Below are 144,179 nucleotides of genomic sequence, written 5' to 3'. Positions count from 1 at the left end.
CACCTTTGTTCAATAAATGTCACGTAGAGGACACGCGGGGCGTACCCTAGGGTACGCCGCACGTATCCTCGGGGAGTTGTGAATCACAACTCCCCATGGCAACTCCCCATCTCTCAAACTTCCCATCACTCCTCTTCCCTATACACCTTTTCCACTTCCACACTCCACCTCCTCTTCCACCCAATCAATTTCCATCCTTTCAAATTCAAATTTTCAACTTCCCTCCATAATAAATTTTCATTAACTACCCCCTTAATTACAAATTAATAAAAATTAAAAAGAGTCATAAATAAAACATAAAAATCATAAAATCAATTAAAAACTCATTAAAAACTCATAAATCCAAAAGTGAAAAAAAAATCAGAAAATTGCCAAAAACAACAAAAATCCTTCATCTTCCGTCTTCTACACGGGGCGTAACCCCATGTACGCCCCATGCCCTCGCCCTTTTTGTCATCAAAAAGGAGCAGGAGGTACGATACGCGAGGCGTGCCCTCTTTCACGTCGCGCGTATCATACCATTCTTGCGCAAAATAACTTCAGGGGGGATACGCGTGGCGTGGCCCCTTTACGCCCTGCGTACCCCTCTGGGAATCCGAGCTCGGATTCCCCACTTCTCCCCTATATATATCTCCCCTTTTCTCCTTTTCCTTCCTCACAACTATCTCAACTTTCTCCCAACCTTCTTCCACCTTCTCTCAATCCTTCTCCATTCCTCACTATTACCATGGTTAGGCGAAAGAACACCGCTGACATGCGTCCCCCTAGGGCCACTCGTGCCCGTACCGGCTCCGCCCAGAATCAACAACCACCACCACCCGACCGGGAGGAAACACCCCCACTTACCCGCCAATATCGGGCTCCTTTTCACCTTCTCACCGAGGAGGAAGCCCAAAGGTACGAAGAACTTTATGCCGCCACAGTTCAAGAGCTTCCGTTCATCCCGCGTAGCGTGCTCGATCAATATGATCTCGGCACGCCTTTCGAAGCTCATCTCCGTGCCCTCGGATGGTACGACATCTATCGTACACAACACCATGTGTACCCCTCCTTGGTCATTGAATTCTTCACCACCCTCACCTCCAACAATGTGCCCGGAGCCGCGCTTTTCAACTTCCGCCTCCACAACCGTCCCTTCACCATTGACACCCCATGGCTTCGCAACCACTTCACTCATCAAGCGGAGCCTAGCATCGACCATTGGCCCGACGGTGTCTTCGCCCCCGAATTCTGTACCTCCATTACCGGGTCCAATGACTATCACGTATCTAACCTCCACCCGGCTAGTATTCGTGATCCTATTCTCCAGCTCCTTCACCGCTTCATCTCCTTCTACTTCACGGGGAAATACGAGTCCACCAAGGTCAACAAACATGAGCTGTTGGCCCTCTACTGTAGTGTCAACGGGCTCACATACGACCTTGCCTACCACGTGGCCCTCCACCTCCGCGCCACACCCATCCGGAAACGGGCTAAGCTCGGGTTCGGCCACCTCATCACCATCTTCGCCCTCTCCACTCTCGACTTCGACGCCATTGAGCGCCTCCCGCGCCTTATGCCTCGGCCATTGGATAAAAATGCCTTTAAAACCTTAAAGCGTCCAACTTCCGGCCCGGGCGAGACTTCGGGGGCAGCCCACTCTAATGCGGAAGGGGATTCGGACTCGGATATGGGTCTCAATTTTAGCCCACCACCTCTCCACGACTTCAACTCTCTCTACGCTCGGTTGGATATCTTGGAGGATAACCAACGTCGGGATCGGGTTCACTATGACGCCCAATTCGCCACCCTCAACACCCGCTTCGACTCCATCGAGGCACAACAATGGGAGGATCGGGTTCATCTCGATGCTCGCTTCGATGCCCTCACCAACTCCTTCGCCTCCTACTTCAACATCAATGGCAATCCGCCTCCACCTCAACCATAGTTCCATTTCTTTTTGTGTTTTCCATTTTTTTCTTTTGATGTTTTTGTTGTTATTTTTGATGTTTTTGATGTACTATCTTTTCATTTTATTATATCGTTAATTTCCGTTTATGTTTCGTGCTATTTTTTCGTTTATTTTTGCCGTTTATAATAAATCCACGCAGGGCGTACCCCATTGTACGCCCCGCGTACCCTTTATTTTCTTACACAAAAATACTCGGAAACTCAAACACGTAGGGCGTCCCCCTACTACGCCCCGCGTATTTGAGTCTCTGCTCAAATAAGACCTAAAACACGCGCCCTACGCGGGACGCCCCCCTGGGCACGCCTCGTGTAGGGCCCCTGACCACTAAAGGTCTTCTTTCCCTTCCTTAGCTTTATTTTTGTTTTTGTTTTAATTTCTTTTTGCGACGCCCTTGGAATATGCGTCATTTTAAATAACACGGAGGGACGTGCAACCCCGCACTTAACGTTGTTTTGCACTACCAAAAATAAAAATAAAAATTAAATAAACAACAAAATAATTAAACTAATTTATTGACTCTTCTAATTTATCCCGACACGCTATCCCTCCTTCGGAAATTAACTAAAGTTCCGTTAATTGTCATAAAAAAAAGGCGTCGACATAAGGGGATGATCTAATTAAGGAATTTCAGTCTTGGTTTTGAAATTAGGGAATTTGTGTAAAGCTTAAAGTTAGTACTAAACTAAGGCATTGAGTCTTAATCCGAATGTTATCTCCATAATGAACTTTGAAAAGGCAATAAAAACGGGATAGTTGAGAATTTAGCGAAGACTTGATAGTACACAATTTGAACCCGAATCTTTGTGAGGTATTTTGAGCCTAAAAGAGTTCGTACGAGAACTCTAATTCTTTCACAATTTTTCGAGAGCTTTGACTTCACTCGACTCATAGAATTTGCATCCAATACCGGGTTAAGTACACTTATTTTTGGTAAAAAGGCAATAGATGATAAACCGAACCCACTTAAGCTAATTTTCTTAATTTATTTTTCTCATTTTCATTAAACATTAGGAAACCCCTTCGAGCCTATTAACCAACTTTTTTGTTGATACCCTTTTTAACATTTAACCCTTTTTCCTCTCGTTCGAATACCGACAAAATCAATTTGCACCCAAAAAGTCACGGCCTTAGCAAATGAGCACCATAAGCTTTCAAAATATTGTTTTTGTGCCTCTATCAAAACAAAGGACACAATAAAAGTAAAAAGGCATTCTCGAGCTCCACCCAAGCAATTTTGAAGTATATTTAAAATTCGCTAAGGCCAAAGCAAAAACACGGTGCAATCACAAAACGGTGTTTTCGAACTCGAGTTTCTTTAAACTAACCACTAAAAAGCCACCCACATTACAACCCCCCTTCGGGTTCATTTTTAATGTTGCCTAACCATATTTTAGGAGGAAAAACCCGGATGAAAATGCAAATTCAACATGATCTCGAGTAAGTGCAAAGTAGAGTGCTAAAACACCGACCCACCTAAAATTGAGCGTAAGAGCAAAATCCCTTGGTGAGGTACTATCGGGTTCTCAAGAGATAATCAACCCCCGTTAATATTGCCTATTAATCTTGATCATGGGGGTTTCAAACAAGCTTTGTACTCAATTGTTGGCGTAGGTACTTATCGAACCCTTTGCATAAAACCGTAACTTTGAAATCACGCACTTGGCAAAACCAACCGTCGGTTTGTTTCTTAATTTTCTCAATCCTTTGTCTCTCGATTTCTTTTACTTGAGGACAAGTAAAACTTTAAAGTCCGATGAGGTTTGATAGGCGTATTTTACCCCTATCTTTTAGCGTGATTTACGGGTTGATTTCGGGTAAAATAAATAAGTTTAATTACAAAAATAAAGCGTTTTGATAAAATAAAGAAATAAAAATAGATTTTGAACTTTCAGTTAATTTTCCGTATTTTTTACTAGTTTAGGAAATAAAAACGTCAAGTTAACTCGGCTCGCAAGATTTGTATTTCAGGTACGAGGAAGGAGCAAAAACCCACTCAATACGTGGGGCGTATTATCCTCTACGCGGGGCATGAAACATGGTGTCGGAAATAATTGCCTTATCCGCAGACACCATGTGGAACTGACTCAGCGTACGCGGGGCGTATGCCACCCTACGCGGGGCGTATGACACATGTCGGCAATAATTGGCCTAATCCTGAAAGTCAGACTGCATTGACTCCCGGAGTCAACTCTCCATACGCGGGGCGTACTACCATATACGCGAGGCATACCAGGCAGTTCTTCAATGATAAAAGTTCAGAGACTCATTTACGCGGGGCGTGCCTCAGCTACGTACGGCGTAAAAGCTCCAATTCAAGCAACAAAACTTCAGAGACTCAAACACGCGGGGCGTACTTCAGCTACACAGGGCGTGTTTGAGACAATTAGACACGGAATTGGTCCACATGCAGGAGATTTCTGACGGAATGGGCACTTATGCGGGGCGTAGACCACCTTACGCGGGGCGTATCATGGGATTTCTGCACCAAATAATGTTGCTCCATACTTGTGCTTTGTGAAGTTACAACATTGCCTTTGCTTGATGTTTATAAATAGATAGCTCTTGAAACCAATGACATACCAATTACATACTAGAGAGCAAACTATACTCTTTTCTTTTCTTGTAATTTAGATTCAGATTTTGTAGTTAAACTCTCCCCCTCGAGAGCTTGTTCGGTTGTTCCGGCATTCCATTGAAGTTCCGTTCCACCATTCGTCACCAAGCTCGAGAGTTCCACCTCCACGACCTAGGAGACGGCTTTAAGTCCGGTTAGCTAGTTCCAAGGGCGGATTCTCCCTTTTTACTTGCTAATTAGCTTGTACTCTTCCTATGTACTAGGCTTGGTTGTATTTCATCTAATCACTTTCCATATTTATAATTTATGGTTCATAATCTCTATTTCCCTTTACGTGTTAATGTTTACTGCTTGTTTTGATATTGATAATTGATTATTGTGTAGGAGAACGCGATTACCGCCACCATTCGGGCTATCTTTAGGGAGTTATATAGGTGTTGTCTTACCCGAAGTGACAAACCAGAAACCATAGGAATTGGCAAGCCACGGAACTTACGGGCCCTAGTTTCTAATTCCCCCGCATTAGACACGCCTTGACTAGGAATCACGTAGTCTAAATGCTTCATGGGTCAGTACTACTATACTTGGTCGTCTTTGCAAGAGTAAACTATTATCCGTATACATTTAGAGTCATTATTTATCATGGTTATAACTTATCATATTCATCCCACTTCATAGAGTTTTAGCTACATAAATCTGTGTCGCCAATAGTTAGGAATAGTGTGTAGTTGTGTCTTACTTCACCCCAAAGTAATTACCGCTTAAATAACATACAAAACTGAGTCGTCTAATACTTGTAATTATAAATCCCATGGATTCGATACCCGGTCTTAACCGGATTATTACTTGATACGACGGGGTACACTTGCCCCTAAGTAGTCGTTGTGTCTAGTGGAGTTAGAGCATTTAAAAGATCGCATCCATAGTCATAGCACATTCACCGCAATACACATTTCGTCATCGTAGAAGAAAGCTCTACACCTAGACGATGCCCATCAATAGTTTACTATCATGTAAATGAGGGTAAGCTAGAGCTAAGAGCCAAGAAGGGAGTATTCGTGGACTATGGATATGGAGTTAAAGGCTTCGGGATCGTGTCTCCATCAGACGAAAGGGTTATTCTGAGCAGAAATGTAGTCTTTAATGAAAAATTTGTGCTTAGACCGATTGTGAATCCTACAACTTCAACAGAAACTGGTAGCATTGATAAACAGGTGGAGCTTGAGGGAATATAGAGTGAGAGTGGCTTGAAGGAACATGAAGAGAATCAGGAGCTAGAAGCAGAAATTGAGCTACCAAAATCTACACCATCAGATCTTCAACCATCTAAAGCTACACATTGTAGCTTAGCTTAAGATCGACCAAAGAGGGTTAGAGTTGGGTCACCTTAGAGGTATGGTTCTAAGGACATGGTGGGTTATGCACTACAGGTTGCTGAAGAGGTGGACACTCATGAACCATCAACGTACAAAGAAGATGTTTCAGACACCGATTCTGAGAAATGGCTTGCTGCTATGGGAGATGAGATGGAGTCTCTTCATAAGAATCAGACATGGGATTTAGTCATACCACCTACATGGAGAAATATTATTACTTGCAAATGGGTTCTCAAGATGAAGGAAGGGATATCACATGCAGAGGGAGTCAAGTATAAGGCTAGAGTTGTTGCTAGAGGTTTCAATCAGAGAGAATGAGTGGATTATAATGAGATATTCTCACCTATAGTTAGACACACCTCTATTAGAGTGTTGCTACACATCAGGATTTGGAGCTTGAGCAACTTGATGTAAAGACAGCTTTTCTGCATGGAGATTTGGAGGAAGAGATATACATGACCCAACCAGATGGTTTTCAGGTTCTTGGAAAGGAGAATTATGTTTGCAAGCTGAAGAAGTCCTTGTATGGACTTAAGCATTCTCCTAGGCAGTGGTATAAGAGGTTTGACAGCTACATAATGAAGCTGAGTTACACTAGGAGCCCATATGATTGTTGTGTCTATTACAATAAACTAGAAGATGAGTCTTTTATCTATCTGGTGTTGTATGTATATGACATGTTGATAGCTGCAAGGAAGAAGCACGGCATTCAGAAGTTGAAAGTTCTTCTCAACGTAGAGTTTGAGATGAAGGATTTGGGTGCAGCTCGGAAAATTCTGAGAATAGAGACTTATAGGGACAGAAGCAAAATGAAGCTTTTTTTATCATAGAAGGGCTATATTCAGAAGATTTTGTCAAGATTCGGCATGTCTACCGCAAAGCCTGTAGATACTCCTAGTGCTGTAAATGCACATCTGTCTATTGTTTTTGCACCTAAGTCTACTAAAGAGAAGGAGTACATGTCTCGAGTTGCCTATGCTAGTGCAGTAGGAAGTTTGATGTATGCAATAGTCTGCACTAGACTTGATCTTGCACAGTCTGTTAGTATTGTTAGTAACTTTATGGGTGAACCTAGCAAGGAGAATTGGCAAGCTATGAAGAGGATTTTTGGTACCTAAAAGGTACATCTGATGTTGGTCTCATTTATGGAGGTGATACAGAGTGTTTGGTGACAAGTTTTTCAGACTCTGACTATGCTGGAGATATTGACAGTAGAAGATCTATGACTGATTATGTTTTCACTCTTGGTGGTTCAGTTGTCAGTTGGAAAGCTACTTTGCAGCCTACTGTGACTTTGTCTACTACAGAAGGAGAGTATATGGCACAAACTGAAGCTGCTAAGGAGGGGATTTGGCTTAAAGGACTAGTTAGTAATCTTGGTCTACATTATGATCAGACTATATTGTATTGTGACAGTTTGAGTGCAATCTATTTAGCCAATGATCAGGTTCATCATGAGAGTGCATATAGATGTGAGGTATCATTTCGAGAAGAGGGTAAAGGTGAAGAAGGTAGGCACTGCTGACGTGTTTACCAAGCTTGTCCCACAGAGCAAGTTTCAACACTGTTTGGACTTGCTAAACATCAGTGATTATTAGTTGCCATGTGGGCAACTCTGAGGCAGAGGGAGAAGCCTGTTCATCTGGCACTGTCATGGGTGCATCTGTTATGTTTGCCAGGAGGATTCAAGTCAAGGTGGAGATTTATCGTAATGCCTTGAATCAGTATAAATACTCTATTATCTAAACCTAATGTGTAATTTGATTTCCACCTCCTTAATAATAGCTATTCTCCTTCTGCCCGTGGATTAGCCAACACGACGTTGGTGAACCACGTCAAATCTGTGTTTTCGATTCTTGTTTATTTATCTTTCACTAAATCCGCACAACAAGCTTGAATACAGCTGAAGACTTTGATTTGATGGCTTTCTGGCCGCCATTCGCTTAGCCTTTGTTTGGAAGGGAGTTAATGGAGGTAAATGAGAGTAATGGAAGGTTAAATATTACATTAACCTTGTTTGGGAGTTGTTTTTGGAGAGCAAATGAAGGTTAATGGAAGTTAAATATTTACTTCCTTTAACTTCCAAACTCTAACCTCCAAATTAGGGGTTAATGGAAGTAACGTAAAAAATTGTCTATGCGGACTAAATTTAACCTTCATTCGCCTATCTATTTTAGAACTCCCAAACAAAGTTAATTTTTAACTTCCATTTCCATCACTTCCTTTTCCTTTCCATTACCTCCTTTAACTCTCACCCCATTAACCTCTAAACTCTCAAACAAAGGCTAAATATTCAGTTGGCATGTACAAATGACACAAATTTCGAGTATTAAATTATTCAGAATAATTCGAATTTACTGGCACCACGGAAGATGGATTGAACAAATGTCGAAAAACTGATCCGATCGACAAGAAAACAAGCCCAGGATTAATCTCATTATGTCTAAAGTATGTCGATGGGTAACAACACCAAACAGCAACCGAAAATAGCAAACACTAAACAGTAAATGTCAACGGGTGAACCAAATGGGCTCTTATTCTATTCAATTCATTTTTCAACTGAACCGGATCATGCTGCCCCTAAACTTCTAGGTGAATTTCTCAAGATTAAATAAGTAAACTAAGAAAATAACTAACATAAAACTCTAGTCTGTAAATCATGGAAGATATTACCAATCAGTTTGCAGAAAGCTTTATTTGTGCAATCCAGTTCTGATGGAATCTAGTTGTTTAACAGTATCTTCCATTTTCATTCTTTCTTGAGGTGATTCCCTAGAACAGGCTATTCCCACTTCAAACACTGAGATCAATGCAGGTGTTTCTTCCATTTGATTGAAGATAAGTGTTTCGTCAACAATCTGATCCACTTTGTTTGGTAATGAATTCCTGACAAAGTTGTGAAGATTCAAATTGTCTTTGAACATTAAATCAGTTGGTCTTTTCCCTGAGAACATCTCTAGCACGAGGATTCCGTAGCTGTATACATCCCCTTCTTTCGATGCTCGAGTTCCCATTCCAGACTCTGCATTTCATATAATTAAGTATCTGATTAAGTTCTTGTTTTTCATTATCAGAGAACTAGAAAAGTTTTGATTACCTGGAGGGGAATATCCAATAGTCCCTTTGATTCCGATTGCGCTGCTTTGGCTCCGAGAATCATCATTTGTGATTGATAAGAACTTAGCCAAACCGAAATCACTTAGGTGAGCAACCATGTTCTTATCAAGAAGCACATTGCTAGGCTTCAAGTCACAATGAATGATTGATCTTTCATAGAGGTCATGAAGATAATGCAATGCAGACGCCACATCGATTGCGATATTCAGCCTTTCAAGGAAATTCAAGTATCTAGGCTGATTACCGCTGTCATTGTCATGATGCAGCCACCCGTCTAGACTTCCATTTTCCATGAATTTTAGAGCTTTGAATTCGTTTCGGCTGTAATCTATACTCGAGCAATAGGACAGTATTTTAACAAGATTCCTATGCCTGACATTCTTTAAGACACTGCATTCAGCCATTAAGGTCTTGAAAGCATCTTTTTGATGAAGTTTTAGGACCTTAATAGCTACTGCTCTCCCTATTTGATTAAGGTAACCTTTGTATACATAACCAAATCCGCCTGATCCAATCAAGTATTCTGAAGAGAATCCACTGGTTGCATTATGAAGATCCTGATAAGATACCTTTACATGGAGATCCATCAGTGAGGGTGTAGCAGATGAAGAAGAGCTTCTCGATTTCCTTCTTCGATAAGCAAGTAACGAAAGGACACCAAGAAGAACACAAGTCGAAGATACTATAATTGCTATCTTCAAAGCATCAGACTTCCCTTTCTTCGTCGGTTTGCTGAGACATTTCGGCAAAAGTAGCTGTGGGATACCGCCACAAAGCTTAGGATTGCCAATAAGTGATAATGCAGAAGCATTTCCGAAAGCTCTTCCTGTTGGAACTTCACCCTGAAGATCGTTGAACGAAAGATTCAAGTACTGTAGAAAAGGAAGATTCTGCAAATCTTTTGGAATTTCTCCTGTCAAGTTATTCCTTGAAAGATCTAAATGTTGAAGGCCTCGCAAAGAAGCCACGGATGAAGGAATGGCTCCTTCGAAAGAATTTCCTTGCATATAAAGATATGCAAGCGCGGAACAATCTCCAATGGCCGTAGGAATTTCACCTGAAAGCTTGTTTTCTGAAACATCTAGCTTATTGAGATTTATCAGCTTCCCCACTTGTGCTGGTAGATTGCCACTCAATGAGTTATGTTCCAAACTTAGCAATATTGACAAGGAAGGCAATACCATAAGCTCCTCTGGTATGTGGCCTTCGAGGTTGTTTTGCGAAAGATAGAGGAAATTCAAGCTGGTACAATTTCCAATACTTGCAGGAATGATTCCTTTCAGTTGGTTTTGTGACAATATGAGTTGAGAAAGTTGAGTGAGATTGCCAAAAGAGGATGGAATTTCGCCTGAAAATTCGTTTCCCCATAAATTCAATCCTAGTAGCTTTCGCAACTTTCCCAAATAAGATGGAATGACACCTGTTAATAAGTTAAACTCCATACCCACAACAATCAAGTTTATAAAACTTCCTAATGCAGCAGGAATCATTCCAGTAAATTGATTACCACCAAGATACAGGCGATTCAGATCAATCGACAAATTCGCCATCGAATTTGGCAAAACACCTCCAAAGTTGTTGTAACTAAGACCCAAGATTTGCAAATTGGTAGAGTTTCTCAAAGATTTTAAGAACATCAGATCAGTGGATGAGTTTGTTCCAAGATCATTATCGGAAAGGTCTAGCCACAAAAGGTCAGGGTGACTTCCGAAATTCGGTACTTCTCCCTCAAATTTATTTGTAGAAATATCAAGAATTCGCAAATAAGAAGCATTAGAAAACGAGTACGGAAGAAACCCCGAGAATTCATTTAAACCCATATATACTTTCTGGAGATTTGGTAAAGTGAGGCCTACAGTTTCCGGAATACTCCCATTGAGTTGATTGTCTGCAGTTGAAATGAATACAATAGAAGAGATGTTGAAAAAGGATGGAGGAACAGTTCCAGATAAATGATTAGCCCCAACTGAAAAAAATTTTAAGCTTTTTAATCTGCCCATGTCAGCTGGAATCTCTCCCACCAATTCATTTCTTGCAAGTGCAAATCTAGTCAGTGATGAGAGGTTGGTAAGCGAAGGCGGAATTTCTCCTCCAATTTTGTTTACACTAAGAAGAAGCATGTCAAGCTTTTCCAAATTACCAAGCTCTGAAGGGATTCTTCCTTCCACTTGATTGACCGATAAATCGATTATTTGGAGTTGGTTACAGCGGCTCAGGTTACTTGGAATTTCCCCTGATAGAGAGTTGTTGTTGACAAGGAAATGTTGCAGTCGGAAGAGATTGTCAACTTCCTGAGGGATGTGGCCGCGAAAATTGTTGTTTTCGAGGTTAAGAATCCTGAGAAAACTCAGGTTTCCAATGTATGGTGAAATGGTTCCAACCAATTTCTGGCCTGACAAGTTCAAAGAAATGACTCTCTGATGGCGACGGCTGCAAGTAATACCGGACCAGCTGCAGAAAGAGAGAGAAGAATTCCATGAGTTGAAGAGTCCACGAGGATCACTGGTTATCCATTGTTGAAATTTGAGCAGAGAAAGGTGATCAGTATTATTTCCTGAAGCATGGACTTGCAGCAATGGGAATCTGACATATAAGAAAAGAAATATCAGTGAAAGACACTGAGAGTTGCTGTAAAATCCCATTTAGTTTGGATACAAACAGCAATACTTTTAGGTCTCCCATTGAGAGATGCTGCATTTATATAATAGGCCTCACACAGGCTTAAATACATCATTGGTCATTGATGTTGAATTACTCATTTTTCCTTTCCTTTTTTTTTTTATTTCATTCATTTATTAATTAATTTATAGTTATTATTTTATTTATGAGACAATACTCATTTTCTACACTCCTCCTTGATGTATTGTCTATCAACACCAAGTTTGGCTCGTAGGAACTCAAACTTATTTTTCGGTAGTGCCTTCGTAAAAATATCAGCAATCTGATTTTCACTACTGCAGTGAATCAGATTAACTCCGCCTTCATTTTCAGCTTCCGGAACAAAATGGAACTTGATCTTGATGTGTTTCGTTTTTCGATGCTGAACTGGATTTTTCGCAATAGCAATTGCAGACTTGCTATCACAAAAAAATTTAGTCGCTTGGTGCTGTATTTCGCCCATATCCGTTAAAATTCTTCTTAGCCATATCGCTTGATTGACTGCTGAACATGCTGCAATATATTCCGCTTCTGCAGTTGACTGCGCCACTGTTTCTTGCTTTTGTGAGATCCATGAAAATACTCCGCTACTGAGACTGAAATTATAACAGGACGTACTTTTCATGTCATCTTCTGAACCTGCCCAATCACTGTCTGAAAAACCAATTAATTGATAAAATTTTATTGGTTTGTACCAGATTCCAAAATCCACAGTTCCTTTGATGTATCTCAGCACTCGTTTTGCTACTGTCAAACGAATTTGAGTTGGACTCTACATAAAACGTGATAATAGGCTTGTAGCGAACAAGATATCCGGTCTGGTAGATGTAAGATACAACAAGCTACCAATCAAACTTCTGTACTGCCTTCCATTTGCTGGAGGTGAACCATCTTCCTTAGTCAATTTTTCATTATTGACTAGAGGTGTAGTTACTGCCTTGGAATTCTCCATCTTGAATTTTTTGAGAACATTGATTGCATACTTCTTCTGACAGAGAAAAATTCCTTCAACGCTTTGAATAATTTCCATGCCAAGGAAATAATTCATCAAACCCAAATCTGTCATCTCGAAATTTATCTTCATCTCATTTTTTAATTCGGAGATTAAGGATGGATTGTTTCCCGTCACAATCAAATCATCAACATAAAGTGAAACAATGATGATATTTGAGTTTTTATCAACCTTTGTGTGAAGAGTATACTCACTCGGACTTTTCTTGAAGCCTTGTTCACTGAAGTAGGCGTCGATTCTGCTGTACCATGCTCTTGGTGCTTGTTTGAGACCGTACAAGGCCTTTTTTAGCTTTAGTACCTTGTTTTCTTCATTCTCAACAATAAAACCCGGTGGTTGCTCGACATATATTTCTTCTTTGAGAAACCCATTCAGAAAAGCTGACTTCACATCTAGCTGATAAACTTTCCACGCCTTTTGTGCTGCTAGTGCAAGAATTGTACGAACTGTATCTTGCCTTGAGACAGGAGCAAATGTTTCGTTGTAGTCGACTCCAAATTTTTGTGGGTATCCTTTTGCAACCAATCTCGCCTTGTGCTTTTGGATTGAGCCATTGGGGTTGAATTTGGTTTTGAAAATCCACTTAGCTCCCATGTTTGATTCTTCTCGATCATCCGGATCTCCTCCTTCATTGCAAGCCTCCATTCATCATGTTGAGATGCTTCTTCAAAACATTTTGGTTCAAGTGAAACATAATTATAAGATTCTACAACCTCGGTGTTGTCGTAGAGATCAGTCAAGAGTCTTGTCCTTCTTGATGGAGATTCTGAATCGTTTAAATAACCATCATCATCACTTGAGTCTGAACTTGAGTCTTGCTGGTGCTCCTCCTACGGTTGATCCTGTTCTGGCTGAGTATTTTACTGAAATGGAATGCCCAATAGTCTCTTTTCTTCTTTATTCTGCTCCCAATTCCAAAAAGCTTCTTCATCAAAGTTGACGTCTCTGCTAATGACAATTTTTGAAGTCTCCAAGTTGTATATTCTGTAGCCTTTGGATTGAGAACTGTAACCAACAAAGATTCCCTTTTAAGCTTTTGCTTCTAGCTTGTGTCTTTTCTCAACTGGAACATGCATGTAGAAGATACAACCAAACACCTTCAAATGTCCGACAGAAGGTTTGTGACCGGTCCATGCTTCAAATGGAGTCATCTTTTGAACCGCTTTTGTGGTGTTGCGATTCTAAAGATAAACTGATGTATAGACTGCTTCTGCCCAAAACTTGTTAGGCATATTTTTATCTTTCAGCATTGATCTGGCCATCTCCATCACTGTTCTATTCTTCCGTTCTGAAACGCCATTTTGTTGAGGAGTATATCGAGTGGTGAGTTGATGATGAACACCTTCTTTGTCACAAAACTTGTTGAACTGTGTGGATGTGTACTCTGTGCCACGATCACTTCTGATTGTCTTCAGTTTGCAGCCACTTTGATTTTCAGCCAGATTTTTGAATTTCTGGAAGATCTTAAGAACCTCAGATATGTCTTTCATGAAATAAACCCAAGTCATTCTTGAATATTCATCTATGAATAAGATGAAATATTTACTGTTGTCGAGTGAGAGAGTCCTCATTGGCCCGCAAATGTTTGTGTGTACCAATTGAAGCTTCTCCTTTGCTCTCTAAGCCTCGCCTGTAGGAAATGAATGACGACTCATTTTCCTAATTGACAGCCGTGACAAACTCCAGTGCAGTCAGAGATTATGGGTAGATCTTTCACCATGTTCTGTTGAGAGAGTAACTTTAAACTTTGAAAATTACTGTGTCCGAACCTCTTGTGCCAAAGCCAACTGTCAGCTTCAATTTGAACTTTCGTTGCTACCATAGCTATACTTTCCCATTTAATAGGAAATGCTTTGTTCTCCATCTTCACACATACAACCTCTCTTTGTTGAGAATCATAAATTCCACAAGTGTTTCCTTCAAAGTGCAAAGAATAACCATTAAGCATCATATGTGGCACACTCAGCAAATTTTGGCTCAACCTAGGAACATACAAGACATCATTTATTAGTCTTGTTCCTTTCTTCGTGTTGATGGCGATCGTTCTTTTGCCTTCCGATTTTACGACAGCTCCATTTCCCATCGTAATTGGAACTTGAACAGATTCATCCAGTTTGGTGAAGATGTGACAGTCTTTAGACATATGGTTAGTGCATCCACTGTCTATTAACCACATATCTTTATTTTCTGTAGCAGCTTGACAAGCAATGAACAAGTGATCTTCTTCATCTTGAGTCTCCTAACTGGCTGCAGCTTGATGTTGTGGCTTGTTTCTGCAATCATTTTCGATGTGGCCGAATTTGTGACAATAATTGCATTTGGGTTTTCCTTTCTTGCAGCAATTTTTCTCCAAGTGGTTTGTAAGTTGACATATGCCACAAGGAGGAAATTTCCCTTTCTTGTCTCCATCTTTGGATCTCCAATTGTTTCCCGAATTTTGGCCTCCTTTTCCTTCAGATTTATTTTTTGATCTGAAAGAAGAGGATTTATTTTTGTGTCTGGACTGCAAAGCTCCCTCGGAATGAGTTTCTACTCGTTTGGAAATTCTTTCTTCATGAGCTTGTAGAGTGCCTAGTACTTCGGTGACCGATGTCTGGGAAAGATCATTGGATTCGATAACACAGATGACTGAATCAAATTTTTCAGTCAGTGTAATCAAGAGTTTTTGGATAACTCTTTGATCACTAATATCTTCTCCATAAGCTCGTAGCTGGTTCACAACTTCATTAACTCTTGATGAGTAGATTTTGATACATTCGCCATCTTTCATTTTAAGGTTCTCGAAATCTCTCCGAAGAGTTTGGAGCTTGATGTTGCGAACTTTGGCAGTCCCTTGAAATTCATCTCTCAATATTTCCCAAGCTTGTTTAGCCGTGGTGGCATTCATGATTCTTGGAAAAATTGAGTCTGCAACAGCATTGTGAATTTTTGCTAGTGCATCTGCATCCTTCCGGGTCAATTCCTTTTATTGATCTGGAACCGGCTTGGCAGTGCTGGCTGATTTTGGAGTTGGTTCTGCTTCTGCTGATGGAGAATTTTGTGGAATTCCTTGTTCTACAATATCCCACAAATTCGAAGCACACAGTATGGTTCTGAATTTGATGCTCCAAAAATCATAATTTTCACCGTTAAAAATTGGGACAATAAGTGTTGAGTTGGTGACTGCCATGGAGAGAAATAATATTTTTGCTGGATTTGGTTATCGGGAGAAAAAGGGAATTTTTTTGATTTAGCCGCTTGACCGACTAAGCTCTGATACCACTTGTTGGAGGTATTGCGACTAATTTAGCGGAAGCAATTAATTAATCGAAGTACATAAAGTAATAGTGCTGGAATTAATAAACTTTGAAAGAAAGGAATTAAACTTGGAACCAACAATATAAACTGAAATTGATGTTGAATTACTCATTACAACCTAAAAAATGCTATTTATAGAAATACAACCTTCTAATTTCCGCGTCTGTTACGCGTGAAATTAATCTTCTAACTTTCAGCCAATTTAATGGTTGTCCACCATTCACACAATAAGTCAAACTAAGGTGGGATATTCATACAAAAATTGTCAAATAAGAGACATGATCATTTAATGTCTTGTTTCTATATAATAGACTTTTTATTGCCTTTTACTTACCAACTTCTAATATCACACGTGATCTCCTTTTCTTTTCCTTTTTTTTATTTCATTTATTTATTAATTAATTTATAGTTATTATTTTATTTATGAGACAATACTCATTTTCTACACTCCTCCTTGATGTATTGTCTATCAACACCAAGTTTGGCTCGTAGGAACTCAAACTTATTTTTCGGTAGTGCCTTCGTAAAAATATCAGCAATCTGATTTTCACTACTGCAGTTAATCAGATTAACTTCGCCTTCATTTTCAGCTTCCCGAACAAAATGGAACTTGATCTTGATGTGTTTCGTTTTTCGATGCTGGACTGGATTCAATAGCAATTGCAGACTTGCTATCACAAAAAATTTTAGTCGCTTGGTGCTGTATTTCACCCATATCCGCTAAAATTCTTCTTAGTCATATCGCTTGATTGACTGCTGAACATGTTGCAATATATTCCGCTTCTGCAGTTGAATGCGCCACTGTTTCTTGCTTTTGTGAGATCCATGAAAATACTCCGCTACCGAGACTGAAATTGTAATCGGACGTACTTTTCATGTCATCTTCTGAACCTGCCCAATCACTGTCTGAAAAACCAATTAATTGATAAAATTTTATTGGTTTGTACCAGATTCCAAAATCCACAGTTCCTTTGATGTATCTCAGCACTCGTTTTGCTGCTGTCAAATGAATTTGAGTTGGACTCTGCATAAAACGTGATAATAGGCTTGTAGCGAACATGATATCCGGTCTGGTAGATGTAAGATACAACAAGCTACCGATCAAACTTTTGTATTTCCTTTCATCTGCTGGAGGTGAACAATCTTCCTTAGTCAATTTTTCATTATTGACTAGAGGTGTAGTTACTGCCTTGGAATTCTCCATCTTGAATTTTTTGAGAAGATTGCTTGCATACTTCTTATGACAGAGAAAAATTCCTACAAGGCCTTGAATAATTTCCATGCTAAGGAAATAATTCATCAAGCCCAAATCCATCATCTCGAAATTTTTCTTCATCTCATTTTTGAATTCGGAGATTAAGGATGGATTGTTTCCCGTCACAATCAAATCATCAACATAAAGTGAAACAATGATGATATTTGAGTTTTTATCAACCTTTGTGTAAAGAGTATACTCACAAGGACTTTTCTTGAAGCCTTGTTCACTGAAGTAGGCGTCGATTCTGTTGTACCATGCTCTTGGTGCTTGTTTGAGACCGTACAAGGCCTTTTTTAGCTTTAGTACCTTGTTTTCTTCATTCTCAACAATAAAACCCGGTGGTTGCTCGACATATATTTCTTCTTTGAGAAACCCATTCAGAAAAGCTGACTTCACATTTAGTTGATAAACTTTCCTCACCTTTTGTGTTGCTAGTGCAAGAATTGTACGAACTATATCTTGCCTTGAGACAGGAGCAAATGTTTCGTTGTAGTCGACTCCAAATTATTGTGAGTATCCTTTTGCAACCAATCTCGCCTTGTGCTTTTGGATTGAGCCATCGGGGTTGAATTTGGTTTTGAAAATCCACTTAACGCCAATAACGTCTTTGTGTGGTGGTTTTTCAACTAGCTCCCATGTCTGATTCTTCTCGATCATCCGGATCTCCTCCTTCATTGCAAGCCTCCATTCATCTTATTGAGCTGCTTCTTCAAAACATTTTGGTTCAAGTGAAACATAATTACAAGATTCTACAACCTCGGTGTTGTCGTAGAGATCAGTCAAGAGTCTTGTCCTTCTTGGCGGAGATTCTGAATCGTTTGAATAACCATCATCATCGCTTGAGTCCGAACTGGAGTTTTGCTGGTGCTCCTCCTACGGTTGATCCTGTTGTGGCTGAGTATTTTGCTGAAATGATGGAATGCCCAATAGTCTCTTTTCTTCTTTGTTCTGCTCCCAATTCTAAAAATCTTTTTCATCAAAGTTGACGTCTCTGCTAATGACAATTTTTGAAGTCTCCAAGTTGTATATTCTGTAGCCTTTGGATTGAGAACTGTAACCAACAAAGATTCCCTTTTCAGCTTTTGCTTCTAGCTTATGTCTTTTCTCAACTGGAACGTGCATGTAGCAGATACAACCAAACACCTTCAAATGTCCGATAGAAGGTTTGTGACCGGTCCATCCTTCAAGTGGAGTCATCTTTTGAACCGCTTTTGTGGTGTTGCGATTCTGAAGATAAACTGATGTATAGACTGCTTCTGCCCAAAACTTGTTAGGCATATTTTTATCTTTCAGCATTGATCTGTCCATCTCCATCACTGTTCTATTCTTCCGTTCTAAAACTCCATTTTGTTGAGGAGTATATCGAGTGGTGAGTTGATGATGAAAACCTTCTTCGTCAAAAAACTTGTTGAACTGTGTGGATGTGTACTCCGTGCCACGATCACTTCTGATTGTCTTCAGTTTGCAGCCACTTTGATTTTCTATCAGATTATTGAATTTCTGGAAGATCTTAACAACCTCAGATATATCTTTCATGAAATAATCCCAATTCATTTTGAATAATCATCTATGAATAAGATGAAATATTTACTGTTGTCGAGTGAGAGAGTCCTCATTGGCCCGCAAATGTCTGTGTGTACCAATTGAAGCTTCTCCTTTGCTCTCTAAGCCTCGCCTGTAGGAAATAAATGACGACTCATTTTTCCTAATTGACAGCCGTGACAAACTCCAGTGCAGTCAGAGATTATGGGTAGATCTTTCACCATGTTCTATTGAGAGAGTAACTTCAAACTTTGAAAATTACTGTGTCCGAACCTCTTGTGCCAAAGCCAACTGTCAGCTTCAGTTTGAGCTTTCATTGCTGCCATAGCTATACTTTCCCATTTAATAGGAAATGCTTTGTTCTCCATCTTCACACATACAACCTCTCTTTGTTGAGAATCATAAATTGCACAAGTGTTTCCTTCAAAATGCAAAGAATAACCATTTAGCATCATATGTGGCACACTCAGCAAATTTTGGCTCAACCTAGGAACATACAAGACATCATTTATTAGTCTTGTTCCTTTCTTCGTGTTGATGGCGATCGTTCCTTTGCCTTCCGATTTTACGACAGCTCCATTTCCCATCGTAATTGGAACTTGAATAGATTCATCCAGTTTGGTGAAGATATGAGAGTCTTTAGACATATGGTTAGTGCATCCACTATCTATTAACCACATACAGTAAAACCTCTATATAGGAATACTCTATATAGGAATAACCTCTATTTTGTTATAAAAAAATTCGGTCCCAACTTGGGTCAGTCATAAATAGGAATAACCTCCCAAACGTTATTTGTTATACACTTTTCAAGTCCCACCTTTAGAAATTATGCCTCTATATAATAATTATATATATATATATATATATATATATATATATATATATATTAAGAATTCAAAATAAATTATAAAATATTTAAAAAAACTACTGAAATTATTTATGAGTTGGAAACACAAACTACAACTTGAAATTATAAATATTTAGTATGCTCATTGATGTTTACATTTTTCCCATAAAACTCTTCCAATTATCTATATATATTAAAAACTCAAACTCTAAATTGAAATTCTAAATATTTAATTTGTTCCATTAATGTCTATTGTTATACATTATATATAAACCATGCATGCCTATGATAATCTTAACCAATTTCAAGTGGTATTATGTGTTGAGAAATTTTATTATACCAAACTGTAACATCATTACCGTGCGATTAGGAGGCGATTAGTGTGTCGTTAAGATGTAACGATTGGTTAATTGAGTTTGGACTTAAATGAATGAATGCACATGTCCTTAATTGATTAAATTAGACTTACACAAACTCTATTTAGTAATAACCTCCCAATTGTTATACAAATAGTCTGGTCCCAAGTGTATTCCTATATAGAGGTTTTACTGTATCTTTATTTTCTGTCGCAGCTTGACAAGCAACGAACAAGTGATCTTCTTCATCTTGAGTCTCCTAACTAGCTGCAGCTTGCTGTTGTGGCTTGTTTCTGCAATCATTTTCGGTGTGGCCGAATTTGTGACAATAATTGCATTTGGGTTTTCCTTTCTTCCAGCAATTTTTCTCCAAATGGTTTGTAAGTTGACATATGCCACAAGGAGGAAATTTCCCTTTCTTGTCTCCATCTTTGGATCTCCAATTGTTTCCCGAATTTTGGCCTCCTTTTCCTTTAGATTTATTTTTTGATCTGAAAGAAGATGATTTATTTTTGTGTCTGGACTGCAAAGCTCCCTCGGAATAAGTTTCTTCTCGTCTGGAAATTCTTTCTTCATGAGCTTGTAGAGTGCCTAGTACTTCGGTGACCGATGTCTGGGAAAGATCATTGGATTCGCTAACGACTGAATCAAATTTTTCAGTCAATGTAATCAAGAGTTTTTGGATAACTCTTTGATCACTAATATCTTCTCCATAAGCTTGTAGCTGGTTCACAACTTCATTAACTCTTGATGAGTAGATTTTGATGCCTTCGCCATCTTTCATTTTGAGGTTCTCGAAATCTCTTCGAAGAGTTTGGAGCTTGATGTTGCGAACTTTGGCAGTCCCTTGAAATTCATCTCTCAATATTTCCCAAGCTTGTTTAGCCGTGGTGGCATTCATGATTCTTGGAAAAATTGAGTCTGCAACAGCATTGTGAATTTTTGCTAGTGCATCTGCATCCTTCCGGGTCAATTCCTTTTGCTGATCTGGAACCGGCTTGGCGATGCTGGCTGATTTTGGAGTTGGTTCTGCTTCTGCTGATGGAGAATTTTATGGAATTCCTTGTTCTATAATGAAGGAAAATAGGCAAACGTTTGGCAGCGGAAATATAAAATTTTTACCTATTTCCTATTCCCAAGATCCGTTAATCGTTATTTCATATAAGGAGGGATTGAACATAAATACCTTTATGACGATCAATCTACCGTTGCAAACGAAGTGCCCACAACTTCAAAAGAGATGGAAACTGTCTACCAATCTGCCCCTACCCGAAAAGACCTTCCAGACCTCCGAACGACAATCCCAATAGTGGAAACGTGGAAGAATATGTCTAGAAGCTCCTGTCCAAATACCGCGACGATCCGACGGTTCAATCTCCGGGAATCCGCGAAATCGTGAACTGACCTGATGTAGGAGAAGGAAAACGAATTTCTCCTTTTGTATGTCTTTTCTACATTCATGAACATAACAAAACATATAAGTAAACGATTAGAACTCAACCAAGTAATAGCAATCAAGATAGATTGCCTCTAATTAATCAACACAAGATCAAGGAGAAAAGAAAGAGATGAAATCAATTGATTCGGAAGCAATCGGTGGAATTCCGTCCTCTACTGTAATGGTCAAAATTCTCAGTCTACGGGAGAGACTAGGGTTAGCCGAAATTTGCTAATAGGAGGGGTATAAATAACCTCTTGTATCTAAACCCTAGTTAGATAGAATTAGGTTACTTAATAAGAGTTATATTCGGAATAATACTCTTGTTATTATTATCTATAATTATATCTAAATATAAAGATGATAATAACTTATTGATAGGATAATAATAGAAGCAATTTAATCTCATTAAACCTCCTAACTTATTTATCCTATAATTAATTTAATTCATAATCATAATCTAATTATAATTGTTTGAATTAAATCAATTCTTTTGTGTATTTAATACACTAAATTCGCCCCCCCCCCCCTATACTACTGGGCCTTAGTGGACTCAGTTGGGCTTCCGTTAATTAATTAACATCTGTTTCTCTTTTGGGTTCCAAGTCTTATGTGTGACCCATTAGGTTCTTATTGCTTCTAGCCGCATACAACTATTAAATTAATTTTCTCAGAATTATATTTAATCTTTGTATAACGGAATGAGTACGCGAACTGTGATTGGCAGATCCGAAACATTCCCCCAGAGCTATAAGAAGACAGGTTGATTCTGTCGTTGACCTTTCCGTATTAGTTACAGTATAATTCGATCCTTCATCAACTACATCCTTGAACAGAATCTTATGACTATGGATAATGTCAAGTCACATATAGCGAGACGTTCATTTTACTTGTACAAGCCGAGCTAACTCCAATTAGATAGGTTAAGTGAAATCTGCATTTCAAGTCTTAAGCTATCACCTTGCAAGGATTTAGAGTTAATTCTTCCACAGGCGATCCTTGGACGTATCTCCCATTTATCAGGAGTGACAAATGCTCAATCCAATGTATAACTATCCTGCAATTACTTCCTGTGATACCCCACGTCTGCCGTTCACACCCCAGAGTCATCTCTGTTATGGATCGTGTTACAACAAGATCAAAGCATCACATTCCATAATCCAGAATCACTAATTAACACCAATGAGATGAACAGGTGACAAGGATAAATCTACCCATCATGCTGTCTCAAGTCGGGTCCCCAATCCTAATGAATCCCTTTCATTGGATCCATGTAACTGTCCAGATATCTGCATATCTGAAGCTTGTGAGATCAGCTCTCTGTCTCAACAGAAGACATTGTTACATGTAAGTCTCAACAGTGATATGTCAATCCCTTATTCAAAACATATTACTTGACTTGGGGTGGTTTTAAGTTTATTAGTTTATTATAATGTTTCGTCTCACTTCATGCTTGTATGAACACTTTATAATCACTTTAAATAAACTTAGGGATTTCCTTTTATTAGACTTGTTTAGTTCTTTAAAGGAGGTTGCCTTCATACAGTTATAAAACCATATCTTATTAAAACAAATGACATAAAGAACAATTCATTTATATTAGGTTTATATTCTGGAACAATTGTCTATAGGACACTAAACCCCCAACATACAATATCCCACAAATTCGAAGCACGCAGTATGGTTCTGAATTTGATGCTCCAAAAATCATAATTTTCACCGTTGAAAATTGGGACAACAAGTGTTGAGTTGGTGACTGCCATGGAGAGAAATAATATTTTTGCTGGATTTGGTTATCGGGAGAAAAAGGGAAATTTTTTGATTTAGCCGCTTGACCGACTAAGCTCTGATACCACTTGTTGGACGTATTGCGACTAATTTAGCGGAAGCAATTAATTAATCGAAGTACATAAAGTAATAGTGCTGGAATTAATAAACTTTGAAAGAAAGGAATTAAACTTGGAACCAACAAAATAAACTGAAATTGATGTTGAATTACTCATTACAACCTAAAAAATGTTATTTATAGAAATACAACCTTCTAATTTCCGAGTCTGTTACGCGTGAAATTAATATTCTAACTTTCAGCCAATTTAATGGTTGTCCACCATTCACATGATAAGTCAAACTAAGGTGGGATATTCATAAAAAAAATTATCAAATAAGAGACATTGTCTTGTTTCTATATAATAGACTTTTTATTGTCTTTTACTTACCAATTTCTAACATCACACGTGATCTCCTTTTTTTTCCTTTTCTTTTTTTTTCATTCATTTATTAATTAATTTATAGTTATTATTTTATTTATGAGACAATACTCATTTTCTACACTCCTCCTTGATGTATTGTCTATCAACACCAAGTTTGGCTCGTAGGAACTCAAACTTATTTTTCGATAGTGCCTTCATAAAAATATCAGCAATTTGATTTTCACTACTGAGTGAATCAGATTAACTTCGCCTTCATTTTCAGCTTTCCGAACAAAATGGAACTTGATCTTGATGTGTTTCGTTTTTCGATGCTGGACTGGATTTTTCGCAATAGCAATTGCAGACTTGCTATCACAAAAAAATTTAGTCGTTTGGTACTGTATTTCGCCCATATCCGCTAAAATTCTTCTTAGTCATATCGCTTGATTGACTGCTGAACATGCTACAATATATTCCGCTTCTGCAGTTGACTGCGCCACTGTTTCTTGCTTTTGTGAGATCCATGAAAATACTCTGCTACCGAGACTGAAATTGTAACCAGACTTAATTTTCATATCATCTTCTAAACCTGCCCAATCACTGTCTGAAAAACAAATTAATTGATAAAATTTTATTGGTTTGTACCAGATTACAAAATCCACAGTGCCTTTGATGTATCTCAGCACTCGTTTTGCTGTTGTCAAATGAATTTGAGTTGGACTCTGCATAAAACGTGATAATAGGCTTGTAGCGAACATGATATCCGGTCTGGTAGATGTAAGATACAACAAGCTACCGATCAAACTTCTGTATTGCCTTTCATCTGCTAGAGGTGAACCATCTTCCTTAGTCAATTTTTCATTACTGACTAGAGGTATAGTTACTGCCTTGGAATTCTCCATCTTGAATTTTTTGAGAAGATTGCTTGCATACTTCTTCTGACAGAGAAAAATTCCTTCAACGCTTTGAATAATTTCCATGCCAAAGAAATAATTCATCAAGCCCAAATCTGTCATCTCGAAATTTTTCTTCATCTCATTTTTGAATTCGGAGATTAAGGATGGATTGTTTCCCGTCACAATCAAATCATCAACATAAAGTGAAACAATGATGATATTTGAGTTTTTATCAACCTTTGTGTGAAGAGTATACTCACTCGGACTTTTCTTGAAGCCTTGTTCACTGAAGTAGGCGTCGATTCTGCTATATCATGCTCTTGGTGCTTGTTTGAGACCGTACAAGGCCTTTTTTAGCTTTAGTACCTTGTTTTCTTCATTCTCAATAATAAAACCCGATGGTTGCTCGACATATATTTCTTCTTTTAGAAACCCATTCAGAAAAGCTGACTTCACATCTAGCTGATAAACTTTCCACGCCTTTTGTGCTGCTAGTGCAAGAATTGTACGAACTGTATCTTGCCTTGAGACAGGAGAAAATGTTTTGTTGTAGTCGACTCCAAATTGTTGTGAGTATCCTTTTGCAACCAATCTCGCCTTGTGCTTTTGGATTGAGCCATCGGGGTTGAATTTGGTTTTGAAAATCCACTTAACGCTAATAACGTCTTTGTGTGGTGGTTTTTCAACTAGCTCCCATGTCTGATTCTTCTCGATCATCCGGATCTCCTCCTTCATTGCAAGCCTCCATTCATCATGTTGAGATGCTTCTTCAAAACATTTTGGTTCAAGTGAAACATAATTATAAGATTCTACAACCTCGGTGTTGTCGTAGAGATCAGTCAAGAGTCTTGTCCTTCTTGGTGGAGATTCTGAATCGTTTGAATAGCCATCATCATCACTTGAGTACGAACTCGAGTCTTGTTGGTGCTCCTCCTGCGGTTGACCCTGTTGTGGCTGAGTATTTTGCTGAAATGATGGAATGCCCAATAGTCTCTTTTCTTCTTTGTTCTGCTCCCAATTCCAAAAAGCTTCTTCATCAAAGTTGACGTCTATGCTAATGACAATTTTTGAATCTCCAAGTTGTATATTCTGTAGCCTTTGGATTAAGAACTGTAACCAACAAAGATTCCCTTTTCAGCTTTTGCTTCTAGCTTGTGTCTTTTCTCAACTGGAACGTGCATGTAGCAGATACAACTAAACACCTTCAAATGTCCGACAGAAGGTTTGTGACCGGTCCATGCTTCAAGTGGAGTCATCTTTTAAACCGTTTTTGTGGTGTTGCGATTCTGAAGATAAACTGATGTATAGACTGCTTCTGCCCAAAACTTGTTAGGCATATTTTTATCTTTCAGCATTGATCTGGCCATCTACATCACTGTTCTATTCTTTCATTCTGAAACGCATTTTGTTGAGGAGTATATCGAGTGGTGAGTTGATGATGAACACCTTCTTCATCATAAAACTTGTTGAACTGTGTGGATGTGTACTCCGTGCCACGATCACTTCTGATTGTCTTCAGTTTGCAGCCACTTTGATTTTCTTCCAGATTTTTGAATTTCTGGAAGATCTTAAGAACCTCAGATCTGTCTTTCATGAAATAAACCCAAGTCACATCTATAAATAAGATAAAATATTTACTGTTGTCGAGTGAGAGAGTCCTCATTGGCCCGCAAATGTCTATGTGTACCAATTGAAGCATCTCCTTTGCTCTCCAAGCCTCGCCTGTAGGAAATGAATGACGGCTCATTTTTCCTAATTGACAGCCATGACAAACTCCAGTGCAGTCAGAGATTATGGGAAGATCTTTCACCATGTTCTGTTGAGAGAGTAACTTCAAACTTTGACAATTACTGCGTCCGAACCTCTTGTGCCAAAGCCAACTCTCAGCTTCAGTTTGAGCTTTCATTGTTGCCATAGCTATACTTTCCTATTTAATAGGAAATGCTTTGTTCTACATCTTCACACATACAACCTCTCTTTGTTGAGAATCATAAATTGCACAAGTGTTTCCTTCAAAGTGCGAAGAATAACCATTAAGCATCATCTGTGGCACACTCAGCAAATTTTGGCTCAACCTAGGAACATACAAGACATCATTTATTAGTCTTGTTCCTTTCTTCGTGTTGATTGCGATCGTTCCTTTGCCTTCCGATTTTATGACAACTCCATTTCCCATCGTAATTGGAACTTGAACAGATTCATCCAGTTTGGTGAAGATGTGAGAGTCTTTAGACATATGGTTAGTGCATCCACTATCTATTAACCACATATCTTTATTTTCTGTAGCAGCTTGACAAGCAAAGAACAAGTGATCTTCTTCATCTTTAGTCTCCTGACTGGCTACAGCTTGCTGTTGTGGCTTGTTTCTGCAATCATTTTCGGTGTGACCGAATTTGTGACAATAATTGCATTTGGGTTTTCCTTTCTTCCAGCAATTTTTCTCCAAGTGGTTTGTAAGTTGACATATGCCACAAGGAGGAAATTTCTCTTTCTTGTCTGCATCTTTGGATCTCCAATTGTTTCCCGAATTTTGGCCTCCTTTTCCTTCAGATTTATTTTTTGATCTGAAAGAAGATGATTTATTTTTGTGTCTGGACTGCAAAGCTCCCTCGGAATGAGTTTCTGCTCGTCTGGAAATTCTTTCTTCATGAGCTTATATAGTGCCTAGTACATCGGTGACCGATGTCTAGGAAAGATCATTGGATTCGATAACGCTGACGAGTGAATCAAATTTTTCAGTCAGTGTAATCAAGAGTTTTATGGATAACTCTTTGATCACTAATATCTTCTCCATAAGCTCGTAGCTGGTTCACAACTTCATTAACTCTTGATGAGTAGATTATGATACTTTCGCCATCTTTCATTTTAAGGTTCTCGAAATCTCTCCGAAGAGTTTGGAGCTTGATGTTGCGAACTTTGGTAGTCCCTTGAAATTCATCTCTCAATATTTCCCAAGCTTATTTAGCCGTGGTGGCATTCATGATTCTTGGAAAAATTGAGTCTGCAACAGCATTGTGAATTTTTGCTAGTGCATCTGCATCCTTCCGGGTCAATTCCTTTTGCTGATCTGGAACCGGCTTGGCGGTGCTGGCTGATTTTGGAGTTGGTCCTGCTTCTGCTGATGGAGAATTTTGTGGAATTCCTTGTTCTACAATATCCCACAAATTCGAAGCACGCAGTATGGTTCTGAATTTGATGCTCCAAAAATCATAATTTTCACCATTGAAAATTGGGACAACAAGTGTTGAGTTGGTGACTGCCATGGAGAGAAATAATATTTTTGTTGGATTTGGTTATCGGGAGAAAAAGAGAATTTTTTTGATTTAGCCGCTTGACCGACTAAGCTCTGATACCACTTGTTAGAGGTATTGCGACTAATTTAGCGGAAGCAATTAATTAATCAAAGTACATAAAGTAATAGTGCTGGAATTAATAAACTTTGAAAGAAAGGAATTAAACTTGGAACCAACAATATAAACTGAAATTGATGTTGAATTACTCATTACAACCTAAAAAATGCTATTTATAGAAATACAACCTTCTAATTTCCGCGTCTGTTACGCGTGAAATTAATCTTCTAACTTTCAGCCAATTTAATGGTTGTCCACCATTCACACAATAAGTCAAACTAAGGTGGGATATTCATACAAAAATTGTCAAATAAGAGACATGATCATTTAATGTCTTGTTTCTATATAATAGACTTTTTATTGCCTTTTACTTACCAACTTCTAATATCACACGTGATCTCCTTTTCTTTTCCTTTTTTTTATTTCATTTATTTATTAATTAATTTATAGTTATTATTTTATTTATGAGACAATACTTATTTTCTACACTCCTCCTTGATGTATTGTCTATCAACACCAAGTTTGGCTCGTAGGAACTCAAACTTATTTTTCGGTGGTGACTTCGTAAAAATATCAGCAATTTGATTTTCACTACTGCAGTGAATCAGATTAACTTCGCCTTCATTTTCAGATTCCCGAACAAAATGGAACTTGATCTTGATGTGTTTCGATTTTCGATGATGGACTGGATTTTTCGCAATAGCAATTGCAGACTTGCTATCACAAAAAAATTTAGTCGTTTGGTGCTGTATTTCGCCCATATCCGCTAAAATTCTTCTTAGTCATATCGCTTGATTGACTGCTGAATATGCTGCAATATATTCCGCTTCTGCAGTTGACTGCGCTACTGTTTCTTGCTTTTGTGAGATCTATGAAAATACTCCGCTACCGAGACTGAAATTGTAACCAGACGTACTTTTCATGTCATCTTCTGAACCTGTCCAATCACTGTCTGAAAAACCAATTAATTGATAAAATTTTATTGGTTTGTACCAGATTCCAAAATCCACAGTGCCTTTGATGTATCTCAGCACTCGTTTTGCTGCTGTCAAATGAATTTGAGTTGGACTCTGCATAAAACGTGATAATAGGATTGTAGCGAACATGATATCCGGTCTGGTAGATGTAAGATACAACAAGCTACCAATCAAACTTCTGTATTGCCTTTCATCTGCTAGAGGTGAACCATCTTCGTTAGTCAATTTTTCATTATTGACTAGAGGTGTAGTTACTGCCTTGGGATTCTCCATCTTGAATTTTTTGAGAAGATTGCTTGCATACTTCTTCTGACAGAGAAAAATTCCTTCAACACGTTGAATAATTTCCATGCCAAGGAAATAATTCATCAAACCCAAATCTGTCATCTCGAAATTTTTCTTCATCTCATTTTTGAATTCGGAGATTAAGGATGGATTGTTTCCCGTCACAATCAAATCATTAACATAAAGTGAAACAATGATGATATTTGAGTTTTTATCAACCTTTGTGTAAAGAGTATACTCACTCGGACTTTTCTTGAAGCCTTGTTCACTGAAGTAGGCGTCGATTCTGCTGTACCATGCTCTTGGTGCTTGTTTGAGACCATAAAAGGCCTTTTTTAGCTTTAGTACCTTGTTTTCTTCATTCTCAACAATAAAACCCGGTGGTTGCTCGACATATATTTCTTCTTTGAGAAACCCATTCAGAAAAGCTGACTTCACATCTAGCTGATAAACTTTCCACGCCTTTTGTGCTGCTAGTGCAAGAATTGTACGAACTGTATCTTTCCTTGAGACAGGAGCAAATGTTTCATTGTAGTCGAATCCAAATTTTTGTGAGTATCCTTTTGCAACCAATCTCGCCTTGTGCTTTTGGATTGAGCCATCGGGGTTGAATTTGGTTTTGAAAATCCACTTAACGCCAATAACGTCTTTGTGTGGTGGTTTTTCAACTAGCTCCCATGTCTGATGCTTCTCAAGCATCCGGATCTCCTCCTTCATTGCAAGCCTCCATTCATCATGTTGAGCTGCTTCTTCAAAACATTTTGGTTCAAGTGAAACATAATTACAAGATTCTACAACCTCGGTGTTGTCGTAGAGATCAGTCAAGAGTCTTGTTCTGCTCCGAATTCCAAAAAGCTTCTTCATCAAAGTTGACGTCTCTGCTAATGACAATTTTTGAAGTCTCCAAGTTGTATATTCTGTAGCCTTTGGATTGAGAACTGTAACCAACAAAGATTCCCTTTTCAGCTTTTGCTTCTAGCTTGTGTCTTTTCTCAACTGGAACGTGCATGTAGCAGATACAACCAAACACCTTCAAATGTCCGACAGAAGGTTTGTGACCGGTCCATGCTTCAAGTGGAGTCATCTTTTGAACCGCTTTTGTGGTGTTGCGATTCTGAAGATAAAATGATGTATAGACTGCTTCTGCCCAAAACTTGTTAGGCATATTTTTATCTTTCAGCATTGATTTGGCCATCTCGATCACTGTTCTATTCTTCCGTTCTGAAACGCCATTTTGTTGAGGAGTATATCGAGTGGTGAGTTGATGATGAACACCTTCTTCACCACAAAACTTGTTGAACTGTGTGGATGTGTACTCCGTGCCACGATCACTTCTGATTGTCTTCAGTTTGCAGCCACTTTGATTTTCTTCCAGATTTTTGAATTTCTGAAAGATCTTAAGAACCTCAGATCTGTCTTTCATGAAATAAACCCAAGTCACATCTATGAATAAGATGAAATATTTACTGTTGTCGAGTGAGAGAGTCCTCATTGGCCCGCAAATGTCTATGTGTACCAATTGAAGCTTCTCCTTTGCTCTCCAAGCCTCGCATGTAGGAAATGAAGGACGACTCATTTTTCCTAATTGACAGCCATGACAAACTCCAGTGCAGTCAGAGATTATGGGTAGATCTTTCACCATGTTCTGTTGAGAGAGTAACTTCAAACTTTGAAAATTACTGTGTCTGAACCTCTTGTGCCAAAGCCAACTGTCAGCTTCATTTCTAGACCCAAACTCAACCATTTGAAGAAATAAAGCTGAAAATAAATAAAGCAAGTGGAAATACGTTGGAGCCAACAACCTTCAATCAAGGAATTCAAAATCAAAAAAGGACAACTTGAGCATTAAATGGAGGCAGCCACTCCATAATGCATTCTGAAATTCAGAAGCAACAAGAGAGAGGCAACTGCATTATCTATATCTATACTATATATAACAGCAGAAGCAGAGAGAATTGATAAGAAGTGTTTTAAAGAACTTTTTACTTAGTTGGCATCGTAGGAGAGAATATATGAGTTTAAATTATTTATATTAATTCTAATAAAAAATTATTTATATTAATAGTAATTAGGAAATTTAAATATCATAACTACTATATAAATATCATAAATAATATTTCAGTTTTATTGTTAAACTAAATGCATTAATTACACAGCTTATACAAATTATATCAAACAGTTTCATCAATTCAAAACCTTGAATTATAAATAGCATCTCATGTTTCATATGCAAACTGAAATATCCATCATCTTCATTCTCTAACTGTGTTGTTTCTTCATCAATTGATGAAGATTTTGATGAATTTAGAGAATCCTATTAACAGATGCAATCGACTTATTTTATGTTCCTAATCAAGTTTTTTCTTCTTCTCGAAAATGATAAGGTAGCTACTATCGATGTGGTGATTATATTTGACTGATTACATGCAAAATAAGACGATGAAGTGGTGGATTTCCAACCGATAATGGTGGTAATGGAAGCGGATGAAGAGAAAAACATGCTTTTGCTATTGAGGATTAGTCGTATTTTTTTTCTCCTACATTAACTTCATTCTAATGAATTTTTTATTTATGATTTTTCAATTCATGGGCGATTGATTGCGTTTGTACATTATTACAATTTTGGATTTGTTGTATTCTTTTTTCTTTGTCATTTTTCTTTTTTGAATAAAGTAATGTTGTAGCAAATATGAGAATACCTCTTTGCGTTCTTCTATTTTTTTCTTTTCTTCTATCAAAACCATGGTTATCAAAACCGGACCGGTCAAAGAACCGGAAAGGACAAAAGGTCAAGGGTTAGAGGTTCAATCGGGGTTTAACCGAGGTTCAACCGGTATTAAAAAAATTATGTAAAAAATAATATTTTATCCATATTTTAACTTATAAAAATCATATAAATAAAATTTAAAATATTAAATTTATAAATCCAATCATGAATTAAAAATATAATAAAAATTCAATTTATAAAAAGACTAAAAATATAAATTACATATTTTTAAAACTAAATAATTAGTATTATCGTTAACATAACATATAACATATAAGTATAATAAAATAGTTATTATACAAGTTTTAGATTTTATTTTATGAAATATTTAAATATTAATAAAATATTATGAGTATGGAAATGATAAAATAATGTTTGTATAATATTTATAGAAATATAAAAAAATTGATAAAAAAAAATATAAATAAATAATAATAAATAAATAATATTTTAAATATTTACTTTTTATAATGATTATATATCTATATTGTTAAGATTAAACACAAGTTAATAAGTGTTCTAGTGGTTAAGCAATCATTTCTTATTCAAAGGTTCTATTTTTAAATCTCTGGAAAAGCAATTTTTTTTATTGAGTATAAAATGTAACCCGACTAGCTCAATTAACCGCGACCGGTTCAGATGGATCACGGTTCAACCGATCGGGTTAGATGGTTATGACCGGTTTTCAAGCATTTAAAAACCGAACCACCTCCAGTCCGGAATGATGATCGGTTCCGGTTGAACTGCTCGGTCCAGTTCGATTCTCAAAACCATGATTAAAACTAATAAAATTTTGATGGTTAATCTATTGAAGGTATGCGCTAATGGTGATGAAAAAGCAAGAAGATGAAAGTGATAATGAAGAATGAGATAATTTAAGTTTTATTATTACTATTATCAGCCAGAAGTTAAGTTTTTTTTGCCCAATCCTCTAGACAGTGAGATTGTAAACGTTCAATTATTTTTTGAAGAATTTGGATTATGCCATATATAAACTCAAAATGAATGTAATTAAAAACAATTGATGCTCAAAATCCAAAAATATACATTAATTATGGGATATTGAGACAATTGCTTTTGTGACACATGTTTATATAGTTATTAGGGAAAAGTAAAAAAATTAACCTTGTGGTTACACCTGTTTTCGATCGGCACTCTTGTGGTTTAAAAATGGTATTTCTCACCCCCTTAACTTGTCCATTTATCCCCCCAACTCATAGAATGTTCTATTTACCCCCTTAACTTCATAAAGTGGTATTTTTCACCCCTTACAATCCGTTATCGAAGCCTAAATTGATAACTTTTTTTAAACGTTAAACCTATATTTATGTTTTCCATAAAAGTGGAACCTAAATTGATACTTCCCCAAAAATCATAGGCCCATTTCGGTACATTATCCCTACATATAATGTATTTAACTTGTTTATATTAATGTTCTTGTTATTTGTATTTTTTATTCGTTCTTTCTCCATTCAACTTTTTTGACTACTATAAAGGGATAAGAAATACCATTTTTATGAAATTAAGAGGGTAAATAGGATCATAAGTGGTGAGAAATGCCACTTTTATGGAGTTAAGGGGGTAAATAGGATATTCGATGAGTTGAGAAGGGGTAAAATGACAAATTTGGACAAGTTAAGGGGCTGGGTATGCATTAGGCCTTATTTATTTTATAAATTAATCCCCTTATATCACAAACAACCCTAAAATAAAAAATAAAAATCAAATACACCATCTTCTCCATCTCTCTTTAATTTTTTATTTTTCTTTTTCTCTTTCCGCTTTATTAATTTCTCTCTAAAATCAATTGAGTTTCCATCTCTTTTTAAATCTAATGCATCTCTGGCAGGCAAATCATACTAGAAGGAGGTGCTGGAACTCGTCTTATTTCCTCTTACAAATAAACGATCCAAACCAGCAGTAAGATAATTTATTTTCCCCCAATTGAGTTTGGAATGCAAAAAAAAAAAAAATCAATACTTTAATGGTTTTTTTCTTTTGCTTGCAGGTACCAGTTGGAGGTTGTTACAGGCTGATTGATATTCCAATGAGTGGCATAAGGAAGATTTTTATTCTAACACAATTCAATTCCTTCTCACTCAATCGTCACATGGCTCCAACTTATAATTTTGGCAATGGTGTTAGTTTTGGGGATGGATTTGTTGAGGTAATATGGGGTAAATTATACACTCATGGCCACTGAACTTTATCCATTTTCACATTATGGCCACTGAACTTCATTTCTTTCCGGTATAATCAGTGAACTTTACACTTTTTAACACCGGTGGCCAATCAACACCTTAAAACAACCGTTGACGGCTAAAAATAAAAAATCCAAGGCGTTAATAATATTCTAAGAAACTTTAACTTTTGAAAAATTTTGTTTTGGGGTCATTTAGGTATTGTTTGGTTAGGAGAGAGAAAGTGAATTTTTAGAGAGAGAAAGCTCCAAAAAATGTGATTTTCGAAGATAAAAAATGTGGTATCATGGTAAATGTCATTCTAAACAACTTTAATTCTTGAATATTTTCATTTTGAGGTCGTTAACGGTCATTTTGAGAAGTTAGTTAAAATTGAGTGACAACCGATGTTAAAAAGTGTAAAGTTCAGTGGCCATACTGGGAAGAAATGGAGTACAGTGGCCATAATGTGAAAATTGGTAAAGTTCAATGGTCATGGGTGTAATTTACCCAGGTAATATGATCTTTATGTATGAAGTGCAATAAAGCTTCAAACTTTACTCATTTAACATTGTGGCTACTGAACTTCGATTCTTAATTGTATGGTCACTGAACTTTACACTTTTTAACACTGGTGGCCACCCACAAAACGACCGTTGACGGTCTGAAAATAAAAAATATCGAAGAGTTAATGATATTCTAAGGAACTTTAATTCTTGAACATTTTTGTTTTGAGGTCATTTAGGTGTTGTTTGGTTAAAAGAGAGTGTGAATTTTTAGAGAGAGAAAGCTCCAAAATTGTGATTTTGGAAAATAAAAAATGTAGTTTCATGGTAAATGTCGTTCTGAACAACTTTAATTCTTAAATATTTTTATTTTGAGGTCGTTAATTGTCATTTTGAGAACTTGGTTAAAGTTGAAAAAAGTATAAAATTTAGTGGCCATATTGTAAGAATTGAAATTCAGTGACCACAATGTTAAAATGGGTAAAGTTCAGTGGCCATAGGTGTAATTTACCCGTATTTGTATTAATATCAATTTTTTTTTTTTGAAAGAATAGTAATATCAAGTTATTCTTTGTTCTGTCAGCTCAGGTGTGGCACTTTGTTGAGAAATCCGCCTGCGAAATTTACATACAAATTCACTTTTAAAATATTATCTACAATTATATCATATCATAATTTGAATTATATCAAACTAATAAAATCATCACTTTTAATCTATTTTAAAAATTAGAGTTTATGAATTGGCGATCTAGAATATATTGTCTAGGGTTTAGGATTTATAAATTTGAGTTTAGAATTTTTACATTAAAAATAAAAACATGCTTTATTTATTATTTATGACATATTCAAAATTAAGTTTGATAATTTGAATTAGTTGTAATTTTATATTTAATTACGATATTCATGTAGGAAGCCCAATCCGCATTGCCATACGAATATCATCAGGTCAAATACATGAATATCATAAATAACTATAAAACTACAATTAAATCATGTTATCAAACTTAATTCGTAATGTCATTTTTTTCTATACATTACAAATAAAATATGGATAAGGTACCAAAATAGGTTTAAGGTTTTTGGGGAAGTACCAATTTAGGCTTAACGTTCAAAATAGCATTAATATAGACTTAACGTTTACAACATAATATCAATTTAGGCTTAACGTTTATAATATAGCATCAATTTAGGCCTCTCGTACAAAATAGCACCAATATAGGCTTAACGTTTACAAAATAATACGAATTTAAGCTTAACGTTTACAAAAATATATCCAATTTAAGCTAAACGTCATAATTAAATTAATCATATTATATTCTTTCCATATTACAATTAATTAGTATTCTTGTCCATTAAAATCTTATATTTGTTTTTCATCAATATTATTTTAACTAATGTTCGAAATATTGTGGATATTCGATTACTTTTAGTTTGCATATATTACATGAGCCATGAAATTTAGGAGTCATGAAATTATTGATGAAAAACAAATATAAAGATTTAATGGATAAAAATACTAATTAATTGTATTATAATAAATAAGAAAATAGAACTAAATAAAAAGATAACATATAAAGTTAATAGGAAAAGAATATAATATGGTTAATTTAATTGTGACGTTTAACTTAAATTGGATATATTTTGTAAACGTTAAGCTTAAATTCGTATTATTTTGTAAACGTTAAGCCTATATTTGTGCTATTTTGTAAGTGAGGCCTAAATTGATGCTATATTGTAAACGTTGAACCTAAATTGATATTATATTGTAAGCGTTAAGCCTATATTGGTGCTATTTTGAACGTTGAGCCTAAATTGGTACTTCCCCAAAAACCTTAGACCTATTTTGATACCTTATCCCAATAAAATATAATTTTACACCCTAATTTAAAAATTCTAAACTCAATTCATAAATTCTAAACCATAGAAAATATATTCTAGAGACCTAATTTATAATTTCAATCCTTAAAATATATTAAAAATGCTGATTTTACTAGTTTGATATAATTCAAAATCAGTACTTGACATAGTTATAAATAATTTTTCAAATCTGAATTCCAATGTAAATTTCCTAATATCATAGCTTCGTAAGAGCTGTTGCAATCTTTTCGAAAAAAAAAAAAAAAAAAGAGCTGTTGCAATCATAAAATAGGTTGTATTGTCATTGTTTTTGCAATGTTTTAGATGCTATTGGCTTATATCTTATTTGCTAGAGTCTTTATATCTAAATTAATTTATCCATTTTGCCTAATTTATTTTAGGCTGTTTATAAAAATCATATATGATTATAAAATTATAACTAAATCATATTATAAAAATTAATTTTCAATATATCATTATTTTTGTGATTTACTAAACCCAGTCCTAAATTTACACTTCTAGCCCCGTGAATAGACCGAAATACCCTTTACACTAAAAAAAAAAAAAAGGGCGGCCCGGTCGCATTACGCGTCCCCGCTGAGCGAGGGTCCGGGGAGGGGTCCCACCACAAGGGTGTATTGGGGGCAAGCCTTCCCTTGCCAATTTAATTGGCAAGAGGCCGCTCCTAAGACTCGAACCCGTGACCTCTGGTCACACGGCAACAACGTTTTACCGTTGCGCCAAGGCTCGCCCTCTCCGAAATACCCTTTACACTAAATTTCAAAAAACCCAAAACCTCTCAAGAAGCCGAAACGATTTTTGCTCAAATCCGGACAAATTAGTGAACTGAATCATGGATGGTGATAGAAACCGTAAAGAAAAAGCTAAAATGGTAAGATTTACCGCTTTATTTCGTTGATTTTTGCATCGAATTGAATCTGTTGTGGTTTTTAAAAATTCGGCCGGAATCGCAGTCGGGCGTATGAACATCATGCCCGATCTGCGGTTCATGCGTATGAGTATCACGCCCAACCAGTGCTGCGGGCGTGATAGCCACATGCCCGAACCAATGGTAGGGCGTGATACGCATACGCCCTAACCACTGATAGGGCGTGATGTGCATACGCCCGACCAATGGTTCGGACGTGATTCCCTTACGCCCCCGTTTTTCTTAATAAAAATTAATATTTTTTAAAATTGTAGTAATTTAGTGTAATTTTAGTTTAATTTTAGTATAAAAATTAATATTTTTTAAAATTTTAGTAATTTAGTGTAATTTTAGTAAACATTTAGTATAAATTTTAGTATAAAAATTAATATTTTTTAAAATTTTAGTAATTTAGTGTAATTTTAGTTTAATTTTAGTAAATATTTTAGTAATTTAGTGTAATTTTAGTATAATTTAGTATAAATTGAGTATAACTTTATTATAATTTTATTAATTTAGTAGTATTTTAGCATAATTTTATAATTTTAGTATAATTTACATTATTTGAAAATTTTATTAATTTAGTGTAATTTTTTTTGTAGACGGAGCGGCCTATTAGGGGTGGGAAATCCATCCCGTCATCTGCTCGTCGTCTAGATATGGACGACGAGGATGATACACCACGGCATACGAGATTGCGTGGTATAGATATTTCTGGTCGTAGGCGGAGAGGGGCTGCGACGGAGCAGGTGAGAAGGGGGTCGATTGCGGATCAGGCCGATATTCATGGATCAGAGGGGGCGACTGATTTTGATGACAGAGAGCCCGATAGCGATTCTTTTCAAGACTACCTGGATGTGGCAGCCCGGGCAGTGCGACAGTCCGTTGTTGCACATGATCGCGAGGTTGAGGAGAGCGATGAGCAGCCGACCCAGCGCGTAGGAGGTCGTTTTGCGAGTACATGTATTTTAGTATTGTTTAGTATTTTTTAATATAATTTAGTATAATTTAGTATTTTTTAGTATAATTTTTTAATATTTTTTAGTATAATTTAGTATAATCTAGTATAATTTAGTATAATTTAGTATAATTTAGTATTTTTTAGTATTTTTTAGTATACTTTTAGTATAATTTAGTATTTTTTTAGTATTTTTTAATATTTTTTAGTATAATTTTAGTATAATTTAGTATTTTTTAGTATAATTTAGTATAATCTAGTATAATTTTAGTATAATTTAGTATTTTTTAGTATAATTTTAGTATAATTTTAGTATAATCTAGTATAATTTTAGTATAATTTAGTATTTTTTTTTTGTATAATTTTAGTATAATTTAGTATAATTTTTTAGTATTTTTTAGTATAAGTTAGTATAATTTTATAATTTTCAGGGACAAGCAAACGTCCCAAAGCTAGTGAGGACGAGAGCTGGGTAGTTACTGCACCGGTTGATGGTGGTCCCGTTGATGGTTCCGTGATTCCTAGTTTTCTAGGACATGTTGCCTCACGGATGTTGGGATGAGAGATTCGGTCGTTTCTGACATGCTACAACAGATCAGCAACATGCCGAGATTTGTGTCAGTGGTTTTCTGGTGCGTCAGCCGAGGTAAGAATAATATAGTGTGTCAACATTTATTGTAATTTGTATTTTTAACTATAAACATAAAAAAACATTCAGTAATTGTATAAATTGTATATGTGTCATTTTGCAGCTGAGGGAGATGATCGAGAGGACTGGTTTGTCTCACCTTCCACATGCCATGTTCAGGAACCTCGACACTCCGCTGTTGACTGCGTTCGTGGAGCGGTGGCAGCCTGATACGAACTCCTTCCACATGCCGTTCGGGGAGATGACTATCCAGCTGCATGATGTGTGGCAGATTCTTCGGATCCCGATCGACGGTCCGATGGTGTCCGAGTCTCCACCTACTGACTCGCTTCATGCCATGTGCATGATGATGTTTGGGGTGAGTCAGGCTGAGCTTCTGTTGCCGACTAGTCGTTTATGGGCAGGTGGAGGTGTATTTGTTGGGGCTGTACAGGGGCTTCTCACTGAGGGTAGGGATGACGCTACTCGGACCACAGCCTGGATGTGGCTTATGCTTGGATCCACTCTGTTTGTTGACAAGAGTGGAGATAGGATTAGACCGGCCCATCTTGCTGAGGTTTACAGCGGTGTCAGCGGGGCAGTTGGACTATCATGGGGTCTACTACACTAGCCATTTGTATCGGCAGCTGGGGATAGCGAGCAGAGGAGACTGTTCAGGTATATGCGGATGTTTGACCCTACTGCAGGCATGGATATATGAGTATTTTTCGGTTTTTCAGCCGCATAGAGGAGCTCACTTGATCCCAACTGACCATGCCCGTGCACTGAGATGGGAGGTCGGTGTACCAGGCAAGACGACCACCCGACTAGATACCATACGCGGGCAGCTGGACCGTATGACGGCGGCAGAGGTATTTTAATAAATTTTAGAATTAATTTGAGTATTATTTATAGTATATTATTATTTTTTATTGAGTATTACTTTTTTAGGTTACGTGGTTGCCTTATGGTCCTGTCGCCGATGATGATCGGATTCGAGTGTCCTACACCGGTTGGATACGGTGTAGAGACATCGTCGAGCCGTATATGCCCGATCGAGCGCTGCGACAGGTCGGATATACTCAGCTTATCCCAGCTGAGCGTATTAGACCTGATAAAGCAGTACGACCATGGAAGTCATTATCGTACAGGCTCACGCATTCCTTAGTCACAGTTGAGGACACCTAGCGGAGATTTCCATCGGCTCGGGGCATTGATCGGAGGAGATGCCGACCAGTTGGATACGATCCCACTGCCTGTGATCCTGCTTATATGGATTGGTATAGGCGATATTCGCATCCCCATCTCCTTCATGCACCACAGGCTGGACCGGTACAGCATGCTCGCGCCAACAGCGAATTTGTAAGTTTATTATTATTTAATATTATTATTTAGTATTAGTTTATACGTGTTTAATTTTTAATATTTATTTGTGACTTTTTTTATTTTTTTTTTGCAGTGGGTTAGCTGGTTGTGGCGTGTCACCCAACTATCGGCTACCCACCGATCTGACGAGGATGTTCCACGCATTAAGAGGGAGATGGATGAGTTTATGGATGCGTGGCGTCGGGCGAGCTGATTTTTTGTTGTAGACATTCATACATTTAAACACTTTTTGTTGTAGATATTAAATTTACTCTATTACGTTTATAAATGTTTATGTTTATTAATGTTTATTTTAATTTTTATGTTTTTAAATTTTTTTTGTTAAGTACATTTATGTAGTTACGGGCTTAACGGACTATTTACGGGTTTAACGGCCTATTTACGGGATTCATAAGCTATTTTTTTTGCTCTCTCGATACACGGGCGTGTGAACATCACGCCTCACCGTGTGGTCGGGCGTGATAGCCTCACGCCTCACCGTGTGGCATGGGGCTATCACGCCCGACCACACGGTGAGGCGTGATGTTCACACGCCCCACCATGAGGTGAGGCGTGATGTCCATACGCCCGTGTATCGAGAGAGCAAAAAAAATAGCTTTTTCCACCCCAAAACCCATGAAAGGGTAATTTCGTCCTTTCACGGGGCTAGGGGTGGGAAATTGGGACTGGATTTAACAACACCTTATTTTTTTATATCATAAATAAAGTATGATTTTATACCTTAATTTATAAATTTTAGACTTTAATTTATAAATTCTAAACCCTACAAAATATCTTAACCCCTAATTTATAGAACATGTTTCTTAAAATATATGAAAAACCATGATTTTCTTATTTTGACATTATTTAAATTAAAATTTGACATAATCATAAATAATTTTTTATACATAAATCCAATCCAATGCAAACCTACCTAAATTAACAGCGGAGTAAATTGAGTATGGGCTAAGTATTTGAGTGTTTTTACATGAATATCATAATTTCTTATAAAATTACAACTAAATCATATCATCAAACTTAATTTTCAATATGTCATTTTTTTTATATATACTAAATAAAATATGATTTTACACCTATTTTAAAATGTTTAAACCCCAATTAATAAATTTCAAACTCTTGATAATATACTCTAGATCTTTAATTTACTTTTATCGTTAAAAATAATAATTTTATTAGTTTGATATAATTCAAAATTATGACTTGACATGGTTGTAAATAGTTTTTTAAAAGTGAATTTCTATGTAAATTTCCCTTTCCTTTTTTGGGAACAAAAGCCCACCAAAATCGGCATATAAACATAAAACTAGAAGGGTCAAATACATGAATATCATAATTAAATATAAAATTTCAATTAAGTCATATCATCAAGCTTAATTTTTAATAAGTTATTATTTTCTATATAATATGATTTTACACCATAATTTAAAAAAATTAGATTCCAATTCATAAATTATAAAACCTAGAAAATATATTCTAAACTTCTAATTTATAAATTATAATCCTTAAAATATTTATTTAAAAAAAAAAGCCTTAAAATATATTAAAAGTACTTATTTTAATAGTTTGACCTAATCTAAAATTAGATTTTGACATGGTTATAAATAGTTTTTAAAATATGAATTTTTGTGTAATTTTTCCAAACTAGAAGTCTGCTATATCAATCCTGGGCCAACGCACTCGAGGCCCAACTAGAAAATTCCAAAAGGTAAAGTCCCACTTATAAGGGCATTTAAGTCCTTTTACATTATCTATGTCTATACATGCACGTGGTTGGTTAATCAGTCCATTTAATTTGGTTAACCATATTTCAGTTAACCTATTATTTTGATCGATTAACCTACATTTCAGTCGGCTAATCATTAGTAATTTTTCATAATAAATATCACGTTAAATAATTATTCACTTTAAAATAAATATATAATTATTTAAATATTAAATAAAAATATTGAACTTCAAATTTAACTAACAAAATCGCAAAACAAATAAATTTGAAGTTATTTTAATATTTTTAATTTAGAAATTAAATATAAATATGTATATTTTTATATTGATAATTAAATTTCTACATATATTTATATTAATTTTATGTGTATCAATACATAATCGGTTTATTTTTTGGTTTCGGATAACTATCGGTTCTTAATATGAAAACTCGTAAACTAGTTCACTGGTTACGGTTAACCTATTTTTCGATTCGGAAATCGGTTTTTCGGTTAGTTTTGTGCAGCTCTAATAGGAACACTCCTCAAGATTAGAGACATCTTATTATTTTATACTTCTCTCTCTAATCTTTGACTGGTTTTAGTATCAGAGTTGATATAGAAAATTGTCATAAAATTCGGCCTCAAATATTTATGTTGGTATGCCCAATCAAAATGTATATTCACATTGGTAATATCCAATCAAAATTCAGTCTCGAATATGAACTTTCCCTTGAACTTTTAAAAGTTTCAAATGATTCTCTATTTTTATTAAATTGGATTCAATGACTTCATATTCTTATCTGCATTCAATAAGCTCATATTTTTATCCAATTCCATTCAATAACCTCAAACTTCAACTGTCCTCGTAAACTTTCAAAAATTTCTAATTAGGCATTTTCTTTTTAACACGCTGCAAGCATTTTGACATGTGACAGGAGCGTGTCTCTTATTTTCTGCATCCAATAAGCTCTATTGAAACATTTGGAACTTCTGAAAGTTGATAAGGGTAGTTGAAATTTTGAACTAAATGCATTGAACAATACATGTATTCCACGTTTTTCTTTCTTAAGATCTAATTTGTCATAGGTAGAGTTTAAAAGCTTATTTATTGGAAACTTCTATTCTATTTGGATTATATTTGTTTATAAGTTCAGATATCCACCTGTTTTGCCCCGATCTAATGAGCTAGGCTTGGACAAAAGGAAATGATTTTAAGTCCGATCTAGACCTATATTTAGGATAAGGCTGGATTTTATAAAAATAGCACGAGTCGATTTAACTCGACCTTCTCTATTAATATTTAATTATTTACTTTAGATATTAAATATTTATTTTTAATAAAACTTTACTTTTTATCTATATATAATATAAAACAGTAACGATGGAGCTGAGGTGTCACTTCCTCCTTTTTAACTGATAAAAAATATAATATAGAATATAATATATTAACTTTAGTTATATTATTATATTTATTTGTAAAAAGATTATTTTATCCGTACTATATCTAAGAGTTCTACAGAATTTAAATTAATCCCTAAAATCTTTCTAATTCTCTGCATATCTATATCTAAAAGTTCTACATAATTTAAATTAATTCTTAAAATCTCTCTAATTCTCTGCATATCTATATATAATATAAAACATTAACGATGGAGCTGAGATGTCACTTCATTATTTGTTAATATTTATATATTAAGATGAATTCGTGCATCGCACGGGTCAAAAACTAGTTATAATATATATAGAGAGCGTTTATTTGGATTAGACTTGTGATTTGATTTTTATGTTCAAACTCAACTGGATCCGAGCCTACTATCTAAATAACAGGGAGCTGAACTAAATTTGGGCAAACTATTTCTTTCTTTAGCAAAAGCCCATTGAATCCGGCCCATGAACATATATAATTTGGATAGATTTAGAAGTCCACTACATGAATCCTAAACTATTTGGATTTATTTACCATTTAAATTGTGATACAACAGGGCTTGGGATTGTTGTGTATGGGCCAACGCATTCAAAGGCCCAACTAAACAAGTCCAAGAGGTAAAGTGCTAGTTGTAAGGGCATTTTAGTCTTTTTACATTATCCACGGGAACATTGTCTAGGTCTCGTTTAGACATTCAAAATAAAAAAAATTGTTCTAATTTTCCCCGATTAGGTTCTTTTAGCGTTTTTTTTACCCCTTATTGTTTTTTTAGATACCCGGGTAGCAATCAGAATAAAAAATATTTTTTTATTATTTTCTTGATTTTTTTTTATTTTATTATAATTTACATTTGACAATTTAGCCTCTCTAGCTAATTACTTGATCAGATTTCTTAGTTCAAGGTGAGTAAATAAATGTTAACTAAATCACTCGTTTTATGCTTTTTACAACACAGTTTAAACAACAGTTTATTGATCTGTATTCGTCAAACACGGTTCACCGCCATCCGAACCCTAAGTGATTTATCTCTTTATGGATTTTTTAAGATTTTTCATGATGAAAAGTGATTTTTAAGATGCATTATCTGGTTCAAAGTTGTCCCTAAAATCACATTCTTCGATTCTTCCTACCACTAAACATGACTGTCCAGGAACCTATTATGCTACAATCGATCATTCGAATCCTAAAAGGAGAATTGATTCACAAAAAGAAGCAGCCATTTGTGAATCAATTCTCCTTCGAGGATTCGAAGGATCGGCTGAAGCAAAATAGGGTCTTGGACGATCATGTTTAACAACTTAATTTCTGAAATAACACAAGAGATAGCTGAAAGGATTGATTTATTCAATGAGTAAAAGGGCTATATATAGCCTTACAGAGCTAAACAGAAAAAAAACCACACTTCATAAGCTAAAGACGTGGGATTTACAAAACAGAAAATAAACAGATATCTTATTCCTAAAGAATAGGACTTCCTAAAGAGGTGGAACTCTCTTAACAACTAAAAGACTAGTTCAAACCTATAAAATATCTAACAATCCCTCCCTTAAACTAATTCATCTGAACTTAGCTTATCTTTGTAATCTCCATTAATCCCAGCATGGTACGAAGTTTCTCAAACTGCTCCAACTTCAAAGGCTTTGTCATGATATCTGCAAGTTGATTCTCAGATGCGCAATAACTCAAATTAACAAGTCCATCATTCACCAAATCTCGGAGAAAATGAAATTTCACATCAATATGTTTACTTCTCCCATGGAACACTGGATTTTTGGACAGTTGTATGGTAGAACTATTATCACACATGATCACAGTCCCTGCTTTCTCTTCAATTCCAATCTTTTCCAATACTCTTCTGATCCAAATACATTGACACGCACATAGGGTTGCTGCTATGTATTCTGCTTCCGTTGTTGAGAGAGCAACTACTGGTTGTTTCTTTGAGGCCCAAGAAATTGCCCCAGACCCCAACATAAAAGCAAAACCAGAGGTGCTTCTTCGATCATCTAAATCGCCAGCATAATCACTATCAGTGAAAGCCATAAGCTTCAAATGCTTCAAGCTGCTTTCTCCCCTCCTATAGAAAATTCCTAGATTAATGGTTCCTTTCACATATCTTAGAATCCTCTTTGCTGCAAGCCAATATGACATGGTAGGACTATCCATGAACCTGCTTATTAAACTAACACCATACATCAGGTCAGGCCTAGTAACAGTTAAATACATGAGACTTCCAACCACCTGCTTGAATTTAGTTTCATCAACTCTAACACCACCTTCATCTTTGCGTAGCTTCATTCCCGGCACCATCGGATTTCTAACAGCATTACTGTCCTCCATACCAAACCTTGTTAAAATTTCTCTTGCATATTTCCTCTGACAAATGAATATCCCACCTGCACTTTGTTTCACTTCTACTCCAAGAAAATACTTCATTCTTCCCAAATCGGACATATCAAACTCCAACATCATTGAATTTTTAAATTCATCACACATGTTCTTATCATTCCCAGTAAATATTAAGTCGTCAACATAAAGACTCACTATTAAGATTTTACCTCCTTTTGATTTAGTGAACAAAGTATGTTCGCTGGGATATCTTTCAAATTTTTCGCGTACGAAATAGGCTTCAATTCTGCTGTACCAGGCTCGGGGTGCCTGTTTAAGGCCGTATAAAGCCTTTTTCAGCCTATAGACTTTCTCCTCTTCTCCTTTCTTTATAAATCCCTCGGGCTGCTGGACAAACACTTCCTCTTTAAGCTCTCCGTGAAGAAATGCGCTCTTTACGTCAAGTTGAAAGATTTGCCAACTGAATTGAGTAGCTACTGCAAGAATCATGCGAATAGTGTCAAGTCTTACCACCGGAGCAAATACCTCGGTGTAGTCTATTCCATGGCGTTGCGCATACCCTTTTGCTACGAGCCTCGCTTTGAATTTGTCCACATCGCCATCTTCGTTAAGCTTTGTTTTGAAAACCCACTTGACTCCTATAGGTTTGATTTCTTTAGGAGCCACAGTAAGCTCCCATGTTTGGTTCTTCTCAATAGCTTCAATTTCAGACGACATTGCTTCCCTCCATTTTTTATTTTTTACTGCTTCTTCAAACGAAGTCGGATCATTCTCCGTCACCATCATCAAAGCATTTAAGTTTTCTTCATCTGAAAAACCTTCCCCAGTCTCATAATCTGCCATCCAACCTGGTATCCTTCTTTCTCGCACACCCCTCCCTTCATCCATATCACTATCATCAAAGTTGTATTCATTTGGAGGTGAGGTTGTCAGACTACTTGATTTGCTACTTCTACAGGAATTGTTGCTGCTACTTGAATTATTGGGACTACTGGAGCTGTTGGAGTTGCTGCTCAAATTGCTACTTCTACAGGAATTGTTGCTGTTACTTGAATTATTGGGACTGCTGGAGCTGTTGGAGCTGCTGCTCAAACTGTTGTTTGAAATTGTGCCATCAGCTTCATCATTTTGATCAGCTACATTATTGCCTTCATCTTCATCTCCCCATTCAAGTACATCCTTTCTCGATTCTTCATCAGATCTGCCCCAATCCCAATCTTTTTCTTCTTCAAAGACAACATCTTTACTGACAATGATCTTTTGTAAGTTTGGATCATATAATCTCCATGCTTTTGATTCATCGCTTACTCCGAGGAAGACACATTTTTTGCTCTTGTCATCTAACTTGCTCCTTATTTGATCTGGAATGTGGACATGTGCTACACATCCAAAAATTCGAAAATATTCCACCATTGGTTTCTCACCGCTCCATGCCTCTTTTGGGGTCTTGTTTTCAACAGCTGCTGTTGGGCATCTATTTTGAATATGTACACACCATTTTGCAGCTTCTGACCAGAACAATTTTGGGACTCTTCTTTCATTTAACATGGATCGGACAGCGTTCATAATTGTTCTGTTTCTCCTCTCTGCAACTCCATTTTGCTGGGGTGTGTAAGCTGCTGTCAATTGTCTGCTGATGCCCTGTGATTTGCAAAATTCTCCAAATTCATTGGAGGTGAATTCACCACCTCTATCTGTCCTTAAGCAAGTTATGAAAGCACATGTTTCCTTCTCAACACTAGCTTTAAACATTTTAAATGTAACAAAAGCTTCTGATTTTTCATGTAAGAAGTAGATCCAAGTTTTACGGGTAAAATCATCGATAAAACTTAGGATATACCTCTTGTCACTGTGCGAGGCTGGTTTGATGGGGCCACATATGTCTGAGTGTACAAGTTGAAGTTGTTTTGATGCCCTCCATAGACTTCTCCTTGGAATGGATTATCTGTGTTGCTTTCCAGTTAAGCATGTAGTACATATCTGCTTAGGAGATTTCAAGCATGGCAGGCCAACCACCATCTTCTTGAATGCCAACGTTCTCAATCCTTTGTGGTTCAGATGTCCGAATCGACAATGCCACAAATGAGTTTCTTTCTCCGACGTATCTTCAACTTGTAAACACATTGAGTTTCTTTGTGGCATAGATGCAAGCAGAAAAAACATTCTATTTCCACTCATGTTGGTTTGCATAATTAATCCTCTTCTAGGATGATACACTTTACAAGCTCCATTACGAATTAGAATGGCTAATCCCTTTTCTTGGAGTTGTCATATGCTTAATAAGTTGTTTTTAAGCTCAGGAATGTAATAGACATCAGATATTACCTGAGTTATACCATTCACTTGCACCTTTATACTCCCCTTTGCTACCACTGCCATTCTCATATCATTGCCAAGCTTCACAGTTCGATTGAAGTTTTCCTGCAAATCTGAGAACCACTCTTTATTGCCTGTCATATGATTGCTGCAGCCTGAATCGAGGAACCAAATCTCCTCTTTTTTTGCTTGATGAGACTCTTCATAAGACATCAGCAATAACTCTTCTCCTTCCTCTAATTCGGCATAATTAGCCTTTTTGTCCCAATCTGGACACTCATATTGAAAGTGTCCCAATTTGTGACATTTGAAACATTCAATTGTAGCTTTATTTAGGGGCTGCCTTTCTCTACTTCTGCCACGTCCCCCTCTAAACATGCCTCGACCTCTTCCTCTGCCAAATCGATCATCTTGGGCCACTTTCAACACTTGTTCTTCCTCTTGGTGACCTTGCATTCTTTGTTCATGAACAAGTAGGCTTCCATGTAATTCATCAATACTCAAGGTACTGAGATCATTTGATTCCTCTATCGAGCAAACAACATAGTTAAATTTAGTAGTCAACGATCTCAATATCTTACTGACTATCGTGCTCTGCTCCATAGTTTCTCCATTCGACTTCATCTTGTTCACTATGGTCAAAGTTCGCCCCAAGAAGCTGTCGGCCTTTTCTCCTTCTTTCATAGCCAGCAGCTCAAACTCTCTTCTCAACGCCTGACCCGTTTCACCTTCGTGGACCCTTGATATTTCTGCCTCATTGAGTCCCAGATGGCTTTTGATGTTCTTTTGTCAAGAATTGTTTCCAGAACTTCTCTATCAATTGCCTGAAACAGAAAATTCTTGACCTTTAGATCCTTGAGCTTGGCTTCTTCCACTAACTTCTTTTGCGCCTCACTTGCCGGTGCCGTCCCGATTGCTGCTGCCAGAATTCCTTCCTCCACCAGGTTCCACATCTCTTTGCTCCTCAGAAAGTTTTCCATTGTCATCGACCAAAAATCGTAATGACCATCAAACTTCGGAATAGATGCTTGCACAAACTTGTCAGAGTTTGTCATTTTCACACACCCAATTTGACCCGGTGTTTAGCTCACACTCTCTCAATTCACACACCCAACTTTGGCCCTTTATACAGCTCTGATACCAAATGTTAATTTCTGAAATAACACAAGAGATAGCTGAAAGGATTGATTTATTCAATGAGTAAAAGGGCTATATATAGCCTTACAGAGCTAAACAGAAAAAAAAACCACACTTCATAAGCTAAAGACGTGGGATTTACAAAACAGAAAATAAACAGATATCTTATTCCTAAAGAATAGGACTTCCTAAAGAGGTGGAACTCTCTTAACCACTAAAAGACTAGTTCAAACCTATAAAATATCTAACAAGAAAGAACTGAAGAATGCGATTTTAGGAACAACTTTGAACTGGATAATGCATCTCAGAAATCACTTTACTTCAAGAAAAGTCTTAAAAAATCCATAAAGAAATTCGGGCATGAAAATCTAGAAATCACTTTTCTAAAACCACAGATTAGTCATTCCAATAGTGTTTTGAGAAAATTGACAATTTCAGGTCTGCCGTTGCCATTGCCAAAGCTAGGATATTTTGATGACGTAAGTTGTATATCTACATAGTTTTGCTATTTTTCTGCTAGATTGACATTGTCTTATGTTTGAACAAACAATTTTCATCAAGAAAAATCTTTAAAAATCCATACATAAAATGAGAGGGGGAGTGGAAAGTGGAAGGGGGTTATACGCGGGAAATATTTAAAATTTAGAAGAAAAAAAAAAAATAGATACAAAAAGAATTTTTTTAACCAAAGATACAAAAAGAATTAAGAAAATATAATTATAGCGACTGTTACAATACTTTTAAGAGCGGAATTAGAAGATTTTGTAATTCTTCTATTTTTTAATGGGTAGTTAGTATCGCTGGTCATAAAAGTTAGGATATTATCCCTAATAAGTCACAAAATTTTAATTTGTTTCAATAATTTTTGTTTCAATAAAGTCACTTTGGACGTTATTTGATCATTTTTTCACCGGAGTTGATTACGTTACATTTAATCACATGTTTTAACGCCATGTGATATAATAAAAAAATATTTAACCACAAATTAACCTAAATAAATAAGATTATCAATTAAAATTTTAACCATAAATTAACCTACGTGACACATCGATTATCAATTAAAATGTGTAGTTACATTTTTTTTAATATATCAGGTGGCGCTGATGTGATGTTTAGATGTCACATGAGTAATTTCGATAAAAAAGATAGACTGAAAAATGTTCAAAGTGATTTTATTGAGACAAAAACAAACTTAACTGATTTTATTGAGACAAATTAAATTTTGATGACTTTTTGGAAACATTGTCTAAATTTTTGTGACATTCGATACTAGTTACCCGTTTTTTAATCGGAATTTTCCATAAATATTTCATAATTTATCCCTATTATATATTAATCCGTTGACACAAATAATGAGAGATATAACATACCATATTATAAAATCCATAAAGATTCTTCATAGCTTAGCTCCTTGTATAAAAAAAATGTTTATTTGAACTTGTTTGCTGGTGTATTCATTTTTTTAGACCAATTCATTTATTAATTTGTAAACAAGATCAGTGCCGGAGCCAGTAATCTGTATCTGGGAGACTAATTTTAGCTTTGTCGTTGAAAGTAATTTTTCCAAGTTAATTTATTTGAGTTTCAAAAATAAAAATTTGATTATTTTTTTTAATATTTCGATACTCAAAGGCAGAACTGGTGGCCGGAAGGTTTCAGCCCCGGGCCCTCGGCTGGCTCCGCAAGTTAAAATGTGCAGAATTTCTTAAGAAAATATTGTGAGAAAATTAGCTCTCTATAACAAATCAATGACTAAGATTTTACCTTATTTTTATTAAATTTAGAATTATAATTATAATTAATTTGTTTATTTTTTTAAAATATTTCAATATTAGTTAGTTTACCTACTAAACTCAATGATTATTCATAATTGGTTTAAGGTGTTATTGAGCCCCTAACATATTCAAAATTTTACCATTTGGTCCCTGATCTATTAATCGGTTACATTTGGCTCCTGAACTATCCCAACTGGTGAAATTTCACCAAATTTAGATGGAGACTTGACAAAACTGTTATCCCTCTCATATGTAGTGATATTTTGACATATGAACTTAACACGTCACATGTCTTGAGGTTTATTTACCACATAAACTCTCTTATATGAAAATAATTAATTAGATTAAAAAATAAAAAAAATAAAAAAATCCTAAACTAAAATTTATCAAACTTATGTGTCAAAATATCATCATGTATTAATAAAATAACAATTATGTTAAATCTGTATTCAAATTGGGTGAAATTATACCAATTGGGATAGATTAGGGGCAAATGTGGCCAAATAATAGGTCAGCGATTAAATAATAAAATTTTAGATAGGTCGATGGCCAAATAGTGGTTTAAGCTTTCGTAATTTACCAAACACTAATAAGCAAACAGTAAACATCAACTAGTAACAACAACACCAAACATCAACCGAACAACAAATAGTAAACATAGGGTTGTGAATTAGTTGGGGATTCCCCATCCCCGTTAGGCGAAAATGGTTTTTATTTTTTCCTCGACAGTTAGGGACATGGCGGGTATGGTTATAAGTATCCCATCCCCGTCCCCGAATGTCCCCGACTAAATACTTGAATATAAAAAAATAAATTATATATATATATATATATGTGTGTGTGAGAGAGAGAGAGAGATTTTGATAAACTAAAAAAATAAACTAAAAAGATTGAGTTGTAACCTCGTTGGTTTAAAACAGAATATATTCTCAAAATAAATTAAGATAGATTAAGTAAAAGTTCTAACTAGATTGGTTTAAACCGGAACATATGCAATTACGAGTAGAAATTATAAAATTATGCATCGGGGACGAGGATTCCCCACATGGATGGGGATTTTGGATAATCGAAACCTTGGAAACCTTGAAAAAAAGTAAAAAAAATTAAGAACTTAAACGTATCGGGTATGATAGCCTAATTGTCCCATATATTATTCGGGAACGAGGAATCCCTGATAGACTAGTGGTCGGGGATGGTTAATGGAATTCCCGCCCCGTCCCGTTTACACCTTAAGCAAACATCAACAGGTAAACAAAACAAGATCTTATTCTATTCGATTCGTTTTTTAACTAAACCGGTCCATGGTGCCCCTAAATTTCTAGATGAATTGCTCAAGATTAAATAAGCAAACTAAGAAAATAACCCTTTAAATCCAACAAAAAAACTCTACTCTATAAATCATGACAGATATTACCAATCAATTTGCCAAAAGCTTTATTGTTGGTTGTTCCTTCTTCCATTCCATTTGAGATAAGTGTTTTGATAATTTTAGATATTCTCCCCTATTTTTCATAAACAAAGGAGTATATATATACATGATTTAATTTCCTATATTACATAAATCACCCATAAATTCCTAATTTAAAGAATAAGGAAATAAATATCACTCATAAATTCTTAAATAGAGGAATAAGGAAATAAATCACCCAAAAATTCCTAATCTGAAAAATAAGGAAATAAATCATTCATAAATTTCTAATATGGGGAATAAGGAAATAACAATCAAATAATATCTCAACACCCCCCTCAAGTTGGAGCATGTAAGTCTAAAATGACCAACTTGATAAGAAGATAATTAAATTGTTTCTTGCCTAAGGCTTTAATAAAAATATCGGCCAGTTGGTTCATTATCGGGATATATGTAACATCCGTGTCTAAAATTTCTAATTTTGATTTTTTTCAAAATAGATAGTGTTAATTTATTTATATATTTAAGTATATTATTGAGTTTAATTTAATACCTCTTGATGTAAATTAAAAGTGTAGAGTACGTTTTATAAAAAGTATAAACCAAAAGGACCAAAATCATTATTATTCCAATTTAGAAATCATATGTATAGTTTGTTAAAATAATAAATAAAGAAAATAAATAAATGAATAGGAAAAAAAAACGTGTCATCAAGATATTAAAACCACTTGTCAATAATTTCATTAGGTTATGTACATATGTCAACATTAAAGAGTAGGTGACTCATTTAAGTTTTTGAAAAATGTGTTTCAATTTGCTTTCTAAAAACATGTATATAAAACATCTTGATAACCCGCGAAGCCCAAAACGAGTTATACTCATTTCGCAAGCCCAACCCATATTAAAGCTCCATGGGTTAAGATTGGACGGGACCTGAATGAAGGAAGCGGTCGTAGCGAGTAAACCGCCCCTAATTCCTAAACGGAGCGACAAGACTCCCACTCAGAACCACATTCGTTGCCATGAAAACCACGAAAGGGACATGGCCTAAAAAGGGGGAACCGCCCTCAGAACGTGGCCCACTAAGGAGTAACCGCCCTCGGCGGTTACCCAAAAATACCGATAAAAGGCCTTAAGAATAAGGGAGGAGGTACGTTCACATTTTTTTTCCCACAGAGCTATTGCTAAATTATAGACTCATCCTTACAAAAACTGACTTGATCGTCGGAGAGTTTTCCCGGAGATCCTGTCTCCGGTTTTGTTTTGCAGGTAACTCCGGCAAAGAACATCAAAGCGGATCCAGCAAGTTATCATTGGTGCGGTGAGCGTGGACCTTTTTTACCAACATTTGGTTAAAGGTACATGAAGAACATGTCAGAACCATCACGAACGACCGGCGTTACCACTAGATCAACCAGTATGAACTCCAGGGGACCACGGACTGCGAATTCGCAACCTGCAAGTACACAGCCTGTGGTGCCTAGCTCATCGGGTCCTTCGGGACAACTGAGTCCGTTATTGGAGGTCCAAGTGCAAACTGAGATGGAAATGTCCAATAGTGATTTCATACAGATGGCTGGACAAGTCTTGGCTTCGAACATGAGCCAGGCGGCTGGAGATCGAATGATTAATTTACTAACGGCCCTCGCCGAACACAATACCGCCGTGGCGGCTGCTCCTCAAGAACTTGTGGTTATCTCAACACAATCACCGACTATCCCTGTCATGTCGGCCCTCCCGCAGCCATCTCAGGCACCAAATCAAGTGGGCCAGAGTAGTCGCACAAACCCACACAGCCACCCGAGCAACTACTCGCACCCAGATCTCATTACGATGATACATCCGACCTGGCAGCCATCCCAACCGTTGCCAGGAGTGCAAGGCACTCTTCCGCCACAGCAAGTGGAACCTTTTCCTCCCAGACATTCGGAGTTGATGACTCCTGGGCGAGAGCACACATGGAACTTTGATCCTATAACGGGACAGCGGTTAGTCCCCCAACAGGCACACGTCTCAACACCGATGGGCGGATGGATGCCACCCAGAATTCACCAGCAGCGGATGGAAGAAGTCCGGAGAATACCCGATATTGACTTAGAAGATCAATTACGAAGCATGATGGAGCGAATGGGGTACTCGCCTAGGCCGAGAGCAGAGATCCAGAGCGATTCACCTTTTGCCCCTTCGTTACGGGAATTCATTCCAAATCATAGAATCAAAGCGCCTGCCATACCAAAATACTATGGGGATCCAAATTCTGACCCTGAGGCTCATGTCAGGAACTACAGAGAGTTAATGGATGTTGTAGGGGCAAGCGAAAGCATAATTTGCAGGTTATTCTCGACAACTTTAGGCGGTGCGGCATCTGATTGGTTTCGATCTTTACCGGCAGAATCTATTCACAATTGGCAACAATATAGTCGGGATTTCTGTGCGAAGTTCGTGGGATGTAAAGCAGCAGATGTGACAGATAGGCAGCTGAAGGAGATCAAACAGAGGAACTATAATTCCCTAAGGGAATTTGTTGTCGCCTTTAACGATATCCTGGTGCGATTGCAGAACCCAGATATCGTGAGTATTCGCAACATCATGGCGGATGGAACCACAGATTGGAGCATGCCGGAAGAAATCATCCGTAACAAACCACGCACTGTAGCCGAGCTCATGAAGATAGCAAAGGAATTCATGGAAGTGGATGATGTCAACAGGGAACATGGGGCCCAAACTCGGCGAGAAAGAGATGCCGCTAGAACCACTTCGGACAGTCGGCGTCAGACCCAGTCCAAAAGTAATTTTGTTCGAAGAGGCGATCGTCCCTTTCAAGGTGGAGGATATCACACGCCACTAAACACGACTCGCCAGGAGGTGTTACTTTGGATCGAAAAGAGCCCCCTGAAGAAGGATGTGCGGTTCCCCGAGGTAAAAGGTCGAACCAGTTTGGGGCGACATCCTAACAAATATTGCAGGTTCCACAGGTTGAATGGCCATGACACAGATGATTGCTACGAACTGAAGAAGGAAATAGAAAAACTGATCGAGAGAGGCAAGCTGAGTCAATTTGTAAGAAAAGATACAGCTGATGAGAAAACAACGCTCCCGCACGAGGGAGAAACACGGCCAGAAAAGAAGCAGAAGAAAGGGGTGATAAACGTGATAGCAGGCGGAATCTACGAGCCTCCAACAAAAAGAACTCGCCGTGAACGGCGAAAGAGCAATACACATAGGGGGGATGCCCTCAATTACTCATTTGCGAGAATCACGGAGCCACATGCGGATGCCCTGGTGATCACGATGGCCGTTGAAGAATGGGACGTCAAACGGGTCCTTATCGACACAGGCAGTTCTTGCAATGTCATTACCCGGACAGCATTCAACAAGTTGGGAATCAACGACGAGCGGGTGGAACACACCTTCATGGATGTAACTGGTTTTGGGGGTCAATCCTCCCAAACAAGTAGGCAGGTGGTGTTGGAGGCAGAAATGGGCGATAAGAATCTAAAATGGCGAGGTGATTTAGAATTCGCAATTGTTGATCTCCCACTGGCCTACAACATAATTCTGGGACGGCCATTCCTGTCGGAGACGGAGTCGCTCATCTCAATGAAGCATTTAACATTACATTTGCCAACACACCAAGGGCGAGTCATAGTTGAAGGTGATCAACTTGTATCTCAACAGGCCTATACATTATCACTTGAACCAAAACCGGAAAAGGAGGATAAAGTCGAAGAGAAGCTCCCGGCGGAAGCATTGGGAGAAACGGAACTATTCGCCATCTCGAATGATAAGAACGTGCGAATAGCGGCTGGACTCTCAGAGGAAACAAAGAAGGCCATTACCGAGGTATTGATCCAATGTGAGTCGGCATTTGCCGCCCCAAATGAAGTGTTAAAAGGAATAAGCCCAGACGTAGCAACCCATCGGTTGAATGTAGACAAAGGGGCAACCCCAGTGCGGCAAAAGAATAGGGGACATGCTCCTAAGCGGCAAAAGGCGATTGAAAAAGCAGTGGCGGATTTGCTAAAGTCAGATGCAATTCGAGAAGTCACCTATCCGGAGTGGTTAGCCAATGTGGTGCTAGTCAAAAAGCCGAATGGAACGTACAGAATGTGCGTCGACTTCAAAGACTTGAACAAGGCATGTCCGAAAGATATGTATCCACTTCCTAACATTGATATATTGGTAGATGGAACTGCAGGATATGAAGCTTTATCATTCACCGACGTGAAATCCAGTTACCATCAGATACCCATGGAGAAGGCGGATGAAATCAAAACATCATTCATAACTCACCAGGCGACTTATTGCTTCAAGGTGATGCCCTTTGGATTGAAAAACGCGAGAGCAACATACCAGAGGATGATGAACAAGATATTTTCAGACAAATCCGGCGAGAACTTCTCGATCTATGTTGATGACATGATCATCAAAAGCAAGAAAATGCAAGACCACCCGCGGGATATCAAAGAAATCCTAGAAGTGTTGATCAAATATGGCCTCAAATTGAACCCAGAGAAATGCACATTCGGAGCAAGAGCGGGAAAGTTCCTAGGTTTCATTGTTAGCGGCAAAGGGGTTGAGGCGAATCCTGAGAAGGTTAAAGCAGTAATGGAGATGAAGACGCCAAGGAACATAAGGGAAGTACAGAGACTGAACGGGCGGTTGGTGGCATTAGGGCGATTCATATCATGCTCAGCTAGGCGATGTCTACCTTTCTACAATGCCATCAAAAAATCCAAGTCCTTTGAATGGACGCCGGATTGTCAAGAAGCATTTGAGGGGATAAAGCGATTACTATGTTATCCGCCCTTAATGAGCAGGCCGAAAGACGGAGAAGATTTGTTTCTTTATGTATCCGTCACCAGCATGGCGATATGCACTGTGATGGTGCGAGAAGAAGAAGGGCAATAATATCCAGTGTACTACGTGAGCAAAGTCCTGAAGGATGCAGAACTCCGGTATTCGAAGTTGGACAAAATGGCCCTCGCAGTGATAACCACGGCGGCTAGATTGAAACCATACTTTCAGGCGCATACTATCATTGTGAGAACTGGCATCCCGGTGCGAAAGGTGCTGCAGAAACCTGACGCATCCGGCCGGTTGATGGAATGGTCAATTCGCCTGGGCGAATTCGATATCCGCTATGAAGGAAGACCAGCACTAAAGAGCCAAGTGCTCGCCGACTTCGTGAACGAATTCACCTGGGATGATGATGAATGTCCAAAGGCACAAAAAGAAGAGTGGAGCATGTACACAGATGGGGCCTTATCTGCAGACGGAGCTGGGCTAGGAATCATCATCAAAGGTCCGGAGGTTATCCGCCTGTGCTACGCAGCAAAATTAACTTTCAAAACTACCAATAATGCCGCAGAGTATGAAGCAATGATATGCGGATTGAAGTTGCTCAATGAACTCACCCCAGAAAGAGTGGTAATCTACAGCGATTCCAAACTCATGATAAACCAGATCACAAAAAATTATCTGGTGAAACAGGAGGAGCTCGTAAAATACCATCAGGTAGTCGGCCGATTGACACAAGAGTTAACGCACAAGGGAGTCGTTTGGGAGATGGTGCATGTTCCACGAGGCTAAAATGCAAAAGCTGACGAATTGGCAAAGGCAGCGGCAAGTAGAGAACCATGGAGTCAAAAAGCATGCAGCTTGGAAATAAAATCGGCACCAGCATTCGAGGTTGATCAGATTATGATCATCGAGGAACTGGAAGACGATGAAGATTGGCGGATGCCAATCCGTCAATATCTGGAGCAGGGAGATTTTCCGGTTGATAAGAGCTTAGCTAGAAAAATAATTGGGCAGTCGGCACGATACTCAATGCGGGATGGAACTTTGTATCGGAAATCGTACACATGTCCATGGTTGAAATGCGTTAGTCGCAATGAAGGGGACTATGTGCTGCGAGAACTACACGAAGGAATTTGTGGCGCGCACGAAGCTTCGGCGGCATTGGCAAGAAAGGTCAAACTGCTGGGATACTACTGGCCCAAGGTGGTGGAAGATTCCCAGAAGATGGTTGCGGAATGTCACAACTGTCAAATCCATGCGAATGAAAAGCATGTTCCCGGAGCTGAACAAATCACTATAATGACGGCGTGGCCATTCGCAACATGGAGAATTGATATAGTGGGCCCATTCCCAGAAACAACAAAGAAAAGGAAGTATTTGATAGTCGCAGTAGACCACTTCAGCAAATGGGTAGAAGCGGAGGCAGTAACCGCACAAACACCTGAGCGAATGATCGAGTTCTTACGAGAGAACATTATCATGCGATTTGGGATCCCGCAGAAGCTTATAACCGACAATGGCACCCAGTTCAACTGTGCCAAGTTCAAAACATACTGCGAAAGCATGGGAATCAAGAATCATTTTTCTTCTGTAAACCATCCCCAATCAAATGGTATGACAGAAGTTACCAACAGGGCCATGGTTCAAGGCATCAAGAAGCGGCTAGGTGACAAAAAAACAGGTTGGGCGGATGAGATACCCCATATGTTGTGGGCATACAGAACCTCTGTAAAGGCAGCAACAGGCGAAACACCTTTCTCGCTAGTTTATGGAGCCGAAGCAGTCCTACCTGTTGAAATCAAGTCGCCCACAGATCGGACAATTTATTATTGCGACACACAAAATCCTATCAACATCAGAGATGCTTTGGATTCTATGGAGGAACGAAGAGAGAAAGCTTACATGCGAATGGCAATGTACCGCAATAGAATCAAGAAATACCATGACAGAAGAATGCGAAAAGTAATAATCAACGAAAACGACTTGGTCTTGAAAAAAGCGGATAAAATACAATCCAGAGATGGCAAAGGCAAGCTGGGCGTCAACTGGATCGGACCATACAAAGTATCCAAGAAGCTGGGACCAGCCACTTTTGAAATAGAAGAAATGAGCGGAAAGAAGCTCCCGCGCACCTGGAATCTAGAGAATCTACGCCTATATAGAAAGGCCGAGTAGTTCGAGGAAATGACGAGTACTCTTTTTCCTTTTATGAGTTTTTCCCACTGGGTTTTCTGATAAAAGGTTTTAATGAGGCTTCGATCCCGCACAATTGGTGTACATATGTAATAAACTTTTTCTCGTCATCAATAAAAGTTATTACATTCACTCAGTATGTTACAACAAAACGCGGATTCCTTACAAAAAACACATAAATGTGTTGCCTCTTAAAGAAAGGCGGATGCATGATTACGCATCACTCGCAAAAAAACCTTAGGGTTAAAATCAATAACACATAAATGTGTTGCCTCTTAAAGAAAGGCGGATGCATGATTACACATCACTCGCAAAAAACCTTAGGGTTAAAATCAAAAAACCTTAGGGTTAAAATCAAAAACAGATAAACGTGTTGCCTATTAAAGAAAGGCGGATGCATGATTACGCATCACTCGCAAAACCTTATGATCAAAACTTATGATTATTTTCGAAAGAAGAATTATAAGTTAAGGCATAAAATTAAGCGGATAAACGAGTACTCAAAATTGCAAAAAGGGTCTGGCCACCCTAGCTATGAAGAAACACAAATATGGAGTCGGCAAAAAGACAAAGGGCACATATAAAGGGCAAAAAAGTGACAATCACACACATATGAAAACCAACAACCGAAAGAAAATATATATATCAGAGCGGTTTGTTATATGGTTTTTACATACAAAAGTCCAAATATAAGTGAAGCTACGCTACAGCTTCCTCTCCTTCACCCCTAATGCCCTCCTGGACTACGGCAACTCCCTCATCTCCTCCGGTAGGAGGATCTACTTCAAGCGAATCCTCGACCCTTGAATCGGTAACCGTTTCAGTAACCTCTTCGGTGAGAGGTACCTCTTGCACAGGTTGAGAAACGGCTTGGGGTGCCTCTCCTTCCGCGGGCTGAATAGGGATCTCGCAGCTAATCGGAGGATCCTGAAGACTCTTCCAATCTAAGAAGAGTACCTCATCCATATCAGCATCCTCGGCTTCCAGCTTATCCCACTCCCCAGTTAAATCCTTTTCAGGGATGGGAACTTTGGGGCGGTTAAGTACTAGACCCTGATGCCCGTGCTCATAAGCCGCATGAATCCGCTCCCCATACCAGTAGATGCGGGCGCCATCTTCAGCCAAAATCTCCTCAACCCTCTTCTTTTGGGCCTCCTTGAAAGCAGCTAGGTCGTCGAGGGCTTTTTGCAGTTCATCGGACTTGGCCTGAAGGGATTTAAGGGCCTCCTCCTTCTCGCCCACGGCCTTCTGACAGGTGCCCTCTAGGACCTTCACCTTCCCTTGGACATCATCATAAAGCGACTTCTGAGTCGCCAATTCCGTACCAAGACTTTCCAACTCCTGGGCTCGCTCTGCATCCCTTCGGAGAATGCCCTCAGCAAAATTGATAATCTGCATATAACACGTCTCACAAATAAAGATGGGCAAATAGAAATATGCGGTTACAATGAACACAAGATATTTGAAAGCGAAAGGACAAAGCAATAATATACCTCTACAGAACGCTTCTCGATCCCTTCCACAGCAGTAGGGAGCGATACTTTCTAGCGCACACGGGAGGCAGAGGGAAGTCGCCCGAGGACATTGCATATGGAAGATACAATATCCTTGCAAGAGAAGTTCACGGCCAGGCCGAAAGTCCTAGTCCACCATCCGCTAATATCGGGGATTGGCTGCAAGAGCATAAAGAAAAATATCAAGGAGTGGCAGATAGCTCATGAGGAAAAAGTAGCAATACGAGAGGGAGTAGATCAAGATACCTCGTGAATGGGGGTACTGCTCTTTCCTTTAGACGAGGTGGATACAGGTGCGCCGCCAACAGTAAGGGACACAGAAGTGTTCTTCTTTTTAGAACGAGAAGACTCTGTATCCGCACTTATCTTCCGCTTCCTAGTTAAAGGAAGATCCTCGGAGGCAAAAGCAGGGCCTTGTGAAGCTGAAGCCCTAACCGGGGAAGCCGCCCCAATAGAAGGAATCGTCCCTCCAGAAGGATCCGCCCCTACAACGGAAGCGGTTTCCGTCATCCGCTTCTTTCTTCTCGCTAGGGCTTTGGCCTCCCGATCTGCAGCGATTTGAGATAAAGGATCACCCCTGCAAAGGGTTAAAAGAAACCATCAACTTGGAAATAAAAAGTACCTTGCACAAAAACGCGATAAGGAATATAGACAACGCGATTCCCCTCGCGGTATGCAATCGCTACTCGGCTCCTTAGCATATGAAAGGCCTGATCGTATGTCCATACAAAAGGTGGAGTGCTCTTCAGGAACTTGATAACGGCGGATTCTTCCTGGCTGGGATACCCGAAGTTCAAACTCTTTACGTTGGGTCGGCTCCAGCAATGAAGGAAGTTCAGGTTTTCCTCATTAAACTTGATAAAAAAAGTAAGATCGATCCCACTCGCGGATCTTGTTCAGCTTCTCGTCAAAACCATAGTATCCGCTCTGGCGGATGAAAGTGAAATACCCCGCCGAGCTTTTGAAATGGTGGAGCTTGGAGAAGATCTTGAGCGAAAAGGGAACCTCCAAACAATCCGCCAAAAATTTGTCCTGAGTCAAATCGGCCCAGCCGTTAGGATGCAGTTGCCCGGGCGCAATTCCATAACCGCCTAAGACGGAAGAAATCTCATCCGCCAGCGGATAAGTGAAGCCGCAGATAATCTGGGCCACGAAAACAGTGAAGTACCCCTTTGGGTAATCGCCCGGCCCCCTATCCTCTCCAGGAATGATCGTCTCGAGACCTCGGAGCCAGGGATAATGCTCCCGCAAATCATCGATTGTCTCTTGACAAACCAGACTTCCCGACCTGTCCTTCTTGGGTAACAAACGAGGGGTTGGGACAGGTGGCGGAATCAACTTTTTGGGGTCAAAACCTAAACCCTCGTCGGTTGTATTCGCCAGATGAAGGAAGTCGGCGGGATGAGAATTACACCCAGGAGAGCTGGTTGAAGCTTCCTCAACCATCTCTTCGACCTCGTTAGAGACCTCGCGGACATAATCGTCGTCAAACGGCGCGAAGTCGAGGTCTGACATGATCGATAAAAGGAAAACAGAAGCAAAAAGCCGAACAAGAAGCAAATGTGAAAAGAAAAACTTACATGAAAAAGACAACACAGTGAAGTGACGGGATTAAGAGGTCAACGCCGGAAAAGAAGTAACGGAATTAAAAGGTCGACGCCGGAAAAAACGAAAGAGGGGAAATGCACAAATTCAAAAACTTTGAAATAATCGGACAAAGACGAAGCGTCCCCTATAAAAAGACCCTAAAAGGGCTTTTGCTAGACCAAGGGGGAGGCATGTGATAACCCGCGAAGCCCAAAACGGGTTATACTCATTTCGCAAGCCCAGCCCATATTAAAGCCCCATGGGCTAAGATTGGACGGGACCCGAATGAAGGAAGCGGGCGCAGCGAGTAAACCGCCCCTAATTCCTAAACGGAGCGACAAGACTCCCACTCAGAACCACGTTCGTTGCCATGAAAACCACGAAAGGGACATGGCCTAAAAAGGGGGAACCGCCCTCAGAACGTGGCCCACTAAGGAGTAACCGCCCTCGGCGGTTACCCAAAAATACCTATAAAAGGCCTTAAGAATAAGGGAGGAGGTACGTTCACATTTTTTTTTCCCACAGAGCTATTGCTAAATTATAGACTCATCCTTACAAAAACTGACTTGATCGTCGGAGAGTTTTCCCGGAGATCCTGTCTCCGGTTTTGTTTTGCAGGTAACTCCGGTAAAGAACATCAAAGCGGATCCAGCAAGTTATCACATCTAATTTATGATCTTCAAAAAAAAAAAACATCTAATTTATGGTTATGACGAGAAGAAGAAAAAGGAGAGAAAAACGTTTTGGGGATCCTGTTGATTAATTTTTGGTGATCGAAGACGGTATTTCAGATCAGTTGTCAATGATCACACCGATTAATTATCGGTGACTGACGACGATAGTTCGGTAACTGTTTTTTGGATCTATGTTATTTTTAACAATGATTTTGAGTAAGTCCGGTTCTAGTACTTCTTAAATTTTAACAGGGTTATGATAGTAATTTATCAAGCCTATAAATTACTAATAAAAAAATATAAAATTTAGACAGTTGTTCGTTAGATTTACTGAAGTGAAATTTAATTCGGTATTAACACTCTTTTAACAGTGTCACAAGTCTAACTGAACATTCGGTCAGAATTAACGATACAAGTTTGGTGTTACAGATTATAATTTTGGTGACGAACATAAATGGTCTAATAGAAACGTTTGGTATTAAATTTAGTGTTATATAATAATTAAGTGACGTTAATTTATCGAATTAAAATAAGTTATTAAATTAGAAGGACTAATACCGATATTTACCAATTAGAGTCGGTATAAAGTTAAATATAAGATTAGTACGAGAATTTGAATATAAAATTAGTTCAAATAGACTTATGATAATATAACGAGTCTAACGGTACGTATATTCGGTCTAAAATAGCTATTCCGGTGACAGATAAAAATAAGTTTCAGTTTTAAATGATTTAAGTGGTTTTGAATACGTTTTATCGTGGTATTTTGAAAATTGGATTGGAAAATGAATTTGACTATTTTATAGGAATTGCTTTTGGATTGAGAAAGTTGTTGCGGTGGTTATTGTTATTTTTTCTGTGATTTGGATTGAAATCCAAATATGATTTTTATGTTGTGATATTTTGAAAGATACATAAAATGGTTTTGTTCATCTAGAATTGCTCGGGATAGGAGTTGTAAGTTGTAAGACCATACCTAATGGCGGTATGACCAGAGTGCACGGCTGGTAGTCCTAACGTTAGGTAAGGAACGAGATAGGAATGAGATATCTCGATTATTGATATTGTTGATGTTATGAGAATCTACACGGGTGGAATTCGAGGATGGACACACACGAATTTTGTATTATGTTTTGATAATTCTTAACGATTTGAAATATAGTGTTTTACGTTTATTTGATTACGAGTTGGTTTGATAAAATATTATTCGATTTGATTCGTTTGATAAAACTTTGTTTAATTTGATTCGTTTTGATAAAATGATTTATATATAAAATTATATAGTAATAAAGTGAAGAATACAGTTAAATAATTAACGTGTCGATAAATTAAGAGAACTACCTACAATAGGTAGAACTACGTGGCTTTGATTTCCGATTGATTCCCGATTTAAAGTTTAAAAGACGTTCGAGATACGTAGGAAGCTTGATAGAATTATCAAGTCCAAACCAAATAATTAAATATATTTTTCAAATAAATTTTTATCTATTAGAAAATAAGTTTGGTTTTTGGACTGTTAGAAGTTGGTTATCCTGTCTTCCGTTCATATCCGATGCCGTTTAGGATCGGGTGTGACAATATAGGATGCCAATGAGACTAGGGTTGCACGTGCTCGGTTAACCAGTCCATTAACAAAAACCATTAACCAGTCCATTAATTCGGTTAATCATATTTCGATTAACCTATTTCTTCGGTCGGTTAAACTATATTTCGGGCGGTTAACCATTAGTGGTTTTTTTTGTAGCAAATATCACTTTAAATCTATAATTATTCACTTAAAAAATAAATATATAATTATCTAAATATTAAATAAAAATATTGAACTTCAAATTTAATTAACAAAATTGCCAAAACGAATAAATTTTAAGTTATTTTAATATTTTTCTTAAAAAAATTAAATATAAATATGCATATTTATATATTGATAATTAAATTTCTACATATATTTGTACTAGTTTTATGTATATCAATATATAATCGGTTTATTTTTCGGTTTCGGTTAACCATCGGTTTTTGAAATGAAAAATCGTAAACTAGTCCATTGGTTACGGTTAACCTATTTTTCGGTTCGATTTCGGTTTCAAAAATCGGTTTTTCAATTTTCCGGTTAGTTTTATGCAGCCGTAAATGAGACCATCATGTCAACATCAATATGTTTTGTTGGTTTAAACTAGATTTTACGCATGGCACCAACTTTATCTTCACACCTCTTGAAATCCTCAATGGCCTTCTTCAAATTTGCCTCGGCTTGAGCATTGGCTAACTTTCTATTTCGTTCCTCCAACCGAGCTATTTTTCTATTGGAAAAAGTACAAAAATAAACTTTGTGGTTACACCTGTTTTCGAACAACACCTATGTGGTTTAAAAGTTTGCAAAATGGTACCTTGAGGTTCATTCCGTTAGCAAACACATACCAAATTGACTAACGGTGTTAAAAGTCAAAGGGCAAAGAGTTAATTTAGTCCTTATATTTATTTATTTTATAAATTAACCCCCTTTATTATCTAATTATCACAAAGAAACCCCAAAATTAAAATTAAAAATCAAATATACCTTCTTCATCTCTCTCTAATTTCTTATTTGTCTCCTCTTTCTCTCTCTTCTCTTGGAAAAATTACAAAATCAAAGACATTTAAATTAACTTACTCCCCTCATCCATTATCACACCTCCTAAAATATTCCAACTTTCAATTAATTTACTCCCTTCCTTTCAAACGATTTCATCTTCCGCTAATCTTGGATTAGTTGATGATTATTAATTTATAGAAGAAAAAGATTAGTTGGAGGGAGTTTGAGTGAAGTCGAACCAGATTTGCTTGAAAACATTGATAATAAGTTGATGTTATTCCTTTGCATTCAAAGATAGATAGCAAGCAAGAAGGTCTTCTAAATCTTTGGACGCTCTTATACTATTTTCCAGAATCATCTCCACCATTGATTCCCTAAAATCTCTCTGCGGATCATTTGACGATTTCACTATTGCCAGACTATCCGAAAGACTCCGCCGGCACCGAGAGCTTGAACTTGAACACGACTACACGCTCTTCCTTCCACCACTAATCCTCCGGCTACCGATTCTCGGCGTGTTCACTCTCAGTCGTAATCCCAGCAAATTCACATGTCTCCTGTTGTTTTGGGAATTATTTATGTCTTTAGTTTCTTTAACCAGCTTCACTGTTAAAGAGTCATTTTCATTGGTTTGTTTGTATTTGGCTGAGCCTTTTCGGTGCTTCGTTTAATCTAAGGTCTTCTTCTTCACATCTTCAATCTTAGCGTCGAGTTGGACAGGCTTTGTTATGATTGGCAGAAAAATTGTTTGAAAGGAGAGTAAATTAATCGAAAGTTGGAATATTTTAGGAGGTGTGATAATGAATGAGGGTAGTAAATTAATTTAAATGTCTTTGATTTTGTATTTTTAGAGAGAGAAGAGAGAGAAGGAGAAAAAAATAAGAAATTAGAGAGAGATGGAGAAGAAGGTGTATTTGATTTTTAATTTTAATTTTGGGATTTATTTGTGATAATTAGATAATAAAGGGGGTAAATTTATAAAATAAATAAATATAAGGACCAGATTAACTCTTTTTCTTTTGACTTTTAACACTGTTAGTCAATTTGGTATGTGTTTGCTAACGGAATGAATCTCAGGGTACCATTTTGCAAACTTTCACACCACACGGGTGTTGTTCGAAAACAGATGTAACCACAAGGTTTATTTTTTTATTTTTCCCTTTTCTATTTTGCAGTGATAAGTCTATGAGAGACCTCAGAGTTGGAGGACAATGCCTACCAAAAGTATAGAAAATGTTAGAGGTGAAAAAATAATAAAAGCATAAAGGCAAAAAGAAGTTAGAGCTAATCAAAACTTGACAGTAGTTATTTAGTTCAATAATATCTTGATCATTGGCCTGAGCAAACAACACCGTCTTAGAAGGCACTCAGGCCTATTAAGCTATAGCCTTGGCGACCATAGGGTATTCCAGTCTAAGCCTCGAAGGATACCATGCCTTCCAAAACACAAAGCCCTATCAGGATATCTAAAAGTTACAAAAAAAAAAAAATGCAAAAATCAAAAGTAAAGGCTTATATTATAAGTATTGTATGTAGTAAAACAAATTCAACTCTTCATGAGGTACAATCACTGCCTCAGGTATCCACTTCGGCTATATGGGAACAATAACTGGAACCCTCCCCACATATCGGGCAATATGAGGCTAAGGGGGAAGCCTTGAAGAAGCCGGAGCACTATTCTTGGCCGCATGGTTTGTTGCAGACTTTGGCACTAAAGATGTCTCCGAGGCTCTGGTCTTAGATTTATTATTCAAAAAAAGCTTCAGACACCTCCTTAGTAGCCTTCTTCAAACCAAGGGGAGGCTCAACGACTCTATTAAGCTAGGCTACAGCCTTCTCAGACAACTCCCTAGTCGGCATCTTCGAACCAAGAGAAGACTCGAAAAACTTAGCCTTAGCTCCAGGCTTCTTAAAGGCCTTACTCTTTAAGGACCCCTTACCTTTAAGGGTAGGATTATCCTCAATAGTCACCACTTCGGCCTACTTCTATAGCTTTTTTGGGTAAGAATTTGTTGTTTAATGGGTAAGAATCATGCAAAGAAAGACCAATAAATGTTTAATGGACTCGTCTTGAGCTTCCTTAAGCAAGGAATGGATTCTAGCGAAGTCATTAGAGATGGTGTGTTTTTGTGTTGTATCCAAATCTAAGCCCATAATAATGATATGTAAAAAAGTTGATCATGCTTTAAGAGAAGCTTTGGACTTGCATGTGTTTGGCATATGCAAAACCCATTGTGACTCATTAAAATTAGGGTCAATTACATGAATATCATAATTAAGTACAAAATTACAACTAAGTCATATGACCAAACTTAATTCTTAATATGTCATTATTTTCTATATATTAAGATTTTACATCATAATTTAAAGACTCAAGACTCCAATTCATAAACCATAAACTATAGAAAATGTATTTTAGACTTCTAATTTATAAATTCTAATCCTTAAATATATTAAAAGTACTGACTTTAACTAGTTTGACATAATCCAAAACTATGATTTGACATAGTTGTAAATAGTTTTTAAAAGATGAATTTCTATGTAATTTTCCCTGGGTCAAATACATGAATACATAATTAAGTATAAAATTACAATTAAATCATATCACCAAACTTAATTTTTAATATGTAATTATTTTTTATATATTATGATTTTACACCATAATTTAAAAATTCTAGACTCTAATTCATAAATCATAAACCATAAAAAATATATTCTAAACTTCTAATTTATAAATTTCAATACTTAAAATATATTAAAAATACTGATTTTACTAATTTGATATAATCTAAAGTTATGACTTGACATAGTTGTAAATACTTTTTAAAACATGAATTTTTGTGTAATTTTCCCTATCATAAATAACTTCAAAATTACAATTAAATCATATCACCAAACTTAATTCTTAATATGTCATTATTCTCTATATATTATGATTTTACACTATAATTTAAAAACTCTAAACTCCAATTCATAAATCACAAACCCTAGAAAATATATTCTAGACTTCTAATTTATAAATTTTAATCTTTAAAATATATTAAAAGTACTGATTTTACTAGTTTGACATAATCCAAAATTATAACTTGATATAGTTGTAAATAGTTATTAAAACATGAATTTCTGTGTAATTTTCCCTTAAAATTAATGTTATAACCTTATAGGTTTGATTGAGCTTATTTCTAGCTAATTAAAAAGCCCAAATAATGTTAATTAGTGGGCTGAAATTGAGCTCTAAAGGACAAAAACGAATTTAATGTTTTTCCTTGTTTAATTAAGATTTCTTTTAGCTTGGTGCACTAGGATTCAACTTCCTTTTTAGTTTAGGTTTAGGTTTCTTTTGTAGTCTATATAAAGGCTTGTATTCTTCATTATTTGTCATCAATCGAACATCAATATTTTTATGAACAAAAGTTCTTCTTTTCTTTTGGGAATTATTTTCAATCCAGGATTGAATTCTTTATTGTGAGCTTGAGAGACCGGGTCATCATTCTTGCAATATTATCTTGATCGTGAATAAGTATTTTGGTAAGGTACTTGTGAATCGCCAAACACTCAGGTTCCAATTTAATTATTCGAATGTGTAAGGTTATATCTCCTTTCATTGTCTTTAATTCTTTGGGATTGGTTTGTTATCACCAATTTATGCTTGTTATTTGATGGTATTAATTCCTTAAGATAGATCGGAAAAACTTGTTGATTTGGTTATTATTTCTCTTTCATAACCAATATCACATCACCTGCATGCGAGTCAACCGGTATAAAGGTAGTTAGAGGCCTAGGACCCGAAGGCCTTTCTTGAGAGGCAGAGGATACGCCCGGGCGAGTACAATCTTGAGGAAGCACGACTTTTGCAAACCCAAAATTAGAAAGAGATAAGGAAAAAGTAAGGAACTTATACATGAAACAAACTCACCAGCAGTGGAAACGTCAGCTCTTTCATCAGAGGCTCTCAATAAGCTAAATACAGGAGTAAAGTTAGCTCCTAGAGAGGAGGAGGAAGTTAACCCCTCAGAAGAAGACACATCCCCTTCACGAGCTGCGGCCTCCTCATTCTTCTTAGCTACCAACCGTTCAACAGTTTACCGAGCTAGCAATTTTTGAAGCAGGTTAGACATGTTAGAGCCTGCAAACACAAGAGAGGACTAAAATAAAAAACAAGATAAATATATCAGAAAAATACCTTTAAAAAGAGTTGCATATTCAGACGATCCTTCATAATACAAATCCCCTTCGACAAGCTGAAAAATGAAAGGGATATTTTTGTTGATATGCTTCAATAAAGCCTCATTGGTGAAAGTAAAATCTAGGTTCACTAATAGATCCCTAATATCCTTCTCCACAGTCGTTAAATACCCTAACACAGGCCACTTCGGCTTCTTTACGGGGTCAACATCCTAGAAGGACCAGAATGGGAACCCATTAGGATATGAAGCCCCTTTCACTAGCCTCCCACCTTGGTCCTTAAAAGGAAACACCCAGAACCAGTTGGGCTTGAAGTTCTTGTTGCTAGAAACCTTATTCTGCACAAAAGACTTTCGGTTCACAGATAGTCATTAGTCTCTGGTCTCATAGAAGGCGTCCATATCCTTCAGAATAAAGATCTGGTCAACTTAATATCCAGGTCCTCACACACTTTGACTAGTCCAAGTAGTCCATCCTGCCATTAGGAGAAAGTTGAGCAGGATATACATTGAATTCATTCAACATATTAACAACACTGGAAGAGAAGGGAAGATGAACTCCATTATCTAGAAAAAGCTTGTAGAAACCTAAATATCCTTGAGGAGCATTAGTTATCACCTGATCTGAATCAAGCATAGCAAAACCCAGATGCTTGAACTCTAGATACTAGCTTCGTCAATGATAGGTCGTTCATGGTGGAATGCTACTCGAAGTTTTTGGGTTTTGGAATAATGATCTTTTTGGTATTATTAGAATCTGAAGCCTCTTCAACTTGCAGTTTCTTGTGACCCATTATAAGCGAACAAAAGATTAAAAAGGAAAGGAAGAAGGAAAAAGGGTAAACGAAACTTACTGAAGAAAATGAATATGCCAAAAAGCTCGAAACACAGGAAAAATGGGGAAGTTCTGGAAACGTAAAAACAGAAGAAACAATAAGGAATGAACTCCAAACACCTTTATAAGAGAAGAGAATAGCAAAGGACGAAGAATACACGATAGAAATAGGCATAATTAAATGCCTATAATGATTAGACTAGCCAACATTTCAGAATCCTCAATGAGCGCATGAAAAGAGGCCAAAGGAGATAGGCCACCTGGACACCGCGTGCCAAACAGACAAGCACAAACGATTCTCGAGGACGCCCTTGCGATATGTGTAAACAGAAGAAGGGGGCATAAGATATGGTATAAAATGACTCAAGACACATGGCATTTGAGGGATCCTCAGATCAAGCACCATGTATAAAAAACTCAAACATTCAGATCCATCAAAGTACTTCCATGGAACGTTCTCCGTTTAGAGGAACCCCCACACGGCTAGGGCAAAGAATCCTTCCCTAGGAAGACTTTTCCCAAAGTTAGACTCCCAATGAAATAAGGAATCCTTATGTCAATAGGATTCCTAAAAAAAATAAAATAAGGGTTCAACATCAAACCTTATAAATAGACAAGTATGGTCATACCCAATGGTAAGTTAACACTATTATCTCACAAATAGTCTTTACTCTTTAACCCTTCCAACACCCACTAATCTAGGCATCGGAGCGGGTTCATCGGACTCCGGCTCCTCTCTGACCGCTGATTCTGTTTTACAGGTAAACCTCGAAAGATTGGGCAAGAGATTCAGATACTCAGTCAAGTTCAGATACCCAGTTATTTAATGATAAATATCGTTCTAAAAGATTTTAATTCTTGAACGTTTTCAGTTTAAGGTTGTTAACAAATATTTTAAGGCGTAGTGACTACAATGTTAAAAAGTGTAAAATTACATAACTTTTATATTAAGTTTCGAAGTTTAGCACCCATGCCGTCTAAATGAGTAAAGTTTAGTGGTCATGATTGTAATTTACCCAATTATTATCCAAGAGATTCAATGGATTAAATATTTAATGAAAAATTATTAAATATATAAATAAATAATTGGTCTGCTCAAAGCGGAGTTGTGTTCTGTTGTGTTGATTTTGTGTTTCCTTCCGCCTACCTTGTTCTTCTCGTTGACATTAGCATTCCAATTTTCAAACCCTAATCGTTTCCGCAGATTCAATTCTCAGCTTCTTCTAAAGCAATCAGGATTTGCTATGAAGATCTTCAATTCATGGTGATTATACCACAGGTCAGCCCCTTCCGCTACTTTCTTTCTCATTTTGTTCTTTTACATTTCCATTTACATTATGTTCATATTCGTTCTTATTGCTGTTTATAATTACAATATTCTCCAGTTACCTTTAATTCTCTTCTAATGCGTCTTCCATTTGTGAAAATGGAGATACGCTTAAGTAATGCTTTATTGTGAAAAGCATTCCTTCTGTATCTTGTCCTCTGTGTTAGGAAACATGGGTACTAACTTAGGATAAATGAATTTTGGTCAAAATGCAAGCTGTCCGGAGTATGGATTATGAATCGAGAAGCTGCTTAATTTTGCTATTGGCTGTTCGTTGAAACTTGTAACGATGCTGAGTAAAAAATTGTATGAATTTTGCTATTGGCTGCATTCCTTCCATGGGTACTAACTTAGGATCAATGAATTTTCTTCCACTCATTTATTTTGGTCATAATTCAAGCTGTCAGGAACTATGGATTATGAATCGAGAAGCTGCTTAATTTTGCTATTGGCTGTTCGTTGAAACTTGTAACGGTGCTTAGCTATGTTGCACAGACACTCCTCTTTAGTAGCATTTTTGCATTTCGTGTCTGTGTCCTTGTCCATTTTGTGTGTCTGTGTCCATTTTTGTTTGAAGGCAATTTTATGAAGGTTATGTTTTAGAAACTACGCTTGCTAACTTAGGATAAATCAATTTTGTTCCACTCATTTATTTTGGTCATAATGCAAGCTGTCAGAAGTATGGTTTATGAATCGAGAAGCTGCTTAATTTTGCTATTGGCTGTTCGTTGAAACTTGTTACGATGATGAGTAGAAGGCTTTGTATGAATTTTGCTATTGGCTGCATTCCTTCCATTCCATGGGTACTAACTTAGGATCAATGAGTAAAAGGCTTGTATGAATTTTGCTATTGGCTGCATTTCTTCCATGGCTACCAACTTAGGATGAATGAATTTTCTTCCACTCAATTATTTTGGTCATAATGCAAGCTGTCAGGACTATGGATTATGAATCGAGAAGCTGCTTAATTTTGCTATTGGTTGTTTGTTGAAACTTGTAACGGTGCTGAGTAAAAGGCTTGTATGAATTTTGCTATTGGCTGCATTCCTTCCATGGGTACTAACTTAGGATCAATGAGTAAAAGGCTTGTATGAATTTTTCTATTGGCTGCATTCCTTCCATGGGTACTAACTTAGGGTCAATGAATTTTCTTCCACTCAATTATTTTGGTCTTAATGCAAGCTGTCAGGAGTATGGATTATAGCTGCTTAATTTTGCTATTGGCTGTTCGTTGAAACTTGTAACGGTGCTGAGTAAAAGGCTTGTATGAATTTTGCTATTTGCTGCATTCCTTCCATGGGTACTAACTTAGGATCAATGAGTCAAAGGCTTGTATGAATTTTACTATTGGCTGCATTCCTTCCATGGGTACTAATTTAGGATCAGTGAATTTTCTTCCACTCATTTATTTTGGTCATAATGCAAGCTGTCAGGACTATGGATTATGAATCGAGAAGCTGCTTAATTTGGTTATTGGCTGTTCGTTGAAACTTGTAACTGTGCTTAGCTATGTTGCATGGACACTCCTCTTTAGTAGCGTTTTTGCATTTCGTGTCGGTGTCCTTGTGCATTTTGTGCCTGTGTCCATTTTCGTTTGAAGGCAATTTTATGAAGGTTATGATTTATAAATAGCATTTACTAACCGGATAAATGAATTTTCTTCCACTCATTTATTTTGGTCATAATGCAAGCTGTCAGGACTATGGATTATGAATCGAGAAGTTGCTTAATTTTGCTATTGGCTGTTCGTTGAAACTTGTAACTGTGCTTAGCTACTTTGCACGGATACTCCTCTTTAGTAGCGTTTTTTCATTTCGTGTCGGTGTCCTTGTCCATTTTGTGTCTGTGTCCATTTTCGTTTGAAGGCAATTTTATGAAGGTTATGATTTAGAAATAACGTTTACTAACCTAGGATAAATGAATTTTGTTCCACTCATTTATTTTGGTCATAATGCAAGCTGTCAGGACTATGGATTATGAATCGAGAAGCTGCTTAATTTTGCTATTGGCTGTTTGTTGAAACTTGTAACGGTGCTTAGCTATCTTGCACGGACACTCCTCTTTAGTAGCGTTTTTTCATTTTGTGTCCGTGCCCTTGTCCATTTTGTGTCTTTGTCCATTTTCATTTGAATATGAAGGTTATGTTTTAGAAATAACGTTTCCCGTGTATGTTTCCGTGTCCATGCAGCATAGGTGCTGAGTACAAGGCTTGTACATGGCATTGTTTGGATACAATTGATTTTTTTTTTTTTTTTTTTATAAATGAGCTGTTTTTGTTGATTTTAATGAAAAAGGGTACTTGTGTTGCTGTGATTAACGCTTCCATTAATATTAGATTGGTTTCCAAAGAATGATTCTAAATTCACTATGACTTGGGCAAGTCAACTTATGGTAAGGTGTGACAAGTACATTTATTTTATTGACGAGACCATCTTTACGTGCAAAGATTGAGATCACCTATGTTATTTAATGCTAGTTATTTAACTACGTATTTGCGACTTATTTAAGTGGCTGCGTTTTGGGATTCTTGACATAGATTTGTGTATCATTGCTTCTCTACTATTAGTGTAACTCATCATCATCCACTTTTCATCTTCTTGCAGGTTGCTTAATTTCTGTTGAAATGTGCAGTAGGAACTGTAGGTCTTGCAATGATACTGACACTTTGATGCTGATCGAGTATTGTTCGAAATGCCATTAGTATCAAATGATAGTCACGAGGAGGATATTTCGGAAAGGGAGCCCATCTTATGCCAGTCTAACATTTCGCAGCAATCTGAGGAATCGTCATTGTCATCTGAAATCACATCTACAAGGAGGGACTGTGATGTTGATGATTTGGAAAGTATTCACATTGATGAAACTTGTCATTTAGTGAGCCCGGATCAACCACAGTGCCGCATTTGCCTTGATATTGGAGGTCTTTACTACCTATTCTGCTTGGTACCTTTTTTGTATCTTAAATTCACTTGCTGTAGATTTTCATGAGAAATGTTAAGATGCTATTTTTGGACTGTGCATAATATATGACCAATAATGGATAACGTATACCATAAATTTCCACTCTTGAAATCCTAATTAGGTAGGTCACATCTTGTTGTATTTTATTTCAGGAGAGGACCTAATTGCACCATGCCATTGCAAAGGCACTCAGAAATACGTCCACAGATCATGTCTTGATAATTGGAGATCAACTAAGGTGATTGTTTATCTTTCTCACTCATTATGTTTGTCTGGCTAGTTATTGATGATTTATGTTTCTGAAATACTACCTTTTGCAACTTCGAGATTAGGAAAAGTGTTCTAGTTCCTGATTTTTGTGGTGGTGCAACAGTTAACTTCATCACATCTATCTATCTTAGAACAGTGGATTTCCGTTTTGACAGCTTGCGGTGTTGTAACTAACATGATTATTTACTTAAATGCTGTTTCAGGAGGGTTTTGCTTTTGCTCATTGCACTGAGTGCAGAGCATTGTTCATATTGCGTGCTGATGTCCCAGCTGACCGGTGGTGGTTGAGGTTGAAATTTCAGTTCCTTGTCGCCAGAGACCACGCTTTCATTTTCGTTGTTGTTCAACTGGTATGGTAACTTTTTTTTTTTTTTTGCATTGGTTACTTCCATTGAGCTTACTTGGGCTAGTTATTGTCATTAATTTAGTATTGTTTCGATAAGATTACAATGGTTTTGATTACAATGGTTTTCTGTTCTAGCATGCATTTGACAGGTTCTGTGAAGTTGATAAGTGATTAATATAAAATTGAAACACACAAGCTCGATTTGCAGTATCTTATGTATGTATGCATGCATTTGACAGGGTTCTGCTGATGCTACCATATGTGCTTGCGAATATACCTTATCTTAATTTTTGCACGTGTGTAGGTGACAAAGTAATCTTTATGTGCAAATTTACATTTAAGTGAAAAAGTGAAAAACTTATTGCATGGAAACGGAAACAAAAAAGGGAAATGGAAGTTAAACAGACACTGGGAAAACCGCATTTGTAAAAAAACGAAACGAAAATGTGGATGTAATAAGAAGGTAGTAGGGTATATTTACAAATTTTGAAATTAAAAGGGGTATATTAATAAAGTTTGAAATTAAAAGGATGTATTTGTAATTTTTTTTATATAAAATCAATAATTTACAGAAGTTGCATTATTGCATAAGAAGGAAAGAACAAGGTTGCATTTTGAAAGCTTGAGAATGATCTAGAAAAAATTAGGGATCTGATGTAAAATGATCGATGCATGATGAATTGATTAAGAGATCGGTTCATGTACTGATCTGCTTAGCAATGCATTTTATTATAGGAATCAAGTTCTTAATTTTCTTAAATTATAGAAACATGATCCGGAACTTTTTCTACAAATGTATGAAGTTTTGAAATGTTTGGAAATGTGGACACTCTTCAAAATCAAAGTATCTGTGCAGCATAGCCTAGTAATCAAGAATCGTGTTTTCAGGATAAGTTTTCTTGATCGAGTTGACCTTTTAAATTATATCAAATCTTATGGTTTATGATGGAAGTTGCAATAATGCATATCTCAATTATTTTGTGTTGCTGTTCTTAGAGATCCGTCTATTTTTGCTATTCAATCTTCGCAATTAAAATAGCAACATACATATTGCTCTCATTGATTTGTCATGTTCTCTTAGAAGTTCTAATAAATATACTGAAACATCCCAAAAAACACAACATACAATTAACTATCAATATATTGGTGATTGTTATCTTAAGATTTTCAATTAACCATCTCTATTTATGTAAAGTGTAATTGCTACCCTGGCTAGTTTGCTTAGTAGATTATTGATATGCTTTATAGATTGTCGCATTGTTGGGGATGCTTGTATACAAGTTCTATGGGGAGGAGCTCAGGGAAATGTTTGGTTATGAAGAACATCCTTATGGATTTTATACTATGGCTGGTATGTTATATCTCTCGTTATTTGATATATATACTTGTATTGTGTTTGTCAGACAGCATTAATTTAAATCTGCTTTTCAGTATGCCTTCCTTCAATTTTAAGATAAGCATTTAATAATTTGATAAGCATGTTATCTTGGAGGTTTTATGGAAGAAGAATTTTTACCATTAGACAATGTTATAGAAAAATCAGATTAGCATGGTTTACCTGGATCGTCTTTATAAATATTCTAACTAGATCCAGGTGACATCTTGACCGGCAGTATAGTAGAATCAGTTGGAAATGGTTGAGGATATATGGTGTGTTTGCGTGGATGATTGTCTTGAAGGATGGTTATTTTTGTTTTGGCATGTGGGTTGTGTGGAAGATTTTCAGTTATTGCAGTTCAACATGCATATATGCCATTTCCTGTGTAACTTTATAATACACATTCAATAAGCTGTAACATGTTTCATCATTTTTATTTGGATATATCTAGTCCTTTTTTGGGTCAAAGCACTCATAATTTAGGCCTACTATTTCTTTTCCGAATGATAGTTCATTTAGTCAACATGATGCTTTTCAAGATAAGAATATTGAAGTTTGCTACAAGTATAGGAAGCACAGAAGCACAGACACTTCTAGGAGGTTAAAGTATGAGTGTCGGACACTCCGACATTCCGGGGACACGCAGCAGGCGCTCCAAAATAAGTGTCCTCTGTCTTTCTTTTCTTTTTTAATGGAGACACTTCGGGGACACTTCTGTGACACTTTGGGGACACAGATTCTAAGTTAATTAAGTATAATATACGGTTATTTTTTAATAATATTACAAAAAAGAAGGGTTAATATATACAAAAATAAAATAAAACCCTAATAAAAAAAAGAAATCAAAGTCTAATGAAAAGAATATAGCAGTCGCCCCTATTTTGGTAGTTTGAATAGTTTGAATTATTAAATGTTTTTTTTTTGATGAATTAATCACTTATCATGGATGCTATATGTTATATATATATACAAATTTGGTGTGTCTCCACAGTACATATTTTCTTAAAAATGCTTATTGCAGCATGTGCACCCGTACGAGTACGCGTGTCGGTGCTTACTAGCTATAGGTAGATCTTAAAAACTCTTTTGGCTTCTGATGTGATCCCCCCATCTCTTTGCTTGTTTTTGAAACAAATGCTACTTGAAATTAGGCTGTAAATGAGCCGAGCCGCTCATGAGCGGCTCGGTGGTCGGCTCGATAAAAGCTCGGCTCGATTTGTAAACGAGCCGCTTGTGAGCACGATTTACTGGCTCGGTTCATAAACGAGCTGAGCTTGAGTGGGCCAAAACTCGGCTTGAAAGCTCGCGAGCAGCTCAATTAGGACATTTATGAACAAATTTTTAGTTTTGTAGAAAACTAGTTTTATGTTAGTTCACAAATATCTAAACTTAATATTATTTCATTTGCTATTAGATGAGTTCGTTCACAAATATAATAAATGAGTGATAAACGAACTATTTTGTAAGCATCTTGTTTATTTATTCACGAACTTTGCTTATGATCTTGTTTATGTACGCGAGCAAAATTCAGAAATATAATTAACGATTTACTCACAACCAATTCATGGTTAGATAATTTTCTTAATGAACCAAATTCAAATAGGATTTTGGGCTCGAAACAAGCTCGAAGCTCGGCTCGAGCTCGTTTATTTTCTAATGAGCTGAGCCGAGCTTGAGCAAGCCAAATCTCGGCTCGGGCTCGAGCTCGTTAATTTTATAGCGAGCAGAGCTTGAGCTGGCCAAAGCTCGGCTTGGCTCGATTACAACCCTACTTGAAATATTGACTACCCTTTTTGTTGCATAAAACATAATCTTATTGTTGTTGGATGAACCTGATAAGACTGTAATAGGTGTTAAATAGATTGACCAAAATTTGGAATGTACATGATAACATAAATCTTTGTTTTGGATGTAACCTGTTCTGATGTGCTCTAAGTAATGTGTGTAGACCTGAAGATAAAATGATTACTACTAATTCCAAATCTCTGGTTACTTTAATGGCATCTTCATGATTACTACTAATTCCAAATCTTATTTTATTTATGCAGTTTTAGCTATTGTTTTGGTGGGTCTGCTTTATGGTTTCTTTATTGCCATAATATGTGGACAAAGGATCAATGAACGCCATTACCATGTTCTTGCCAAACAAGAACTGACAAAGGTCTCCCACTTGTTCTCAATTCATATTGGTGTTTTTCTAATTTGTGCTCTTAGAATCCTAGTTCTTTGATAAAGTATCATAATCACTTTGGTACTGTTATAATTTCAGGAATATGTGGTTCAAGACCGTGAAACCAGTAAGAACGTCCCTGAACTTGATGCCAGCCATGTCTCAGAGCTAAGAATGTTGGGTCTTTATTAAGTTAGAATTTTCTGCATTACGGCGCTCTCTGTGAGTAGTTTCAACTTCCATGGACATATTATATATATAACTTATTCTTTGGCCATTTGTTGCTTTTCTCTGGATAAAATATATTTTTCAAATCTTCCCAATAAATAGTTGAAAGAGGAAATGACATAAACAAGAAATGAATATACCTTTTTCTTCTCTGGAAATCCTGTAAGTAGCTGAAAATGGAAGAAAATAATTGTGCATATTGGATAACAGATTTTCATCGTATTTTCCATTTCCTTTATAACAGTATCATTGAAAGAAAATGCATCTATGATTTGGATAAAGTTAAACTCCAAGGGCCACGGCCTTTTAAAGATTTCTGCTAAATGGCTAGCAGGCTTGAAACACATGTTGTTTGCTATATCAGTAGACATCAGAACTAACGGAGTTGCTAGATGGTCCGGCAATAATTGGCACCATTGCACCTCGGGCACCAGAATTTACTCTGGGAGAGATAGTTACAGATGGCCTGAGAAGAGGGTCTGATGGTGCTGCGATTGCATCCTCAGATTTGGCATCCTAGCTCCGCACTGTACATTCATAATTAATTTCAGATTTGGGATCCTAGCTCCGCATAGTACTTTTGTTGCATGTCAGCTTTGTTTTCTTGATATATATTTTGTTTTTGCTAGACATTTTAGATATGATGGACATACATTAGGCAAAATGAGATTAATCCTTAAATTTTTTTTTTCTTTTTTTTTCAAGGGCTTGTTTTCTTGTGGATCAGATCAGTTTTTCGACATTTGTACAATCCATCTTCCATGGTGCCAGTAAATTCCATTCTGAATAAATTTCGACTCAAAATTGGTGTCATTTGTACATGGGATCTGAATATTTAGGCGAATCATGGCCGGAAAGCCACAAATGCAGTTACTGTATATGGATAATCAAAGTCTTCACCTGTATTCAAGCTACTGCTATTGTGTATTAATAGAAAACCAGTTGCTGTTGTTACCATTTGTTTAACTTAGTATGGAAATGTTTATACCTTTTTGTTCTTGAGATCGATCATATGTATTCTTATTTGAGAATTATGAAATGAAATACAAACTTTTTTATGTGTTGTACAGCTCTCTACTTTCTCCGCGGATCTCTGCACCTTAATCTTTAGAGTTAGTACTCTTCTCTTTTCTCTTTGTTATGTGATTATTGTTGTTTTTACTTGAATCAGGGGTCAAAATGTGACCTAAAGTTCGATAGGTGGGATCGATTTTAGTCCAAATCGAATTTTGGGTATCAATCCGGCCTTAAACCAAAGAGGAATTATAATGTGCTGAATGCTATCATAGTACCAAGTGGACATCCTATGTGGAACTACGGTTTTGACCATGTATAAAGTCCAGACCATGTATAAAGTCCATGCGAACGTTGCTGGTGGAACTAACTACTAACGATGATACTCCATTTGTGGGCTCTGCATTTATGGTTCCTGCGACACATTTTAAAAATAACGTGTGGACCCATTTTTCTTATTGTGGGGTCCACAAATGGAGAATCATTGGTTAGTTCCAAGTTCAAGGCTGAGTTGGTAACCAAAATTCAATTTGAATTAAATTGATACTCCCTGTTTTATTTTATTTCAATAAAATTACTGAAGTTCTGTTTTGATCTAATAAAAACTCAATGGAATTTTGACTTGGGAAATAAAATTATATGCCAAGTAAGTGTCATGCTGAATTATGGCTAATTTTTATGAGTGACGTGTCAGAAATGTGCTAGCTACGTATACATACGTGGTACATCCTAATCTCACAATTTTTTTAAAAAATCACATCCTTGTTTGATGTGGTTTTACTCATGGCCACTGAACTTTACCACAATTATCATTCTAGCTACTGAACTTCAAAATGTAACATAAAAGGCACTCAACTTTACACTTTCTAACATTATGGCCACTAATTTACATTTCAAAATAACTGTTGACGACCTCTAAATGGAAACGTTCAAAAATTAAAGTTGTTTAGAACCACATTTATTATGGAACCATATTACCATTTGCGTAGCTTTCTCTTTCTAAACATTCACTTTCTCTCTCCTAACCAAACAATATCTACATAACCTCAAGATGAAAAGGTCAACAAGTTAAAGTTGCTTAGAATATCATCAATTTTTTAAATTTTCTATTTTGAGGTCATCAATGGTCATTTTGAGGCTTTAATTGAAGTTTAGTGGCTATAATGTAAAAAGTTTAAAGTTGAGGAGCTTTTATGTTACGTTTTGAAGTTTAGTAATCATAATGTTAGTTGAGGTAAAGTTTAGTCGCCATGAGTGTAATTTACCATGTAATTTACGTCAACATTTTTGTGAGTTTTTGCAAGACCTTTTAATTTGATACGTTGAGATTAATTATAATCGTACCCATTAAGTTTCTGAGTATAAAACTGAGTTAAAAGAATGTTATTCATTTCATTCACATCTAAAATTGGATTTTTTACCGTTAAAAAAGCAATTTCAAACACAAGGAATGAATAATGCTCATTTAAGTGAGTTTATATTCACAATTAATTTTTATCTTGTGCGATATAATCAGAGGCTTAAATAATAAAAATAATAAGTTTTTTGCCATCATTATAAATTTAAATGTTGAAAATTCTTATGAAGCCTTTGAATCCTACTCTAAGCTTTTAACATATTTAATCCACTGGTTTTGTGAGCGCAGACCATAGAATGTTAAGGGCCAACAAACATGATAATTAAATAATAATGGATCAATGCAGAAGTAGCTTCAACTTGACATAAAAATATTAGTTTCTGGTCTGAGAAATAATTGAGAAATAATTGCAGTACTGTTTATCAATTATATATTCAAATCTCAAGTTGCCATTCTAGACTTTGCTTCATAATTCCATATGCAGTAAGTTTATGATCCTTGAGTCGGGGTTAACGGACCATCTGTGACCCCCTGTCCCTGAGTCGGGGTTAACGGACCCCCTATGACCCCCTGTCCCTCCCTCCGTCCTGTGTCTATATAAATACTGCCTCTTGCAACCTGAAAATGATAGCTTTTTGTATCCAAACCAAATGGGATTTTACAGCAGCTCTTCACCTCCAGTTCCTCTTTGTCTTTCACTAACGTTTTATTTCTTATTTGTCAGATTTTTATTGCTGCAAGTCTATGCTTCAGGAAATGATACTGATCACCTTTCTCTGCTCAAATTTCAACAAGGGATAACGAGTGATCCTCATGGACTCTTCAACTCATGGAATTATTCTCTCCCTTTCTGCAGCTGGTCCGGTATTACTTGCAGCGGCCGCCATCAGAGAGTCACTTCTCTGAACTTGGCAGGCCAGAAATTGGTTGGGACCATATCACCACACATTGGAAACCTGAGTTTTCTCAGGATTCTTAACCTCCAAAACAACATTTTTCGCGGCCACATCCCCCAGGAAGTTGGCAATCTCTTCCGACTGCAACGTTTCCTTGTCAACAACAACTCTCTATCAGGGGAAATTCCAAGTAACCTGAGCCGCTGTAACCAACTCGAAATAATCAATTTAATGTTCAATCAAGTGGAAGGAAGTATCCCTTCAGAGCTTGGTAATTTGGAAAAGCTTGACATGCTTCTTCTTAGTGTAAACAAAATTGGAGGAGAAATTCCGCGTTCGCTTACCAACCTCTCATCACTGACTAGATTTTCACTTGCAAGAAATGAATTGGTGGGAGCGATTCCAGCTGACATCGGCAGATTAAAAAACTTAAATTTTTTTACAGTTGGGGCTAATCATTTATCTGGAATTGTTCCTCCATCCCTTTTAAACATCTCTTCTATTGTCTTCATTTCAACTGCAGGCAACCAGCTTAATGGGAGTATACCAGAAACTATAGGCCTCACTTTACCAAATCTTCAAGAATTATATATGGGTGGAAATGAATTCTCAGGGTTTGTTCCATATTCGTTTTCTAATGCTTCTTATTTGCGAAGTCTTGATATTTCTGTAAATATATTTGAGGGAGAAGTACCGAATTTCGGAAATCACCCTGACCTTTTGTGGCTAGATGTTTCCGAGAATGATCTTGGAACAAACTCATCCACTGATTTGATGTTCTTAAAATCTTTGAGAAACTCTACCAATTTGCAAATCTTGGATCTTAGTTATAACAACTTTGGAGGTGTTTTGTCAAATTCGATGGAGAATTTGTCGATTAATCTGAATAGTCTGTATCTTGGTGGTAATCAATTAACTGGAATGATTCCTGCTGCATTAGAAAGTTTTATCAACTTAATTAATCTGGCCATGGAGATTAACTTATTCACAGGTGCCATTCCATCATATTTGGGAAAGCTCCGAAAGCTACAAGGATTGCGTTTATGGGGCAACGAATTTTCAGGCGAAATTCCCTCCTCTTTTGGCAATCTCACTCAACTTTCTCTACTCATGTTGTCACAAAACCAACTGAAAGGAATCATTCCTGCAAGTATTGGAAATTGTACCAGCTTGAATTTCCTCTCTTTCGCGAAACGACCTCGAAGGCCACATACCGGAGGAGCTTATGCTATTGCCTTCCTTGTCAATATTGCTAAGTTTGGCACATAACTCATTGAGTGGCAATCTACCATCACAAGTGGGGAAGCTGATAAATGTCTATAATCTAGATGTTTCAGAAAACAAGCTTTCAGGTGAAATCCCGACGGCCATTGGAGATTGTTCCGCGCTTGCATATCTTTATATGCAAGGAAATTCTTTCCAAGGAGCCATTCCTTCATCGTTGGCTTCTTTGGGAGGCCTTCAACATTTAGATCTTTCAAGGAACAACTTGACAGGAGAAATTCCAAAAGGTTTGCAGACTCTTCCTTTTCTACAATATTTGAATCTTTCGTTCAACGATCTTCAGGGTGAAGTTCCAACAGGAAGAGTTTTTGGAAATGCTTCTGCATTATCACTTATTGGCAATCCTAATCTTTGTGGTGGCATCCCACAGCTACTTTTGCCGAAATGTCCCAGCAAACCGACGAAGAAAGGAAAGTCTGATGCTTTGAAGATAGCGATTATAGTATCTTCTACTTGTGTTCTTCTTGGTGTCCTTTTGTTACTAGCTGTTTTTCTTGCTTATCGAAGAAGGAAATCGAGAAGCTCTTCTTCATCTGCTACACCCTCACCGATGGATCTCCATGTAAAGGTATCTTATCAGGATCTTCATAATGCAACCAGTGGATTCTCTTCAGAATACTTGATTGGATCAGGCGGATTTGGTTATGTATACAAAGGTTACCTTAATCAAATAGGGAGACAGGTAGCTATTAAGGTCCTCAAACTTCATCAAAAAGATGCTTTCAAGACCTTAATGGCTGAATGCAGTGTCTTAAAGAATGTCAGGCATAGGAATCTTGTTAAACTACTATCCTATTGCTCGAGTATGGACTACAAGCGAAACGAATTCAAAGCTCTAATCTTTGAATTCATGGAAAATGGAAGTCTAGACGGGTGGCTGCATCATGACAACGACAGCCATAATCAGCCTAGAAACTTGAATTTCCTTGAAAGGCTGAATATCGCAATCGATGTGGCGTCTGCATTGCATTATCTTCATGACCTATATGAAAGATCAATCATTCATTGTGACTTGAAGCCTAGCAATGTTCTTCTTGACAAGAACATGGTAGCTCATGTAAGTGATTTCGGTTTGGCTAAGTTCTTATCAATCACAAATGATGAATCTTGGAGCCAAAGCAGCACTATCGGAATCAAAGGGACTATTGGATATTCCCCTCCAGGTAATCAAAACTTTTCTATTTCTCTGATAATGAAATACAAGAACTTAACCAGATTTTATATGAAATGCAGAGTCTGCAATGGGAACTCGAGCATCGAAAGAAGGGGATGTATACAGCTACGGAATCCTTGTGCTAGAGATGTTCTCAGGGAAAAGACCAACTGATTTAATGTTCAAAGACAATTTAAATCTTCACAACTTTGTCAGAAATTCATTACCAAACAAAGTTGATCAGATTGTTGACGAAACACTCATCTTCAATGAAATGGAAGAAACACCTGCATTGATCTCAGTGTTTGAAGTGGGAATAGCCTGTTCTAGGGAATCACCTCAAGAAAGAATGAAAATGGAAGATACTGTTAAACAACTAGATTCCATCAGAAGTGGATTGCACAAATAAAGCTTTCTGCAAACTGATTGGTAATATCTTCCATGATTTACAGACTAGAGTTTTATGTTGGTTATTTTCTTAGTTTACTTTTTGTTCTTGAGATCGATCATATGTATTCTCGTTTGAGAATTATGAAATGAAATACTACTTTTTATGTGTTCTACAGCTCTCTACTTTCTCTGTGGATCTCTGCACCTTAATCGTTAGAGTTAGTACTCTTCTCTTTTCTCTTTGTTATGTGATTATTATTGTTTTAAAATGGCCTGACATGCAAAATCAATTTAGCAGAAATCGAATTTTGGATGTTGAGTCTGCCCTAAACTTAACAATGTATGACAAATTAGTCTCCGTACAATCATTTTTAAAACCTAAAATTTGTTAAACCTGAGACTATTTTGTCAAGTATTACCAAGTTCAACATTGATAACCAAAATTCCATTTGGACTAAATTGACCCGGCTGTTTTATTTTCTTTCAATAAATCTCTGAAATTCAGTTTTGATCTTAATACAAACTCATTGGAGTGTTGACGTGGCATATTATATGCTAAGTGTCATGATGAATATGTCCAAATTTTAGGGCTAATGTGAAAGAAATGTGATGACTATGTATGTGCCACGGGGTATATCCTAAAATCACAAAAAAATTCAAAACTCACACATCCACCTTGTTTAATGTGGTATTTAGTTGGCATATAATTAATTGTTTTCTGTATTATGTTAATATTTCTGTGAGTTTTTATATATAAATAAACTCATTGAAATATTGACATTAATACAAAGTTTAATAATTTTATTGAAAGGAAATGAAGAATATATATATATATTTTTTGAGCATCGGGCAAATATATCCTAAGTTTTATCGTACATGGCCCAAATCAAAATTCAAAAGACGAGTTGGTTAAATCCTGTTAAACAATGTGTGTTTCAATAGAATTATTTTTGTAACACCAAAATTATTGTCCGAATGATGGGTAACATTAAAGAAAGGAGAACATGTATGAGGACTAAATGTGATATAGATCGAGACTAGGCTGAGAGAAGGAAGTGTGAATGTTTTGACCTTAAACTAACAAATATGGCGTCTCATGTTTAACTTAAAGGAATTAAGAGAATTCTAATGATGAACAAACCTATAAAAGCATCTCAAGCAATAATAAAATTGATAATAAGATCAATTTACAATCAGAGCTATATATTTATGGGCTAAAACGAAACCATAAAAAACATTTTCTAAAATTAGTAAAACCTACCCTTATAAGAATAATTATAATGGTCTTCTTTCATAAAAGAGGTCACGAGGACAAGAGACCAAATCATGACACTTTGTAAACGAAACGCTTGATGATACAAGCCGTTGAACATATCTTCAAAAAGGTGGACTCGATGAGGTAAGTGTTCTTCCTAACATCAACCCGAGCCTTCGAATGCGATTGGAAGGACTCACTGGGCTAGTGTGAGGATCAATCGAGACCAGATCCTCCTTCTTTGTCTAGATGTCCGCATCATTCTCTCTTTCTTTCGAATGACAAGAGCTCCTTCCTTCAGCCAAGTAGTCTAGAGGCTCGTTCACCTTGTAGGGACTTAGATCCTTAATATTGAAGGACAAAAATATTCATCCTAACTAGTTTGGGAGCTCAAGGGCGTAAGCGTTCGGGTCGAGCTTCTTTAGAACTTTATAAGATACATACTTGCGTGGCCGAAGCTTGCTACTTGTCGCGTGAGCGAGTCTCTCCTTCCTAAATAAACCATCACCTCGTCCCCAATATCAATTTATACATCCCTTCGATGCTTGTCAACCCTTTCCTTGACTTTGGGATTCTTGCTCTCTAATCGCTTCCGCACTTCTTCATTGATCAATTGGACCTCTCATGCCAACATTTTAATCAGGTTGTTTGCATGCATACTAGATGGAGTCTAAAACATGGTTCGACACTTTGGCATAAACCATCGCGAAGGACACGGTTGTAGTAAGATTCAGTATGAGCTAAAGAAAGATTTCATGTCTTTGGGTTGTCTCGATAGATTCTTCTTAGGAGATTTCATGAGGTTCGATTCACTACTTCTGTTTGACCATCCGTTTGGGGTGAGTAGTGGTAATGAATTTGAGCGTTGTGCCAAATAAGGTCTGAAGGGTTCACCGAAAATGACTCAGGAACTTGGTGTCCCTATTAGGCTTAATGCTTTTTAGGACCCTATGCAATCTAACAATCTCTCTGAAAAATAACTTAGCACTCGTGGAGGCATCATTGGTTTTTCGACCGGGGAGGAAGTGCACCACTTTTGAGAACTTGTCCACCACTGTAAAAATAGAATCTATTCCGCGTTGGGTCCTTGGAAGGCCCATTACAAAGCCCATGGATAGATCCTACCATATGGCATTCGTCACGAGGAGAGGCTGGTGCAACCCGATATTTTGCTCATGTCCTTGATAGTGTGGCATACGTAAGTTAACATCTCTCCACTATATGCTTGACGTCTCTCTTGCATCCTCGGCCAATGATACTGGAAATTGATGGCATCATATGTCTTATCTCTCCCGAAGTGACCGGATAGGCTACACCCATGTAAATCTCGAATCACCTTCTCCCAACTAGTGCGACACGGTAGGCCTAGTTGGTTCCCCTTCATGAGATAACCATCGGTCAGGTGATACTCGCCAATCACACCATTAACTGAAAACCTTTCCCATATGGCTCTAAAATCCGTATATCCCTTTGATAATCACGCTTTTAGATGTTCAAAGGTGTCAACTTCCTAGGCGATAGTCTTCAAAAGCGGCACCCTTTGACTCAAGGCATTCACCACAATGTTTTGGTTTCTAGACTTATGAATCAACTTATCTAAAAAGTAGTCATCTTGTGTGCCTCGAACTCCGCAATTGCTTTTGGCTCCTTAGATACTTAAGGACCTGATGATCAGTGTGCAAAACATACTTGTCAGATATTAATATGGAGTGGACCTTTAACTATCAGCTTGAGCTTTTAGTTCAAACGGTTCCATAACATGGTATTAGAGTCAGTGTGACCAAGTGGTCCAGGGTTCGATTCCTGGTAGCCCCATTTGTTGAGTTATTTGCAGGACATGGTAATTTGGGCCTGTGTTGTGCACGCTTCAAGCCCAGTGGGCCTTCGCGTATGGGGGTGTGTCAGATATTAATATGGAGTGGACCGGTGTTTTCCTTCCATTCATCCTAGCCTTGATTCGGATCGAGTGATAACCACTTCTCAAGTCAATATTTAAGAATGCCTTCGATCGTTCCAGTTGATCTAGCATATTATCCAAATGAGGGATGAGAAAGTTATATCGGACAGTGATCTTGTTTATAGCTCGACTGTCTATGCACATCCATCATATTCCATCTTTCTTTGGTGTTAACAATGTTGGTACCTCGCAAGGACTCATACTCTCTTGGATCTATCCTTTCGTCTTGAATGTAGAACGTCCCTATCAAATTGCCATGGGCGCCCGGATAGTGCATGGCACGCATTCATATATCGACCACATCACAATACACCTCATTTGAATACTTCATGATGGTGAGGGGTCCCCGACACCTTTGCATGACTCAGAGACCTCCCATGCTCATAAGCCACCCTATGTTGTAGGGGCTCATATGGGTTTCGGGCGTTAAGCCGAATCTTTCTTGTGGTGCCTGATTGATGATATTTTCCTAGCTCCTGTTGTCGATGATGACATTGCCTTTTTCTCCACCGGCCAAAGAATGAGTCCGAAACAATTGGTACCTTTGGCCTTATGACTAGCACAACTCGATTTTCTCCTTCTTCGGAAGAACTTTCATCCTGAATGATTGATTCACAGTATATCATATCTTCTTCATCATCTTCACATCTGCCCACTAAGTTGGCAGTCCTTCTCTTCGGACATTCATTTGAATAATGGTCGGGTTCCTTACACCTAAAACATTTGAAAAGAGCTGGCTTTGCAAAAGGATTGCTCTATCTATAGGGTACAATAGTCTCTTTTGCCTTTACTTCGTGCCTCAACCGCGAGAGCAGTACCAAATCGAGGCAAACTTTGAATACTAGATATGACCTGTTCTCCCTTCATATATATGTTTCATCCGGTTGGGTCCGACACAACTTTTACCTTTCTCCACTTGCTTGGGGGTATCTCTTACAAAGGAAGCACTTTCTATTCCTGCTCGACGGTAACTATACCGGTTGTTCAGTTCTAGCTTTGCCTTCAATGCTACGTTTCGTGTGTCCTACATTCTCAGGATCATCTAGATGCCAATCTTCTCTCGGATGTTGGTTCTTAGTCCTCCCCGGTAGTGCGAGGCTCTTTTGACCTTCGACTCGGTGAGTTTCACTCTAGCAGATAGTCTCGATAACTCAATAGTGTACTCGTGGATAGTCTGAATGCGTTGCAAACAATGTTGATAGGACTTGAATATGTTATGTATTGTTCATAATAAGGGGCGGCCCGGTGCACTACGTGTCCCTGTTGAGCGAGGGTCCGGGGAGGGGTCCCACCACAAGAGTGTACTGGGGGCAAGCCTTCCCCTGCCAATTTATTTGGCAAGAGGCCGCTCCTAAGACTCGAACCCGTGACCTCTTGGTCACACGACAACAACGTTTACCGTTGCGCCAAGGCTCACCCTTTATGTATTGTTCGTAATCCGGTGGAAAAAACCTTTCTCTCAGCAGGGCTCTTATCCGCTGCCAAGATCTCATTGGATCCCTTCTATCTCTCTTTCTATCGTGGATAAATTGATTCAACCAAATGGAAGTTCCTCCTTTTAGTCGATAAGCTATCAACTCCACCTTTCGATGATGAATATTAGAAAAATCTTTCTACCTGTGATAGTCAATCTAGAAAGCCTTCAATATCCAAATCGCCACCAGATGTTGGTAGATCCACTTTGCACCAAAAGTTTCATCTCAGTCTTGTATTGTCCCTGGCTGGTTCAAATGACCATACCCTCCCCTTGGGACTCCTCATCCTCTGGGGCCTCTTCCATTTCTGGCATAGTCCCGAGCATTCCGACCCATATATTGGAAGTTCTCCCTTTCGGGCTCGAAATTACCCCTTATGTAGTCAAAGTCACTCCTTTCATTGCACACTTCCTTATCCTTGCTGTCTTGGTCGTCAAACAAGCAAGGATTTGGGTCTACTACCTCGCAAGGTCTGAAGCGTTTTGAATCCTCCACAAAACCTTGAGCTTGTTGTAGCGGGGCATTCCTCCGGTTACTTTGTTGTACCCTCCTGATGGATTTGGGGCTGGTTGAGCATCTCCTGCTCCGTTTATACGGTTCATAACCAGGGGCCGGTTCTGTTGAATCGCCTTTAGCAGCTTTCTCCTTAGGGTGGTGATGCTTTCCCTTACAGCTTGGGATTCGCCACAGGCTTCCTGCCTCGGATCTTCCATTTGCTTCTCGAGTGCTTCGGTTTGTTCCGAGGTAACCCTTGGTTGGACCATAACGTCAAAGAGGTTTCTAGTTAGGAAACAATGAGGCTCTGGTACCACCTTATACAGACTGAGAGTAGGTTGAGAGAAGAAGTGTAAAGGTTTTAACCCGAAACTGACAAAGATAGCTTCTCAAGCTTAACTTGAAGGAATTAAAGGTATTTCCAATGATGAAAAGAAAGGTTAAACCTTAAAAAGAAAAGTGATAATAAAATTGATAATGGTACGGAGTGTTGAATAGTGAAACACTGTCACATTCATAAGATGTTGGTGGCGGAGATGCGTATGTTGAGATGGATGTGTGGTCATACGAGAAAGGATCGGGTGAGTAATGAAATAATTAGGACAAAAGTAGGAGTTACATCTATTGAGAATAAAATGAGGGAAAACCGACTAAGATGGTTTGACCATATAAGACGAAGAGCTTGATGCGCCGGTTAGGAGGACTGAAGAATGGCAAAGGGATGCAATAGTGAGAGGTAGGGGAAGACCTAAGCAAACTTGGAAGAGGGTGATCGAGAGTGATGTGAGTTTATTGGGGATTGAGGAAAATATGGTACTGGATAGGACGGAGTGGAGGGAGAGAATTTATGTCACTGACACGACTTGACTGACACGACTTGATTTCACGGTTTTATATGATGGTTCATGTTAGCCGACTCCGAATCATTTCGGGACTAAGGCTTTGTTGTTGTTATTGTTGTTGTATAAGATGATCAATTTACAATCAGAACTACACATGTGGGCTAAAACGAAATCCTAAAACCATCATCGAAGAACGGTAAAAATTATCCTTACAGAAATGATTACATTGGTTTCTTTCACAAAAGAGACAATGAGGATAGGGGACCAAAAGTCGTATTTAAGAAGTCTTAATTTAGTACCCCCTAAATACTAATGGATTTTTGGTAAAAGAAGCCAACTTGACATTTATGGCAAAAGTAACCGACTTGACATTTAGGACAAAAAAATAGCCAACTTGTCTACGTAACTCCAAAGCAAGCGTACCATTTTGCTGATGCCTCAGAAACGTCTTTCTCTTGTTGCTATTTGAGAAATAATTGCACATCATAGACTTGACTGCACAATTCTATTCGCAATAAGTTTGTGATCCTGTCTGTCTACATCCATGGAAGATGATAAATAAATATATTATATAAATGCAGCATCTTGCAACCTAAAAGTATAGCTGTTTGTATCCAAACTAAATGAGATTTTACAGCAACTCTCAGTGTCTTTCACTGATATTTCTTTTCTTATATGTCAGATTCCCATTGCTGCAAGTCCATGCTTCAGGAAATAATACTGATCACCTTTCTCTGCTCAAATTTCAACAAGGGATAACCAGTGATCCTCATGGACTCTTCAACTCATGGAATTCTTCTGTCCCTTTCTGCAGCTGGTCCGGTATTACTTGCAGCGGTCGCCATCAGAGAGTCATTTCTTTGAACTTGTCAGGCCAGAAATTGGTCGGAACCATTTCACCATACATTGGAAACCTGAGTTTTCTCAGGATTCTTAACCTCGAAAACAACAATTTTCGCGGCCACATCCCTCAGGAAGTTGGCAATCTCTTCCGACTGCAACATTTCCTTGTCAACAACAACTCTCTATCAGGGGAAATTCCAAGTAACCTGAGCCGCTGCAACCAACTCGAAATAATCGATTTATTGTTCAATCAAGTGGAAGGAAGAATCCCTTCAGAGCTTGGTAATTTGGAAAAGCTTGACATGCTTCTTCTTGGTGTAAACAAAATTGGAGGAGAAATTCCGCCTTCGCTTACCAACCTCTCATCACTGACTAGATTTTCACTTGCAAGAAATGAATTGGTGGGAGAGATTCCAGCTGACATCGGCAGATTAAAAAGCTTAAAATTTTTTACAGTTGGGATTAATCATTTATTTGGAACCGTTCCTCCATCCCTTTTCAATATCTCTTCTATTGTCTTCATTTCAACTGCAGGCAACCATTTCAATGGGAGTATACCAGAAACTATAGGCCTCACTTTACCAAATCTTCAAGAAGTTCATATGGGTGGAAATGAATTCTCGGGGTTTGTTCCATATTCGTTTTCTAATGCTTCTTATTTGCGAATTCTTGATATTTCTATAAATAAATTTGAGGGAGAAGTACCGAATTTCGGAAATCATCCTGACCTTTTGTGGCTAGACCTTTCCAACAATGATCTTGGAACCAACTCATCCAGTGATTTGATGTTCTTAAAATCTTTGAAAAACTCTACCAATTTGCAAATCTTGGATCTTGGTTATAACAACTTTGGAGGTGTTTTGCCAAATTCGATGGCGAATTTGTCGATTAATCTGAATAGCCTGTATCTTGGTGGTAATCAATTTACTGGAATGATTCCTGCTGCATTAGAAAGTTTTATCAACTTGATTGATCTGGGCATGGAGACTAACTTATTAACAGGTGTCATTCCATCATATTTGGGAAAGCTCCCAAAGCTACAAGGATTGCTGTTACGGGGAAACAAATTTTCAGGCGAAATTCCCTCCTCTTTTGGCAATCTCACTCAACTTTCTGAACTCATATTGTCACAAAACCAACTGAAAGGAATCATTCCTGCAAGTATTGGAAATTGTACCAGCTTGAATTTCCTCTCTCTTTCGCGAAACGACCTCGAAGGCCACATACCGGAGGAGCTTATGCTATTGCCTTCCTTGTCAATATTGCTAAGTTTGGCACATAACTCATTGAGTGGCAATCTACCAGCACAAGTGGGGAAGCTGATAAATGTCTATAATCTAGATGTTTCAGAAAACAAGCTTTCAGGTGAAATTCCAACAGCCATTGGAGATTGTTCCGCGCTTGAATATCTTTATATGCAAGGAAATTCTTTCGAAGGAGCCATTCCTTCATCATTGGCTTCTTTGCGAGGCCTTCAGCATTTAGATCTTTCAAGGAACAACTTGACAGGAGGAATTCCAAAAGGTTTGCAGAATCTTCCTTTTCTACAATACTTGAATCTTTCGTTCAACGATCTGCAGGGTGAAGTTCCAACAGAAAGAGTTTTCGGAAATGCTTCTGCATTATCACTTATTGGCAATCCTAAGCTTTGTGGTGGTATCCCACAGCTACTTTTGCCGAAATGTCCCAGCAAACCGACGAAGAAAGGAAAGTCTGATGCTTTGAAGATAGCAATTATAGTATCTTCTACTTGTGTTCTTCTTGGTGTCCTTTTGTTACTAGCTGTTTTTCTTGCTTGTCGAAGAAGGAAGTCGAGAAACTCTTCTTTATCTGCTACACCCTCACTGATGGATCTCCATGTAAAGGTATCTTATCAGGACCTTCATAATGCAACCAGTGGATTCTCTTCGGAATACTTGATTGGATCAGGCGGATTTGGTTATGTATACAAAGGTTACCTTAATCCAATAGGGAGAACAGTAGCTATTAAGGTCCTCAAACTTCATCAAAAAGATGCTTTCAAGACCTTAATGGCTGAATGCAGTGTCTTAAAGAATGTCAGGCATAGGAATCTTGTTAAACTCCTATCCTATTGCTCGAGTATGGACTACAAGCGAAACGAATTCAAAGCTCTAATCTTTGAATTCATGGAAAATGGAAGTCTAGACGGGTGGCTGCATCACGACAACGACAGCATTAATCAGCCTAGAAACTTGAATTTCCATGAAAGACTGAATATCGCAATCGATGTGGCGTCTGCATTGCATTATCTTCATGACCTCTATGAAAGATCAATCATTCATTGTGACTTGAAGCCTAGCAATGTGCTTCTTGACAAGAACATGGTAGCTCATGTAAGCGATTTCGGTTTGGCTAAGTTCTTATCAATCACAAATGATGAATCTCGGAGCCAAAGCAGCACAATCGGAATCAAAGGGACTATTGGATATTCCCCTCCAGGTAATCAAAACTTTTCTAGTTCTCTGATAATGAAATACAAGAACTTAACCAGATTTTATATGAAATGCAGAGTCTGCAATGGGAACTCCGGCATCGAAAGAAGGGGATGTATACAGCTACGGAATCCTTCTGCTAGAGATGTTCTCAGGGAAAAGACCAACTGATTTAATGTTCAAAGACAATTTGAATCTTCACAACTTTGTCAGGAATTCATTACCAAACAAAGTGGATCAGATTGTTGACGAAACACTTATCTTCAATGAAATGGAAGAAACACCTGCATTGATCTCAGTGTTTGAAGTGGGAATAGCCTGTTCCAGGGAATCACCTCAAGAAAGAATGAAAATGGAAGATACTGTTAAACAACTAGATTCCATCAGAAGTGGATTGCACAAATAAAGCTTTCTGCAAACTGATTGGTAATATCTTCCATGATTTACAGACTAGAGTTTTATGTTGGTTATTTTCTTAGTTTACTTCTTTAATCTTGGGCTTAATAGCTTCCTAGCCCCCCTCAAGTTGTCCCAATACTGCAACCGACCCTGAACTTAGACTTGTGAAAACTAACCCCCTCAACTTGCTTATTTGGAACAAATAACCCCTCAAATAGGTTAATATTTGTGATTTCAGGAGTTGTTTTTGCCCTTTAGTTAATGTATTAGTAGATTAGTTAGATGTAGGAACCGATATTTTGGAAATCTTTTATTTCTGATGTAATATTATGTTGAATGCTTTTTGGGTTTAGGGGTTATTTTCTCCAAATAAGCAACTTGAAGAGTTATTTGTTCCAATTAACCTATTTGAGGGATTATTTGTTCCAAATAAGCAAGTTGAGAGGTTAGTTGTCACAAGTCTAAGTTCGGAGGTCAGTTGCAGTATTCAGACAACTTGGGGGGCTGGTTAGGTATTAAGCCTTAATCTTGAGAAATTTATCTAGAAATTTAGGGGCAGCATGGACCTTTAAGTGAAAAAACGAATCGAATAGAATAAGAGCCCTTTTGGTTCACATGTTGCTGTTTGCTATTTACAGTTGTTGTTTGGTGTTGATGTTTACTTTTTCCTTATTAGACATTTAAGATACGATCGACATACATTAGGCATAACGAGATTAATCCTGAAACTGTTCTTGATTTTTTTTCTTTCAAGGGCTTGTTTTCTTGTGGATGGGATCAGTTTTTCGACATTTGTTCAATCCATCTTCTGTGGTGCCAGTAAATTCGAATTATTCTGAATAATTTTCTACTCGAAATTCGTGTCGTTTGTACATGCAATCTGAATATTTAAGCGAATCGCGGCCGGAAAGCCATCAAATCAGAGTCTTCACCTGTATTCAAGCTACTGCTATTGTGTATTAATAGAAAACCAGTTGCTGTTGTTACCTATGTTGCACGGAAACGGATACGGAAACTGAAACGGAAACGGATACGGAAAACGTAATTTCTGAAAAACATAGGAAACGGAAACGTGGCGGAAACGTGTAAATATTAAAAATATAGGGGCATATTTATAAATATTAAAATATAATAATACATTAAAAAAACAAGATTGAAGAACAAGAGCAAGAAAGTCCAAGTTCAATTGAGATTCAAGAGACAAAGATTATAGGAGAAAAAAATATGGGTAAGTTCTTTAAATTGAAGGATACATGGAAGGAATTATCTCTCAAATAGGAAGTTTCAATTTTTCTAGTCTTAGATTGAATAGAAATTGCAAAATAGAAGTTTTGAATTCCCAGAATTTTAATCGAAATAGGTAGGGAAAACTGTTTAAAAATTGAGAGACGCGTTTCATATTTTGGGTAATTACGGAAACGTGCCCGGAAACGTTTCGTATCAGTTTCCGAGAGTTTCCGTTTCCCACATCTGCCAGAAACGGGGAAACGCATGTCATGAAGAGTTTCCGTGCTTCATAGGTTGTTACCATGTGTTTAACTTAGTATGAAAATGTTTATACCTTTTTGTTCATGAGATTATATGTATTCTTATTTGAGAATTATGAAATGAAATACAACTTTTTATTTTCTTTTCTCTTTATCATGTGATTATTATTGTTTTTACTTGAATCAGGGGTCAAAATGGCACCTAAAGTTGACAAGCGGGATCAATTTAGCTCAAATCAAATTTTAGGTATCAACTCAGTCCTAAACTTGACAATATTTGACAAATTAGCATCAGCACGATCAGAAAGATTCGATCAGAAGTAGATTGCCTGCATTATGACAGATTAAGCATTTTGCAAACTGATTGCTAATGTCTTCCAGGATTTACAGAGTAGAGAGTTTTCTGTTGGATTGCCTTCGTTTGCTCCGCGGAGAATTTACTATATTCGTGGAGTAATACACCCGACCATTCAAAAGAAGAATGCAATCATAATAATGTTTAAATAACACTAACATTAGAAGCCCCCTAAATCTGCCTCGAAAAGCTTATTGGCTCTTTAAATTTACAAAATGTCGTATTTGCCTCATGAACTGGCAAATAGATCATTGTAAGCAAGCTCAGGGGGCAATGCTACTTTAAACAAATTAAGATGGTCAATAAATCATTTCAAGTAAGTTCATTGGGCTAATGGGATATACTATTGAGATAAGGTACCAAAATAGACCTAAGGTTCTTGGGGAAGTATCAATATGGGCTCCACGTACAAAATAGCAGGCTTAACGTTTAAAAAAGAGTACCAATTTAGACCTCGATAACGAAATGTGACACGTCATTCATATTACTCCATTAAGTTATGATTTCTCTCTCCACGTTAACAGAGTAATATAAATGATGTGTCAGGCTTCCTTTCTAAAGGCCTAAATTGATACTCTTTTTTAAATGTTAAACCTATATTGGTGCTATTTTGTATATGTGGCCTAATTGATGCTTTCCAAAAAACCATAGGCCTATTCTATAAGTTCAGGGGCCAATTAAATTTTTGGACCAAATTCAACGAATTCTTAAATAATAGGGTTAAGGTGCAAAAATACGCTTAACGTTTTGGGTCAGGAGCAATTTTACCCCTAACGTCTAAAATGGTACAATTTTACCTCTAACGTTGGAAGCCAAGAGCAATTTTACCCCTAACGTTGGTAAAATTGCACCATTTTAAACGTTTAAGGTAAAATAAGGAACAAAACATTAGGGATATTTTTGCACCTTAACCCTAAATAATAATACTAATATGTTTACCATTGCGCCAAGGCTCGCCCTCAGAACCATAATATGTATAATTATATAAATTAAAATTGCTATAAAAAATAGTAAAATTGAGTTCGGTTCGGTTTAGCTGATGCTTATTCCCTAGATACACCCCTAAAAATAATAAATCTGGTCTAAGCTCTGTCAATTACTTAGGTAGCATTAAATTCCAAAAGTTGGAATTCGATTATTTTATTCTCTGATTAAGACATCTAAACTACCTTAGAGCTTAAAAGTCCAAATGTCAATTATAGCTTCATCTGTCAAGAATATTGACAAAAAGCTACTTTTGGATAAATTTGCTTATGATTTTTTTTTTTCAATATTCAAACTGATTACACACTTATAATTATGATCTGATCTTGAATTTGATTATAATTCAGTTCCATTCCCAAATTCATGGAACATGTAAAAAGCTGTTCTTCAAATCCTTTTCATCTGCTGCTATTTTTTTCCTTCTCAGCTTTCAGCTTCCTATGGCTCCAAGCTCTTGCTTCAAGCAACGAAACGGATCATCTTTCTCTGCTCAAATTCAAGCAAGGAATAACCAGTGATCCTCATGAAATCTTCAACTCCTGGAATGATTCTCTCCCCTTCTGCAGTTGGCTCGGAATCACTTGCAGCCGTCGCCACGAAAGAGTCACTTCTTTCATCTTACAAGGCCAGAATTTGTCCGGATTGATATCGCCCTTTATCGGAAACCTGAGTTTTCTCAGGGTCCTTGACCTTTCAGATAACAGTTTTCAGGTATGGGTATCACAGGATGAGTTATCGTGTCATAATCGTGTATATGTGATATATATGGTGTCATAATCGATATCACCTTATATCGGAAACCTGAGTTTTCTCAGGGTTCCTGACCTTGCAGGTAACAGTTTTCAGGTAGGAGAATATAAAGATAAGTTATCGTGTCATAATCGTGTGTTTATGATATATATCGTGTCATAATTGTGTATAAATGAGTATATATTGTGTCATAATTTATGTTGCACGAACAGTTCTAGTTAGTAGTGTTTCTGAGTTTCGTGTCTGTGTCTGTGTCTATTTTTATTTCTAGGCTATTTAATGAAGGTTATGTTTTAGAAATAACGTTTCCCTTGTCCGTTTCCATGTCCGTTTCTATGTCCGTGTCTGTGCAACATAGATCATAATCGATCTCGCCTTATATCGGAAACCTGAGTTTTCTCAGGGTTAACAGTTTTCGAGTAGGGGTATCACATGATAGGTTCTTGTGTCATAATCATGTATATGATAATATTGGTGTTGTTGTGTCGGAAATTAACAGCTTGTTACATATCAGAGAAAGAATAAATCAGGCATTAGTATTATGTAACTGCATTTAATTACCATTATGTTATGAGTGTATTTCTGTTATGATGCTATTTTGTTTTCTAGCTAGTTTGTTATGCCAGCTGGCATTCTTGATAGTTATCTTGTAACCGTTTGGCCTTTTATAGCAGGTCATGCTCATTGAGCAACTTTATCAATAGAATCATCTACTTATTCCTCCTAAATTCTCTTCTTCTCCTATCTTCTTCCTCTCTAAATTCTAGATCGGAATCAGCAGAACTCAGGTTCTGACATTGGTATCAGAGACGACGGTTCCTCCGGCCGTTTATGGTCCATCCGCAGACAAGAGCAACAACAACACGAATTCATATGGAAGAAATTACAGAGCAGTTGAAAGCACTGAGTGCTGAACTGACAGAGCAAAGATCGTCGACGGAGACGAAGCTGTCGGAATTGCAAATTCAGATTTCCGATGAACAGAGGGTTCAAAACCAGAGGATCGAAGCTCTGTTAACTGAGCAGACTCAGATTCGGAAGGAACAATCTGCAATGCATCAATCCCTACTCACTTCTCACAAAAACTTAGAAACTCTTGTTCAGAAAACCATCGCCGCCATTTCCAAGATGGTGGAACCTCATTCTGAATCGATTTCGATTCCACTAAAAACCCATGTTAATCATTTCAAAGAGAAGAGTGCCTTCTCTGGTTCTGACGGAATACTTGGGCGAACTCCGTCCGGAGGATTTACAGGCTTCACTCCGTCGGGATATTATGCCGGCGAAAACTCTGGTAGTAAGGTAACGGTACCGGTCAATAAAATGTTACCGCGATGCGAGTTACCTCCATTTGATGGAACTGAAGCAGATATCTGGGCGAGCAAATGCAGCAAATATTTCCAGATATTTGAAGTTAGCGAGGAGAAACGAGTAGATCTGGCTGGATTGTTTATGCAGGGGCGTGCGGAGAAATGGTACCGGAACTGGAAACCCAGTCATCCGACAGTAACTTGGCCGGAATTTGTTGATGAGGTGAGCAAACGATTTCCAGACACCGCAGTGCGTGATGCTGTGGAACAATTACTTAAGCTACGCCAGATTACAACGGTGGATGCATTCCAGGATAAATTTGAGGAAATGAAGCTCCGCCTGGAAAAGTCTTACCCCACCATCGATGAGGATTTTTACTGTAAGGGATTCATCGCTGGCCTCAAACCAGAATTGCAAACTTCAGTAAGATCCTTCAAACCTGTAACCTTATACGATGCAATTCAACAAGCTAAGTTTCAGGAATTACATGTTCAAGCCATGATGGAAGCACTGAAACCTAAGCCTACCTTTCGATCACCCATCCAAAATAAGCCCTGGTCACCTACTACACCTTCTAAGCCAAACACAACCCCTGTAGCTTCACACAAACTGCCTGAACCTAACCAACTAGTCACCACTCAACCTTCACCCCTGAAAAGAACTCCTGGAGTTTGTTGGCGCTGTGGAGATAAGTATTTTCCAGGCCATACTTGCACCACTAAGAAGTTGCACGCTATGGAAGCTTTGGAAGAGGAACCTGAGCCAACTAATGAGGAAATACAGGAGGCAGAGGAACCTTCCCCACCTTCACCAGATGAAGAGCAAATTTCCCTGTCCATTCATGCTCTTACTGGAGGAAGAACCAATGGAACCTTAAAACTAAAAAGGACTATGCAGAAGAAGGTTATTCACATCCTAATAGATAGTGGGAGCACCCATAGTTTTGTGGATGAGCACTTTGCCAAGGAGATTAAACTTCCACTACTCAAGGTCAAGCCTGCAGCAGTCACCATTGCAGATGGAAGGCAACTGACAGTACAATACAAATGCAATGACTGTTCCTGGACAATGCATCACACCAGGTTTCTTTTTACTTTACGAGTACTAGAATTAGGGGAATATGATTTGATTTTGGGAGCTGATTGGATGAGAGCTCATACCCCTGTGACATTTGATTTTGACAACAATAGGTTAATTGTATGTAAGGATAAGAAAGAAGTGGAACTTAAGGGCATGGAGGTTGAGGAGATGTCCATTAAGCAGATGACTCTTAAGTCAATGAACAAACTCATCACTAAAGGTTGGAAAGGTGTGGCTTCCACCCTGTTCCTAATGCAACTTAGTGAGGAAAATGCTCTTTCACCAAACACTTTAACCACCAACCCACCTGAACCCTTACCACCTGCACCACCAGCTTATATACCCTTACTACACCAATACAAAGCCTTGTTCCTAACTCCTACAGCCTTACCTCCACAAAGATCCCATGATCATTCAATACCTCTAAAAATTAATGAACCAGTCAATGTCAGGCCTTACAGATATTCATTTCATCAGAAAAATGAAATAGAGAGATTAATAGCTGAAATGCTTACCTCTGGTGTTATTCAGCCTAGTACAAGCCCTTATGCTTCCCCAGTTTTACTTGTTAAGAAAAAGGAGGGAACCTGGCGGTTCTGTGTTGATTATAGGGAGCTTAACAAGCATACTATAAAGGACAAATTCCCCATACCTATAATTCAGGAGCTTATTGATGAACTACAAGGGGCCACAGTGTTTACTAAGCTCGACCTACGAGCTGGTTATCATCAGATTCGTATGCGAATGGAGGATGTTCCTAAAACAGCCTTTAAGACACACTCGGGACACTATGAGTTCCTAGTGATGCCTTTTGGGCTCACAAATGCACCAGCTACTTTTCAATCACTAATGAATACTATATTTCAGCCCTATCTTCGCAGGTTTATCTTGGTTTTCTTTGATGATATTCTCATCTTTAGCAAGACAGAGGCAGAGCATCTTCAACACCTAGAGCTTACATTTCAGCTGCTGTCTCAGCACCAACTCTTCGCAAAGGGGTCTAAGTGTGATATAGCTGTGCCTTCGGTCTCTTATCTAGGCCACATCATTTCTGCTGCCGGAGTGTCCACAGACCCAGCAAAAATTGTTGCCATGACTGAATGGCCAATGCCAACTACTCTCAAGGGTCTTAGAGGGTTTCTGGGTCTCACCGGTTACTACAGACGATTCATTAAGGGGTATGGCCTTAAGTAAACCCTTAACAGACTTGCTCAAGAAAGATCAGTTTCACTGGACCACTTCTGCTACAGAAGCATTTTTAGAGCTTAAGCAGCTCATGTCTCAAGCCCCTGTGTTAGCTCTCCCTGACTTCACCAAGCCCTTTGTGCTCGAGTGTGATGCAAGTGGCTCAGGAATAGGAGCCGTGCTCATGCAACACGGGCGACCCATCTGCTTTCTCTCTACAAAGCTCAGCCCTAGACACCAATCCCTTTCTGCATATGAACGGGAACTGCTGGCCATAGTACAAGCTTGCACCACTTGGCGCCACTACCTCGAATCTTCCCCGGTTATCATAAAAACAGATCATGAGAGCATAAAACATCTCCTTGAGCAGAAGCTACACACATATTTGCAGCAAAAAGGTATATCCAAACTACTTGGATTGGATTATACAATTCAATACAAACGGGGGCAAGATAATAAAGTGGCTGATGCCCTCTCTCGACAAATGGAAGACAACATGGCACTCCAGGCCATTAGTCTGGTAATTCCTACTTGGCTGGAGGAGGTCCAAGCTTCTTATGAACATGATACAGCTGCTCAAGTATTGCTGCAACAGCTGTTGGTTCAACCTCAAGGGAAACCACCCTATTCCTTACATAATGGCATTCTTAAGTATCATGACAGGATCTATATTGGGGCATCTACGGAGCTACGATCTAAGATTGTGTCCACTTGTCACAACTCTCCAGTTGGGGGACATTCTGGGGTTAAAGGCACCCTCACCAAACTACAACATCAGTTCTACTGGCCAAGAATGAAGGCAGAGGTTATAAAATGGATCTCATCCTGTGACACTTGCTTAAGATGTAAGGTGGATCATGCTGCCTATCCAGGCCTATTACAACCACTTCCAATTCCTCAGAATGCATGGCAAGAGATCTCTATGGACTTTATTGAGAAATTACCTAAGTCAAAGGGGTTTGATACTATATTGGTGGTGATAGATCGCTTCACTAAGTCTGGCCACTTCATTCCCCTTTCTCATCCTTTTAATGCCTCAAAGGTTGCTCAAGTCTTCTTAGACTCGGTATTCAAACTCCATGGTATGCCTCAGTCCCTCATCTCGGATAGAGACAAGATTTTCACAGGCACCTTCTGGAAGGAGTTAATGAAGTTACTTGGCACTCAACTGAGGTTCAGTAGTGCCTACCACCCTCAAACAGACGGTCAAACAGAGCGATTGAACCAATGCCTAGAGGGATACCTACGCAGCATGTGTTTCCTAAATCCAAAAAAATGGTATGACTGGCTGAGCCTGGCAGAATATTGGTACAACACCAGTTATCACAGCTCCATTAAAATGAGCCCCTTTCAAGCCTTATATGGGATCTCTCCTCAACTCCCTATTGCTATAGCTCCTGAAACTACACAGGTGGCGGCTGTTGAAGCCTTCCTCACTGACAGGGAGCAAATGAATAGTTATCTGAAATCCTGTCTTGCTGCTGCTCAGAATAGAATGAAACAGACGGCTGACAAGCACCGCTCTGACAGATCCTTTCAAGTGGGAGACATGGTTTTTCTTAAAATACAGCCCTATCGACAGTTGACCTTGGCTGCTCGCACTTCTCAGAAACTCTCAGCTAAGTACTATGGTCCCTATTTGATTGTAGAAAAGATTGGTCAGGTGGCTTACAAGTTGCAACTTCCCCAAATTGCAAACTTCATCCTGTATTCCACGTTTCTCTTCTTAAGAAACAGCTACATCCTGAAATTCCTGTTTTCACTACCCTACCACCAGTCATGGACCCTGATTACATTATCACTCCTAGCAAGGTTATTAACACTAGAACAGCGTTCATAAATGATCAACCCACTCCACAGCTTCTAATTCGTTGGTCAGGGTTTTCAGCAGTGGATGCTACGTGGGAGGATGAACAAGCCATTCGTCGCCAATTCCCTGAATTTTATCATTCTTGGGGACAAGAATGCGCAAAAGGGGAGGGAATTGTTACATATCAGAGAAAGAATAAATCAGGCATTAGTATTATGTAACTGCATTTAATTACCATTATGTTATGAGTGTATTTCTGTTATGATGCTATTTTGTTTTCTAGCTAGTTTGTTATGCCAGCTGGCATTCTTGATAGTTATCTTGTAACCGTTTGGCCTTTTATAGCAGGTCATGCTCATTGAGCAACTTTATCAATAGAATCATCTACTTATTCCTCCTAAATTCTCTTCTTCTCCTATCTTCTTCCTCTCTAAATTCTAGATCGGAATCAGCAGAACTCAGGTTCTGACACAGCTCTGTTTTCAGTGTATATGATATGAAATCATGTTGTTGTGTCAAAAAGTAATAGCTCTATTTTCAGTGTATATGATATTATATCGTTTTTTATGTCAGAAATTAACAGCTCTATTTTCAGGGCCAAATCCCTCAGGAACTCGGCAAACTTTTCCGACTAGAATATCTATTTGCCAGCTCGAATTCTCTAACAGGCGAAATTCCGAGCAACTTAAGCCGATGTAACCAACTCAAACAAATTTCTCTAAACTTCAATCAACTTGGCGGACGAATTCCTTCGGAACTCGGAAGTTTGACAGAGCTTGAGTTGCTTTATCTTGCTGCAAACAATCTTGGAGGCGAAATTCCAGCTTCACTCGGCAACCTTTCATCGCTCACCGGTTTCACTTTTGCTAGAAATAATCTGACAGGAAAAATTCCAGCAGACATGGATAGATTAAAAAGCTTAACACTTTTCATGGTTTCAGCAAATCATTTATCGGGTAATGTTCCTGCAAGACTCTTCAATATCTCTTCAATTGTGTTTTTTTCAACTGCTGGGAATCAATTGAATGGGAGTATACCGGAAAATATCGGCCTCACTCTGCCGAATCTCGAAGAATTTTACATGGGGGGAAACGAATTTTCGGGGACTATCCCGAATTCGTTGTCGAATGCTTCTCATTTGCAGCAGTTTGATGTTACTATAAATAAGTTCAAGGGACAAGTACCATATTTCGGAAATCAGCCTAACCTCTCGTGGCTCGGGCTTGCTGAGAATTTTCTTGGGTTTAACATTTCTGACGACTTGATGCCGTTACAATCTTTGACGAACTCTACGAAATTGCAATTCTTGGGTTTGGCTAACAACAATTTTGGAGGTGATTTGCCAGATTTTGTAGCTAATTTGTCTACTAATCTAAATAGATTGCATCTTGGTGGTAATCAGTTTACAGGAATGATTCCTGAGGCCTTGGAAAATTTCGTTAACTTGATTGATATCCGTATGGAGAAGAACTTGTTCGTAGGCGCTATTCTGACGTATTTTGGCAAGCTTGGGAAGCTGCAACGGTTGCTTTTATGGGGAAACAGATTGTCTGGTGAAATTCCATCGTCCTTGGGAAATCTGACTCAACTTTATGTGCTTAGTTTGTCGGAAAATCGACTGAAAGGAAGCATTCCTGCGAGTATTGGAAATTGCACGGGTTTGAATTCTCTTGTTGTTGATCAGAACGAGCTTGAAGGCCGCATACCGTATCAGATTATGCTCCTGCCTGCCTTAACAATGTTTCTGAATTTTGCAGATAACTTATTAAGTGGAAATCTACCAGCAGAAGTAGGGAAGCTTGTAAATGTAAATTATCTAGATGTTTCGAAAAACAAGCTTTCAGGCGAAATTCCGACGACTATTGGTGATTGTTCCGCGCTTGAATATCTTTATCTGCAAGGAAATTCTTTCCAAGGAGATATTCCTTCATCTTTAGCTTCTTTGAGAAGCGTTCGGATATTAGACCTTTCACGAAACAACTTGACAGGAGAGATTCCGAAAGATTTGGAGAATCTTTCTTTTCTACAATACTTAAATCTTTCATTCAACGATCTTCAGGGCGAAGTTCCGACAGAACAAGTTTTCCGAAATGCTACTGCATTATCACTGACTGGCAATTCCAAGCTTTGTGGTGGTGTCACGGAACTTCTTCTGCCAAAATGTCCCGAGAAACTAATAAAGAAAGGCGTCTCTTTCTCTCGTACTTTGAAGATAGCAATTATAGTAACTTCTGTTGTTCTTGGTTGCTCTTTCGTTCTAGCTTGCGTACTAGTTTATCGGAGAAAGAAACCGATAAGTAGCTCAGTTTCTACGCCTTTATCGACGGATCTTTATGTCAAGGTATCTTATCAGGATCTTTATATCGCAACGAATGGATTCTCTTCGGAAAATTTGATTGGAGCTGGCAGCTTTGGTTCCGTATACAAAGGTTTCCTCGACGAAATCGATAAGACCGTCGCTATTAAGGTACTCAAACTTGAACAAAAGAATGCTTTCAAGACGTTAATAGCCGAATGCAATGTACTAAAGAACGTCAAGCATCGGAATCTTGTTAAACTACTATCCTATTGCTCGAGTTTGGATTACCGACAAAATGAATTCAAAGCTCTAATCTTTGAATTCATGGAAAACGGAAGTCTAGACGAGTGGCTACATCATGACAACGACAATGATAATCAGGCTAGAAACTTGAGTTTCCTCGAAAGGTTGAATATCGCAATCGATGTGGCGTCTGCATTGCATTATCTTCATGACCTCTATGGAAGATCAATCATTCATTGTGACTTGAAACCAAGCAATGTGCTTCTTGATAAGAACATGGTTGCTCGTGTAAGCGATTTCGGTTTGGCTAAGTTCTTATCGATCAACAACGATGAATCTCGGAGCGAAAGCAGCACAATTGGAATCAAAGGGACTATTGGATATGCTCCTCCAGGTACGCATAGCCCTGTCTGGTTTTTCGCATTTCTAATATTCCCCCTTTGAGTATTATGATAGGTTTTTCACATTTCTAATATAACTTTGGATTGAACCTCCATTTGGCTCCCCTTTTAAGTATTTTGAATCGAAAACTAACCAATTTGTTAAATTTTTGCCACATGACATAATTTTTGACACGTGACGTGTAAATATAACAAATTTTTAATTTTTTTTTTTTATAGATAAATAAGAAAAAAAATGGGCAATGTACGAAAAAAATGCTCGTGGTTTGCCTTGTTTGCAAATAGAGGTCCGTGGTTTAAAAGTTTGCAAATAGAGGTATGTGGTATACTTTTTTTACAAAACAAAGTATTTAAAATTAAACTTTTAAGTAATTGATAACAATAAGAGCATTTTTTTATTTTTTTTCAATTACATTTATATATTGACAAAATACAGATCACAAAATCAAATTGCAACTGTGTAAAATGAACTTAAATATCAATTTTCATAAACTGTCAAATTAGTAAAAAAAGTAAAATTTCACCATATTATTTATTGTTTCGATTTAAAAAGTTATTTTTTTCGGGGGTTGTGTTTTGCTGATATGTAAGAATGTTTTTTTTTTAGATAAAAACTTCTTTGGTTATAATCTTTGGTTGTAATCAGAACTTAAATGTGTAATTGTAATACTTTGTTTTGTAAATAAAACATACTACAGACCTTTATTTGTGATCTGTATTTTCAAAATTCTAGCGTGTTTCCCATAAATTAAGAATACAATTAAGGGTAAATAATTTATTAGTCCCCTAGTTTTTACCTAACACACTGTTTAGTCTTCCTATTTTGAAAAACACATTTTAAGGTCCCTATCTTTTGTCAATATTAACCTTGTGGTCCTTTTATCTATTTTTTTAGATTTTTAACCCAACATATCTTAACTTTTAGGACAACCACAGTACAATACAAGTTGACTATGTTACTCTGTTATTTTATATCTATCTGTTTATGCTAAAATATAACGATTACAAATCTAAAAAAACTACACAAAAGGACCAAAGGGTTAATATTAGCAAATATTAGAGACCTTATAATGTGTTTTTCAAAATAGGGGACTAAACAGTGTGTTAGGTAAAAAGTAAGGGACTAATAAATTATTTACCCTACAATTAATATAGAGTCAAATTAATGGTCGGGGGAATAAGCTTTGGAATGTTCAAAAACACATAGATACATTGAAAACCATGATAAAAATGCAATACAAAAATTCTATATGGGAAAACAATTAAATCAATTGCCACAGTTCAAAAAAAAAATCAATTACTACATGTATATATCACGTGTCAAAAATTGTGTAATGTGACAAAAAATTTAACAAATCGGTTAGTTTTCCATTGCCACCCATGTGAATACTTCAAATGTTACAAAATGATAACACACTTGACAAATAACAAAATTTTAAAGACCACAAAGGCTAAATTTGAGTTTAATTCAATAACTTTTGTCGAGAACGACTCAATTCTAATTAAATTATAAGTATTTGAAGTCGATGAATTTATTTCGAGTCAAATCATTACGTTAGAGACACAAAAGTGTTTGAAGATTACCAATTAAGGTTGGCTTGAGTGATTAAGGGTCTCAAGTCGCTTAAGTTGGATCTTGAGTTCAATTAAGTGGCCACCCATTAAGTCACTCAACTTTATGCTTTCTAACATTATGACTACTAAATTTCAATTAACATCTCAAAATGACCGTTGACGATCTCAAAGTGAAAACGTACAAAAAAAAAAAAAAAAAAAAAAAAAAGTTGTTAGAACCACATTAACTAAACTTCAAAACGTAACGTAAATACTTGATACATCTATTGCTCCCTGTACCTAAAACTTCAACTGTCTCCCCGAACTTTTAAAAGTTCCAAATAACCATATATTCTTGTGAAATTTTATTCAATAACCCCTATTCCTGTCCAATTGCATATAATAATGTGAAAACTTCAACTGTTTGTGAACTTTTAAATGTTTCTAATTATTTGTCCATTTAGCATTTTCTTTTTGATACGTAGCGAGTACTTTGACACATGACAATATGTATCAAGTCACTCAACTTTACCCTTTCTAATAATATCATGACCACTAAATTTCAATTAACATTCCAAAATGACCGTTGATGAATTCAAAATGAAAACGTGCAAAAATTAAAATTGTTAGAACTACGTTAACTATAGAACTACTTCTTTATTTTTCACAATCACAATTTTGAACTTTCTCTCTAGGCATTCCATTTTTCTTTCTAATCAAACAACATTTGAATGACGAAAATTTAATAATTTCTAACGATTTTCATATGCAGAGTACGGAATGGGGAGTCGAGCATCAAGAGAAGGAGATGTGTATAGCTATGGGATCCTTATACTAGAGATATTTTCAAGAAAAAGACCAACTGATGAAACAATGTTAAAAGACAATTTTACCCTTCATAACTTGGTGAAAAATGCATTGCCAGAAAAAGTTACGGAGATTGTTGATCCAATTCTAATTACCCCTAGAGAAATTGAAAACAAAAAAGAAAAGGTAGAAGATGATGATGACGTGGCAAATTGGTTGGTCTCCGTATTTCAAGTTGGAATAGCTTGTTCAAGAGAATCCCCTAAACATAGAATGAAAATGGTAGATGTTGTTAAACAACTACATTTGATAAGAACATCGTTAATGGATTCAGGATTTACTGATAGGGGTGTTTGTGATAGTATCTCGTGATTTATAGGTACTAAATTGATATTTTTTTAGATGTGTTTTACATGAGAAAAAAATAGAAAAGTACAAAATTGCAATTTTACCTAACTGATGCGGTTGAAGAATTGATTTATAAGTTCGTAGAACAATTTGATAAATTTTAATGTAGTAGTAATTTTGCAATTTTTACTAAATTTTTGAGTTTCGGTTTTTTTCATGGTGATGTTCGTGCTATTTCAGATAAATTCATTCGTTTGTCTTTAAAATTGCAATTTACTGTTTTGGGGGTTTTTAAGTATTTTTCTATTGTGTTTTGGAATTAATTTTAGGGTTTTCGCTTTGCTATTTAAGAAACATTTTCCCGATGTTTTATGTTGCTTTTGATATTCTATAAACATATTTCGGTTTTTCCAAAGTTTTCTGTAATTTTGAGAGTGTAAATTATATACGTGGTGTATAACCTTTATTATTTTTCACACTTTGGTGTACAACTTTCAATTTTACGCACAAAATTGTACAACGTTTTGGTGATCTCCCACTAAAGTATACAAACGGTAATTATAATCGGTCAACGTGAAGTCAACACGCCACATCAGCAATTTAACTGACATGACACGTTGATGTCGCATTGACCGATCACTTTTCAAGAAAAAGACCAATTGATGATGCAATGTTAAAAGACAATCTTACCCTTCATAACTTGGTGAAAAATGCATTGCCAGACAAAGTTATGGAGATTGTTGATCCAACTCTAATTATCCCCAGAGAAATTGAAAACAAGAAAGGAAAGGTAGAAGATGATGATGACGTGGCAAATTGGTTGGTCAAAGTGTTTCAAGTAGGAATAGCTTGTTCAAGAGAATCCCCTAAATATAGAATGAAAATGGTAGATGTTGTTAAACAACTACATTTGATAAGAACTTCATTTACGGATTCAGGATTCACTGATAGGGATGCTTGTGATGGTATCTCGTGATTTTTAGGTGCTAAATTGATATTTTTTTAGATGTATTTTACATGAAAAGAAAAAGAAAAGTACAAAATTGCAATTTTAACGAACTGATGCAGTTGAAGACTTGGTTTACAAGTTCGTAGAATAATTTAATAAATTTTAATGTAGTGATACTTTTTGTAATTTTTACTAAATTCTTGAGCTTCGGTTTTTTTTCACGGTGTTGTTCGTGCTATTTCATTCGTTTATGTTTCTAAAATTGCAATTTATACTGTTTTTGGGGTTTTTATGAAGTTTTTCTTTTTTTAAGTATTTTCCTGTTGTGTTTTGGAATCAGTTTTAGGGTTTTCGTTTTGCTATTTAAGAAACATTTTTAGATGTTTTATATTGCTTTTGATATTCTATAAACATATTTCATTTTTTCCAAAGTTTTTTTTTAAAATTTTGAAGGATAAATTACATACGTGGTGTACAACTTTCAATTTTATAGATAAAGTTTTGGTGATCTCCCACTAAAATGTAGAGCTGATAATTATGACATGTTAACGCGAAATCAACACGTCATGTCAGCAATTTGACATCCCTAAAAGTAGAAGATGCTGACATGTTGCGTTGACCGATCACTTTTCAAGAAAAATACCAACTGATATAATGTTAAAAGACAATTTTACCCTTAATAACTTGGTGAAAAATGCATTGCCAGAAAAAGTTATGGAGATTGTTGATCCAATTCTAATTATCCCCACAGAAATTGAAAACAAGTAAGGAAAGGTAGAAGATGATGCTGACCTGGCAAATTGGTTGGTCTCTGTGTTTCAAGTTGGAATAGCTTGTTCAAGAGAATCCCCAAAACATAGAATGAAAATGGTAGATGTTGTTAAACAACTACATTTTATAAGAACTTCATTTACGGAGTCAGGATTCACTGATAGGAGTGTTTGTGATGGCATTTCGTGATTTATAGATGCTAAATTAATATTCTTTGGATGTGTTTTACATAAAAAAAAGAAAGAGAAAAGTATAAAAATAAACTTGTGGTTTGATAACTTGTCGGATTTAATTCGATGGTCCTCGTCGTAGTTACCTGCAAAACAAAACCGGAGACAGGATCTCCGGGAAAACTCTCCGATGATCAAGTCAGTTTTATGTGGAAGGCTAGTAGATTGATAATAGTATTGAGGGGAAAAATGTCAACCTACCTCCCCATTTGCTTTCATGTCTCTTTTATAAGTACCTCTAGGTAACCGCCGAGGGCGGTTACTCTTTCTATGCCACGTCCCTTACGTGGCCACCAACGTGGTTTCGTTTGTTTGAGTGGGAGGTTTAATGCCCTGTTAGGATTTTGGGGCGGTTATCCGCTTTACCCGCTTCCTTTATTAGGAGCCCATTTGATCTTGAACCATGGGCCTAAGTATAGGTTGGGTCCGTGTTTATGATTCGGCCCGGTTTGGCTTCGCGGATCATCACATGCCTCCCCCTTAGTTTTGCAAGAGCCCTTTAGGGTCTTTTCATATGTTATAGGCAACTCTTCGTCTTTGTCTGGATATTCAAAATTCGAAAGTGGTTCCTTCGTTCTCCGTCATTTCCTCTCCGGCGTCAACAACTTTGCGTTCGTTCTTCTCTGTATTCTTTCTCACATGTAAGTTTTCCCCTTCTGTAACTTGCAGCTCGTTCAACTATTTCTTATTTCTGTTCGTTCCCCTCCCTGATATGTCGAACCCTGAACTTGATTTCGCACCTTTCGATGAAAATTACGATCGCGAGGTGTCTCACGAGGTCGAGGAGATGGTTGATGAAGTTTCAACTAGCTCTCCTAGGTCGGACTCTCATCCCGCCGATTTTCTCCATTTGGCGAATACAACTGATGAGGGCCTAGGTTTCGACCCCAAGAAGTTGATTCCACCACTTGTCCCAACTCCCCGTTTATTACCGAAAAAGGATAGGTCCGGAAGCTTAGTTTGCCGCGAGACGATTGACGACTTGCGGGAGCAATATCCTTGGCTTCAAGGCCTGGAGACAAGCATTCCCGGGGAAAATGGAGGGCCTGGCGACTACCCAAAGGGGTACTTTACCATTTTTGTCGCCCAGATTATCTGCGGTTTCACGTATCCGCTGGCGGATGAGATTGCTTCCATCCTTGGTGGTTATGGAATCGCACCTGGACAACTGCATCCCAATGGATGGGCCGACTTAACCCTAGATAAGTTTCTGGCGGATTGTCTGGAGGTTCCCCTCTCGCTCAAGATTTTCTCTAAGCTTCATCATTTCAAGAGTTCGGGGGAGTACTTTACTTTCATCCGACAGAGCGGTTACTACGGCTTTGATGAGAAGTCAAACAAAATCCGTGAGTGGGATAAGTCCTATTTCTTCATTAAGTTCCATGAAGGGAATCCAAACTTTCTTCGCTGCTGGGGCCGACCCAATGTAAAGAGTTTGAACTTTGGTTACCCCAGCCAGGAAGAATCCGCTATTATAAAGTTCTTGAAGAGTACCCCTCCTTTTGTATGGACATATGATCAGGCATTCCATATGCTAAGAAGCCGAGTAGCGATTGCCTACCGCGAGGGAGATCGCGTTGTCTATATCCCTTATCGCGTTTTTGTACAAGGTACTATTAACTTATTTCCAAGTTGATGATTTCTTTTAACCCTTTGCAGGGGTGATCCTTTATCTCAACTCGCTGCAGATCGGGAAGCGAAAGCCCTGGCGAGAAGGAAGAAGCGGATGGCGGGAACAACTTCTGTTGCAGGGGCGAATTCTCCGGTGGGGGCGACTTCTGTTGAGGCGGCTTCCCCCACAATTGCTTCCGTTTCACAGGGCCCCGCTTCTGTTTCTGAGGAGCTTCCCTTAAATAGGAAGCGGAAGAGTAACGTGGATGTGGAGTCTTCTCGCCCTAGGAAGAAGAATACCTCCGTATCCTTGCCTGTCGGTGGTACATCTACATCCACTCCATCCAAAGCCAAAGGCGGTACCCCATTTCATAAGGTATCATAATTTATTCGCTCTTCTTGCGTTATTTATTTTCTCTTATCAGTTTTCGCTGTTCTCCTGACCCTTCTCCTTGTGTATCCATAGCCGATTCCTGATATCAGCGGATGGTGGACCAGAACCTTTGGTAAAGCCGTGAGCTTTTCCTATAGGGACATTGTTTCTTCCATATGCAATGTCCTTGGGTGACTTCCCTCCGCTTCCCGTGTGCGCGAACAGGTGCCGCTTCCGACTGCCATGGAGGGGATTGAGAAGCGTGCTATAGAGGTATATTGCTTTCTACTCATGTTCCATCCCTCAAATGCATGTCTCCATTCGCTCTTTTTATTCACGTATCGTCCTATATGCAGATTATCAATTTCGCGGAGGGTGCTCTCTGCAGGGATGCTGAACGAGCTAGAGAGCTGGAAAGCCTTGGCACTGAATTGGCGACTCAGAAGTCGCTTTTTGATGATGTCCAAGGCAAAGTAAAGGCCCTTGAAGGTGCTTGTCAGAAGGCCATCAGCGAGAAGGAGGAAGCTCTCAAATCCCTCCAGGCTAAGTCCGATGAGCTTCAGAAGGTTATTGATGATCTGAATTCGTCTAAGGAAGCTTTGGAGATGCAAAAGAGGAGGGCCGAGGAGATCACCGCTGAAGATGGTGCTCGCATCTATTGGTATGGAGAGCGGATTCATGCGGCTTATGAGCATGGACATCCAGATCATGTACTTAATCGCCCCAAGGTTCCCATTCCTGAAAAGGATTTAGCTGAAAAATGGGACAAGTTGGAGGCCGAGGATGCCGATATGGATGAGGTACTTCTCCTAGATTGGCAGAGTTTTCATGACTCTCTAATTAGCTGTGAGATCCCAAATCAGAACGTAGAAGGAGGGGTACCACAAGATGTTTCTCACGTTGAACAAGAGGTACCTCACTCTGATGTGGTTACTGATTTGACTGTTGGGGATACGCTTGAAGCAGATCACCCCATAGGAGAAGATGAAGGAGCCGCTGAAGGCGAAGGGGGCAACAGAGGCGAAGGAGAAGAAACTGTAGTATAATTTTATTTATATCCGAACTGTTGTATGTAACAAACTGCCAGTATATATATCAACCGAGCGACTTTGCCGCCGCTTTACATATATACGCAATTATTGTTTTATTCTTCTTCGCTTTAATGCCGGTTATTTTCGTATGCGACCCTTGCCTCTTGCCGACTTCATACTTGTAATTTTTCGTAGTTAGTTTTGTTTTCATTAGGGTGGCCAGACCCTTTTTGCAATTTTTTGAGTACTCATTTATTCGCTTAATTTTATGCCTTATAATTTTTCAAATAATCATAAGGTTAACCATAAGGTTTTGCGAATGATGCGTAATCATGCATCCGCCTTTCTTTTGTAGGCAACACATTTATGTGTTTAAGGTTAACCATAAGGTTTTGCGAATGTTGCATAATCATGCATCCGCCTTTCTTTTGTAGGCAACACATTTATGTGTTTGTATTAGCAGTTTGAAAAGGACCTGCATTCAGCCGTAGCATACTGAATAATTGTAACCAATGAACTTCTTTATTGATAAAGAAAAAAGACTTCTTGTTACATGGGTACCTAAACTGTGTGGGATCAAAGCCTCATTAAAACCTTTTATCAGAAAACCCAGTGGGAAAAAACTCATAAAAGGAAAAAGAGTACTCGTCATTTCCCTGAACTACTCGGCCTGTTTATATAGGCGTAGATTCTCTAGATTCCAGGTGCGCGGGAGCTTTTTGCCGCTCATTTCTTCTATTTCAAAAGTTGATGGTCCCAACTTCTTGGATACCCTGTAAGGCCCGATCCAGTTGACGCCTAATTTTCCTTTGCCTTCTTTGGACTGTATTTTATCTTCTTTTTTCAAGACCAAGTCGCTCTCATTGATTATCACCTTTCGCACCCTTCTGTCATGATACTTCTTGATTCTATTGCGATATACTGCCATTCGCATGTAAGCTTTTTCCCTTCGTTCTTCAACAGAATCCAATGCATCTCTAATGTTGATAGGATTTTGGGTGTCGCAGTAATAAATTACCCGATCTGTAGGCGACTTGATTTCAACAGGTAGGACTGCTTCGGCTCCATAAACCAGCGAGAAAGGTGTTTCGCCTATTGCTGCTTTTACAGAGGTTCTGTATGCCCATAACATATGAGGTATCTCATCCGCCCAACCTGTTTTCTTATCACCTAGTCGCTTCTTGATTCCCTGAATCATGGCCCTGTTGGTAACCTCTGTCATACCATTCGACTGGGGATGATTTACGGAAGAAAAATGATTCTTGATCCCCATGCTTTCGCAATATGCTTTGAACTTGACACAGTTGAACTGGGTGCCATTGTCGGTTATAAGCGTTTGTGGGATTCCAAACCGCATGATAATGTTCTCTCGTAAGAACTCGATCATTCGCTCAGGTGTTTGAGTGGTTACTGCCTCCGCTTCTACCCATTTGCTGAAGTGGTCAACTGCGACTATCAAGTACTTCCTTTTCTTTGTTGTTTCTGGGAACGGACCCATTATATCGATTCCCCATGTCGCGAATGGCCACGCCGTCATTATAGTGACTTGTTCGGCTCCGGGAACATGCTTTTCATTTGCATGGATTTGACAGCTGTGACATTCCGCTACCATCTTCTGGGAATCCTCCACCACCTTTGGCCAATAATAACCCATCAACTTGACTTTTCTTGCCAACGCCGCGGATGCTTCATGTGCGCCACAAATTCCTTCATGGAGTTCTCGCAGCACGTAGTCTCCTTCATTGCGGCTAATACATTTCAACCATGGACATGTATATGATTTTCGGTATAAAGTTCCATCCCGAATTGAGTATCTTGCTGACTGCCCGAGTAGCTTTCTAGCTAAACTTTTATCAACCGGCAAATCTCCATGTTCTAGATAGTGGCGGATGGGCATCCGCCAATCTTCATCGTCTTCTAGCTCTTCGATGACCATAATCTGATCGGCTTCGAATGCTGGTGACGACCTTATTTCCAAATTACATGCCTTTTGACTCCATGGGTTTCTACTCGCTGCTGCCTTTGCCAACTCATCAGCCTTTGTGTTCTGGCCTCTTGGAACATGCACCATCTCCCAGACGACTCCTTTATGTGTTAACTCCTGCGTCAATCTGCCGACAACCTGATGGTACTTGACCAGATCCTCCTGTTTCACCAGATAATTTTTTGTGATCTGATTTATCATAAGTTTAGAGTCGCTGTAGATTACCACTCTTTTCGGCATAAGTTCATTAAGCAACTTCAATCCGCATATCATTGCTTCATACTCCACGGCATTGTTGGTAGTATTGAATGTTAACCGTGCCGCATAGTATAGGCGAATAACATCCGGACCCTTGATGGCGACTCCTAGTCCAGCTCCATCTGTGGATAATGCCCCATCTGTGAACATACTCCACTCTTCTTTTTGTGCCTTTGGACATTCGTTTTCATCCCATGTGAACTCATTCACGAAATCGGCAAGTACTTGACTTTTTAGAGCTGGTCTTCCTTCGTAGCGAATATCGAACTCTCCCAAGCGAATTGACCACTCCATTAATCGGCCGGATGCGTCAGGTTTCTGTAGTACCTTTCGCATTGGAATTCCAGTTCTCACAATGATAGTATGCGCCTGAAAGTATGGCTTTAACCTAGCCGCCGTGGTTATCACCGCGAGGGCCATTTTGTCTAACCTCGAATATCGAAGTTCTGCGTCCTTCAAGACTTTACTCACGTAGTACACCGGATATTTTTGCCCTTCTTCTTCCCGTACCATTACGGTGCATATCGCCGTGCTGGTGACGGATACATAAAGAAATAAATCTTCTCCATCCTCTGGCCTGCTCATTAAGGGCGGATAACATAGTAGTCATTTTATCCCCTCGAATGCTTCTTGACAATCTGGTGTCCATTCAAAGGATTTAGATTTTTTGATGGCATTGTAGAAAGGTAGACATCTTCTAGCCGAGCATGATATGAACCGCCCTAATGCCACCAACCGCCCATTGAGTCGCTGTACTTCTCTTATATTCCTCGGTGTCTTCATCTCCATCACTGCTTTAACCTTCTCAGGATTCGCCTCAACTCCCTTGCCACTAACAATGAAACCCAGGAACTTCCCTGCTCTTGCTCCAAACGTGCATTTCTCTGGGTTCAATTTGAGGCCATATTTGATCAGCACTTCCAGGATTTCTTTAATATCCTGCGGGTGGTCTTGCATCTTCTTGCTTTTAATGATCATGTCATCTACATAGATCGAGAAGTTCTCGCCTGATTTGTCTGAAAATATTTTGTTCATCATCCGTTGATATGTTGCTCCAGCATTTTTCAGTCCAAAGGGCATCACCTTGAAGCAATAAGTTGCCTGATGAGTTATGAATGACGTCTTGATCTCATCCGCCTTCTCCATTGGTATCTGGTGGTAACTGGATTTCACATCGGTGAACGATAAAGCTTCAAATCCCGCAGTCCCATCTACCAATATATCAATGTTAGGTAGCGGATACATATCCTTCGGACAAGCTTTATTCAGATCTTTGAAGTCTACGCACATTCTGTACGTTCCATTTGGCTTTTTGACTAGCACCACATTGGCTAGCCACTCCGAATAGGTGACTTCTCGAATTGCATCTGATTTTAGCAAATCCGCCACTGCTTTTTCAATCGCCTTCTGCCTCTCTGGAGCATGTCCTCTCTTTTTCTATCGCACTGGGGTTGCACTTTTGTCCACATTCAAACGATGTGTCGCTATTTCTGGGCTTATCCCCTTCAGCACTTCATTTGGAGCGGCGAATGCCGACTCGCACTGGATCAACACATCGGTAATGGCTTTCTTTGTTTCCTCTGGAAGTCCTGCCGCTATCCGTACATTCTTGTCATTTGAGATGGCGAATAGTTCTGTTTCTCCTAACGCTTCAGCCGGCAACTTCTCATCAACTTTATCCTCTTCATCTGGCTTTGGTTCAAGTGACAATGTATAAGCTTGTTGAGATATAAGTTGATCTCCCTCAACAACGACTCGCCCTTGGTGTGTTGGCAAATGCAATGTCAAATGCTTCATTGAAATGAGCGACTCCGTTTCCGATAGGAACGGACGCCCCAGGATTATATTATAAGCCAATGGGAGATCAACAATTGCGAACTCCAGATCACCTCGCCATTTTAGATTTTTATCGCCCATTTCTGTCTCCAACACCACCTGTCCACTTGTTTGAGATGATTGACCTCCAAAACCAGTTACATCCATGAACGTATGTTCTACTCGCTCGTCGTTAATTCCCAATTTGTTGAATGCAGTTCGAGTAATAACATTGCAAGAACTGCCTGTATCGATAAGGACCCGCTTAACGTCCCATCCTTCAATGGCCACCGTAATCACCAACGCATCTGCATGCGGCTCCGTGATTCGTGCAAATGAGTAATTGAGGGCATCCTCCCTACTCGTGTTGCTTTTTCGCTGTTCACGGCGAGCCCTTTTTGTTGGAGGCTCATAGATCCCGCCTGCTATCACGTTAATCACTCCTTTTTTCTGCTTCTTTTCTGGTCTTACTTCTACCTCACGCGGAAGTGTTACCTTTTCATCCATCATTTCTTTTCTAACGAATTGACTCAGTTTTCCTCTCTCAATCAGCTTTTCAATCTCCCTCTTCAGTTCGTAGCAATCGTTCGTGTCATGGCCGTTCAATCTGTGGAACCTGCAATATTTGTTAGGATATCGCCCCAAACTAGTTCGACCTTTCGTCTCAGGAAACTGCACATCTTTCTTCAGGGGGTTCTTTTCAATCCAAAGTAACACCTCATGGCGAGTCGTATTCAATGGCGTTTGATATCCTCCTCCCTGGAAGGAGCGATCGCCCTTCCGAACAAAATTACCCTTGGACTGGGTTTGATTTTGATGGCGCCGATTGTCCGAAGCGGATCTAGTGGCATCTCTTTCTCGTCGGGTTTGAGCTCTATGTTCCCTGTTGACATCATCCACTTCCATGAACTCCTTTGCTATCTTCATGAGTTCGGCCACTGTGCGTGGCTTGTTGCGGATGATTTCCTCCCGCATGCTCCAATCTGTGGTTCCATCTGCCATTATGTTGCAGATGCTCACGATATCCGGGTTCTGTAGCCGCACCAGAATATCATTGAAGGCTACAACAAATTCCCTTAGGGAATTGTAATTTCTCTGTTTGATCTCTTTCAGCTGTCTATCCGTCACATCTGCTGCTTTATAGCCCACGAACTTTGCACAGAAATCACGACTGTATTGAGTCCAGTTGTGAATAGATTTAGTAGGTAGAGACCGAAACCAATCGGCTGCTGCACCGCCCAAAGTGGTCGAGAACAATCGGCAAATTATGCTTTCGCTTGCTCCTGCAACATCCATCAACTCCCTATAGTTTCTGACATGTGCCTCAGGGTCAGAATTTGGATCCCCATAGTATTTAGGTATCGCCGGCGCCTTTATTCTGTGATCTGGAATAAACTCCCGCAACGATGGGGCAAAAGGCGAATCACTCTGCACCACTGCTCTCGCCCTAGGTGTGTACCCCATTCGCTCCATCATGCTTCGTAGTTGATCTTCCAATTCAGTATTGGGTTCCCGCCGAACTTCTTCCATCCGCTGCTGGTGAATTCTGGGTGACATCCACCCGCCATACTGTGTCGACATTTGTTCTCGCTGTGGGTCTAACCGCTGTCCAGTTATAGGATCAAAGTTCCAAGTGCGCTCCCGCCCAGACATATTCATTCCAGACGTCATCAACTCTGAATGTCTGTGGACAAAGGGCTCCGTTTGTTGTAGCGGAAGAATTCCTTGCATTCCTGACATCGGCTGGGATGTTTGCCAGGTCGGATGGATCGTCATAATAGGATCTTGGTGCGAGTAGTTGCCTGGATGGCTGTGTGGGTTCATGCGACTACTCTGACCCATCCGATTTGTCTCTCGAGATGGCTGCGGAAGCGCAGATATGGCAGGAATAGTCGGTGATTGTGTGGAGATGACAACGGGTTCTTGAGGAGCAGCCGCTACGGCGGTATTGTGATCAGCGATTGCAGTTAACAAACTAATCATTCGATCTCTAGCCGCTTGGCTCATATTCGAAGCCAAGACTTGTCCTGCCATCTGTACGAAATCGCTATTGGACATCTCCCTCTCGGTTTGCACTTGGACCTCCAATAATGGACTCAACTGTCCCGAAGGATTCGACGAGCTGGGTACCACAGGCTGTGTACTCGCAGGCTGCGAATTCACAGTCCGTGGACCTCTTGAGTTCATACTAGTTGATCTGGTTGTAACTCCGGTCGTTCGTGATGGTTCTGACATGTTCTTTGTGTACCTTTACCCAGATGTTGGTAAAAAAGGTCCACGCTCACCGCACCAATGATAACTTGTCGGATTTAATTCGATGGTCCTCGTCGTAGTTACCTGCAAAACAAAACCGGAGACAGGATCTCCGGGAAAACTCTCCGATGATCAAGTCAGTTTTATGTGGAAGGCTAGTAGATTGATAATAGTATTGAGGGGAAAAATGTCAACCTACCTCCCCATTTGCTTTCATGTCTCTTTTATAAGTATCTCTAGGTAACCGCCGAGGGCGGTTACTCTTTCTATGCCACGTCCCTTACGTGGCCACCAACGTGGTTTCGTTTGTTTGAGTGGGAGGTTTAATGCCCTGTTAGGATTTCGGGGAGGTTATCCGCTTTACCCGCTTCCTTTATTAGGAGCCCATTTGATCTTGAACCATGGGCCTAAGTATAGGTTGGGCCCGTGTTTATGATTCGGCCCGGTTTGGCTTCGCGGATCATCATGGTTTGACCGATTTGTAAGTCCGAAAACAAGAGTTTGTACTCTGAATTTTGCAGTTAAAAGATATATGAGTCAATTTTTGGACCAAACAATACTCGTGGTTTAGTTAATTTGCAAAGTTAGAATGTGTATTTTGAATAATTTACAAAATCAATCTTTTAATTGCTCGAAACCGTTCCATTTTGGGATAAACAGTCACGACAATAATTTTTTGAAGGAATGACTGAGTTTGTAAGCAAAAAACACAAACCTTGTTTGTAAATTTTTAAACTATGAGGATTGGTTATATTTCTGCCCAAAAAAATTAAGGGTAAATAATGTATTAGTCCCTACATTCTTACCTAACAGATTATTTAACACTCGTATTTTAATAATACATTGCTTAGTCTTTAACTTTTGTTTTATTCAATAGTTTAGTTCTTAAAAGACTAAACTGTTTAATAATTCAAATATTTGATGGACTAAAATATTAAATAAAATAAAAACTAAAGACTAAATAATGTATTATTAAAATATAAAGACTAAACTATGTGATAGGTAAAAATTAGTCGAAATACATAAATATTATTTATAATTTCCTTTTCGCATATTAAACTTGTTTAATTAGTACCCTGTCCGATTCAATTTCTAACGATTTTCAAACACAGAATATGGAGTGGGGAGTCGAGCATCACGAGAAGGAGATGTGTACAGCTATGGGATCCTTATACTAGAGATATTTTCAAGTAAAAGACCAACTGAAGACACAATGTTAAAAGACAATTTTACCCTTCATAAGAAATGACTTGTAAGTTTGTAGAACAATTTGATAAATTTTAATGTAGTGGTAATTTTGCAATTTTTACTAAATTTTTTAGTCCTATTTACCCCATTAACTCTATAAAAGTGGTATTTGTCACCCCCTACAATCCGTTATCGAGGCCTAAATTGATACATTTTTTTAAACGTTAAACCTATAGTGGTGTTATTTTGTACGTGGAACCTAAATTGATACTTCCCCAAAAACCATATGCATATTTTGGTACCTTATCCCTACATATAATGTCTTAACTTGTTTATATTAATGTTCTTGCTATTTGTATATTTTATTCATTCTTTCTCTTTTCAACTTTTTTGGCTAGTTAAATTTTGATTATCTAATTATTGTAATACAATATTATTATAATAAACACATGAATGATCAATATAATTATCAAATTAAAATAAAATAAAAAGTTGATACTAAAAAAATATTTTTAAATTCATTTGAATAAGTCCTATTAATTTTGCATTATAAAGGGGTAAGAAATACCACTTTTATGGAGTTAAAGGGGTAAATAAGATAATAAAGGGTGAGAAATACCACTTTTATGGAGTTAAGAGGGTAAATAGGATATTCGATGAGTTGGAAAGGGGTAAAATGACCAATTTGGACAAGTTAATGGGGTGAGAAATACCATTTTTATAGAGTTAAGGTGGTAAATAGGACATTCAATGAATTGGAGGGGTAAAATGAGCAATTTAGACAAGTAAAGGGGCTGGATGAGCATTAGGCCTTTTCTTTTTAAGTATTCTCCTATTGTGTTTTGGAATTAGGTTTAGGGTTTTCGTTTTGCAAACATTTTAAGATGTTTTATGTTGCTTTTGATATTGGCAAAAAAACATCATTAGGTCTCTGATCTTTTATTTTTTGGTTCATTAAGCTTTTAATCTTTTATTTGCATACATTAAGTCATTGACCATTTATTTTTTGTTTCATTAAGCCATTGACGACCAAATTAGTAAGTTGTGAACATCTAATTCTGTTAAAATGCATTATTAACTTCATCTATATTTAAAATTATTAAAAAACAAATTATAGTTTGAATTAAGGTTTTTACAGTTTTTTACAGCCGCATTACACACCCAAAATTGCTTTTAAATAGTGAAAAAAATATAAATTTTGAATGCATGTGCAATGAATAATAGTCTGTTAACTGAATTTTATATTCAAAATTACTTTTTTTGGTCATCAATGCCTAAATGAGACAAAAAAAAATGATCAGGAGCTCCAAATAAAAGATCAAGGGCTAAATGAACCAAACTGAAAGATCAGTGATCTAATGATGCTTTTTGCCTTTGATATTCTATGAACATGTTTAGTTTTCTTGAATTTTGAGGGGGAAAATTACATATGGTGTATAACGTTTGTCATTTTTCATATTTTAGTGTACAATTTTCAATTTTGTATATAAAATTGTACAACGTTTTGATGATCTCCCACTAAAATATACATCCGGTAATTATGACCGGTCAATGCGAAGTCTAACACGTCACGTCAGCAATTTAACATCCACATCAGCTATGGGATCCTTATACTGGAGATATTTTCAAGGAAAAGACCAACTGCCGATGCAATATTAAAAGACAATTTTACCCTTCATAACTTGGTGAAAAATGCATTGCCAGAAAAAGTTATGGAGATTGTTGATCCAATTCTAATTATCCTTAGAGTAATTGAAAACAAGAAAGGGAAGGTTGAAGATGATGATGACGTGGCAAATTGGTTGGTCAAAGTGTTTCAAAAGTGGGAATAGATTGTTCAAGAGAATCCCCTATACATAGAATGAAAATGGTAGATGTTATTAAACAACTACATTTCATAAGAACTTCATTTACGAATTCCGGATTCATTGATATGATGGTATCTCGTGATTTATAGGTGCTAAATTGATATTTTTTTAGATATGTTTTACATGAAAAGAAAGAGAAAAGTACAAAATTGCAATTTTACCTAACTGACGCGATTGAGAATTGGCTTGTAAGTTCGTAGAACAATTTGATAAATTTTAATGTGGTGGTAATTTTGCAATTTTTACTAAATTTTTGAGTTTCGGTTTTTTTTACAGTGATTTTCGTGCTATTTCAGCCAAATTCATTCATTTATGTCTCTAAAATTGCAATTTACTGTTTTGGGAGATTTTTCTGTAGTTTTTTATAAAGTATTTTCCTATTGTGTTTTGGAATTAGTTTTTGGTTTTCGTTTTGCTATTTAAGAAATAGTTTCGGATGTTTTATGTTGCTTTTGATATTCTACAAATTTCATTTTTTCCAAAGTTCTATTGACTATTGAGGGTTATCGATAGATAGTTATGCACGAATTAACTATTCATAACTTGTTCTTGTGTTCTTATTACTTTTTGTTACGTTATTGACATTGATGACAAGTAGAGAAATTCTGATCAACTTCCGTCCCTGTGGGGGCGTCGTTGGGTTCGACGGGGGGAAGCTCCGATGCCAAAGTCAGTAAGGAAGAACAAAAGGGATAACTGAATTGACAAAGGGTAAGGGAATGTGTGTACCTGGATAGCCTGAGACGTAGGCTATATATAGCTAGAAAGTTATAACCTTCAATAACTAGAAAGTCTCCATTAATGTTCCATTAATGGCGGTTACAAGTTACCCTTAAGCTGGCGGTTAGCTAATTGATAGCTCATTAATGGTCTTTATAGCCAGGTCGGCTCAGCCGTTATAATGGCGAATGAGTGTTCAAGGAGATTCGCCTCATAGGTTCGCCGGCGGGTCTCTTTTAATGGGCCCTTGGAGATCCGGTGATCCGCCAGGCGGATCTCGTCAATACGCGGCGTTTCCTTAGGTGAATATCCCCCTAAATCCTCGGGATAATATCTCAATGTTATCAGAAGCCCCCCTTAAGTTCCCTTAAAGTCCTTTAGGGCTTTCGAGCTTCTACGCGCCGTCATGACTACCTGCATTAATGAGCACTCTGTTCGATGCCAATCGCAGAGTGACACGTGTGACAAGCGCCCTGTCCAAGGAAAGAGAAGACGCCTTCTTCTTCTTTCTCTTTCTCTTACTTCTCCATTTCGTTTCATTTGCCTTTTCACTGCTTCGAAGCTTTTCCTGGGAGTTTCAGAGTTCCTTCAAAGCTTTTTTACATGTAAGTTCATCTTTTCTCATTCTATTTTCTCTGAATGTTTAGGAGTTCTTCGTCTTCTTCTAGGTCAACCTCTGAGCTTTTTAATTTGACCCCTCCTCCCGAAATTCTGGTTAGTTTTAGTTGGACCACATCGTCATCGGAAAATTCATCTTCCTTCGAGGACACAGCTTGCTCCGATTTAGCTGAGTTACGTAACTCGGCGTGTAATCGCTACCAAACTCGTTCTACTAGGAGTCAAATTCATTCTTCTCTGGCCACCGGAGCCACGCCGGCAGTAGGTTTTAGGCGTTCTTTGGGAACAATGGCCTCTTCCTCTTCCCAACCTAGGAAAAAGAATCCCCGAGCGGAGTCCACTTTGTCTCGCATGAGTGCCACGGATCTGGCGGATCTAGCGATTCGCTTTCCTTGGATTAATAACTATGAGACTCAATTAACGGCGGCTCATCAACGTCCCTCTTGTCCGCCAAGTGACTTTTTAACTGTGTACTGTAGTCACGTAGAGAGAGGGTTCCGACTTCCTCTTCCCAAGATGATGGCGGACATCCTTGTTGGTCCCTTGTAAGGTTGCAAGTATAGTTCCAAGGGGGGGGGGGTTAGGAACTATTCAAACTTTTTCGCAATTAGGGCAGACTTCTTTTTCTAAAGAAAAAGGTTTGAACAGCGGCGCTGAGTAAACAGCAAGATACTGGCTTAGTCAACAGGTGACTAGGTCAGTTTCTTAGCTTGAGTCAGGAGATAGCACTTAGAGTCTATTCCTGAGCTCAGACGTTCAACGCGCACAACTCAACTTGACCTCTTTACTTGGTCAGTTTTTGGTTATTTTAAGCAAGCAATATAAATAAGGAGTTAAAGGTAAGAAATACTTCACTCAGCAGATTTATCCAGGTTCGGCTTCTTCTAAGCCTACGTCCTGTCCCCGGAACACGTTCCGAGATTTCAAATCCTCTACTGAGCTCTTTAAAGGTAGAGCCTCAAACCTTTTACAATATCAGCAACTGAGTATGACAAGAGTACCTTCCTCTATACTTCTACTCAATCCTAATCTCTCGCTGAGTACTAAAACCGAGTACTCAGCCTCTCCTTTCTATCTCTAGAAATGATAAGTGTTTTGTCCTATACAAAGATTTTCTAAGACACTTTAGACGATTGAAACAATCACTCTAGTCTTTTACACAGATATAAGAAATGTAGTGTAAGAATTTGATTTGCTTCTTTGCTTGCAGAACTTGTAGAAATTTGGTCAGCGTAACTGCTTGATCAAGTTATGTGTAGAATGAAGCTTGTGATGGCACTATTTATAGAGACGTCTGGGCATGGGTCATTTCGAATTTCGAAATAACCGTTGAATGGAAACGGCTATATGTCGTTGTCATCCTGACTTGCTCAGAGCTCTCGGCCAATCAGAATGGTGTATCTTCTGTCCTCGGTCAGCTCAGCAGACTGTCTCTCCTTTTATGGTAAAGTCAACTAGACAACATACTGTGTCATCTGAACTTTGCCCAAAGAGGAAATACTTTGTCTGGAAGTTTTCCTTTGCCAGCTGCTGTCTTGTACGCTTTGTCTAGACTACTCAGCAGCTTCATCTTGAAGTTGTTCCCGAAGGTCTTCTAGATCCTTCCGTTTGCTGAGTTGCGTTTTGTTCAAAACGGCAACGTCTTGACATACGCGGGCCGAGTGTACTGAGTTGTTTGACTTGGGCCTTGGCTTCCGTATTGGGCTTGGGACTTTTTATCCTTATGTCTTATAACAGTTTTAACTCAACATTGAACAAACACATTAGTAGAATAAATCAAAGCATTTAAACTTAGTGTGTTTAGAATATGTATTTTAAGTTATACTTAAACAATTTTGTCAAATCAAAATTATGTGGAAAGGTGTTTCAACAAACTCCCCCATTTTGATGTTGGCAAAACTATTCAGCAAGGAACTCAGTATGAGCTCCCCCATGATAGTTGACCTAATATAATTTAGCAAACTCCCCCGTAAGGGTTGAGCTACTGACTTAGTTTTACTTAAAACATTTAAGGGTTTAAATGAGTAAGTCTAAGGTCAGTTTTCAGATATAGGTCAGCTATTTCAACATATTCTATTCACTCAGTATAAAGCGGAAGGTTTAGTCATATAGAGTGCGCTGAGTAATTTATTGTTCAATGAGTTCTTATCAGAATGTTTTATAAACACATAGGTCAATGTCAAACATGTTATCAGCATTTGATTTAGTCAAATAATTTTTACAAGTGTTAAACATGGCTGATTTTAATTGAAGATACTTAATAACTCAGTATGTAGGAACATATATCATAACTCAGGATTTGAATAAGAAATGCAGATATGATATATATGATAAAAGTCAGTAATTACATATCAACACATATATAGATACAGCAACAAAAAGATTACAACTGTTTTGGCCTATGCTGAGCTAGCCTATCTATTTCTTTTTCTTGCCTTGTGACTGACTTCGCTCGTACTGACGTCGCTCATGCTGAGCTCTAGCTGCTTGCGCTTTCTCCCCCGTTTTGTCAAGTTCGGGGAGCTTGAATGCATCGGTTAGGACAGTGCGAGTCAGTTCCTGAGAAAGCTCCTTTAGCTTCTCAGCGCTTTCATTTACGCCATCAAAAATGGCAACTCCATCTGCTGAGACCTCTACGGGTATTCGGAGATCAGCAGCACTGAGCATATTTACACTGTAAGCTTGAGCTTTGGCTTGCCAGATAAGAGCTTCAGAAAGGCCAGCAAAGATTTGGTGGAATGTCTTCAAGAGAGCTGAGTCATAATGATGACGTTGGATATTGTTATGACGGATGTGGTTGAAAGATTGTTGTGCGAGAGACAGCAACTCATTTTGCTTCAACGCGTCAGTATCCATCTCTTGCTTATTTAGATTAAGCAGCCTTATAGCTCACAGATTTGCTCTACTGAGCACTGACTGTATGACACCATTTGCTCGTTGGTCTTCAATTGCTCAGTGTGAAGCTGAGCAAAGAGCATTTTGAGTTCAGAGGAAGTGGCGTAGTCAGTGTTCACAGCGGACAACTTCTGGACTTGGTGATGGAGAGAGTTCAGATGTTGAACTGTTGTCAGCTGTATCTCTGCCAACTTGGCAATTGAATCCTGCTTAGCTTGCTGAGCTTGGAAGGATAAGACGATGTTCAGCAGATCCTTGAGTCCCTTAACTTCGTTAAGAAGCTGAGTGACCTGGGAGAGCTGGGTGGTCTCAAGAATTGAAGATCCAGTAGCAGGAGAAGTGGAATGTTGAAGGTCTCTGATTAAGGCTTGCACTGAGTCAATGATCTTTTTACCGGACTCAGTGGCATTCAGATGGCTTTGCGAGCCTTCAGGGACATCAGTATGACCGGAAGTAAGTGGAGTGAAGGGTGTAACCTGGTCAGTGACTGGAATAGAAGTCTCAATCTGCACTTGAGTTGAAGGAATAGTTGATTGATCGGCAGAGAGTTGAGTTTGAGAAGTTGTAATGATAATACTGTCTGTGCTGACGGCAGAAGGATGGGGAGTCAGCACCATGCTTGAGGAAACAGCATGAATAGTAGACGGCTCAACCTGACTGGTTGATGTTGCTGAGGCATTGGGGTCGGCATGTTCCTGTTGAGAAGAAACAAAGGCTTGTTTTTCCAATTGCGCCGATGTAGTGGAAGTGGATTGGCGATTGAAGAATTTAAGTTGGACGGTAGAAGGGTCCTTAGTTGTCTTAGAGAGGACAATGTTAGGAAGAGTTGGAAGTTGCACAGGAAGTTCAATGACTGGCTTTTCACTGGCCTTGACCAACTTTCGCCTTCTACGAGGTGGAGTGTCAGTAGGAGCAGGTTCTTCTGAGTGAGTAGGAGAGGATTCCTGTTGCTCAGTATGAATCTGGTCAGCTTGCTCTTCAACTTGATCAACAGTGTGTTGGTCAAGTACTTGCTCAACTCCCGCAGCCAACTCAGTGTCGACATGCACATCTCCACCAGCTAACCCAGTGTTAGCATCCTCAGCTTCATGTTCGCTGGCAGTTTCCTCAGAATCCTCAGCGTCATCCTGACCGCTGGCTTCTTCTTCTTCTTCTTCCTCAGTACTATCTCCATCAAGTTCTTCCTCAACTTGAGAGATGAAGTGATCATCTAGTTGGACCTCAGGGTCTTCAGACTCAGCAACTGTACCTTGACACTGGGTGAAGTGAGAGTCACCCGGTACAATGAAGTCGGTCGGTATGGCTTCGAGAGGAGTCAAAGTTGAAGTTTTCTGCTTCTTCTGAAGTTTCTCGGCAGCTTCCTCAGTTCCAGGCTCACCTTGCCTGGTTCTCTTCTCAGCTGACTTACCAGCCGACCTCTACCTCTTCGCTGGAGACTCAAGGTTTTTAGAAGGAGTCTCAGCAGATTTCCTCTTGCGAGAAGCTGGGGCCTTAGTTCTTCGCCCTTTCTTGGGCTCAGCAGCTTCCTCAGCTTGGCCAGCAGCAGCAACAGCAGCTTTGCCTTTCTTCAACGGCTGTCCAAATTTCAGTGCCCTCAGCGAGGATGCTGTTATTTCAGTCCCTTTATTTTTCTCCTCACCTTCGAGGTCAATCTTGTGGTCAATGAGGATTCTTGTTATGATTGACCTGAGCCTCATTGTACCCGTGTTGCGTAGGAACCCAGCAACGAGAAAGACAGGCATGTTGATGGGGGTGTACGTCATCATGTGCCATATGAAGCACTGTTCAAAGTTTGTTGCTGATGTAGTGCAGTTTATCTTTGGGTAAATAAAATAACTCAGCAGGTAGTGAGCCATCTTCTGGTGCTGACCCATTGAAGAAGCTGACACTTCTCCTGAGTAGCCATCGGGTTTGCAGAAGCTGTGTACATAATTAGTCTTGTCCTGATCTCCTGATCTTCTCAGCCTTGCTCCCTCAGTTTTTAGCTGGAGAAGATTTCCTATGTAGAGAGGGTTGACGAAGATGGTTTTGCCTTTTACCTCAGTGCACAGGTAGTCAGCGTTGTCATTGGCAACCTTGAGGTTGTGGTAAAACTCTCTCACGAGGTCAGGATAGGTTTCATCCCTGACCGAGAACAGCCCAGTCCATCCATTCTGTGAAATCCATTCGCAGAACGACTGTTCATTTTGTACGAAATGTTCTGAAACCCATCTGGAGGGTTCAACTTTCCATTCTCACACATTCTCAAAGACTTTGGAGTAGGTACGAATTTTCACAGTCTTGCCTTGACCAGAGTTTGAGTTTTGGCCAGTTTTTCCCTTGCTCGGCGTAGGGGGATTTCCAGTAGGTTCATCGGAGCTGGTCTTTTGGTGGCCGGCACCGGAGACATTGAAGGATAGCTTAGTCATTCTTCGAAGATGGGAGGGTTTAGAGGAATTTTAGAGAGAAGGAGTTCAAAGCAGTTTCTTTGCCTTTAGAATTGATTAAGCGTAAAAAATAAAAAATGGGGAAATTCCCATAATTTATAGACGGAATGAACGGTGTGGATCTTAATCGAATCCATGTGTCAGTTTTGCCTTGGGATTGTGTACCGACAAAGATCCTGGCATTTATGACACATACGGCGAATACGTCATCTTAGGGCTATACGCGTGCTTTGCATTTATGCTAACGGATCTAACACTCAGCATTTAGAATGTCAAGCGTTTGATATTCTGAGTGGTCAGTAATGCATTTACGGATGATTTTAAAGTTTAAGTTTAAACTAATTTACTCAGTGTGCAAGTTACTCAGTATTTGATGTTCAGTCAGTTTTGATGAGTTACTCAGTAAACAATCAATCATTCAGCATAGTAACTCACTCAGCATTCATATTCATTTAGCACAGGAATTTACTGAAGAGGATTAAACATACCAATTGCTTCTCTCAGTATGCTGAACTGCTCACGGGCCAGTGGCTTCGTGAAGATATCTGCAAGCTGTTCGTCCGTTGGGACAAAGGTCAGCTTGATCTCACCCTTGAGTACATGGTCTCTAATAAAGTGATGTCTGATGCTGACATGCTTCATTATGCTGTGTTGAATTGGGTTCTTGGAAAGATCAATTGCACTTTTGTTGTCACACTTGACTTCAATTGTCTTCGTTTGAACACCATAGTCTTCAAGCTGTTGCTTAATCCATAGGACTTAAGCAACACAATGACCAGCAACAATGTACTTAGCTTCAGTGGTAGACAAAGCTACTGACGCCTGCTTTTTGCTGAACCATGATACAAGACAGCTTCCTAAGAAGTGACATCCTCTAGAGGTGCTTTTACGTTCTAGCTTATCCCGTCCATAGTCAGCGTCAGTGTATCCGATGAGTGTAAAATCATGAGTATTTGGATACCATAAACCTGCGTTCACTGAGCTTTGCAAGTATCTAAGGATTCTTTTTACAGCAATGTAATGAGATTCCTTAGGGTTAGATTGATATCTAGCACAGTAGCATACTGAAAACTGAATGTCCGGTCTACTGGTTGTTAAGTAAAGTAGAGAGCCTATCATACCTCGATATAATTTGCTGTCTACTGACTTACCATTCTCGTCAGCGCAGAGGACAGTGTCAGTGCCCATAGGAGTGGATATTGGCTTGCAATTCTCCAAGTCATATTTTTTTAATATCTCCTTGGCATATTTGGCTTGACTGATGAAGATGCCATTCTTTCCTTGTTTAATTTGAAGACCGAGGAAGAAGTTGAGTTCTCCCATCATGGACATTTCAAACTCAGTCTGCATTTGTTTGCTAAACTCCTTGCACATTGATTCGTTAGTTGCACCAAATATTATATCATCAACATAAATTTGGGCCAGCAGGGTATCTTTACCCTTTTTCTTAATGAATAAGGTTGTATCAGCTTTACCCCTGACGTAATTTCTAGTCAGCAGGAAACTGGCCAGCCTCTCATACCAAGCACATGGTGCTTGCTTGAGGCCGTACAGAGCCGTTTTGAGTTTGTAAACATGGTTTGGGAACTTAGGGTCCTCAAAACCTGGAGGTTGATTTACATAAACCTCCTCGTTTATAACTCCATTAAGAAATGCACTTTTGACATCCATTTGGAATAATTTAAAATTCATGTAAGATGCATATGCACATAGAATTCTAATTGCCTCTAGCCTTGCCACTGGGGCAAAGGTCTCACCGTAGTCAATACCTTCTTGCTGACTGTAGCCCTGAGCTACAATCCTTGCTTTGTTCCTGACTACGTTTCCTTGTTCATCCATCTTGTTCCTGAAGACCCATCTTGTTCCGATGGTCTTTTGACTCTTTGGATGAGGCACTAGCTCCCATACATCGTTTCTTCTGAATTGATCGAGGTCCTCTTGCATTGCGTTCATCCAGAATTCATCGTACTCAGCTTCAGCGAAATTCTTCGGTTCTTGTACTGAGACGAAGGCAACATTGCTGAGGTACTTCCTGAGTTGATTCCTCGTCATCAGGGTATTCCCAGCAGAATCAAGGATCGCACTCTCTGAGTGCCCTCTTGGGATCCTTATCTCTTTAGGTAGATTTATGTCTTGTGTTGTTTCTGTTTCAACAATCTCTGCAGAAGTAGATGGGTCAGTAAAAGTAATCTTAGGTTCACTCTTACTCTTGGTCAGCCTTTTCGTGAATGACTCAGTAACTGGTTCTGGGTCAGCGGTGGTTACTGAGTTTGGATCATCTTCGGTCAGCGGCTGGTATCTACCTGCAGGGTCAGTTTCATCGAACTCTACATGTACTGACTCTTCTAAAACTTGAGTTTGCTTATTAAAAACTCTGTATGCTTTGTTGTTTGTTGAGTAGCCCAAAAAGATAGCTTCATCAGCTTTTGAATCAAACTTTGCTAAGCTATCTTTAGTATTTAAAAATAAAACATCTACAGCCAAAAGCACAAAAGTATCCAATATTGGGCTTTCGTCCTTTCCAAAGTTCATAGGGGGTTTTCTTGAGTATAGGTCTAACTAGAGCCCTATTAAGAATATAACACGCTGTGTTAACAACTTCTCCCCAAAAATACTTTGGAAGCCTATGCTCATCCAGCATTGTCCTGGCTATTTCAACCAGAGTTCTGTTCTTCCTTTCCACAACCCCATTTTGCTGAGGTGTTCTAGGAGCAGAAAAATTGTGGTCAATGCCGCTGGCTTCACAGAATTCAACAAACTTTTGGTTTTTGAATTCTCCACCGTTATCACTACGGATATGAGCTAATTTTAGGTCTTTTTCATTTTCAATTTTTCTAACCAGATTTGAAAATGTCTCAAAGGTCTCATCCTTGCTGGTCAGCAAGATAACCCACGTATACCGAGAGAAGTCATCTACAATGACCAAGGAAAATCTTCTTCCACCCAGACTCAGCGGCTGGACTGGACCAAAGAGATCCAAGTGTAGCAACTCTAACGGACGTTTAGTTGAGACAATATTTTTGCTATGAAAAGATTGCTTGGTTTGTTTTCTAGCTTGGCAAGCGTGGCATAACTGATCTTTTTGAAATTTAAGTTTAGGCAGTCCCTCAACCAATTGCTTTCTTATTAGTTTGGCCAGGAGGTCCATGCTTACATGACCAAGTCTCCTGTGCCATAGCCAGGAATTTTCTTCCTTTGATACTAAGCACACAGTTTTTGAAAACTTTTTCTCTAAATCTAGCATAAAGACATTATCTATCCGAGGGGTAGTTAAAATTAACTCATTTGTTTTACCCTCGTATATTTTACATCCAGTAGCATCAAATATAACTTTTCTCCCATTATCACATAGCTGAGCTACGCTGAGTAAGTTATATTTGAGTCCGCTGACTAGGGAGACAGATTCAATAGTAGGATTACCTCCGATGGTTCCTGACCCTACTATCTTACCCTTCTTGTTGTCTCCAAAACTTACGCTTCCTCCTCGTTTACGCTCAAACGTGATGAACTGAGTTTCATCACCCGTCATATGCCTTGAGCATGCGCTGTCAATATACCACATCTTTGTTGGTCCCTTGTAAGGTTGGAAATATAGTTCCAAGGGGGGGTTAGGAACTATTTTACCTTTTTAAAATGATTAGGGCAGATTTCTTTCCTTTGAGAAAAGATTATGTAACAGCGGCACTTAGCAATCGGCAAGACACTGGCTTAGTCAACTAGTGACTATGTTAGCTTCGTTGCTTAGGTCAGGAAATAGCACTTAGAGTCTATTCCTGAACTAACTCGTTGGTAGCGCACAACTCAGCTTGACCTCTTTTACTTGGTCAGTTTTAGTTTGTTTTAAGCAAGCAATATATTAAGGAGTTAAGGGTTAGAAATACTTCACTCAGCGGAGTTATCCAGGTTCGGCTTCTTCTAAGCCTACGTCCTGTCCCCGGAACACGTTCCGAGATTTCCAATTCACTACTGAGCTCTTTAAAGGTAGAGACTCGAAAACCCTTTACAAGTCAGAAGCTGAGTATAACAAGAGTACCTTCCTCTATACCTCTACTCACTTCTATTCTAATTCACTAAGTACTAAAACCGAGTACTTAGCTTCTCCTTTCTATTCCTAGAAATGATTAAGATTTGTCCTAAACAACAATTGCTAGAACACCTTAGATGATTGAGGATCAATCACTCTAGACTTTTACACAAATGAATAAGCTTGTAGTGTAAGAATTTGCTTTGCTTTTGATGGAGAACTTTTATACACGTTTGGTCAGCGTAACGGCTTTAGCTCAAAGTTCTCTGTTGAATGTGGATTCTGAATGCTCTATTTATAGAGAGCTGTGAGAGCTTCTGGTTATTTCGAATTTCGAAATAACCGTTGGAGGGAAACGGCTACAGGTGGTTTTCACTCAGTCTGTCAGCAGTTCTCTTGGCCAATCAGATTCCAGCATCTTCTGTTCTTCGGTCAGTGTGACAGTATGTTCCTCCATTTTAGGTAACGTCAATCAGACAGCTTGCTGCGTCTTCTGATCTTTACTAAAAGAGGAAATACTTTGTCTGGAAGCTGTCTTGTGGTCAGCGGCTGTCTTATACGTTTTGTCGAGACAACTCAGTAGCTTCTAGCCGAAGTTGTCTACGTGGATCTTCTGGATCCTTCTTTGCTCAGCATGCGTTTCATCACTTCAACGGTAGCGTTTTGAAATACGCGGGCTGAGTGATCTTGGGCTTGTTTAACTTGGGCCTTGACTTCCATATAGGGCTTGAGCCTTATGATCTTTATGTCTTATAATAAATTATAAACTCAACATTGAACAAACACATTAGTAACAATAAATCAAAGCATTTAAACTTAGTGTGTTGTAGAATATTTAATTTCACTTAATTAATTTTGTCAAATCAAAATCATGTGGAAAGGTGTTTCAACAAACTCCCCCATTTTGATGTTGGCAAAACTAATCAGCAAGGAACTCAGCGTTGAGCTCCCCCATGATAGTTGACCTTTTTGATTAAGTGAACTCCCCCGTCAGGGCTGAGCTACTGACTTAGTTTTATTCTAAACATTCTAAGGTTTAATTGAATAAGTCTAAGATCAGTTTTCAGGTATAGGTCAGCTTATGGGACATATTCTATTTTACTCAGTATTCAGCGGAAATAATGTATAGTGACAGAGCGATGAGTAATTTATTTGTTCAATGGTTTAGTTTAGACAGGTTCAATCATTAATTTTTACGCAGCATGCATTTAATAGGTATTCTACTCATTTACTGAGTTTAATTTGTACTTAGAAGATGCATTCATAATACTTAGCATGGTAGGATAAGTAACACAAGTTGGATTGATAATGCAAGTATTATATTAGATAACATAGAATAGTCAGCATACATAAGAAGAAGGAAATAACTAAGTATAGACTATGTTTAAATGAGCTATCTATTTCTTCTTCTTTTGCTGACTGCCTTCAGCTTGAGTTCTTCGCTGATCTTTCTTCTCCCCCGTTTTTCCAGCACCAGGTGGAGGCAACTTGAAGGAGTCCAAAAGAACAGCTCTGGATAGCTCAGCAGAGAAGGTCTTCAAGCGATCAGCACTTTCGTCTAACCCATCAAAAATAGGCGCACCGTTGCTTAGGACCTCAGGACTAATACGGATGTCAGCAGCACTGAGCATACTGAGTACATAGGCTTGTCCTTTTCCCAGCCATGTAATTGTGTCTGTCAGCGCAGCAAAAGAGTTATGGAAAGTTTTGAGAAGTGAAGTGTCGTAGTGCTCGCGCTGAAGATTCGTATGTCTGACATGGTCAAAAATTTTCTAGGAAGTGGTCAGTAGTGCATCCTGTTTGAGCTGAGCGGTGTCCATTTCCTCTTTGTGAAGGTTGAGTAGACGAACTGCTTCACTTAGTTGCTCCATTGAGCATTGAGATGTGTTTGCAAGATGAGCATTTGTCTTGTTCTGTTCAGTGTGAAGCTGAGCAAACAACATCTTTAACTCAGAAGACGTGGCGAGATTGGGATTCACAGCTGACAGGTTCTGGATCTGGGTAGATAGAGTAGTGAGGCATTGAACAGTGGTCAGCTGGATCTCAGCCAGTTGAGCTATCGAATCCTGCCTAGCATGCTGTGCTTGCGAAGATAGGAGAAGACTTAGCAGATCTTTAAGTTCCTTAACTTCATTGAGAAGTTGAGTTACTTGAGAAGGCCGAGTAGACTCAATTGGAGAAATGGCAGCAGCAGGAGGAGTTGAGTGTTGAATGTCTCGAATCAGGGCCTGCACTGAGTCAATGATTCTTTGACTGGACTCAGTGACATTTGTTGTGGCCAGAGAGATATCAGTTTGACCAGGTAAAGAAGAGGTTGCTGGGTCAGGGACTGGAGTTAGTGTTGGGTTCTGCTCAAGTGTTTGTTGTCCAGATATTTGGTGAGCAGGGTCAGCTTCAGTGGAATGGTCAGGTTGGATGGTTCAGAGCTGACGGGTGCTATGTTTTCTTCTTGAGTTTGCTCGGTGTGGATTGTTGGATTTACAGGGTTAGGTTGTTCGGCATGTTCCTGTGTTTGGTATATCTAGCAGTGTTGCTAGATAATCAGGAGTTATCACTATCTTTTGACCTTTAACTGTGGTCTCTAAGTAGTCAGAGTCATCTGCATCAACGTGCAGGTTGGAGTAGAATTCTCTCACTATCGTGGGATAGGTTTGTCCGGAAAGAGAGAAGAGACCTTTCCATTTGTTCTTTTCGATCCATTCACAGAATGGTTTCTCAGAAGAGACGAAATCAGAAGGAAAGTATCGGCTCCTTAGTGCTTCTTGATTCTTGGCCCAAGAGTGTACCTTAATCATCCTTCTTATCATGCTAGTTGAAGGACCAGCCTGATTGGTGGTTTTGAGGGTTGGAGAGAAGGTACTTTTGCTATAGGACATTTTTGAAGTTCTGAAGTTCTTAAGTGCTTAAGGAAAATTCTGAAGCTTTCTAAAGTTCAGTACGCGTAGAGAGAAGGTAGTGGGGAAATACCCACTATTTATAGACTTTTTAACTTAGGTTTCCGTTTGAATTTAGGTCGATTTTGCCCTTGGGTTGTCCAATCGGCAAAAACCCTGACATTTATGACACTTTAAGATGTATTCGGCGCATGCGCAGTACAGGTGTCATTACGCGTGTGGTGGCATTAAATGCTAATAATTACTTTTACTCAGTGTGTGTTGTTATAAACGTTTTATATTCTGAGTAGTCAGTTTTGTTCAACGGATAGTTATAGAGATTAGTTACTCGGTATGAGATAACTCACTCAGTGTGCATTTATTTCTGGGCATGTGATTTTGAATGAAAATCTTTAGGCACTCAGCATGGCATCACTCATTCAGCATGCATCATATCACATTTTTACTTAGGAATTTTAAGACAGTAGATTAAACATACCAATGGCTTCTCTCAGTATGATGAATTGCTCTCGTGCTAGAGGCTTTGTAAAGATATCAGAAAGCTGCTCATCTGTTGGCACATAAGTCAGCTTAATTTCTTTCTTGAGTACATGATCTCTGATGAAGTGATGTCTTATGCTGACATGCTTCATCCTGCTATGCTGAATTGAGTTCTTTGAGAGGTCAATTGCACTTTTGTTGTCGCATTTGACTTTAATTGTCTTTGTTTGAACACCATAATCTTCAAGCTGTTGTTTAATCCATAGGAATTGAGCAACACAGCTTCCAGCAGCAATGTACTCAGCTTCAGTTGTGGACAGGGCTACTGACGCCTGCTTCTTGCTGAACCAAGATACAAGACAGCTTCCTAGGAAATGGCATCCTCCAGAGGTGCTTTTTCTTTCGAGCTTGTCCCATCCATAGTCAGCGTCAGTGTATCCAATGAGTGTAAAGTCATGAGTATTTGGATACCACAAACCTGCATTTACTGAGCTTTGCAAATATCTAAGGATCCTTTTTACAGCTATGTAATGGGATTCCTTAGGGTTAGCCTGATATCTAGCACAATAACATACTGAGAACTGAATGTCCGGCCTACTTGCTGTTAAGTAAAGTAAAGAGCCAATCATACCTCGGTACAACTTGCTGTCTACTGACTTACCATTCTCATCAGCACAGAGGACAGTGTCAGTGCCCATAGGAGTGGATATTGGCTTACAATGTTCTAGTTCATATTTCTTCAATATCTCCTTGGCATATTTAGCTTGACTGATGAATATGCCATTCTTTCCTTGTTTAATTTGAAGTCCAAGGAAGAAGTTGAGTTCTCCCATCATTGACATTTCAAATTCAGTCTGCATTTGCTTGCTAAATTCCTTGCACATAGATTCATTAGTAGCACCAAATATGATGTCATCTACATATATTTGTGCCAGCAGGGTATCTTTACCCTTTCTCTTAATGAATAAGGTTGTATCAGCTTGACCTCTGACATAATTTCTAGTCAGTAAGAAGTTGGTCAGCCTCTCATACCAAGCACGTGGTGCTTGCTTGAGACTATACAGAGCCTTTTTGAGTTTGTAAACGTGGTTTGGGAACTTAGAATCCTCAAACCCTGGAGGCTGATTGACATAGACCTCCTCGTTTATTACTCCATTAAGAAATGCACTTTTAACATCCATTTGAAACAGTTTAAAATTCATATAAGATGCATATGCACATAAAATCCTAATTGCTTCTAGCCTTGCCACTGGGGCAAAGGTCTCACCGTAGTCAATACCTTCTTGCTGACTGTAGCCCTGACCTACAAGTCTTGCCTTGTTTCTGACTACGTTTCCTTGTTCATCCAGCTTGTTCCTGAAGACCCATCTCGTTCCAATGGTCTTTTGGCTCTTTGGATGTGGCACTAGCTCCCATACATTATTCCTCCTGAATTGGTTGAGTTCCTCTTGCATGGCATTCATCCAGAATTCGTCATGCTCAGCTTCGGCAAAGTTCTTCGGCTCCTGAACTGAGACGAAAGCTACATTGTCGAGATACTTCCTTAGTTGATTCCTTATCATCAGCGTATTTCCAGCTGAGTCAAGAATTGCATTTTCTGAATGCCCTCTTGGGACTCTTATCTCCTTGGGTAGATTCGTGTCTTGTTCTATTTGTGTTTCAACATTCTCTGCAGAAGTAGATGGGTTAGTGAAAGTAATTTTAGGTTCACTCTTACTCTTGGTCAGCCGTTTTGTGAAGGACTCAGTAGCTGGTTCTTGATCAGCAGGTGCTGAGTTTGGTTCATCTTCTATCAGCGGCTGGTATCTTCCTGCAGGGTCAGTTTCATCGAATTGCACATGTATAGATTCTTCTAATACTTGAGTTCTCTTATTAAAAACTATGTATGCTTTGCTGTTTGTTGAGTAGCCTAGAAAGATAGCCTCATCAGCTTTTGAATCAAATTTGGCTAAGCTATCTTTGGTATTTAAAATAAAACATCTACAGCCAAAGGCACGAAAGTATCCAATGTTGGGCTTTCGTCCTTTCCAAAGTTCATAGGGGGTTTTCTTAAGTATAGGTCTAACTAGAGCCCTATTCAGAATATAGCATGCTGTGTTAACAGCTTCTCCCCAAAAATACTTTGGAAGCCTATGCTCATCCAGCATTGTCCTGGCAATCTCAACCAGAGTTCTGTTCTTCCTTTCAACAACCCCATTTTGCTGAGGCGTTCTAGGAGCAGAGAAGTTGTGGTCAATGCCGCTGGCTTCACAGAATTCAACAAACTTTTGGTTTTTGAATTCTCAACCGTTATCACTACGGATATGAGCTAATTTTAGGTCTTTCTCATTTTCAATTTTTCTAACCAAGTTTGAAAATGTCTCAAAGGTCTCATCCTTGCTGGTCAGCAAGATAACCCACGTATACCGAGAGAAGTCATCTACAATGACCAAGGAAAATCTTCTTCCACCCAGACTCAGCAGCTGGACTGGACCAAAGAGATCCAAGTGTAGTAACTCTAACGGACGTTTAGTTGAGACAATGTTTTTACTATGAAAAGATTGTTTGGTTTGTTTTCCAGCTTGGCAAGCATGGCATAGTTGATCTTTTTGAAATTTAAGTTCAGGCAGTCCCTCAACCAATTGCTTTCTTGCTAATTTGGCCAGGAGGTCCATGCTTACATGACCAAGTCTCCTGTGCCATAGCCAGGAATTTTCTTCCTTTGTGACTAAGCATACAGTTTTTGAAAACTTCTTTTCTAGGTTCAGCATGAAGACATTGTCTATCCGAGGGGCAGTTAAGATTAACTCATTTGTTTTTCCCTCATATATTTTACATCCAGTATCATCAAATATAACTTTTCTCCCATTATCACATAGCTGAGCTACGCTGAGTAAGTTATATTTGAGTCCGCTGACTAGGGAGACAGATTCAATAGTGGGATTACCTCCAACGGTGCCTGATCCTACTATCTTACCCTTTCTGTTGTCTCCAAAACTTACGCTTCCTCCTCGTTTACGTTCAAACGTGATGAATTGAGTTTCATCCCCCGTCATATGCCTTGAGCATGCGCTGTCAATATACCACATTTTTGACTTCTCGGCACATCTCAGGCTTACCTGCATTGTGATCAGTTTCCTTTAGGTACCCAATTCTTTTTGGGTCCTGACTTGTTAGGTTCAACAGGTAAAGCATCATATTTTATTTTGTGGCGACATATATTGATAGTATGGCCACTTTTTCCACAGAAGTCACAACTGACTTTCTGTTTAGGATTCTTTACTGACTTGTCAGCACCCCAGTGCTGAGCGTGCCATCACATCTTAGTGGTGTGTCCTAACTTCCCACAAAAGTCACACTAGACTCTTCGCTGGGGATTTCGACTCTGCTGAGTACCTTGGTACTGAGTACCTTGATACTGAGTTCTCAGAGGAAAATTGTTTTTGTTTGGAACCTTTAATTGGTTCTGAATGGTTGTGACATCCTTCCTCAGTTTCTTTGAAACTGACTAGACTTCAGACACATACTCATGCATGATCTTCATGTTATCATGCAGAGTCGAATTGTCCTAAAGAAGGTATCTGAGGTCACTCAGTTTGACCTCTTCCACTTCGTCACAGCGCCTGCTGAGTGCTCTAACCTTTTTATTACACTTCTTAACAAGTGTATAGAGACCACTCAGTGCATTAACCATATCGTTTCTGAGCTGGGGAAGAGAAATTACCTCATTTGATTGCTCTTCATCATCTGATGCGATGGATGGGTCAGCATGCTCAGAGACGCATGGCTCAGCAAGTTCGTCAGCCATAAAGCATATCTTCGCTGACTCGGTGGCCTCAGTTTCTGTTGATGAAGATTCATCACTGTCACTCCAGGTAGCCACCATTGCCTTCTTCCCACTCTTCTTGTCTTTCCTCAGCGTGGGGCAGTTTGACTTAATATGGCTAGCTTGATGGCACTCAAAGCATGTAATGGGCTTTGAGCTGTCCTTTCTGTATTTGCTGTCGCTTGAGTCAGCCTTATACTTATCAAACTTTTTGTAAGGCTTTTTAGAATATTTGTCATTTCTTTTGAACAGCCTCTTCATTTTCCTCGTGAACATAGCCATCTCCTCATCGTCAGTTGAGCCATCATCAGTTGAGTCAGCTTTCATGACAAGTGATTTTTGCTTCTTGTCTTCGGATTTTTCCTTCACCTCGAAATTCTTCATGGATATCTCATGGGTCAGCAGTGAGCCTATTAGTTCATCATATTTATAGGTGGTTAAATCCTGAGCTTCTTCAACGGCTGTCTTCTTAGCTTGCCAGTCCTTAGGAAGACTTTTGAGTATCTTCTTGACTTGTTCTTCCTCAGTGAAGATATTTCCAAGTCTTTTGAGCTCATTTATGATGTTGGTGAATCTTGCATTCATCTCAGAAATCCCCTCATCATTGTTAGTTTCGAACAGCTCATACAATCTCATTTGCTGGTTGACCTTGGACTCCTTCACCTTGTTGGTTCCTTCGTAGGTCACCTCCAGCTTCTTCCAGATCTCCTGTGCTGACTCACAACCTGATATTTTGTTGTACTCTGCAGCATCCAGCGCACAGTGAAGCATATTTATAGCCGAAGCATGATTTTGTAGCTTCTTGAGATCATCCTCTGTCCATTCAATCTCAGCTTTGACAATTGACTGGCCAGCAACAACTTTCACAGGGACAAACGGGCCTTGGACTATAGATAGCCAGACACTCATGTTTGTAGCTTGAATGAAGTTCTTCATCCTATTCTTCCAAAAGGTATAGTTTGACCCGAAGAATAGGGGAGGCCTAGTAATGGACAGCCCCTCAGGTAATATCTGAGTTGTCTGGTTTCCAGGGAGAAACCGAGTGCTGTTTTCACCCATGGTATGGATCAACTCAAGGTTGTTAGACCTTTAGTAATGAGCTTTTAAGCTCTGATACCACTTGTTGGTCCCTTGTAAGGTTGCAAATATAGTTCCAAGGGGGGGTTAGGAACTATTTTACCTTTTTAAAATGATTAGGGCAGATTTCTTTCCTTTGAGAAAAGATTATGTAACAGCGGCACTTAGCAATCGGCAAGACACTGGCTTAGTCAACTAGTGACTAGGTCAGCTTCGTTGCTTAGGTCAGGAAATAGCACTTAGAGTCTATTCCTGAACTAACTCGTTGGTAGCGCACAACTCAGCTTGACCTCTTTTACTTGGTCAGTTTTAGTTTGTTTTAAGCAAGCAATATATTAAGGAGTTAAGGGTTAGAAATAATTCACTCAGCGGAGTTATCCAGGTTCGGCTTCTTCTAAGCCTACGTCCTGTCCCCGGAACACGTTCCGAGATTTCCAATTCACTACTGAGCTCTTTAAAGGTAGAGACTCGAAAACCCTTTACAAGTCAGAAGCTGAGTATAACAAGAGTACCTTCCTCTATACCTCTACTCACTTCTATTCTAATTCACTAAGTACTAAAACCGAGTACTTAGCTTCTCCTTTCTATTCCTAGAAATGATTAAGATTTGTCCTTAACAACAATTGCTAGAACACCTTAGATGATTGAGGATCAATCACTCTAGACTTTTACACAAATGAATAAGCTTGTAGTGTAAGAATTTGCTTTGCTTTTGATGGAGAACTTTTATACACGTTTGGTCAGCGTAACGGCTTTAGCTCAAAGTTCTCTGTTGAATGTGGATTCTGAATGCTCTATTTATAGAGAGCTGTGAGAGCTTCTGGTTATTTCGAATTTCGAAATAACCGTTGGAGGGAAACGGCTACAGGTCGTTTTCACTCAGTCTGTCAGCAGTTCTCTTGGCCAATCAGATTCCAGCATCTTCTGTTCTTCGGTCAGTGTGACAGTATGTTCCTCCATTTTAGGTAACGTCAACCAGAAAGCTTGCTGCG

General features: G+C 38.3%; 6 protein-coding genes and 1 pseudogene across 9 annotated transcripts; 5 read left to right on the top strand and 2 right to left on the bottom strand.

Annotated features, from left to right (window-relative positions):
• Nucleotides 1-8,340: 8,340 nt before the first annotated feature.
• On the bottom strand, nt 8,341-11,684 carry LOC136219964 (putative receptor-like protein kinase At3g47110). The gene is made up of 2 exons (XM_066007946.1): nt 9,000-11,684; nt 8,341-8,924 (listed from the first exon to the last, which is right to left on the bottom strand). The coding sequence occupies exons 1-2, from the start codon at nt 11,659-11,661 to the stop codon at nt 8,596-8,598; spliced, it is 2,991 nt and encodes a 996-aa protein (XP_065864018.1). The 5' UTR covers nt 11,662-11,684; the 3' UTR covers nt 8,341-8,595.
• Nucleotides 11,685-65,999: 54,315 nt separating this feature from the next.
• On the bottom strand, nt 66,000-70,769 carry LOC136216554 (transcription repressor OFP4-like; annotated as a pseudogene).
• A 1,141-nt stretch (nt 70,770-71,910) lies between these two features.
• LOC136220513 (uncharacterized) lies at nt 71,911-80,557 on the top strand. Its single transcript, XM_066008335.1, has 8 exons — nt 71,911-72,089; nt 74,741-75,057; nt 75,251-75,336; nt 75,572-75,718; nt 76,963-77,065; nt 79,141-79,253; nt 79,362-79,484; nt 80,196-80,557. Exons 2-7 carry the CDS (start codon nt 74,829-74,831, stop codon nt 79,452-79,454), a joined length of 771 nt encoding a protein of 256 aa, XP_065864407.1. The 5' UTR covers nt 71,911-72,089; nt 74,741-74,828; the 3' UTR covers nt 79,455-79,484; nt 80,196-80,557.
• Nucleotides 80,558-82,391: 1,834 nt separating this feature from the next.
• LOC136216543 (LRR receptor-like serine/threonine-protein kinase EFR) lies at nt 82,392-83,981 on the top strand (the record flags this gene model as incomplete). The annotated part of the gene is made up of 1 exon (XM_066003086.1): nt 82,392-83,981. A coding segment is annotated over exon 1 (1,470 nt), but the record flags the coding sequence as incomplete, so codon positions are not given.
• Nucleotides 83,970-92,372, top strand: LOC136220499 (probable LRR receptor-like serine/threonine-protein kinase At3g47570). 2 transcript variants are annotated; one of them, XR_010684542.1, is made up of 4 exons: nt 83,970-85,204; nt 85,275-85,623; nt 85,761-85,802; nt 92,291-92,372. XR_010684542.1 is itself a non-coding variant. In XM_066008323.1 (2 exons), the coding sequence occupies exons 1-2, from the start codon at nt 83,983-83,985 to the stop codon at nt 85,601-85,603; spliced, it is 1,551 nt and encodes a 516-aa protein (XP_065864395.1). In that variant the 5' UTR covers nt 83,970-83,982; the 3' UTR covers nt 85,604-85,749. The 2 variants fall into 2 exon arrangements, 1 of the variants encoding a protein (XP_065864395.1); XM_066008323.1 differs by lacking the exons at nt 85,761-85,802; nt 92,291-92,372 and having other exon boundaries at nt 85,275-85,749.
• On the top strand, nt 92,217-97,043 carry LOC136220481 (putative receptor-like protein kinase At3g47110). 3 transcript variants are annotated; one of them, XM_066008312.1, is made up of 3 exons: nt 92,217-94,911; nt 94,982-95,330; nt 96,978-97,043. In XM_066008312.1, exons 1-2 carry the CDS (start codon nt 92,232-92,234, stop codon nt 95,308-95,310), a joined length of 3,009 nt encoding a protein of 1,002 aa, XP_065864384.1. In that variant the 5' UTR covers nt 92,217-92,231; the 3' UTR covers nt 95,311-95,330; nt 96,978-97,043. The 3 variants fall into 3 exon arrangements, with proteins under 3 accessions (XP_065864384.1, XP_065864376.1, XP_065864369.1); XM_066008304.1 differs by lacking the exon at nt 96,978-97,043 and adding an exon at nt 96,058-96,965; XM_066008297.1 differs by lacking the exon at nt 96,978-97,043 and having other exon boundaries at nt 94,982-95,917.
• A 1,306-nt stretch (nt 97,044-98,349) lies between these two features.
• LOC136220470 (putative receptor-like protein kinase At3g47110) lies at nt 98,350-110,122 on the top strand. The gene is made up of 3 exons (XM_066008285.1): nt 98,350-98,840; nt 104,861-107,201; nt 109,535-110,122. The coding sequence occupies exons 1-3, from the start codon at nt 98,493-98,495 to the stop codon at nt 109,939-109,941; spliced, it is 3,096 nt and encodes a 1,031-aa protein (XP_065864357.1). The 5' UTR covers nt 98,350-98,492; the 3' UTR covers nt 109,942-110,122.
• The last annotated feature ends 34,057 nt before the right edge of the window (nt 110,123-144,179 follow it).

This window comes from Euphorbia lathyris, chromosome 1 (assembly GCF_963576675.1).
Source record: "Euphorbia lathyris chromosome 1, ddEupLath1.1, whole genome shotgun sequence".
NCBI classification, from domain to species: Eukaryota; Viridiplantae; Streptophyta; class Magnoliopsida; order Malpighiales; family Euphorbiaceae; genus Euphorbia; species Euphorbia lathyris.
The sequence above is the reverse complement of the archived record's forward strand: the minus strand, read 5'-3'. Positions and strand labels throughout refer to the sequence as shown.

Bases quoted from the DNA above. Each gene is read 5' to 3' on its own strand.
- LOC136220470 (XM_066008285.1), top strand. From the start codon at position 98,493: ATGGAACATGTAAAAAGCTGTTCTTCAAATCCTTTTCATCTGCTGCTA. The intron at 98,841-104,860 runs GTATGGGTATCA...CTCTATTTTCAG, and splicing joins TTTCAGATAACAGTTTTCAG to GGCCAAATCCCTCAGGAACT. The intron at 107,202-109,534 runs GTACGCATAGCC...TTTCATATGCAG, and splicing joins TATTGGATATGCTCCTCCAG to AGTACGGAATGGGGAGTCGA.
- LOC136220513 (XM_066008335.1), top strand. From the start codon at position 74,829: ATGCCATTAGTATCAAATGATAGTCACGAGGAGGATATTTCGGAAAGG. The intron at 75,058-75,250 runs GTCTTTACTACC...ATTTTATTTCAG, and splicing joins CATTTGCCTTGATATTGGAG to GAGAGGACCTAATTGCACCA. The intron at 79,254-79,361 runs GTCTCCCACTTG...TTATAATTTCAG, and splicing joins CCAAACAAGAACTGACAAAG to GAATATGTGGTTCAAGACCG.
- LOC136220499 (XM_066008323.1), top strand. From the start codon at position 83,983: ATGCTATTGCCTTCCTTGTCAATATTGCTAAGTTTGGCACATAACTCA. The intron at 85,205-85,274 runs GTAATCAAAACT...TATGAAATGCAG, and splicing joins TATTGGATATTCCCCTCCAG to AGTCTGCAATGGGAACTCGA.
- LOC136220481 (XM_066008312.1), top strand. From the start codon at position 92,232: ATGAGATTTTACAGCAACTCTCAGTGTCTTTCACTGATATTTCTTTTC. The intron at 94,912-94,981 runs GTAATCAAAACT...TATGAAATGCAG, and splicing joins TATTGGATATTCCCCTCCAG to AGTCTGCAATGGGAACTCCG.
- LOC136219964 (XM_066007946.1), bottom strand. From the start codon at position 11,661: ATGGGATTTTACAGCAACTCTCAGTGTCTTTCACTGATATTTCTTTTC. The intron at 8,925-8,999 runs GTAATCAAAACT...TATGAAATGCAG, and splicing joins TATTGGATATTCCCCTCCAG to AGTCTGGAATGGGAACTCGA.